Raw genomic sequence first — 144179 nt, forward strand, 5'->3', positions numbered from 1 at the left:
CCTGACTATGAGGAAAAGTTCATGGGCATGTTCAGTCCGGAGGAAAGAAGACTGAAGGGGCACCTGCTAACAGTCTTCACATGTTAAGTTTGCAGTGTAGTTGTAGCCGCGTTGGTCCCGGGTATTAGAGAGACAAGGTGGGTGAGGCCATATATTTGGAGCCCTGAAGAAGAGCTCCGTGTAGCTCGAAAGCTTGTTTCTTTCACCAACAGAAGTTGGTCCAATAAAAGATATTGCCTCTTTCAAATGTTAAGGGCTGTTATAAAAAAGAATGGTGATCAATTGTTCTCCAAGTATGACACAAAGAAATGGGCTTAATCTACAGTAAGGGAGATTTAGGTTAGATATTAGGAAAAACTTCCTAACTATAATGATAGTTAAACTCTGGAATAGGCCTCCAGGGAAGTTTGTGGAATCCCCATGACTGGAGGTTTTTAAGAACAGGCAGGACAAACACCTGTCAGGGATGGTCTAGGTTTACTTAATCCTGCCTCAGCATGGGGAGGATAGATTAGATGACTTCTCAAGGTCCCTTCCAGCCCTCTGTTTCTATGGGGAATGTTCATCGGCAGAATATAACAGCAAGAGATGGACCTTAGCCAGGATACCAGAGACGCACCCTGGCATACATTTACTATTTTCTCAATGCAAACAACATGGCTCTGACTCTGAGGCAGCTTACCCTGGGATTGAACCAAAGTACCTCGGTTGGGTCAAATTCTACTCTCTGGGTACATCTACATTTGAGCTGGGAGGTGAGATTCCGAGCTCATGTAGATGTACCCTGGGTATGTAGGCAGGTGTCATAGGTCTTCTCCCCCACTTGGAGCTTTTGGGTTCCAAGATGGGGGACCTGCATGGACTCCTCTAAACTAAAATCCTAGTTTAGATCTGGTACGCTGCCACCAGTTACGTTTAAAGTGGACAACACACTGCCTGTTCCCCCCAAAACTCTCCCTGGGAACACAGATTCAATCTCCCTGAATCTCAACACAAAGGGAAGCAGCCCACTTCCCCCCTCCCTCTCTCTCTCCTAGCCTACTCCGGAGAGATACACACCGATTCAACTCCGTGAATCAAATCCAGGAGGAACTCACTCTTCCCCCCTCCCCTTCCCCTGAATTTCCACAAGAGAAGGAATTAACCAAGTCCAAAGAAAAGAAAAGAATTTATTAAAAGAACAAAAAGAAAGTACACTAGCTCTGTGATACCAGGATGGAACAATACACAGAGTCTAACCTATAAACCTGGAGAGAATTCCCCCTCCACCTTTCTTTCTCAGTAAAAGCAAAGTAACAGCAATAGAAATAAAGAGATTCTTTCAGCAAAACACACAATTGCAAATATAGAAAGCAACTCAAAAGACTAATCCGCCTTTTTAACTAATACTCACTATACTGGATAGTAAGAAATACTCCAGGAGAACTTGGAGACATGTCTGGCCTCTCTTAGATCCAAAGAGAGCACACAGAGCAAACAAGGAACACAGACAAAGCCTTCCCTCCACAGAGATTTGAAATTATCCTGTTCCTTGATTGGTCCTCTGGTTGGGTGTTCCTCAGGTTACTGAGCTTGTTAACCCTTTACAGGTAAAAGAGACTTTAACCCTTAACTAACTGTTTATGACAGCAGGCAACTAGGCTGAGACACCATCCATGCTGCCACAGACACACTGTTATTTTTAAGTGCTAATTCAACTAGAGCCCCAGGTACATCCCACCTCTCAGCTCAAATGTAGACACAGCCTTACGTACACTGTTATAAATCCATAGTCAGTTCATTGGAGGAATGGAGTTATTTAGGATTGACACAGGTGACTCTGACGGAGTTATTTATAATGAATACGGAACACTGCAATGAGCTTCCTCAACAACACTGAGCACCTGTCCATCAAACCTGTCCATTGTCTACACTGGCTTGCCACAGAATATCAGATTCAATTCAATTTCTCAGTCCTTCAGTTCAAGGTGCTCAGTGGCCTGGGCTCATTTTTGAGGAGATCTCAAAATGCTGAATGCTCCAGGACAACGACTATGGTCGACAATTCCATTCCCCAAGTACAATAAAGCTTTCTGCTACAAGGGTAAAGCTCGTATGAGCAGGAGACAGAGATTTCTCAGTGGCCAGTCTGAGGCTGAGGAATGAACTCCCCCAGGAACAAAAGCCCATCCCAAAATTCACTACCTTCTACTCCAAGTATAGCATGAATGTCTCCACCCTGTCTCCTCTAACAAACACACTTAAAAACAAACCCAAAACTAAAATCCCTACCAGAACAAAATACACCGCTGCACACTGCCACACAAGTCTCCTGCTGAGAGCAGATGAGCGATGTCAATGATTCACATGTGACAGAGGTCATTCATGTCACTTAATGAACTACTGGAATGTGCTTAGACACCACAGTGAGAAATGTGGTACAAAAATAGAACAACACATGGGAAAAATTACATTGGTGTTAGCAATAGGAGAATCAGGCCCCAAATCTTTCCAGGTTTTTTTGTTCTGCTGCTTTTAGCTGTCTGTTCATTTTGGGGCTTTTCCTGTATTTTGAAGTCCTACTGAATACCCTGTGAGTTTTGCTGAAGAATGAGCAAAGGGGAAATTGTCCCTCCTGAGATGCATGACAAATTACTCAGCTACAGTTTTGTTTTCGGTTTCCCCTTTTTTCCCCTCTTTAGAAATGTCAAAGTGAGGGGACAGGGACAAGGAGAAAGGAATATGGAATGTACTGGTTACAAGGACAGAGAAAAGGATAGCCTTCTTGGATACTGAACAGGAATTTAAGGGATTTGGGTTCTGCTCTGACACAAACTTCCTGTATAACATTGGGCAACTCACTTAATCTCCCTGAGCCAGATTTTCAGTGGGGTTTCAAAAGTACCTTAGTAGGTTAGGCACTAACTCCCTAACCTGCTTAGGTGTTTTGGAAAAACCCCACTAGGCATCTATCTCATCTTTAAGCACCTTTTAAAAAAGTGGCCTTCTGTGCCTCGTTCCCTGGATGGAAAATGGAGATAATGATACTTTCCTAACTCACAGGGATGTCGTGAGGATAAATACTTGGGAAGTGCTCAGATACAACAACCATAGGAGTGGTATCAGTACTGAGGAAGCTAGCACATAAAAACCTATCTGCAACTAAAATATGCAGATAATGACTTATAGCTGAATATATTATATTGTCATGTAATTATAACCCTCCTACCCCTCCCTCAAAAACCAGACCATATGTCATTAAATGTATCATCTCTATATAGCATTAATAAAACGAAAACCACTGGCACATTGCTTGAGAATCCCTTCTGTTGAACATTATTGTCCAATGCTGCCTTAAGCCTCCAAGCTTGTCAGGCAGTGCAAGTATGAGCTAAATTCTTTTGGTGAATTCAGAGGGGACACGTGTTTCACTGATATATCTCAGCCTGTCCCACAGCTGATGTACAGTTCCCATAGATTTTATTTCTATACAGTGATGATAAATCACACGCACCTACAATGGGAAAAGCTGGTTACTGCCAACACAAAAAAGGGCAATAAATCTGCAGATTTATTATGTAATTTTGTCCTAGTTACAACAACATACAACTACGACAATCAAGGCTGCTTTTTGCAAACAAATTTATTACCACTGGTTGCTCTTCTATTGCTTTCAATGAGAAATGCCAAAATAAGTATGATTTAAAAATGCTATCAGCTGATTTGAATACTCAATAGATTCAGTGCATTACAATAAAATCCACCTTTAAGTGTTTTACTAAAAAAAAAAAAAAAAGGAACTTGTACAGAACTAAATCCTCTGCTTGATGCTCCACATTTATGCCTTAAGTATTTACTGCAACCCATTGGAAGACAGTCTTTGGATTCTGATTTGCATATTCATAAGGCTGTCATACAGCTTGAAAGGAATTTTTGACTTTGTTATAGCACTTTATATATTAGGACTTTTTTATGCACAGTTTATGCAAATCCCAGCTTGAGCACATCACTTTCTTGATGTTAAGGTTATAATTCCATGGCAGGTTGGCCCATTAATTTAGGGGTAGAGGTGCCTTGTGTAAAATCACTGTGCTGGAAAAGGCTATTTCAGCAAAAGTCTCAGGGGTCTTAGCACCCAGGAAGGATGAAAATAAGATATAAAAGCCAGATGAACAGGATCCATGGCAGGAGCTCTAAACTTCCTCACTCGAATATAATCCAAGCAGTGCTAACAGCCTCTTTGGGCCTTCTCCGCACCCTCCTTACTGGAGGACAGCAGGTATGTGGTTGGAACAGGAAGGGTTTAACTGGGGTGAGTATGGCAGAAGATTTGCATTTGTTCTGTGCACTTTGAGCAGTGGAGTAGATATGACTGTCTGGAGTAATAGCAAGGCCAAGTGGAAGGAGGTGAATGGGAATTTACTGAACAAATCTGGATAATACCATATGTTGAGAGAGCTCTCAAACAGAGAACATAAGAGAGGCCATACTGGGTCAGACCAATGGTCCAGCTAGCCCAATATCCTGTCTTCTGACAGTGGCCAATGCCAGGTGCCCCAGAAAGAAAGAATAGAACAGGTAATCATCAAGATTTGAGGCAATATGTTTATTACCAGCCATGCTTGTCTGCTACCAGAATGCCCGCAGACTTGCTGCATGGTGATTTTCCTCTGGGAATGCTTAAGTTGTTATTTACCAAGATTTAAAAGGAGCACTGGAGTTGAGTGGGTAGGGCACTGGACTGGGAGCCAGGAAACCTGCTTTTTATTTCCCAGCTCTGTCACTTCTCCCACTGTGCCTCTGTTTCTTCTTCCAGATTTTGTCAGTCTTCTCTATTTAGATTGCAAGCTCTTTGGAGCAGAGATTGTTTATTATCATATGTCTGTACAGCACTCAGCACAATATGTCCCTGGTCTTAGGTGGGGCTTCCAGTTATTCATATAAATTGAGTAACAACAACAACAAATTCAGTCTATCAAAGACAGAGAAAGGAAAGCCTATGCTCTTTGAGCACATGGTTTGATGGTGTTCCAAGTCTGCTGGATAACAGAGATGACAGCTGGCCAAGATTAATGTGATGAGCCTGGAGTGCTCAATCTGGGACCTTTGGCACTAATGTTATGTGCCTCTGCCACTTGAGCTAAAGCAGTAACTCCATTAACTGGTTGCAGTAGAAGGTTGTTCTCCTCACTACTAATATGACCCTCATCGCCAAAGCATCTGAGCACTACACAGTCATTAACAGATTTTATTCTCAACACGCCTTTTTGAGGCAAGGTAATACTATCCCCATTTTACAGATGGGAAACTGAGGCACAGTGTAGACGGTCACATTGTACAAGGTCATATAAGTAGTTTGTGGCAGAGCTAGGAACTGGCCCCATGTCCTCTGATCCCTAGTTCAGTTCTATATCCACTATACTATCTTCCCTAGACAGCACCTTCACTGGAGGAGGACACGGCACATCCTGAGGTACTGTGTGTTACACTAACAGAGGCCCTGTCCAGTACAGCACCGTATGTCCTGTAGAAATACAGCTCAGAAAAGACTATTGGGCAGCACTGGATTCCACAGCCAGGGCAATGCATGATTTGGATGCTACTGAAATGTTACCATCTAATGAGATTTATGTCACTGTCCAGATGTCTCCCTTCCCTACTGCACGGGAACACTGAGATAGCCAGACATCTGGATCATACTCCATTACATCTCCCATTTTCCAGGGCACATTCAAAAGCATGAGACAAACAATGGCTTTCCTCCAGTGCAATGGGAAACCAGATGGCTTCAAAAGACCCTAGTTTGCCTCCGAGGCAGCATATGGAATATTAATTAATAATAGATTAATAGACCTTTCCCCACTTAAAAATTTAATCTGTTTGTTTGCAGAGCTGTTTGTGCCAGGGAAGCGCTGCAAAATGATGGCTGCATTCAAATGGTCATGTCAGCTCTTCTGAGATGCTCTTCACAGGTCCTTGAGGAAATTACATCAGACGAGGCCTGGAGACACAAGGCGAATCACAAACGCTTTTATTTATTTATTTATTTGTTAGTTCACTGGAGCTGTTTGGAAACTTCAGAGGAATGGAGTGGGGGGGTAGGAGGAAAATGATTATAAAATGGGGAAAGCTGTGAGCCTTCAATTTACCTGTGAAATACAAGGTGCGGAAAGGGAAAATAATTTGCTGAGGAGTATACAGTTAGGGTTCATTTCAGGCCAACATGCATTTCAGGTCTAGAGCTAACCTGATACCATGTCAAGTGAAAAGCAGTAGCTGACAAAATCTTTGCTAGTGCCAAACTGGTGGAAGATGCCTTTGGGTTGCCAGTTATTTTGTTTGTAAGCCCAGGGTTGCAAAGAGGAGCAGAAGGGTGGGTAGCAGGGCTGCCCAGAGAATTCAGGGGGCCTGGGGCAAAGAAATTTTGGGGGCCCCTTCTATAAAAAAAATTGCAATACTATATTCTCCTGGGGGCCCTTGCGGGGCCCATGGCAAATTGCCCCACTTGCTCCCCTCCACAGCCGCCTCTGGGAAAAATAAACCTTCCGCATTTCGGCACAAACCCAGTTTTGAGAAAACTTCTTTACAAGGTATCACTGGTTCTCAGCATCAGCTCATTAAAGGGGTTGGACAAATATTTTCCATCAAAACTTTTTCTGGATCGAAAACTAGGGTTTTTTTAAAAAAGCAGAAAAAAATCACAGACAATGTCTGCTTTCCTTCAAAATTTGTTGTGGTTTTTTTAATTGAAAAGCTGAAATTAGTCTGCCAAAACCTGAATATGGTTTGAGGTTTCAGAAGTGTGTGGCCAAATATTTGCTGCTTGCTGTGTTTGATTGTTTAAAGAAACAATAAAAAAATTCTGCTTAAAAAAAAATCCAAAACTTTTGAACCACCTCAGCTTGTAACCAAACACCTGAGCCCATCCACGCAGAGATTTTTCCAGGTTTCTGATACTCTGCTGGCTTCCTTGACTCATATCTGTCTCCATAACTTTGGGTTCATTTAGGTTAGAACATAAGAACAGCCATACTGGGTCAAACCAAAGGCCATCCTGCCCAGTATCCTGTCTACTGACAATGGCCAATGCCAAGTGCCCCAGAGGGAGTGAACCTATCAGGTAATGATCAAGTGATCTCGCTCCTGCCATCCATCTCCACTCTCTAAAAAACAGAGGCTAGGGACATCATTCCTTACCCATCCTGGCTAATAGCCATTAATGGACTTAATCTCCATGCATTTATCTGTTTCCTAGAGACTGGCTCCATGTGGTCCCTCACAAACTGGAGACGGTTACTGTGGGTTTTTCTTTACTATAGCTTATGTACATACTCCACGAACTGAGCATTTGAGCTTGTTCCAGAATCTGGGATGATCCTATGTTGTCAAAACTGAAATGCTCAAAATAGCACATGCATGTGAATGGACACAGGGTGCTAAAATTAAATTAATCCAGGGGTTCTCAAACTGGAGGTCAGGACCCCTCAGGGGGTCACGAGGTTATTACTGGGGGTCGTGAGCTGTTAGCCTCCACCTCAAACCCCGCTTTGCCTCCAGCATTTATAATAGTGTTAAATATATAAAAAAGTGTTTTTATAAAGGGGGGGGGTCACATCAGAGGTTTGCTATGTGAAAGGGTCACCAGGACAAAAGTTTGAGAACCACTGAATTAACCCCCCTGAAGCCTCAGGGAATACAGGGGAGGGGGGTCTCCCTTGGTAGGGTTGGGAAGGATATTGCTCTTCTCGTGTGATCCTTCCCCCCAGTGGCTAATTTTAAATGAAGCTACCCTCCCCTGACATGAATCTCCCTATGGCACTGAAATTACATGTAGACTATAACTTGGCATTTGAGAAGTGAAAGGGATGGTAGCCCTAATGGAAAAGCTAACAGCTTGGCTCTTCTGCAAGCCTCAAACTGCTGAATGAGCTTTAGGGTAGGGAAGGCTGTGCCTCCCAAACAGCCTGGCCCTGACCCCATCTGACCCCCACCCACTTCCTGCCCCCGGCCTGCCCCCCTCAGAATCCCTGACCCATCCTGCTCCTTGTCCCCTCACCGTCCCCCAGAGATCCCCCCCAACCACCACCCTGGGACCCCACCCCTGCTCCCTGTCTGCCCCAACCCCTAGCCACCCTCCCCGAGTCCTGACAGACCTCCCCCGGAACACCCACAATCCAACCCCCCCCATTCCCTGCCCCCTGACCACCACCCCCCAACCTCTGCCCCCTCCCTGTGCCCTGACTGTTGCCAGGACTCCCTGCCCCTTAGCCAAACCCCCCGGCCCCAGCCTCTTACCCCTGGCTCCCTCCTCACCCGGAGCCTCAGCGCGTCGCTGAACAGCTGCAGCGTGTCTCCGGCGGGGCCTGAGCTCCGTCCCGCTCCGAGCCGCGTGGTGAGGGGGCGGGGCTGGGAGCTCCACGCCGAGCGGAGGGAGCTGAGCTAAGCCTGGAGCTCGCAGCCCCGCCCCCTGACCACGCGGCTCTGAGCTGGGCGGGGCTCAGGGGCCTCACCGGAGACACACCGCTTGATGTGCTAAGGCTCCAGGAGAGGGGCGGAGGGGGGAGCCTCAGCTGTTCTCTTGGGGGTCCCTGCGGAGCCCAGGGCCTGGGGCAAATTGCCCCCTTTGCCCCCCCCTCTGGGCGGCCCTGGTGGGTAGTTGATTAACTTACAATGAATTTCACAAGGCTTATGAAATGTTTTTCCCTCCATAAAGATTTATTTAATTACTATGTGTCAGTGCAAGTGTGTGTGTGTGTGTCTGTCTGTCTGTCTGTCTGTCTCCTCTGTGGGATTCCACTTCCATATGATAAGCAGGGATAAGTAGTTTTAATTCAGTGTCAGACCAGTTTACTGAATTAAACAGGGCTAAGAAAAATCCTATTACTTTCCCCATACTAGGAGTGGAGGTGAATAAATGTGTATCTTGACTGATCGTGTATTAGACCCTGGTATCCAGTTACGGCCTGAAAGGAAATATCTGTTCAGTCGCCTAGCAATATCGTCGTACATGAGTCTTAGCATTTTGAAAAAAGGGTCAATTGCTAAATAAGCACCCGGAATCTCATTTTCATGCTTTTTTTTTTTTTTGCAAGCTTTATATTTGCTAAACATGATACAAATAACCAGCAAATATGAGATTATAAAACTAGACAATAGCAAGAGCTCATACTTTATATGCTGATGATTCAGTCAAGACTCAGAGTTCACACCAGATAATGCAGCCATCATGTAGAGAGGAAATAAAAAAGGAAATAGGAATGGTTCTCAAAACAAAGGGTTTTTTTTTAAGCCTATGGATGGGTGATCAGACAGGGGCCAGATTCTCAGTTGATGTCAATCAGAATCGTTTTCATGACTTCCGCATAGCTGCACCAATTTGCAACCAATTGAGGAGCTGACCCATGAAGTCTGGAGGTCTGCATTCTATCCCCGGCTTTGCCATAGACTTTCTCTGTGACCTGGGGAAAGTCGCAGAACTGCAATTGGCACTTATTGACATGCCAATCCTTCCTCTCAAAAGAGGCAAGAAGATAGATGTAGCTAGGCATTCCTTGCTACTTGCTTGTAAACCATTTTAAAAATGTTTCCTCTTGAAACCCCCCCCAATGGGGGATTTCATTCCTTCCTCAAGAACCCATCTGGCTAGAAACTGCTGAGTGAGAGGTGCCTTGCAGGCAGTCACTGGGAAGACTGAGTAATTCCGTGATCTGTGGAGGACTCAAGTGCGTGTTGTTAAATGTCAATGTTTTTCGCTAACAGCTGGAAAGAGGAAGCCACAGAAATTCTTGTTTATCATCCTGCAGCCTCCCAGCCTGCATGGAGATGTAATTTGGTTCAGACATGGGACTCAGAATATTAGTCACACTTTTAGATTATGTTAGCCCATGTTGTTCAGCAAATCTGGCAGGAAAGACATGGGACTTATTCTCTCTGGTTTCTCGAGGAGCATGAATTTGTTGTGCATAGTTCTACCCTGGAGACCTTCTGAGGTGGTCACACAAGATACAAACAACATCACGACACTCACAATGTCAACAGCTTTCCTCTCCCTGCATCCCTTTGATAAAAAGAAAGAAACAAACAACCCAAGCAGAGCTTTCGATAATCCAAACAGGCTTAAGAGCCAGCAATGCCTTGAAATCTTGTAGTGGTTTTGCTATCTCCAATTTAATTACAATGCAAGATGCTCAGATAGTTTGATGATGGGTAGTAGCACAAAATGATAGACAGCTATGTGTGTGTGTGTAAGAGAGAGATATTTAGGATGCAATGAGGTTATATGTTATTTCTCCTATAGTACATAGCCTCATTGTTTCCCACATCCACCAGTATTTGCCTGCTAATTTTGTTCCCCCTTTTTGATTGCGTGCTGTCCGTCTCATGGAATAAATCCTTAAAACATTCCAGAAAAGCTGGTGTTCTAAAACTACAACGTTTTAAAGGTTCCTAAGGCATGGAATGTTGAAAACTACAGAGGATTCAAAGAAGAGCTACAAAAATGATTTGAGGTCTGGAAAAATGAGAGACTTAAGATGCTCAATATATTTAGCGTATTAGAAAGAGTTTAGAGGCTTCTTGATCACAGTCTGTAAGTACCTACCTGGGGAGAAGATATCTGATATTAGAGAGTCTTTTCATCTCACAGACAAAGGCATAACAAAAATCTAGTGACTGGAAGTTGAGGTAGGAAAGCATAATTCCCTTTACAGCAAGAATAACTGGGTGAAAATCTATGGCCTCTGTTTTGCAGGATATCAGATGAGATGATTATAAGAAACCTTCCTGGTGTTAAAATCTATTAATCACTTCTAGGCTCTCCCATCTCTAAGTGATTCTGTACTGCAGTTTCTCTCTGCAGTGAGTGCAGAGATTCAAAGAAGAAACATAAAGCAATCACATGTTCTTTCAAGATTTCAGATTAGTCAAAGAGATTATATGGATTTTGTAAAGTTTTGCCATTTTTTACAGAAGTAAATACTTGTATCAGCCCTGTCAATATTTTTGACAGTCAAAGTAATTGCAATACTTTGAAGATCTTGATTTCTAATCCATTTTTTATTGCAGTGAAAAAACACTCAGATTCTATCTTTGTTTAATCGCTAGGTGATACCTTGTGATACAGCTTTTTGGCAATGAATTTTTCCAAATTATTATTATTGTATTACAGTTGTACCAAAAATCCTCAGCCAAAATCACAGACCCGTTGTGCTAGGTGCTGTACATACAAGTAGTAAGGGAGACAATTCTTGCCTCAATGAGTTTACAATCTAAACAGACAACACAGAAAGTAGCATGCCCCATTTAACAGATGGGAAACTGAGGCACTGAAAGATTAAGTGACTCTCCCAAGGAGTCTGTGGCAGAGCTAGGAACCATACCTAGATCTCCTAAGTCCTAGCGCTAGTGCCTTAAGCACAAGAACAAACCTTCCTCTATCAGCTCCTTTTGCTTGGATGAATAGAGCTGTCTGATTCCTTTAAATAGGTATCCAAAGTGACTGATGCTAATAGTAACTTTGGGTAAGGCACACTGAAATTCTAAGCACACACACTATTCATAAAACATCAGTGATGTCAAGGAGCATGGAATAGCTATGATATGACCCGAGCTTCATAATGATCAAATTTGTTCCATTTTTGCCTGAGAAGTCACGGAGAGAGAAGAAAAAAAAAAGTGCCAGTTTAATGCTGTAGATTTAAGTCTTGGATTTTCCACCACATGGATTCTAGGTCCCAGGCAACAAACTGCTGATTGGCCCTCAATAGAAATGCTTTATTATAAGAAACAAAAATGGAGAACAAATGTTAAATCCTGCCATTTAGATTATTTGTCTCTTTTGCCCTGAGACAATCAGGCAAAAGGCCTGGCTGGAGGTTTAAAGTTCTGTATTACCCAGAGACTTTAATCAATGGCATGACCTCAATTCTTTTCAGATGATCAATTATTCATGGGAGAAGGGGAAAAAAAATCAGGGATTTGTTCTAAAAAGTGAAAGGATTATATAATCTCACAGCATTATTCCACAGTGAATAAAGCACACTTAATCCCAATGCAAATTCAAGAGGATATTAATGTTCTGGGGCTGGCTTTTTTTGTTTGTTTACTCTAGGTTTTTTGCAGGCTTCAGACTGCAAGTGACAAGCCTCAATGCTGAACTATTGCAAGTTGTTAATGTGCACTTTTCACTGGTTGAGATGACATAAATTGCATTCCCCTGCCCCCCTCACAGCCCCAGCGTGCAACTTGCAAAGTATTGTAGTGAAAGACCATCATCTTCTATTTCCAGCCGAGGAATCCAGCTTCCATCTTTCTGTCATTATTATTTAGAATTATTTGCTTTATGATAGTGTTACATATAGACCAATACGAGTACACAACTTTATGGGTATTATGGTATGGCTTAGAGCAGCAATAAAGATTGGGACTTCATTGTGTTAAGGACCATGTATACACATAGTAAGGGATAGTCTCTGCCCCAAAAACCTTACAGTCTAAATAGGCAAAGCTAATAAATAGTGGGAGAAAGTATTATCTCCATTTTACAGATGGGGAATTGAGGCATATAACTTCCCCCTCTTGCAGCCCTTCAGACTAGATTAAATCTTCCCTCCAGCCACATTCCTCCCATGGCTTTGCATTCTTAGAACGACATTCAGCCATGTGCAGACGGCTGGCACAAAGTACTGCGGGTGTAAGTAGGATTTAAGTGGTGCATAGCATTGTGTTGGCTCACTGCATAGGCTGAATTTCACCATTAAAGGGCTATGGCCTAGAATGCCAGACTTGTTACAGTGGAGTGGAATTTTTTGAATGGCATATTGGACATTAACATTCTTGGGGGTGCTTCTAAAAATTTTAAAAGAAGACGAATGAAATCCACCAGCCCTTGGAAGTGCAGCTAATGTATGTAGTTCAGCGAGAACATCCCATTAATGCATTATGAATTCCATAAATATAATATGAAAGGTGCATTTGGAGTGAGAATCCATGCACAGTTTGAATCTATCATGCCATATTAGCAGAATTTGCCAATAAAACCCCTTCAGTCACCAAAATATGACTTTTAATTTTTAAAAAGTGACTAATGATTTTGAACAGAAGACGGAAATCTCATTACGCTGCACACACCACAAAACAGATTTTACAAGCTCCGTTCTTTGGCCACAACATGCAGTGTTACATTAACCACTGAACAGCTGGACTATAATAATGGCAAGCCCCTTTGGATGAGCTGGATGAAGAGTACCAAATTTCCAACAGCTCACATTTCCTTATTGAATTTAGCCAAGACCTTCCATAATAGTGGAGTGACAGTGAAGACAGACTATAATTGATATGTCACTCGCTCAGTGCTGCTGCACTGGGTAGGTGGAAGGAACAACAATCTCTTTCGCCAGTGCCTTCCCTGCCTGTTCAGTTTTTGCTACTTCTTAACCCTCCCCCCACCCCGAATAATGTCTCATATGTATCACCCTCACTGCACCAACCTCTATGGAAAAAGCACAGGAAAGTTAGCAGTAACTTTTCATAGCAGTAACTTTTCATAGAATCATAGAAAATTAGGGCTGGAAGAAACCTCAGGAGGTCATCTAGTCCAACTCTCTGCTCAAAGCAGGACCAACACCAACTAAATCATCTCAGCCAGGGCTTTGTCAAGCCAGGCCTTAAAAATCTCTAAGGATGGAGATTCCACTATCTCCCTAGGTAAGCCATTCCAGTGCATTACCATCCTCCTAGTGAAATAGTGTTTCCTAATATCCAACCTAGACCTCCCCCACGGCAACTTGAGACCATTTCTCCTTGTTCTGTCATCTGCCACCACTGAGAACAGTCGAGCTCCATCCTCTTTGGAACCCCCTTCAAGTAGTTGAAGGCTGCTATCAATTCCCCCCTCACTCTTCTCTTCTGCAGGCTAAATAAGCCCAGTTCCCTCAGCCTCTCCTCATAAGTCATGTGCCCAGCCCCCTAATGATTTTCATCCACTGGACACTCTCCAATTTATCCACATCCTTTCTATAGTGGGGGGGCCCAAAACTGGACGCAATACTCCAGATGTGGCCTCTCCGGTGCTGAATAGAGGGGAATAATCACTTCCCTCGATCGGCGGGCAATGCTCCTACTAATGCAGCCCAATATGCCATTAGCCTTCTTGGCAACAAGGGCGCACTGCTGACTCATATCCAGCTTCTTGTCCACTGTAATCCCCAGGTCCAGTTCTGCAGAAAACTTTCCCACAACCCCTCAGCATGCTGGGGATCCCTTGCTTCCTGGGGGTACCAATAGGACAGTATCATGGCAGCTGTGCAGCCAGAAAATTGGGTAAGGTAGGAGAAGAACCCAGACCCATATGGATTCACACACATACACAAATGTGTATGTGTATGCATAGAGGAATGAGGTCACTGATACAGAGTGATCGTTATCACGTTTTAAGTTGGACATAAGCAAACGATATTCATTTTAATATGGCCAAATGTAAGATCATACATCTAGGAACAAACAATGTAGGCCATACTTACAAGATTGGGGGGAGGTTCTATCCTGGGAAACAGGGACTGAAAAAAGACATGGTGGATAATCAGCTGAACATGAGCTCCCAGTGATCCTTCAATATAAATAAACAGGGAAATGTTGAACAGGACTAGGGGGGGTTATATTAACTCTGTATTTGGCACCCCTAGTGTGATGGCTACTGGAACACTGTGTCCTGTTTTGGTATCCACAGTTCAAGAAGGATGTTGATAAACTGGAAAGGACTCAGAGAAGAGCCACAAAAATGATTAAAAAACATGCCCTGCAGTGATATACCTCAAGACCTCAAACTGTTAACCTTAACCAAGAGACAATTAATGGGTAATTTGATCATGGTCTGTAAGTACCTATGTAACACTGACAGACCCCGGTCGTTGGTGGGCAGAACTGAACCTGGGACCTCAGTGCATGAGCCTCTACAGCATGAGCTAAAAGCCAACTGACTGTTAGCTAAGGCTGTAGAGCAGACTCATTTTATCTCTCTAAATGGTCTCGGTGCCACTAGAAGGGACAGAACACACCCAGGAGGTGTGTGGGTTACATCTACACGGGAAACAAAGCTTTGATAATGGGCTCTTCACTCTAGCAGACAAAGATATAGCAAGAACTAATGGCTGTGTCACAGGGTCCACTCACCAGAGTGTCACCTCCTGCTGTTTGTCTCAGGGATTAGCTCTCTCAGCCAGCATGGTCTCTCCTGGTGGTGCCTCTCCTATGCCTTCTCCACCCGCAGACCTGACTCAGCTGGGACTGCAATGTCCTTTTCATCACTCAGCCTTCCGGCTGTGCCACCATCCATGTTTTCCCCCTTCTGTGGGGTGGGGTTAAGAATCTCCCAGTTCTATAGCCCAGCCACTTCCCCCGTGGCAAGTGGGGGGTACCCAGGGCCACCCACTATTCCAGGTCCCAGCCCAGGGATCTGCTAGATAGCAGCCACCTGCTGCCTCTCCTTAACTTCTCTGCCAATGCTGCTTCAATTCCCTGGGCCACTTCCCTATGACTCCAGAACCTTCTTCACCTTCTTCTCAGGGCCTCCAGCCTGTAAGGCCCATCAGCCAATCAGGAACTGCCTCTTGCTCCCAAGTCCTTGCCAGAAACTGCCCTTCCAAGGGGCTACCGTTCTGTAACCTGCTAGGAACACAGTCCTCTCTCCTTGGGCTCACTGCAGCAGCTGACTATCTCTGGCCCTGTAGCTCCCTTTTATGTGAGCCACTGGGTGCTGATTGGCTGCTCCATGCAGCCTCCCTAGGCTGCTTTTAACCCCTTCATTTCCGGTGTGGGGTGAACATCCCATCACAGACTATAAATTGAATCTAGACAAATTCAGACTGGAAATAAGGTGCCCATTTTTAACTGTGAGAGTAATTTACCATTGGTACAATTTACCAATGGTTATAGTGGATTCTCTTCCACTGGCAAGCTAAAACTCAATGTTTTTTTTCCCTAAAAGATCTGCTCTGTTCAAACAGGAATTAATTCAGAGAAGTCCTATGGCCTCTGTTATGCAAGAGGTCACATTAGAGGATCACAGTGGTCCCTATTAGTCTATCCCCAGTTCTGCCACTTACTCACTGCATGACTTCCCTTCTCTGTGCCTTAGTTGACAGACTTTACAATGGGGATACTATTGGAGTCAATGGGAAAATTCCCATTGACCACACTTTCTTGTGCCTTGGTTGCCAATCTGTACAATGGGAGCAATAGAATTTGAGTTAATGGAAAAACTCTCTTTGACTTGTTTTCTCCATGCCTTAACTGCCAACCTATACAACAGGGATACTAATACTAACATACGGTCAAATCCAAAGCACCCTGCCATCAATGAAAAACTCCCATTCCCCTCAATGGGCGTTAACAACTAGGTTCAATTCATTAACATAGAATCAGAGAAATAAAGGGCTGGAAGGGACCTCAGGAGGTCATCTACCCCAGCCCCCTGTGCTGAGGCAGAACCAAATAAACCTAGCCCATCCATGACAGGTTTTTGTCCAACCAGTTCATAAGCACTTCCAGTGAGGGGGATTCCACAACCTCCCCTGGAATTTTATTCCAGGACTTAATTGCCCTTATAATTAGAACATTTTCCCCAATAGCTAACATAATTCTCCCCTTGCTATAGATTAAGCCAACTGCTTCTTGCCCTACCTTCAGTGGACATGGAGCACAATTGATCACAGCCCCCTTTAGAACAGCCCTTAGTATATTTAAAAACTGTTATCGGGTCCCCCCTCAATCTTCTTTTCTTAAGACTCAACATGTCCATTTTTTAACCCTTACTCATGGGCAAGTCTTCTAAACCCTTTATCATCTTCGTTGCTCTCCTTTGGACTCTTTCCAATTCATCCAAATCTTTCCTAAAGTGTTTGCACCAGAATTGGCCACTTTACTCCAGCTGAGGCCTCACCACTGCTAAATAAAGTGGGACAATTACCTCCCTTGTCTTACATATGACACTCCAGTTAATACACCCCAGAATGACACTGGCTTTTTTCTCAACTGTGTCACATTGTTGACTCATATTCAATTTGTGATCTATTATAACCCCCAGCCCTTTTCAGGAGTACTACCACCTAGCCAGTTATTCTCCATTTTGTAGTTGTACATTTGTATTTTCTTTCTTAAGTGCCGTACTTTGCGCTTGTCTTTATTGAATTTCTTTGTGTTGATTTCAGACCAATTCTCTAATTTGCCATGGTCATTTTGAATTCTAATCCTGTTCTCCAAAGTGCTAGCAACTTCTCCAAACCTGGTGTCATCTTCAAACTTTATAAGCATATTCTCCACTCAGTTAGCCAAATCACTAACGAAAATATTGAATAATACCAGACACATGACTGGCCCCTGCGGGGTCCCACTAGATATGCCCTCCCAGTTGGACAGCAAACCATTGATAACTACTCTGAATATGATCTTTCAACCAGCTGTGTACCCCTACCTCATAGTAATTTTATCTAGACCACATTTCCCCAGTTTGTTTTTGAGCAATTGTATGCAAAATGCTTTGAGATCCTTGGATGGATGGTGCTGCAGAAGGGAAAAAGTACACCTCTACCCCGCTATAATGCGACCCGATATAACACGGGTTCGTATATAGCGCAGTAGCAGCGGGGCTCCAGGAGTGCTTTAAAGGGTACGGGGCTCCAGCTGCTGTGGGGAGCCCAGGGCCCCTTAAATCACCGCTGGAGCCCTGCCTCCGCTACCCCGGAGCTGCGGCAGCAGGGCTCGGGCAGTGCTTTAAAGGATCTGGGCTCCAGCTGCTGTGGGGAGCCCAGGGCCCTTTAAATCACCGCTGGAGCCCTGCCGCCACTACCCTGGGGCTGCAGCAGAGGGGCTCGGGCAGCGCTTTAAAGGGTCTGGGTTCTGGCTGCTGCGGGGAGCCCCGGGCCCTTTAAATCACGGCTGGAGCCCTGCCGCCACTACCCCGGGGCTGTGGCAGTGGGGCTCGGGCAGCGCTTTAAAGGGTCTGGGGCTCCGGATGCTGCGGGGAGCCCCAAGCCCTTTAAATTACTGCTGGAACCCAGCCATCGCTACCCTGATATAACGACATTTTACCTATAACGCGGTAGGGATTTTTGGCTCCCCACAACCGCGTTATATCGGGGTAGAGGTGTAGTATGATTATTACAAACTCTATCTCTCCCTCAACCTCTCCACTCTCCACAACAGAAATTCAAAAGAGACTCATTATCAGGCATGTTCTAAGTACCTATATTTTAATTAGTTTTTCTTTCTCATTTTAAAATGAGTCCAAAAGAGAAGAGCAACATCCATTGGCTGATATCATCCCAGCAGGAAGCCCAATTAGCTAAAAATAAAATCTCAAATGCTACTTAAAGTGGTGCTGGCAATCGGCATCCTACAAGCACTGTAATCGAACTGCACTATTAGTATGATTCTATGTGATCTTTTCCATCCCAATATGTTATTGTCCTTAGTGCAGAAACCCTTGGGAAAAAATTCCCAGAGTAAAATGTGGTTTTTCGCCCTCTCCTATTCCTTTGATCGCTATTGCTTACAGTTACCTGGGCAGAAAACATCTGCTTTTGTCCCATTAAGGAGCAATGATTACTAGGTTTTAGTTAAACTTGGCATTATACAGTTATTTACTGGGACTTTGGAAAAAAAAAAGAAGTTGGAACCTAATTACACAGCAGATGCCGAGAGTGGTATTTATTCACCAAAACCGCACAGGTCATTCATTAAAATCTCAGTTTTAATTAGCAAACACCTGTTTTGTGTTTGATTTTACACTGATATGTACTGTCTGCAATTTGCTTTCTTCAGTACAAGCAATTAGATAGCCCTGACAGTAACAGTTAATCTAATTAGAACAGGGGTGCCCTGGGAGCCAGACACTGACTTCAAGAAATTACACAAACATGGATCACAGCTCTATTCCATTATCAGTTGAGGTTGTTGTTAAGTGTGGGTTTTCTCCCTTCTTTTATACTTATGCAAAGGTGTTTCTGTTATTCCCAGAGGGTTTTTTGTTTTAAAGGAGCATCTCTTGGTGGAAAATAAAGATGATTTTATCCTAGAGGAGGACACACACATGAGGGCTGAAGGTGCAGTTGATATTTTCAGACTTGATCTCTTCTTAGTCCTGACTTCCAGAGCAAGGATGGAATATCACAACTGACCTGTCAGCAGAACCTGGCCACTGTAAACATTCCCCTTGCTGTCATCTAATGGGTCTTCATCAGTTTAAGTTTCTTCTCTATCTCTAGCTTCCATATACTTGGTGGAGAAACAAGAGACAACCCTACCTCCCTGTCATCTCCTCTAGTGATGAGTGGAGCTCAAAAGGTTTTGGATCAAGATTCTGAAAGATCTCCTTTAGACAAGTATAAAATTCAGTGCAGTAACTGTAGATGGACTTTAGTGGAGCTACTCTAGATCTTTCCCAGCTCAGAAGTCTGACCCTTGTAGTTCAGGTTCAGTTTGGAGAAGCATGTAAATGCTTGATTGCCTGATCCAAAGTCCAATGAAGTCAATGGAAAAAAACTTCAACATCAGTGGGTTTTGCCTCGGGCCTTGAATGCTTATCTGAACTATCGGTATAACTGTGGCCAAATTAACTGCAGTCAGTGGGCTTGTATGGAGCACAAGTCAGGTTAGAGTTTAGCCTTGCAAGGTCTGCAGAACTGTGTTGGAGACCTCATAAGAGCATGATAGGCTGTATCAAATGTTTGGAACATGACAGTGGGAGTTTGGACTCCTAGGTTAAATTGCAAGCCCTACCACTGATTTGGTGTGTGATCTCAGGTAAGATCACTTACCTAAGCCAGATAAAAAAGAACTATGGGAATACAAAGTGAACATAAAGTTGAATTTCATATATAATTATTCACCAATCTCTAGCATTAGTCATGGTGCCCTAGCCATATTTCATCTGCGATAGTTTCTGTATCCCTAAATTATCATTGCAGTTTCAATTGGATAAGGCATTGTTTGCTTCCTTTTCTAAAATGTTGTGCCATGTGGCTGTGTATGGCTAAACAGCTGCTAAACTTTACCTCAAAGATGGTGCATTACCGTGGTGGGTAAAGTAATTCCTTATTGTACATACCTTACATGAAAAGTATTCAGCAAAGACAGAGTATTGTTTATTTATTTAATTGCTGAGGGACAGATATGGTTCTGAAAACAGTCTAGTCCAGAGTTATTCTGGGCAAGTTTTAGAGACAAATTTGGGTTCAAAACATATAAATCTAATCCTTTGCCTCTGCTTAGTTTCCCACAGATGACGTCTAGCACAGAAGAAAAAAAAAAGCCTGCAAACTGAGATATGGTACAGATTACATTTTAATGTGAACTGAGGGGAAGAACATACACTACCTAAGTAAACTTACAGAGAATCTTGTTTTTGCTTAGTGCTCAACTAAATGCAGTGTTTGATAGCCTTGTTTTGTAGAACCAGAGCATGTGTTACCAAAGAAAATGTATTTTTAACTGCAGTGCCGACTTGATGTGCGTGGGTATGGAAGAGAGAGCATTATGAGTTTTTGCTTGAAATATATATGTATTTGATGACTGTATTCTAAGAACTATTATCACAAGTTGCACACTGCAATCTCTGGGGACTTGTCCTTTTGTGTCACAAGATACACTTGTAAATTGCCGTCATAAGAAATGTGTCTTAAAATATCCAGCCAAGGTTGTTTTAGGTAGGTGCAGCTTGTTTTTCCTCTTTCTCAGATGTCAAGTTTTAATGGGTTGGTTTTAGCTGCTGTCCCAAATAATAAGTGCAGGAAGCTATTTATGGCTGTTAATTCATGCTCTGGGTCTAAAACCCTTATGACTCTATGTAAGGGAGTGTTGAATCCCATTGGATTTACACTGGAGGAAAGTCAGTGTAAGATTAGCTCAGAGGCTGAGTGTTAGATGGGGTTCTTTTTTGCCTTCTTTACCCTGCCCCTTTTCTGGCTGGGAGCTGCTACTCAAGCACTATTAGATGGGGAAAGAAGAAGTGGGGCTTCTATTGCTCTTGTAAATAATATAATAACCAGGGCATATAAAAGAATTCAGCCTCTCTAGCTGTTAACTTGAAAACTAAGGCCTTGGCCAGATAAGAATAAATGAGTGGTATTAGCTCACAGGAGTTAACTAACATCTGCAAAATCTAGTGTAGACAAAGCAGTTTATATTTTAATATGTGCTAAGCTGCTTGAGTTAAAATGTAGCCTTTTATGGCGCAGTTTAGCATATGTTAAAGGGACCAAGATTTATCTGCACTAGACTTTTCAAACATGCTAGTTAGAATTGTTTGCTAGCACAGTCTAACACCACACACCTTTTATTCTCATCTAGACAAGGCCTGAACGAAGGGTGGTGCTGGGAAAGGCCAGAATGGTCCTACAAGTTGATACCCTCCTCATGCTGAAAAAAATGTTGCATCAGGAAAGAGAAGGATGATCTTGTGGTTAAGTCTCTGGACAAGAACTTTGGAAACCTCAGTTCAGTTCCTGACTGTACTACAGACTTCTTGTGTGACCTTGGGAAAATCATAAGGGGACAGATATTCAGGTGCCCAGCATCTACAACTGGGACCTTTAGGGACCTAATTAAGGGCCAGCTTTTCAAAAGCACAGAGCAGCTTCTATTGTGGCCCCAGCCAGATTTTTCAAAAAAGCTCCACACTCAACATGTACTCAATATGACAAATAATTTTGAAAAAATTCACCCTTAATCTCCAGGTGCCTCATCTGTTATGTGGGCATAATAATATTTCCCTACCTCCCATGAATGAGATAACAATATAGTCAACAATGATTGAGAGATGACCATATACCATGATGATGGGGGTCATATAAGAAGATAGATACAAGTGATACATGAGATCACGAATATATTACACCTAGGGGATTTTATTTAGATTCCTTCTGAAAACATTCCATGCCTTCCATTTGTTCTTTTTTTTTTTTTTTTTAAAGTGAGTGAAGTGGTTTGGCTTCCCCATCGATCTTAAAATATCCAGTGCAAAAAAATCTCCCTGGGGTGGGTGAGGAGGTTTTGGAATAAAGGAATAAGATAATTAAGTTTAACTGTGTCATCCTGGGTAGGCTGAATACCATAATTAATTAATCCAGCCCTCTGATTGTCCTGGAGGGGAATGATGTTCCTAGATGCACAGGGTGAAATCTGTTTAAGGAGATATGGGGCAGTTCCAGCTCTCTCTGACTGAAGGGAGATGCAAGTCTCTCAGCAGGGGAGTGTGTACGAACAGTGAGATCTCATTAATATCTGAGAGTATGACACATTGCTGGAAAGCTAGCGCAAGATAGGGAGGTGTGGGGGGTTACTCCACGAATCATGCAAATATGTCCATGCAGAGAGAGAGTCCTGTGAATTAATACAAGCAGATTGCTGCATTGTGTTGAAATGCAAATCTCAGATGTAATGCACAATGTGCATTTTAAATCACTTCCCCCCCCCCGCCCCCCAATGCTTTATTCCAGTTAAAGTATCTGGCCTGTTAAGATTCAGCTGTAAAGTTGTGCCATGAAAAATGGCACATAGCAATATACTCGTGTAAGTGAGACATCCCTGGATGGAAACAGCTTCATCCCAGAGATTTCTCTCTGCCTTGTTGTTGATAGTTTGGAGCCAAATTCATCCCTGGTGCAAATCCTTTGAGATTGGTGGATGAACTTGGTCCCTTAAAACTAATCACCATGAAGTAGGATTGTCCTCCAGTTATGACTGAGTGAAGTTAAATATCATTATGCCCACTTTGCAGGGGAGATGCAAAGAAGACTTGGCTGAGGACACATGCAAGTCAGAAGTTCTGACTGTAAGAGCTAGACCCTGACAGCAGGTATCGCTCCTTTGCAACACTGTGGGGGGTCAAGAAGGGCCAGAAAGTTGGCTTGAGCTGTCAGCCACCCTCCTTTTCATCTTACAGAACAAGGGGTGTGGCTGGATCATGCCATGCTCCAGAGATGTCTGGAGTGGAATGGCCTCTTTGGGGCTTTTGCACCTGGGCATAATCTAGAGCAGCCCTAAGGCTGCTGTGGTGTTATTCTGGACACTGTCCCATCCCCTATCAGCTTCAGGAATTGGGGGAGCACAAAGATGGTTTAAAGCTAACTTCATACAACACCTTCAACTTCACGTAACCTAGACCTGGCACAGCTGAGGATCTGGGCCCAAGTCTCTTACTCTCAACTTCTATTCTTACAAAAAAGCTTGTTAAGAGTCTCCAGATTTCAATATCAGTTTGAAATCTAAACACTGTAATGCAGGGCACCATATACCCCTTTCTGATAGTGGGGGAGTGTAGGCTGTGCCTTGCTGCAACAGCAGCTGCTGCATACTTATACCTCACCCATCTTTCTGAGAAGAGTGGAAATCTTCCTTGAACATTGGGGTGTAATGAGATGCTATGGTGCATTGTACCAGTCAGGAGATGTCGCATTTAATTGTGTCACGCAGCATGATACAACCTGAAGGGATGTGACACCTGCCACTCTTTATCATGCTGTCAATGACTGTCTCTCTCTATTTATAGAAGACACCTTTCTTATAAAATGGGCACTTTGTTTTTTGCCTCTTTGCACTGATGTGCAGATGATATTTTCCACAAAGAGCTCCTAATAATCACCCCCTTCTTAACCTGCCATAAACCCCATTTTCGTACAGTCCACAGGGAGCAAGGGGTAGGGACGAGAATGTGTATTCACCTATAGAACAATAATTTCTTGCAACACCAAATGGCAAACAGAATGCAAAGATTATAAAACAGTGTTCAACTTCTGTGATTGAAAGTGTATGTGCACATAACTTGTAAGAGTGGGGGGAGGAAGGTGAGGGGGTGTTTTGTTTTAAATGCAAGTTAGTGCATTCCAAAGGCAAACTAAAAAAAGGATGGTCTTGACCATAGACTGGGATTCAGGAGTCTTGATTTTAATTTCTGGCTCTGCTACAAACTTCCTGTGTAACCTTGTGCAAGTCACTCAATCTCTGTGTGCCTCAGTTCCCCATCTATAAAATAGGGATAATAAAATAATCCTTCCTTTGTCTGCCTTGTCTTTTTATATTATAAATTCTTCAGGACAGGGACTATTCTCTCACGATGTTCAGCTCCTAGCACAATGGGGCCCTGGTCTCAGCTGGGGCCTCAAAGTGCTACAGATAACAATAATAATTAATAATTATTGCTATTTGCTCTTCAGCAGATCATTTTATGAGCCTGTCTCTGGCAGATAAGCAGGACATAAGACGTGAAAGACTGGCACACTTTTCCCTGCTTCTCCAAAGCTCCATGAGTCACAGAGCGGGTGGGAGGTTGGAAGGGAAGGGAGAGTTTGCAAGCTCTTCTTATGCTAATAATCATTCATTTTCATTTGCCATATAGCCACTGCTAACTGGGGCACAACCAATGACAATAGCATTCATGACTAGTAATTCGTGACTGAATGAAAATCATATAATGGTTCATTTGTGAATTGTGTTTTTTCTCCTGGATGTCTCCCTGAGCTCTCCTGAAGAGGAAAAATTCATTTCTGTGGAATTTCTCCCAGTGAAATATTTAAAAGATGACAAGGCCATGCTTTAGCATGCTTGGTACCAGCAGAAAAAACAAGACCCTCAGAATTAATGTACTTAATTACTTTTAGGTTAACAAGTGCTGAAATGCCATGGAAACTTACTCCTAGCGTACCATTGTGGGTTAATGGGCAATCATCCAGATTTTGCTTTAGATTATTACAATAATAAACACCAGACAGCTCAATCAGTTAGACATTGCATCAGGATTACCAGTCAAGTGGACTGGCAATTGATAGGACTTGCTGAATCACCCAAAGCAGAGTATCTACATCTGCATCAGTTCCTATCTTACATGTTTCCAGGCCTCCGCGCCCTGGAATCTGAGAAGAGATGTCGTTAATGTCTTTAGTTTGAGAAGGCCTGCCTTGAAATTTTTAACCTGTCACTGTGACAGGTGAAAAGCATTAGCTAGGGAATTGTGACAGGTCTAAGAGTGCCGTCAACAGAAGTGTTTTGTCTGGGGTTGTTACAGTTTCTGAGATTGACAGATGTGGCTGGATGTTACATGTTATTCATGTTGTCCTCTTCTTGGAATACTCATTAGGTAGGAGATTCGATGAACACAGTTCTATAAACTGTGTTCCTCCAGAGAGGGAAATGTCACAAAAACTTCTATTCGCCTCCTCAATATAGGCTGGTGATGGGGCTTACTGGTTGATTCTGGAAGGTCCAACTACAGACCTGATTTATGTGGATTTTTACAAGAAAGCCAAAGTCAAACTGCAAACCCAGATTCCCCATAGTCAGTATCTGTGTTCTGAAAATGTAACTCAGCCTACAACTCTACAAATGCACCACAGTTCTGACTTGAAGTTTGCCTGCTATTCCAATTCTTGGGTACCCACATAGTTCTATCAATGCATCTCAGTTAATTCTAGCCTGGCAGACCATACAACTCCACCGGTGCACTTTAATTCTGTCATAAACACCTCTGCTGTACCATTTCTTAGCCCCCCCAGCTTTGCCAATATCCCTTTACCTAGACTAGGAATCGGCAACCTTTGGCACGCGGCTTGCCAGGGTAAGAACCCTGGCAGGCCGGGCCAGTGTGTGTACCTGCCGCGTCCGCAGGTTCGGCTGATCGTGGCTCCCACCGGCTGCGGTTCGCTGCTCCAGGCCAATGGGAGCTGCTGGAAGTGGGGCGGGCCGAGGGATGTGCTGGCCGCCACTTCCTGCAGCCCCCATTGGACTGGAGCAGCGAACCGCGGCTGGTGGGAGCTGCAATCAGCCAAACCTGCGGACGTGGCAGGTAAACAAACCGGCCTGATCCACAAGGGCGCTTACCCTGGCAAGCCACGTGCCAAAGATTGCTGATCCCTGGTCTAGACTTACAGCATCCTCTGATATCTCAGTCCTCACATCAGTTTTTTTTCACCCCACTGCCTAAAACATTTGAAAGAATCATCGCACGACAGCTGCAAGGCTTGTTAGTAGGAATAGCTTTTATTGGATCTAAAAAGGCTCTAATCAGTCATATTAGACTTCAGAATCAAAAAGGACTTGCAAAAATGTCATAAGGATTCCTTTTTGGCCACTTTTGCTCAGCATGGGACTCCTACATTAAAAGTAGCATCATCTACAACATCTACACTTGGAATCCTGGACTGAAGTTTTCACTTTATTATGTAAGGCATTTATTTGAAGCTATCTGGGAGTCAATGTGGCTAGAATTCCTTTTGCAGCCTTAGCTTTATTAGACCTGCACGCTAAAGCTTAGAATTTATTTAGGTGGCAGGTGACTTTGCCATAGGCTCAGAACTTTGGATCAAATTCTGATCTCAGTTGTAACAGTGCAAATATAGATTGAATTCATTGATTTATATGGCGTTGAGCTGGATTTATGTCAGTGTAACCCAAATCGAAATCTGGTCCTTTATCTATTTTGGATAGCTGTGTGTGGCAACCAGATAAAAGTTTGGTATTTTTAATTCCATAGTTTTTTAATATATTAATGGAAATATTTGTGTTTCAATATTTGTATTACGAGTCAGATTGTGGCCCCACCTATGTGGTTGTGTAGGGATAAAAGGAAAAGAGTTCATGACAACACCGCACATATCTCCCATGCACCTCCACTGAGTCACAGAGTTTAAGATCAGCAGGGATCATCAGATCATCTAGGGTGACCAGACAGCAAGTGTGAAAAGTCGGGATGGGGGTGGGGGGTAATAGGAGCCTATATAAGAAAAAGAGCCCAAAATTGGGACTGTGCCTATAAAATCGGGACATCTGGTCACCATAGATAATCTATTCTGACCTCCTGTGTAGCACAGGCCACGAGCGCCAGCCAGCACCCACACACTAAACCCAACAACCAAACTTAAATAAAAATAATACAGCCCACAGGAGATTAGATTATGATGGGCCACAGGCAGAAACTAGGAGGGAACCGAGGTGGACCAGTGCCTGAAGACCCAGCAATGGCAGGGAAATGGTGATGTGAGCTATACCCAGATAATCCTGGCAAGTGACCAGCACTCACACACTGCAGAGGAAGGCAAACATCTGCTAAAGTCACTGTCAATATGAGCTGGAGGGAAATTCCATCCTGACCCCCACCTATGGCGATCAGTTAGATCCTGAGTATGTGAGCAAGAACCAGGCAGCCAAGCACCTGAGAGAGCGAATGCTCAGTGCTACTGCAGATTCCTGGGCCCCCAATCCCATATCTCATCCCCAGACATGGTCTTCCCTGATGCTACCCAGGAAGGAGATTTAAAAAAAAAATACATCAGGGGAAATCCCTTCCTGACCCTGCCAAGTGGCCAGCTGAAACCCTGAAGCATGAACTTTTAGAAACATAAGAGATAAAATGGAAGTGAGCTCTAGACTGCTGAGCCCTGTTCCTTACCATCACAACTTTACAATTGCACTTGTCAATTTGTCCATTGCAGATGTGGAATGGAAAGCATGGTCTGAACATCCTGTTCTCACCCACACACACACTCTAGGAAATTGGATGGGAAGTGGGCAGAGTGGGGTTAGAATGGGTGGAGCCAGGAGGTCCCCAAACGTGCTTGCCAGCACAGCCAACCAACTGATGTAATAAACTGCTACTGGGGTGTATGGGGTGGCCAGGGAGGGGTAGTACCCCTTCGGGGGTGGTCCGTCCACTTTGCTCCCCACCTGTCACTCAGCTCTCACTTGTGGCTCCAAGTAGCTGCAGCATGCGCAGTGGCCACACCCCGGGCAACGGCTTCAACAGGCCGGCTAAACCAGGTGAGTGTAACTGATGGGACTCAAACCCTCAGTAAATTTGGGATATGCCTACCCTGCATGCAACGTCAGCTCCGGTGGACTGGGTGAAAGAGATCACTAAGATCCAACGGCCAAGAAGGCGGTTCTGCAACGCTTTGTGGACAGCGAAGGGCTTGACGAGGCACAAAAGACGTCAAGGCCATCCACTGCAACTAAAGAAGTTACCAGTCGTGACGATTTTTTGTACCATTGGTGTCTGGCTTCTAAGGTCGAGAGAGTGGGATTGCTCCCATGCAACAGCTCTACCACTTAAAAAGCTTTCACGCACAGATCCTGTGCAAATCATCAAACATCATCATCATACCACCCAAGTCCTGCGACGATGGGGGAGGGGCAAAGCGACAGGTGGAGGTTACCACTGGGAGTCGTAGTCCCAATCCTGCACGCAGGCGGCCTGTGGATAGGTGGTCGTCCAGCTCTGTACCTGCCCGGCAGCATCCCAGGCGTCTGAGCAGCCCTCTTCAGGACAGCACTGCTCACCCTAGTAAGGGAGGGGCCTAGAAAAGGTGGCCTAAAAATTGCCTGCCCTGCAACAACTGGCCAGCAAGCCGTGGCTGGCAGTTTAACCCAACCTGCGGCCAAAACCAAAAGAAAAATTTGAGGAAACTTACCATTGGTGTATGGAATGTTCGTACCCTCATGGATCGAGAAGCTGTTGCAAGACCTGAGAGAAGGACAGCTCTCATTGCTCAAGAACTAGCCCGCTACAACATCGATATAGAGGCATTAAGTGAAACAAGATTACCTGGGAAAGGTTCCTTGAGCGAACCAGGAAGTGGTTACACCTTCTTCTGGAAGGGTAAGACTGAGATAGAGGACAGAATACATGGAGTTGGTCTGGCAATAAAAACCTCATTGATGCATCAACTCCCAGACCTTCCAGTGGGTATCAATGAAAGATTGCTGAAAGATACGCTTCCCACTAAATGCCAAACGTCATGCCACCATCATCAGTGCATATGCACCCACTCTAACATGCTCTGACAACTCAAAGGAACAATACTATGAAGATCTTGACAGACTGATCAAGGCCACACCTGTAACAGACAAACTACTCCTACTTGGAGATTTCAATGCCCGAGTCGGGGCTGACAGCGAGAACTGGAAAGGAGTAACCAGGCCACATGGTGTAGGCAAAATGAACAGCAATAGACTACTCCTTTTGAGCCTTTGTTCTGAAAATGACCTGACCATTACCAACACTCTGTTCCGACAAGCGGACAAATACAAAACGACGTGGATGCACCCTAGGTCCAAACAGTGGCATCTGATAGATTATGCCATTGTCAGAAGGCGAGACATCCGAGACGTACTGGTCACCAGAGTAATGTGAGGTGCAGAGTGCTGGACAGATCACAGATTAGTCAGGATGTCTCTTCAACTTCACATCACTCCCTCTCGGCACAAACGCCCTAAGCATGTGCGACCTGCTTTCAACATAGCCAAACTGAAGGATGCTCAGTGTTTCAACAATTTCCAGAGGAGTCTTGATGACAAACTGACATCCCACGGACAATTGATCGGTACTGTAACCGAAAAGTGGGACCAGTTCAAGCAGACAGTGACTGACACAGCAATAACATCTCTTGGACCAAAGAAAAGAACACATCAGGATTGGTTTGATGAGAACCAAGAAGAAATATGCTCAGCCCTGGAAGTAAAGAGAAAAGCCTTTATCGAATGGCAGAATGACCCCTCCTCAGTCTCTAAACGGGACCATTTCAAGCACCTTCAGAGCAAAACACAGAAAGACCTCCGTCAGATACAAGGCAACTGGTGGGAGAGCAAAGCCAAAGAAATTGAGCACTATGCTGAGACTCACAACTCAAAGATGTTCTTCAGTGCCATTAAGACTGTCTATGGACCTTTTAACCAAGGACCACCCCATTGCTCTCATCAGACAACACAACGCTGATTAAAGATAAAGAAGGCATCAACAAAAGATGGCAAGAACACTTTAGCAACCTTCTCAATAGACCATCAACCGTGAATAATAACGTCCTCAATGAAATTCCACAACAACCTGCTCTGAAAGATCTTGACTCTTTGCCCACTATAGATGAGATTAAGAAAGCTGTTAGCCAGATGAGTTCAGGAAAAGCTCCTGGAAAAGATGGGATACCAGCAGAGATATACAAAGCAGCAGGTCCAGCAGCACTAGCAGCGTTACACAGCGTGATCATCAGCATCTGGGAGGATGAAAACATACCACAGGACCTCCGCGATGCTACTATTGTCTCTCTTTTCAAGAACAAAGGCAGCAAAGCAGAATGTGGAAACTATAGAGGCATATCCCTCCTCTCTGTTGATGGGAAGATCATCACCCCCATCATCTTGAACCGCCTAATAGCCAGTATTTCCGAGGCAATTCTACCTGAAAGTCAATGTGGTTTCCGACCTGGCCGGAGCACAGTCGACATGGTGTTTGCTGTCAGACAAATACAAGAGAAGTGCATTGAACAGAATATGCACCTGTATGCTGTCTTCATAGATCTGACAAAGGCGTTTGATACCATCAACAGGGAAGCCCTTTGGACCATTCTAACACGACTTGGCTGCCCAAGAAAATTTGTCCAGATTATACGCCTTTTTCATGACAGCATGACAGGCAAAGTATTGTCTGCTGGAGCCACATCAGCCCCCTTCAACATCACCAATGGCGTGAAACAAGGATGTGTTCTCGCTCCTATCCTATTTAACCTGTTCTTTGCATGCGTCCTTAACCATGCAATGAAAGATCTGGACCGAGGTATATACTTGAAATACCGGCACGATGGTTCACTTTTTGACCTCCGTCGCCTGAATGCAAAGACTAAGACAGTGCAGAAACTCCTTCTTGAGGCACTCTTTGCCGATGACTGTGCCCTCATGCTCACACTGAAAATGATCTTCAGCACATTGTCAACAAGTTTGCTGAGGCCTCGCAACTCTTCGGACTAACTATCAGCCTCGGAAAGACAGAAGTTCTTCATCAACCTGCACCTGGATCAAATGCTTCTGTCCCGAGTATCTCCATTGATGGCACTCAGCTTAAAGCAGTGGAGAACTTTAAATACCTGGGTAGTGTCATATCCAGTGATGGATCACTGGATAATGAGATCAACGCACAAATATCCAAAGCAAGCCAGGCACTTGGTTGTCTGCGTGTCAAAGTTTTAAACCACCACAACATCCGGATGTCAACAAAACTGCTTGTGTACAGAGCTGTTGTTCTCTCATCTCTTTTGCATGGGTGCGAAACATGGACACTATATAGGCATCACATCAAGCAGCTCGAAGCATTCCACATGCGCAGCCTCCGCAACATCATGAAGATCCGCTGGCAAGACAAAGTGCCCAATCTCGAGGTCCTCAAGAGAGCCCAGATGACAAGCATGGAAATGATGATCATGAAGTCACAGCTACGTTGGACCGGTCATGTCAGCCGCATGGATGCCAACAGAATCCCCCGCCAGCTTCTGTATGGTGAGCTCTCCCAGGGCATCCGGCATATAGGTCGTCCATGGAAACGTTACAAGGACACCATCAAAGCCAATCTGCAGTATAGCAGTATCAAACCCAGGGACTTGAGGACACCGCCAGCGACAGAACACAGTGGCGTGCAACAGTTAGAAATACCTGCATCGCCTTCGAGGAAGACCGCTGCCGGCGTCTACAAGAGGCACGCGAACGACATCACAGAGCATCAGCAGCGCATAATCCACTGAGCGCGAACTTCCCATGCACCATCTGCAGCAAAATGTGCACCTCTAGAATTGGCTTGTACAGTCATCAGAGGGCACACCATGAGACCAACAATAGATGATCTGCACAGATTTGTTATCATCGGATCGATGGACTACCAAGAGAGGTATGGGCCAGAAACAGATAACTACTTGCTAAGAGCACAAAGTGACTAGGGAAGTAACTGCGCTCCTCTGAGGAACTGTACCTTGTGCAGGGCTACCAATGGAGGGACAATCTAGCCTTGCAAAAATAGCAATTCTCCTTTTGGAGGATGGGAATATTTCCATCTCTTTCTTTGGACTCATTTTTTCCCCCTTTCGGTAGCATATATTCCACATTCCATAGCATGTTTTTTTTGATGTGGAACACCAAAAGCAACCAGTTTATATAGTCTAGAGCAGGAGTAGGCAAACTATGGCACGCGTGCCAAAGGCAGCACACAAAAGGATTTTCAATGGCACTTACACTGCCTGGGTCCTGGCCACCGGTCCGGGGGGCTCTGCATTTTAATTTAATTTTAAATGTAGCTTCTTAAACATTTTAAAAACCGTATTTACTTTACATAGAACAATAGTTTAGTTATATATTATAGACTTATAGAAAGAGACCTTCTAAAAACGTTAATATGTATTACTGGCACACAAAACCTTAAATTTGAGTGAATAAATGAAGACTCAGCACACCACTTCTGAAAGGTTTCTGACCCCTGCTCTAGATGCTATACAGTAGAACACCAGAGTTAAGAACTCACCAGTTAACTGCACACCTCATTTGGAACTGGAAGTATGCAATCAGGCAGCAGCAGAGACAAAAAAAAAAAGCAAATGCAGTACGATACTGTGTGAAACGTAAAAAAAATAAAGGGAAAGCAGCATTTGTCTTCTGCATAGTAAAGTTTCAAAGCTATATTAAGTCAGTATTCAGTTGTAAACTTTTGAAAGAACAACCAAAACGTTTTGCTTGTATTGTGTGAGATCGCTCATAACACCACTTAGCACAAGACAGCGTATTATGGGCACAGGTAGGTTTGTAACTAAAAGGCAGGATCCCTATGCAGCCACCAATTTAATACTAAACTCATGCAACTAAACAATAGCTATAAAAATATGTCTTTAGTTCTGTTTGCTGTGGCTCAAAGGCTAGGGATGTTTAGAGCAGGATAGAAAACAAAGCCTCATTGTGTCTATTGTACAGTGATAAAATTGTCACATCCAAATTTTGAAAAAGCTTTCCCAAAGCAATAGAATGGGTGAAGTAATTACTTTTTGAAATTATTTCTCACTATCTGGGAAAAATTGGCTGCTTCATGCAGACACCGAGAGCTATTGTTCTATATTTCTTATAATTTCATTGCTCTTCTGCTCATTGCTCTAATGAAAATTTTTCAATAAGTAGAAAGTTATTAAAAAAAACACTGTAGAAGGGAAAACTGTCAGAGGCCAAATTCGTGCCATGAAAAAGCAAAACACTGGCAAAATTCGACATGTTTATTTTAATGTTTTTCCCCAAAAAACATATTAATATAGTTTTACCTCTTGAGGAAAGAAACCTGGATTTAGCGAGAAGAACAGTCCTGTAGATAACGTAATGAAGTCAAATTCAGTGGTTTAGGTTTGGTTCCTGGCTCTGTCACAGAGTCTCTATGTGATCTTTACCTCTGGGTGTCTTAGTTCTCCATCTGTAAAATGAAGCTAATAATTCTTCCATTTGCCCATCCTTTCTCTGTCTTTGTCTATTTAGGCAGTAAGCTCTTTGGGACAAGGACCATCTCTTACCATGTGTCTGTACAGTGTAAACACACTGTACATACCCCCAAATATCAGTAGGGGCTGTTAGGCTGCTGCTGATGTAGAAATAATAATAACTGCTGAAAATGCAGGATCTTCTCAATGACATTTTCAGTGTGAATAGAACTTGAAAGAAAGAGCGAACTGAGGTGCTATTTAACATTTTTAGCACTTTTAAACATTTTTAGGACCCCATACATAATTTTTTATTGGGAGATCAACTCTCATAACTTTTACCCCCACTCCCAGTTTGATAAAAAGAGTTTTATGCACAGGATAAGTATGTAAAGCAAGCACAACAAGTCTGAATTAGGTGTGGGCAAAAATACGATGGAAGACTCTTCAGAAGGTGACTCAATCACCTGTTTTCATTCCTGTGTCTTGGAAAAAGCTTCAACATTTCTCTGGGTACAGACTCCATGTGAAAATATGTATGCAGAATTTTTTTCTTCTACAAAGATAGAGCCCAAACCAGACTTTAAAGGAAGCAATGTCACACAACCTTAACTCTGGGGTCACTTCTGTGACTTCCTAATCCACAGCATAGTAAAGTAAATCTTTTTCTCCCCTACTGCTCCTCCCAGCTCTGGCCTACGTGCTGAATTCTGATGGCCCCTCATAGATGCGACCTCAGACAGTGTTTATCAGAAGATATATTCAAATACTCCAGTCAGAGACAATTTCTATTCTCACTGATGCCACTGTTGTAAATGTGAATAGAATTTGGGTAGACTAATGCAGTGGCTCTCAACCTTTCCAGACTACTGTACCCCTTTCAGGAGTCTGGTTTGTCTTGCGTACCCCCAAGATTTACCTCACTTAAAAATTACTCGCTTACAAAATCAGACATAATACAAAAGTGTCACAGCACACTATTATTGAAAAATTGCTTACTTTCTCATTTCCATCATATAATTATAAAAGAAATCGATTGGAATATTAATATTGTATTTTCATTTCAGAGTATACTATATAGAGCAGTATAAACAAGTTCTTGTCTGAATGAAATTTTAGTTTGTACTGACTTTGCTAGTGCTTTTTATATAGCCTGTTGTAAAGCTAGACAAATATCTAGATGAGTTGATGTACCCCCTGAAAGACCTCTGCGTACCCCCAAGGGTACACATACCCCTGGTTGAGAACCACTGGACTAACCCATGTGCTTAAATGCTTTCCTGAATCAGGGCTAAAGTGCCCACAGTTAGCCAACTATTTCTACTATTTCAGTTTCCTTCCATTTCTAGTTATGATTACTAGAATATTTCCTAGTCAAAACATAGGCAACATATTTACCTTTCAATAAGCTGGTATTAAGATACATTGGATCATTGTGTTTTTCTCATAAAAACATGACACAATTCTGATACAAGAAATATACCTGAGGTGCAACCTAAGAGTTCCTCAGACTCCAGTATCATATCTAGTTATTTACATTCAAATTATAAATGTAATTAATGCACAGTAGCTCTACATTCAGCTTAAGGTAAACCCAGATACAAAATATGCGTTGATTCTGCTCAGCCCCAGCAGAGCTGAACACCACACTAAGGGTACGTCCATACTACCCACCCGGGTCGGCGGGTAGTGATCGACTTCTCAGAGTTCGATATATCGCGTGTCATCTAGACGCGATATATCGAGCTCCGAATGCGCTCCCATCGATTCCGGAACTCCACCACGCGGAGTCGACGGGGGAGCCGCGGACTTCGATCCCGCGGCGTGAGGACGGGGAAGTAGTTCGAACTAAGGTAGTTCGAGTTCAGCTACGCTATTCGCGTAGCTGAACTTGCGTACCTTAGTTCGAACCCCCCCCACCCCAGTGTAGACCAGGCCTAAGTGAGCATAGCATATTATGCTTATCCTTTACCTCTTGATATTCTTTTCACTTCTAATGGACCTTCCAATAAAAGCAACTGGGATACAGACATATATTATCTGTCCAGGTACTTATATGGCTTCCGCTTTTGAAGTAAAGTACTGCATCTCCCACTCTCTAACCTATTTATCCTAACAACACCTGTGAGCTAGAGCAGTGCCTTTATCCCCATTACAGACAAGAACTGAAACACACAGACACTAAGTGTCTTATTCAAACTCACTTAGGAAGCCTATGGCAGAACAGGATATTGAACCAAGGTTTCCCAAGTCACTTCCCAAGTAATGATCTAACCACTGGACATAACTTCCCATCTTCTTGTCAGTAAGTGAAGGGGTTAGAAAGGAATGGTGGAAAGGTCTGGACACTCCATAATTACTACAAAAAAAAGCTGTGGAGGGAAATGAAAAAAATGACTCTAGGAGTTCAGGGTTTCCACTTAGAATACGCTGCTGTGGAAAGAGATACTAGCCTTTTCTAGTTTTAAGAAACCTTTTCTCTCTTTCCTAAAGAAGCTTTGTCAATGTAAACTGAGCTAGAATTGTAACTGGTTAGTGATGTCTTCACTTTTATATTGAGTGCCTGTGGCTTTATAATGCTTATGTTGTAATGAGATACACTGCAGTAATGCTGACACCCTGAGAACCTCAAAGAAATAATGGGCTAGGTCTAACAGCGCTGTGCCAATTTACGCCAGCTAAGGATCTGGCCTGATATATGATTTACAATGAAAATATCCCTGTGAGCAAGGTGGCTCATTCCATCTTTAGGCACAGCCTTGTATCCCAAGGGAAAGCAACCTCATCCTTGAAAACCTAATATATCAGGGAATGAGCTGACCTCTAATTATTGGGTCTTAGGAAGAAACTTTCTCTGGGTCAAGGTTAACCCATAATTGCTCACTGCACGGTTTCTTGCAGCTTCCTCTGGAGCATCTGCTACTGAACAGAGGATACTGAAGTAGATGGAGCCCAGTCTGATCCATTATGGGAATTCCTATGTTGCTGTTCATTATCCAAGACAGTAAAGTTGTACCTTGCAGCAGATTCACTTGTTCTCAATGAAGAAATAGTGCCTGGTTTTTATAGAGAAATTGGGACAGAACAAAAGGACTCTAGAGAATCACAAAAAAGTATGTGTTACTTTTTAATAATCCTTGCCCCTACTGCCTCAAAATGTTCACCGAGCCATAACAAACACAAACAAAAAACACACAACTGTTAAACTTTTTAACTTGATTTTTTGGCAGCTTGTATCCAAGATAAATTGAAGAACTTGCACACACAAAAACTATCTTTATAGCTAGGTGTTCAATACCTCTGTCAGTTTAAAGCATTATTTGGGTTACTAGGTTTTTTTCCTTCCTCTCCACCAAGAATAAGATGGATTCTTAACAAGACAGGGAGGCATATTATATATATATATATATATATATATATATATATATATATATCCCCCTTAAGGGACAGCTCTCCTTTTAATAAGCATTAATATCAGCATATCAGCAGCACCCTTTACACTTAGGCCAGAAATGACAGTTTTATTATCCTTTCTTTTGAAACTGATAAATTGGTTCAAGCTAAGGGGAGCCTTTTCAGCTGCCACCAAAAAAAAAAAAAAAAAGGAAGTATAAAGAAAGTGACTAGCACTGGACTTATTTAAAGCTCTATAGAAAATTCAAATAGACAGGAGATATCATATAGCAGTCACCTTGGCTCTGCTGAGCCATGAAGGTTTTAAAATGCAAAAGTGCTTTTTAAACTCTCTGTATGTCTGTGCATCTGTCTGCTACTTTGGCGGCTTTGGCCATTTGATATCTCCCTGCATAAAGGAACAGTTTATAGGACATAGGACATATCTTCAGCTGGTATGAATCACCAAAAGTGCCAGTTTTCACCATCTGGGCATCTGGCCTTATAGTCTTAGATCTTTCATTAAGAGCAGAAATCTTAGGGTATGTCTACACTACAGGATTATTCCGATTTTACAGAAACCGGTTTTTTAAAACAGATTGTATAAAGTCGAGTGCACGCGGCCATACTAAGCACAGTAATTCGGCGGTGTGCGTCCAGGTACCGAGGCTAGCGTCGATTTCTGGAGCATTGCACTGTGGGTAGCTATCCCATAGCTATCCCATAGTTCCTGCAGTCTCCCCCCGCCCCTTGGAATTCTGGGTTGAGATCCCAGTGCCTGATGGGGCAAAAAACATTGTTGCTGGCGCTTCTGGGTACAGCCTCACCCCTCCCTCCGTGAAAGCAGCACCAGACAACCGTTTCGTGTCTTTTTTCCTGGGTGAACTGTGCAGACACCATAGTACAGCAAGCATGGACCCTGCTGAGCTCAAGACAGAAATCATGGACGTTTTAAAGACCTCGCGCATTCTTGTGCAGTCTATGCTGAACCGGGACCTGCAAAGCCAGGCAAGGAGGAGGCGGCTACGGCAGCGCGGCGACGAGAGTGATGAGGACATGGACACAGAATTCTCTCAAACTGCGGTCCCCTGCGCTTTGGAGATCCTGCTGATAATGGGGCAGGTTCTAGCCATTGAATGCCGATTTTGGGCCCGGGAAACAAACACAGACTGGTGGGACCGCATAGTGTTGCAGGTGTGGGACGATTCCCAGTGGCTGCAAAACTTTTGCATGCGTAAGGGCACTTTCATGGAACTTTGTGACTTGCTTTCCCCGCCCTGAAATGCCAGAATACCAAGATGAGAGCAGCCCTCACAGTTGAGAAGCAAGTGTGATAGCCCTGTGGAAGCTTGCAACGCCAGACAGCTACCGGTCAGTCGGGAATCAATTTGGAGTGGGCAAATCTACTGTGGGGGGCTGCTGTGATGCAAGTAGCCAAAGCAATCACTAAGCTGCTGCTACGAAAGGTTGTGACTCTGGGAAATGTGCAGATCATAGTGGATGGCTTTGCTGCAATGGGATTCCCTAACTGTGGTGGGGCAATAGATGGCACCCATATCCCTATCTTGGCACCGGAGCACCAGGGCACCCAATACATAAACCGCAAGGGGTACTTTTTCATGGTGCTGCAAGCACTGGTGGATCACAAGGGATGTTTCACTAACATCCACGTGGGATGGCCGGGAAAGGTTCATGACGCTCGCGTCTTCAGGAACATTACTCTGTTTAAATGGCTGCAGCAAAGGAATTACTTCCCAGACCAGAAAATAACAGTTGGGGATGTTGAAATGCCTATAGTTATCCTGGGAGACCCAGCCTACCCCTTGATGCTATGGCACAAGAAGCCATACACAGGCAGCCTGGACAGTGGTCAGGAGCTGTTCAACTACAGGCTGAGCAAGTGGAGAATGGTGGTAGAATGTGCATTTGGCTGTTTAAAGGCGCGCTGGCGCACATTACTGACTCGCTCAGACCTCAGCCAAACCAGTGTCGCCATTGTTATTGCTGCTTGCTGTGTGCTCCACAATCTCTGTGAGTGTAAGGGGGAGACCTTTATGGCGGGGTGGGAGGCTGAGGCAAAACACCTGGCCGCTGATTACACGCAGCCAGACACCAGGGCGATTAGAAGAGCACACCAGGAAGCGGTGCGCATTAGAGAAGCTTTGAAAACCAGTTTCATCACTGGACAGGGTACAGTGTGACTGTTGTGTTTGTTTCTCCTTGATGAAACCCACCACCCCTTGATTGACTCATTCTCTGTAAGCCACCCACCACCCACGCCCCCCTTCGATTACCGCTTGCTTCCTAAGGAAATAAAATCACTCTCGTTTAAAAATCATGTATTCTTTATTAATTAATTATAAAAAGAGGGAGGGAACTGACAAGGTAGCCTGGGTGGGGTTTGGGAGGAGGATAGGAGGGAAGGAAAAGGCCACTAAAAAAATTTCAAAGTAATGACAGCCTTTTGGTTGGGCTGTCCACTGGTGTGGAGTGGGTGGGTGAACGGAGCCTCCCCCCCACGCGTTCTTACTCGTCTGGTGGGTGAGGAGGCTAAGGAACACGGTGAGGAGGGAGAGTGGTTATACAGGGGCTGCAGCGGCACTCTAAGATCCTGCTGCTGTTCCTGAAGCTCCACCATACGCCGGAGCATGTCAGTTTGATCACGCAGCAGCCCCAGCATTGCATCCCGCCACCGCTGATCTTCCTGCCGCTACCTCTCATCTCGAGCGTCTCTCCTCTCACCTTGAGCGTCTCTCCTCTCCTCACGTTCGTCCCTCCTTTCCTCACGGTCACTGGCATCTTTCCTGTACTTTGATACCACGTCCTTTCACTCATTCAGATGAGCTCTTTCATTGCGGGTCACTTCCATGATTTCCGAGAACATTTCGTCTCGCGTCTTTTTTTTCCGCCGCCTTATCTGAGATAGCCTTCAGGACGGAGTAGGGAGGCTTGAAAAATTTGCAGCTGCATGATGGAGGGAAAAAAGGGAGAGAAATATTTAAAAAGATACATTTTAGTGAACAATGGTCATACTCTTTCACGGTGAACAACGCTATTCACCTTACATAGAACATGTGATTTCACTACAAGGTCGCATTTTGCAGCTTAATATTGAGTGCCTGCGGCTCTGGTGTTAGAGATCTCACAGACGCAGGTCCGGGCATCAGAATTCGGCTTGCATGCGGCCATGGTAAGCCATTGTCTTTCGTCTTCTGCAGGCTTCATATATCCAGCGCCCTCCTTTCCCAAATAGCAAGCAAAGCCCGTTGAGTGCTGCTTCTTTCCTGTTAACGTGCAGCAACAGAAACCACGCCCCCATCCAATTTACTGGGATGATCGCTTTACCCCTCCCCCCACCGTGTGGCTGGTATCATGGAAGATCACTGCTAAACACCCCACACACACACACTGCGTGGCTGGTAGCAGGGAAGATCCCTGCTAGCCAAATGTGAAAAAGCTCAGTGCCAATCACTCCCCCCCTTCCCCCTGCTTGGCTACCTGCAGGGAAGGATTTCTTTTAAGCCACAGGCAAACAGCCCAGTAGGAATGGCCATCTCTATCCCCTTAATTAAATTCCTGAATTTCAACCAGGTTACCATGAACGATATCACTCTCCTGAGGATAACACAGCGGGATAAAGAACGGATGTTGCTTGAATGCCAGCAAACACTGGGACCATACGCAGCTAGACTTTGTCATGCAGTGATACCAGATTACTTGCTACATTCATGGCGTGGTCAAGTGTCCTACCATGGAGGACGGAATAAGGCTGCCCTGCCCAGAAACCTTCTGCAAAGGCTTTTGGAGTACCTCCAGGAGAGCTTCACGGAGATGTCCCTGGAGGATTTCCGCTCCATCCCCAGACATGTTAACAGACTTTTCCAGTAACTTTACTGGCCGCGAATGCATCCCAAGTCCTCAGGGCAAATGAATCATTAAAAAATGCTTGCTTTTAAACCATGTTTTATATTTACAAAGGTACACTCACCAGAGGTCCCTTCCATGGCTTCTTTGTCTGGGATAGTGGCTTGAGAGGGCTGGGAGGGTACTTCTGTCAGGCTGAGAAAAAGCTCCTGGCTGTTGGGGAGAACGGCGTGCTGTGTGCTCTCTGCAAGTTCGTCCTCCTCTTCCTCCTCCTCATCTTCCCCATCCGCAGAATCCTCAGCCATGGCTAAGATTACCCCCACCTCGGAATCCATGGACAGGGGTGGGGTAGTGGTGGCGGACCCCCCTAGAATTGCATGCAGCTCAGAGTAGAAGCGGCATGTTTTCGGCCCTGCCCCGGACCTTCCGTTTGCTTCTTTGGTTTTCTGGTAGGCTTGTCTGAGCTCCTTAACTTTCACACGGCATTGTACTGAGTCCCTGGTGTGGCCTTTCTGCATCATGGCCTTGGAAACTTTTTCAACTGTTTTTTCATTTCGTCTTTTGGAACGGAGTTCTGTTAGCACGGAATCCTCTCCCCATAGAGCGATCAGATCCAGTACCTCCTGTGCAGTCCATGCTGGAGCTCTTTTTCGATTCTCAGGAGACTGCATTGTTACCTGTGCTGATGAGCTCTGCGTGGTCACCTGTGCTGGTGAGCTCTCCACGCTGACCAAACAGGAAATGAAATTCAAAAGTTCGCGGGGCTTTTCCTGTCTACCTGGCCAGTGCATCTGAGTTCAGATGGCTTTCCAGAGCGGTCACAATGGTGCACTGTGGGATACCGCCCAGAGGCCAATACCGTCAAATTGCGGCCACACTAACCCTAATCCGACATGGCAATACTGATTTCAGTGCTACTCCCCTCGTCGGGGAGGAGTACAGAAAGCGGTTTAAAGAGCCCTTTATATTGATATAAAGGGCTTCGTTGTGTGGACGGGTGCAGGGTTAAATCGGTTTAACACTGCTAAATTCGGTATACACGCGTAGTGTAGACCAGGCCTTAGGCTCCAGTACTCCCTCCACCCACTTTAGACACCATTTTCATTTGGATGATTAAATGGATGGGTCTCCTTAGGAATAATTTATACATCCTGTGATTAGCTAAGGGTACGTCTACACTACAAGACTATTTCGATTCATCTTAATTCGAATTTCTGGAATCGACCTAATGTAGTCGAAGTTGTGTATCCACAATAAATACAATAATTCGACTGTGTGAGTCCACAGTAACGGGGCAAGCGTCGACTTTGGAAGCGGTGCACTGTGGGAAGTTATCCCACAGTTCCCGCACTCCCCGCCGCCCATCGGAATGCTGGGATTTCCCACCAATGCATGCTGGGGAGGGGGGGGAAACTGTGTCGAGGGTGGTTTTGGGTAACTGTCATCATTCAACCGTCACTCCCGCCGGCGGGAAATCAGTTTGCGCACTTTTCCTGTTATAAGTGACAGCGCAGACGCCACAGCACTCCACTGCGACCATGGAGCCCGCTGCGATCATCGCTGCACTTATGGCCGTTGTCAACTCCTCACACCTTATCGAACACCTCTTCCACAGTGAGATGTTGAGAACTCGGTCGAGAAGGCAACGGCAGCGTGGTGAGGACATGAAGTCTCAGAGTGGCACAGACCTCTCAGAAAGCACGGTACGCCGCGCCGTGGAGATCATGGTGGCAATGTTCATGCTATGGGACGTCGATTCTGGGCCCGGGAAACAAGCACGGACTGGTGGGACCGCATAGTGCTGCAGGTCTGGGATGAATCACAGTGGCTGCGAAACTTCAGGATGCGTAAGGGCACTTTCCTTGAACTGTGTGACTTGCTGTCCCCTGCTCTGACGCGCAAGGACACCTGGATGCGAGCAGCCCTGACTGTGCAGAAGCGAGTGGCCATAGCCCTCTGGAAACTTGCAACGCCAGACAGCTACCGCTCAGTAGCGAACCACTTTGGTGTGGGCAAATCTACCGTGGGGCTTGCTGTGATGCAAGTAGCCAACGCAATCGTTGATCTCCTGCTCTCGAAGGTGGTGACCCTGGGAAACGTACAGGTTGTCATAGATGGCTTCGCCGCAATGGGATTCCCAAACTGCGGTGGGGCTATAGATGGGACTCACATTCCTATCCTGGGACCGGCCCACCAGGCCAGCCAGTATATAAACCGCAAGGGCTACTTTTCCATGGTGCTGCAAGCACTCGTGGACCATAGGGGACGGTTTACCAACATCAACGTCGGGTGGCCGGGCAAGGTTCATGACGCGCGTGTGTTCAAGAACTCTGGTCTGTTTAGACGCCTGCAGGAAGGTAGTTTCTTCCCAGACTACAATATAAATGTTGGGGATGTGCAGATGCCTACAGTGATCCTCGGGGACCCAGCCTACCCGCTAATGCCCTGGCTCATGAAGCCCTATACAGGCGCCTTGGACCTGACAAGGAACTCTTAAACTACCGGCTGAGCAAGTGCAGAATGGTGGTGGAGTGTGCTTTCGGACGTCTGAAGGGGAGATGGAGGAGCTTACTGACTCGCTCGGATCTCAGCGAAAACAATATCCCCATTGTCATTGCAGCTTGCTGTGTGCTCCACAATCTGTGTGAGAGTAAGGGGGAGACGTTTATGGCGGGATGGGAGCTTGAGGCACATCGTCTGGCTGCTGATTACGCTCAGCCAGACACCCGTGCGATTAGAAGAGCACAGCGGGAAGCGCTGTGCATCCGGGAGGCTTTGAAAGCCAGGTTCCTCAGCGAGCATGGTAAGCTGTGACTATTAACTTTGTGTATAGAGAAGCGGAACCTGCCCCTGTTTCTTTACCCAGTTTCTGTTGACTCTCCTCTACAGTTTCATATCCCGTTCACCCCGTTTGCCCCCTTCCAACACACGTGTACAAATAAAGTTAATAGAGCATTGTTCAGCAACAACCTTCTCTGGACTACTGACTTCGCGTGAAAGGGTTGACACAGGGACGGTGACTGTGCTGGGTTGGGTGTGCAGTGATGTAGAGACCGCTTCTAGACTATAGGACTGATAGGCTCCTGCTTGTACAGCGGTCTCTGTGGTGAGGACTGGTACAGGTGCGTGTGCAGGAATGGGTGAGGGGTGCAGGCTTTGCAACGGAGTTTGGGTGCAGGCTCTGGGCTGGGGGTTGGGGGCGTAGGAAGGTGTGAGTGGTGTGTGATAATGGGGAGGAGGTGTAGGGGGTTGCGGGCTGGGGGCTGATGGTTTGATGCATTGTAGAGGCTCAGGGCTACGATATGACCCTGGGGCAGCAGACAGCATTTCTGCGGGTAGCCTCTCTACTGTGAGACAGGGACGCGGCGCGGCGGGGGGGGGGTGAGACGACACGCCGGGGGAGGGGTGCAATCTCTGTGAGAGCAAGGGCGAGACCTTTATGGCTGGATGGGAGGTTGAGGCCAATCGCCTGGCTGCTGATTACGCTCAGCCAGACACCCGTGCCGATAGAAGATCCCAGCGGGAAGCGCTGTGCATCCAGGAGGCTTTGAAAGCTAGGTTCCTCGGAGAGCAGGGTAACCTATGACTCTCCAGTTGATTTACAGAGAAGCTGAAGCTGAGCCTGTTTCAGTGACTGTTGACTTCGATCTGTGGTTACATACCCCGTTCTCCGGGTTTCCCCCCTTCCAACACACGTTTTAAAATAACTTTAATGGAACACTGATTATTAATAAAGTTTTCTTTAATTATGAATTCCTGTTCAAGGGTTGAAACATGGACGCGGACTGTGGTGGGTACGGTGTGCACTGATGTCCAGACCGCTTCTACACTAGAGGAATGACAGGCTCCTGCTCCTACAGCGGTCTCTGGGGGGAGGACGGTTGCAGGTGGGTGTGCAGGAAGGGGTGGGTTTGCAGGAAGGGGTGAGGGGTGCCGTCTTTGGGACGGAGTTTGGATGCAGGCTCTGGACTGGGGGTTGGGGCGTAGGAAGGGGTGAGGGGTGTGTGGGAAGGGTGAGTATGTGTCCGTGGATGAGGGCTCTTGCTGGGGCTCAGGGCATCGGAGAGGCTCGTGGCTAGGGGGGAAGGGCATGGTAAGGGCAGCCTGCCTTGCCATTTGTGGATGTCAGGCGCTAGGACCCTGGGGCAGCATACACCTCACAGACTGACCCGGGGCAGCATACACCTCACAGAATGACCCTAGTGCCTAGTGACTGCAGTCTGTGTGTGTCCTGCTGTTGATCCTGCCCCCAAGTCTGTACCCTGGTAATGGAGGCTGTCCTATGCAATTAAAAAAACCCTCCCCCCCCCTTCACACAAGGAAAACGTGACGGAAACAGTGAATAACAACAAACTACTTTTAATACTCAACTACACAGTGGGGGGATGAAACTTGGATTTGGGACTGGGTGATCCTGGAAGGGAAGCACTTCTCATACTTTAGGGAATGAGAGCTGTTTGGTACATGAGCGCTCTGCTGGGGTGGAGTGACAGTTTTCACGGCCCCTAGCGCCCCTCCTTCTTGTGATTTTGGGTGAGGGGGGGACAGGACTTTGTGGCGGGGGAAGGCGGTTGCAGATACAGTTCAGGGGGGCTCTCTGCTCCTGCCTGCGGTCCTGCAGAACATCTACAAGGCGCCGGAGTGTGTCCGTTTGTTCCCTCATTAGCCCAAGCAGCGTTTGAGTCGCCTGCTGGTCTTCCTGCCGCCACCTGTCCTCCCGTTCGCTGTGTGAGCGCTGCTGCTGACATAGGGTCTCCCTCCACTGTCTCTGCTCGGCCGCCTCGGCTCTGGAGCAAGCCATCAGTTCCGAGAACATGTCGTCCCTAGTCTTTTTCTTTCGCCGCCTAATCTGCGCCAGCCTCTGTGAGGGGGATGCCGGGGCAGTTCGTGAAAGACCCGCAGCTGTGTGATGGGAAAAAGGAAGTGATTTCCTTGAAAAGATACATGTTTGCGAACACTGAACACAGTCTAGTCAGTTACTGTGAACAAGACCATACAGGGCACCTAGTCTCACGAGCTCTCAGGACAAGTTCGAGATTTCGGAATACGCTTTCATTGGCTGCGGTCTTGCACAGGAGATCGGACAAGCGGGGCGGTACAGCTGAATCCGTGTAGCAGCCAGGCCTGGTAAGCACTACACTATAGGCTGCTTAACAGTTAATGGATAGCTGTGCCCTCCCGCTGAAGGCAATCTGGAAAGCATAAAGTCTGACCCTGTTCCAGCCCCTCGCGGCTGTGCACGGGAAAGATCACTGTATGCTTTTCCTCTGTGGCCTCCAACACGTGGCTGTTAAGCGAAGGTCATTGCTATGCAAAGTAAAAGTCAAGCATTCACAATAGTAACAGTACACTAATTGCCCTAATTAGATGCAGCAGTCGCCGAACGAGATTAGCCTGAGGCGGGTCACTCGGAGAGAGAGAGAGCGGATGCTGCTCGAATCCCTGCACAGACCAGGACCGTACGCTGCAATGCTGGTGGAGGCAATGATTCCGCTGTACATTAGGATGGCCTGGCGCGGAAGAGTGTGCTTCCATGGAGCACCAAATAAGGCACCGCTCCCCAGGAACCTCCTGCGGAGACTTTTCGAGCTGCTCTCCGAGAGCTTCGTGGAACTGTCCCAGGAGGATTTCTGTTCCATCCCTATCTGTGTGGACCTTCTCTTTATATAGTTTTTTAAGCAAAAGGTTTCATATAGTTTTTACATATTTTTTATTCCTGTTTTTTAAAAAATAAATGTTTCCATGTTTATAGCACTTACCGACTGATCCTTCCCCTGATTCTGAGTCTGGGTTAACGGCCGGGGAGGGTTGGTAGGGGATCTCTGTGAGGGTGATGAAGAGATCCTCGCTGTCGGGGAAAGCGGTATTGTAAGCGCTGTCGCCTGCGTCGTCCTCCACAAACCCTTCCTCATCTTCCCCATCGGCGAACATCGCCGAGGAACTGCCCCTCGACACTATCCCATACTCAGAGTCCACGGTCACTGGTGGGGCAGTGGTGGCAGACCCACCTAGAATGGCATGCAGTGCCTCGTAGAAGCGGCAGGTCTGGGGCTGTGCTCCGGAGCGTCCGTTTGCCGCGCTGACTTTTTGGTAGCCTTGTCTCAGGTCCTTGATTTTCACGCGGCACTGCGTTGTATCCCGGCTGTATCCTCTGAGTGCCATGGCTTTGGAGACCTTCTCGTAGGTCTTTGCATTCCGTTTGTTGGAGCGCAGCTCCTAAAGCACAGACTCATCGCCCCACACAGCGATCAGATCCAGGACTTCACGGTCTGTCCATGCTGGGGACCTCTTTCTATTCTGGGATTGCATGGACTCCTCTGCTGGAGAGCTCTGCATCGTTGCAGGTGCTGCTGAGCTCGCCCCGATGTCCAACCAGGACATGAGATTCAAAGTGCCCAGACAGGAAAAGGAATTCAAATTTTCCCGGGTCGTTTCTTGTGTGGCTGGTCAGAGAATCCAAGCTTGGACTGCTGTCCAGAGCGTCAACAGAGTGGTGCACTGTGGGATAGCTCCCGGAGCTAGTAAGTTCGATTTGCATCCACACCTAGCCTAATTCGACATAGCCATGTCGAATTTAGCGCTACTCCCCTCGTCGGGGTGGAGTACCGAATTCGAACTAAAGAGCCCTCTAGGTCGAACTAAATGGCTTCCTGGTGTGGACGGGTGCATGGTTAATAATAATCAGTGTTCCATTAAAGTTATTTTAAAACGTGTGTTGGAAGGGGGGAAACCTGGAGAACGGGGTTTGTAACCGCAGATCGAAGTCAACAGTCACTGAAACAGGCTCAGCTTCAGCTTCTCTGTAAATCAACTGGAGAGTCATAGGTTACCCTGCTCTCCGAGGAACCTAGCTTTCAAAGCCTCCTGGATGCACAGCGCTTCCCGCTGGGATCTTCTATCGGCACGGGTGTCTGGCTGAGCGTAATCAGCAGCCAGGCGATTGGCCTCAACCTCCCATCCAGCCATAAAGGTCTCGCCCTTGCTCTCACAGAGATTGTGGAGCACACAGCAAGCAGCAATAACAACGGGGGTATTTTTTTCGCTGAGGTCCGAGCGAGTCAGTAAGCTCCGCCATCTCCCCTTGAGACATCCGAAAGCACACTCCACCACCATTCTGCACTTGCTCAGCCGGTAGTTGAAGAGTTCCTTCTCACTGTCCAAGGCGCCTGTATAGGGCTTCATGAGCCAGGGCATTAGCGGGTAGGCTGGGTCCCCGAGGATCACTGTAGGCATCTGCACATCCCCAACCGTTATTTTGTGGTCCGGGAAGAAACTACCTGCCTGGAGGCGTTTAAACAGACCAGAGTTCCTGAACACACGCGCGTCATGAACCTTGCCCAGCCACCCCACGTAGATGTTGGTAAAACGTCCCCTATGGTCCACCAGTGCTTGCAGCACCATAGAAAAGTAGCCCTTTCGGTTAATGTACTCGCTGGCCTGATGGGCCGGTCCCAGGATAGGGATGTGAGTCCCATCTATAGCCCCACCGCAGTTTGGGAATCCCATCGCGCCGAAGCCATCTATGACGACCTGGATGTTTCCGAGAGTCACTACCTTTGAGAACAGTTGCTCAACGATTGCGTGGGCTACTTGAATCACAGCAACCCCCACGGTAGATTTGCCCACGCCAAAGTGGTTCGCTACTGACCGGTAGCTGTCTGGCGTTGCAAGTTTCCAGAGGGCTATGGCCACTCGCTTCTGCACAGTCAGGGCTGCTCGCATCCGGGTGTCCTGGCGCTTCAGGGCAGGGGACAGCAAGTCACAGAGTTCAAGGAAAGTGCCCTTACGCATCCTGAAGTTTCGCAGCCACTGTGATTCATCCCGGACCTGCAGCACTATGCGGTCCCACCAGTCCGTGCTTGTTTCCCGGGCCCAGAATCGCCGTTCCACACCATGAACTTGACCCATTGCCACCATGATCTCCACGGCGCGGCGTACCCTGCTTTGTGAGAGGTCTGCGCCACTCTGTGACTTCCTGTCCTCACCGCGCTGACGGAGCCTCCTCGCCCGATTTCTCAGCAGCTGACTGTGGAAGAGGTGGACGATAAGGTGCGAGGAGTTGACAACGGCCATAAGTGCAGCGATGATCGCAGCGGGCTCCATGCTCGCAGTGCTGTGGCGTCCGAGCTGTAACCGACCAGAGAAGGGCGCGATCAGATTTCCCGCCGGCGCTTTCACGGAGAGAGGGCGGGAGTGACAGTTCAATGATGACAGTTACCCAAAACCACCCTCGACACATTTTTCCCCCCAGCATGCATTGGGGGGAAATCCCAGGATTCCAATGGGCAGCGGGGAGTGCGGGAACTGTGGGATAGCTTCCCACAGTGCACCGCTTCTAAAGTCGACACTGGCCCCGTTACTGTGGACTCACACAGTCGAACTAGTGTATTTAGTGTGGATACACAACTTCGACTTCATAAGGTCGATTCCACAAATTTGAATTAAGTTGATTCGAAATAGTCTTGTAGTGTAGACGTACCCTCAGAGGGAATGGAAAATAGTCAAGAGATGGAAACTGGCTTTCTTTGATCAGCTCTTCACCACAATGCCTTTTAAATTACCCACTCCTTCTCTGGCACAGGGGAACATAGTTAATGAAAGTAATAATAATTAACAACTTTGCATGTTTCTGGCAGCATGAAGGAACATTTATTACAGGCTGACTATACTTTGGGAGAGGAACGCACAATAGTGAATCAATAGCACTGCTTCCTTTCAGTACCTTGAATGGCTGTTATCCAAGCAATGACCCCGACCTAAGACTGCTCTGTTTATGAGACAGTGTGGGTCATGTTAACATAGCTGTATTACTGAGTGGCAGATACCCACACTTAGTGTCTATCTTTTGGCAAATACTGCAAAATCATTGGCCTCTTTGCAGAAAGAGTCTGATTCTTGTTATATTGGTTTGCATGGGGCAAATGCATCAGAGGTGAGACTCACAGGAGGAGCTAGAGAGGAGGAAAAATCTTCAGACCATGAGAGCAAATATTTACCTCTGCTGAGCCCCATAATCATCATCCTTTAATACCATGGATGAGCAATCAGAAAACAACTGCTCTGGTAAACCAACATGCTTGAGCCCTCAGGAAACAGGAAACACAATTCTACACAAACTTGATGGAACTGAATAAAGTCTATGGACATAACCCTAATTAATTTAGTGTATTTGGATTCCTGTCCTCCAGTCTCTAATGTGTAAACTGCAGCAGCTGCAGCTGTATTGCAATGAGGATCAAATCGTGCCAAATACTATGTGTATTTCAGTTTGCAAATATTTGAGGCTTCAGCACGGGAAGGTTGACATAGTATTGCAATCAATTAAACAAACAAGCTACAAGGGTGCTATTGACTGGGAGCATAATGCTTCAGCAAATCTGGCCATTGGAGTGAATACATAAGAAAAAAATCCACTCACCATTGTGAAATCCATCATCCTGTTCACTTTCAGCACATAAAATCTAAGGGCTCGATTTATGGCTGGCAAAATCCAGGTGGCAGGACCAATGGTGAAGGGCCAGAAAGGCATGATGACCCAGAGCTTGCTGCTGCAGCTCTGACATTGAGTGGGGCCAGCTTGAGACAGGGTGAAGCCAGGATATACCAATACTCAGAGTGAAGTTCACCTCTGTGCAGAAAATCAGGTCTGGTACGGATGTGAGCTTCCCTACATGGCTTATGTGCCAATTAAGTCTCACTCAAGTTCTCAGAATAGAGTTTGTGCTGCATAGGGAGGGAATTTTACCCCTGTTCACTAATGAAAAATACGATCAGCACACGCCTCCAACCAAACCATTCTTTATTATTATTTAGTATTTGTAGTGTGAAAGCACCTAGGGGCCCCAATAATGGATCAGACCCCACTGTGGTAGGTGTTGTACAAGCCCAGACCAAAAAGGCCGTCACCGGTCCCGAAGAGCTTATAAGTTCCAGATTTGTTTTGGATATCTGACCTGTTTGTGCATACACACCCATACCTATGTGCACACATCTGTGTTCACACTTCTTCCAACACCAGCATAGTTGTAGATCTCTTCACAGGACTCCCCAACAAACCCACTATGGGAGAAGGCAGAAGAAAAAGTCTTTTGATTGAGTAGAATGAGCAGTTCTTCATTTGTTAGGCAGACTAAAGTCTGGAACAAGCCTGGTTCTTTAAAGCGGAAGAGACTCCTCTGGGCCGTACGCTCATTGATTTCAAGGGGCATTTGCCTGAGTAAGGACTGACTGAAACTGGACAAGGACCATAGAATGCCGCCAATGCACATAGCCAATTAGTGAAGCTCTTGCAGCAGTTGACCAGACCTGGCCCTTGCCCATGACATCTGTCATTCTTCTTTCTGACATTTGTCAGACTGGTTTAGGAACCCTATGGAGCTGACGAGCTCTTCTGAATAGTATAAATAGGACTCGTTCAACATGAGTTTTAAAATAGTAGATCAGCTTCCTCCTGCCCTCTTTAATTGTTTTTGTCACAAGCAGAATGCACTCCTAACAAACTGAGTGGGGGCAGGCTACTGACAGAGCTGTCGCTGCTCCACTGTCCATCTGTATTATACACTGGGCAGTGAGGAGATGAGCCGCTGCTATATCTAATATTCCTCAGTTACTTGGCACAGCAATCAGATGGGCACCTTGGTGGAAAACAGATGCACAGTTCATCGCTTTGCTTTCGGGTTTGCAGGCGGCACTGATCCGGCTGTATATTTTAGGCCTGTAAATGTTCCCCTGTTGACACTTGAATTCGCCGTGACTTTGGAATGTTGACAGGTTCCGCTCCCAGCTCTTCTCAAAGCTTGCTTAGATATTGGGAAGAGCAGAGGAGAAGCCGGGGGAGGGTCATAAATTTAAACAAGCACAAGCATTTCAAAAAGTGCTGGTGAAAGGTGCTGCATCAAGAGAGAAAAGACTGAAGCTAGCTACGGAACAGGAACAGCCTGGGCTGCAAAAGGCAACACTGGGCAGCTGCACGGAGGGAACTGAGTTAGGCTACTTGTTTGGTGTCAGTGGGAAGGGACTGAGGTGGTTATTAGAACTTGTTTGACAGGTCGACAGCTGGGAGAGTAGGAGCCAGGGGCGGCTCCAGACCCCAGCACGCCAAGCACGTGCTTGGGGCAGCGTGCCGTGGGGGGCGCTCTCCCGGTCGCCGGGAGGGCGGCAGGTGGCTCCGGTGGATCTCCCACAGGAGGGTCCGCTGGTCCCATGGCTTCGGTGGAGCATCCTCAGACACGCCTGCGGGAGATCCACCAGAGCCGCGGGACCGGCGACCAGCAGAGCGCCTCCTGCGGCATGCTGCCGTGCTTGGGGCGGCGAAATGTCTAGAGCCGCCCCTGGTAGGAGCTTGCTTGACCTGCACCCACAGGAATGTCTGTGATGTTTGTAAGGGAAGGTTTTGTCACTGGAGGTGTGGGACACATACACTCATGCTGTGTCTGGGAGAAGCATCCTTGACTTCACTGTTCTAAGGGTTAAGGTCCAAATCCTGGCATCACTGAAGAAAATGGGAACTTGTGCATTGACTACCAGTTGGCCCAAATGGTTTAAGGCTAGCTCTTCTTTAATCAACTCTTATGCCTTAGTGTTTGCAGTCACCACATGAGGAATCTTACAATAGATTTTTGAGGCTGCAATCTGCAGATACACAAGAGAATCATTTCAGTGCATTAGCTCAGCATTGCCTCTACAATTCCCTAGCTTTCAGAGTTTGAATTCCCTCCCCATAATGTTATTTGATCATGGTTGTATGTGGTCTGATTTCTGTAACTGTTGCAGTGGCTTCTGGAAGAGCCAGTCTGCCTTTATCTCCGCTTTCTCTGAAGCTGGATGTTCCCAGGAATGAATTGACTTTTAAGTTTCACACAATCATTATTATCATCACTCCATACGAACATTGCTGAAAAACGGAACTAGATTTGTTTCTGGTGAGCTATGCCCACTTGGCAAGATCAGTTCTACTCAGCAAAGCAAGGCAGGGACAGTCAGCAGTCCCATTGTGTTTGTGAGAAAGGCCAGACACGCTGCAGCAACATTCACTAACAGTGTAGTTCACAGCCCACTCCTTGGGGAAAACAAACTTTGTGGCTGTTTCTTATTCAGTAGGCAATGGGAGGGTGACACACACTGGGCTGGCCCTTTAAGGGAGTGGGTTTATCCCCGACCTGTGAATAATTAGCTGCCACCTAGGTGATTAGTCTGAGGATAGAGATCAGCTGATCCATAGATAAAAGACTAATAAGCATCTTAATTGAGAGTGAGGCCTGCAGGAGAACTGAGGGGATGGAACCAGAAGGATGGATGGATGGATGGACGGACTGACTGTCTAGGTTTATATGTTGTTAAATTTATATTGGTGTCTTTTTTTAGTGAAATAAACCCATCTTTGAATAAAGGAGTTGCAATTCTGCAATTGGTGGAAGCTTTTATTTGCTGTGCCAGATGGTGAGTGGGAGTCAACGGCTTACAGATGAAAATACAAATTAAAAAAACAGGGGGAATGGTCCTTTTCTCATAAACCTGTAATGAAGATTTTTACTCACTTGGGGGGAGGGGGAAGGGAACACCCAAACTAGATATTCTTACAAAGTTCTATTTTCTGCATCCATGAAACAATGAATAACAAAATGAATATTTTATTTCAGCTGCCAAGAGCAGAAATAAAATAAAAATACACTGTGGCATTTAAATGCTGCTATTAATACTGTACTATCCTGGCCTATTCTGCTATAGCATTTGCCAAGGTGTTCCATTATTAGCGTTAAAAATACATCTAAAAAGCAAGATCAAGGAAAGGACTTTTCAGTGCAAGAGGCTGTGGGAAACGTGGAAACTTTATACTAAGGGCTTTTCTAGATTAGGTGATATTTCTTGCACTAGTATAGGTACAAACTGCAGTAAGCTGCACTAGAGGAAACCCTGATTTACACCCCTGCAGGGTAACCACAATGGGGTTTGCATTCGTGTAGTTACACAGCTGCCTAAATCCCTAATGTAGACAAGTCTACGTGTTCTGAACTCCACATTAATAACACACAGTTTTCCCAGCTAGTGGAATCCTGTGTGATTCATCCAAGCTCATGCAAAATGTGATCTCCAGCTGAGAGAAGATCCACAAAGCTCCTGCCAACTCAGCTCTTGTCTTACCTGGTAAAACTGCTGCTTACAGATCATGAAAGTCCTGGTTTAATTCTCAGTAGCGCTAATTTGCAAAATGTAAACAAAGTGTGACCACTGGGGGAGGGGGCTCTAAGTCACGGTGTCCTTTCTGGTGTCTGGCTGTTATTTGGCATACAGTCATGGACACAACTACCATTTCTTGCCCAGCTCCAGTTCAAGTGCAGCTATTGAACTTGAAGGAGGGATTAATACATGAAACTCCTATGATGTCTGTTATGCATGAGGTCAAACTAAATGAGCACTATGGGCCCTTCTGGCCTTAAAATCTGTGAATATGAATGTGTTAATCTAATTAGAGCTGCTACTTATTACACTAATAATTATCTCACTGCTACCTTGATTTATCACCATCTTTTTGTAGTACTCTATTGTGTCTCATATACTTAGACTGGAACCAATTTCAGGGGGGAGGGGGAAAGATTTTTCCTATGTGCATCGAGCACTTAGCACAATAGAGCCATAATCTCAGACTGGAGTCTCTAAGCAATACTGCCAAATAAATGATGATTTCAGTAGGTTTTGGAGCAGGCCTCTACTGAACACAAAAATTCATGAGATTCAGTTACATGAAATATTATTTCATGCCCAGCTGTCTAAGCTCCCCTTCCCACAGGCATACCTTATTTCAGCTTTCCGGGTCCTTGCTGGAATTTGGACAATCCCTTTAATTAAGGTGAGTAGGAAGTAGCAATAATCATATCAAATGTGTATCTGAAGAAGAGCCTTCTGATCAGCATTCCATAGGAACTATTCCATAAGGATCTATAATATCATCTGTAAAATGCAGCTATCACTTGTGTTTTCTTTAGCTTTACTGGATAGCTTTTACATTACTCCTTTTAAAAAAAAATCATTAAAGTGACTTTATTCTCAAGTTATAGCATGCAGGGCATCTTCAGCACTGACTACACCTCTCTCAAGTAGAAAAACGTACTATTTCACCCAAGAGCTAGCGTTTATTGTGGTTAATGCATTTGGTACTAGAGAAAAATACACACTGAAGATGGTATTGACCTAGAGGGTCACCTCATTTTGTATAATTAACTCTTAGACAGAACGTCAGCACAAGATATATGCACCACTTAAGTTATTTTAAGAGGGGACAACCCGACACACACTTTTCATGGTGTTATACCAGCTTTTTTGTGGACAAACCTCTAACAATGAGAAAATGGCTCAGCTTCCATAGCCCAGTCTGTTATTGGCCTCTGTTTTGAAACTTTGACCATAAGCAAATTAGCAGTAAATGAGATGGTGTATATGTGTGAAATGGACACTGGATCAAAACCAATAACTCATTTCACAGAGGCCATCAGACAGCTGTCCAACTTGCAGTGGTAATTACCTGGGCAGAATTCAGCAGCTGCTTGCAAGGGACAGTAAAGTGTTCCAGGTCCTGTGAGCAATTTCCATGCCAGTAGCCACTGCTGACATTTCCAAAAGCTCCTAAGTGAGTTAGGGGCACAAGTCAATGAAAGTCAATGGACCTCATGCGCCTAACTCATAAAGATGCTTTTGAAAATCCCAATGGCCAAAATGTTCCAACCTGAGTGCATGAAGGTTGGCTCCTACATCCATATTCAGGCACCTAAATAGAAGTGGCCTGATTGCATAAGTGCTGAGCAACCAGAAGCTCTACTGAAGGCAATAGGAGCTGTGTGCATGTAAATACCAGGCTGCTTTTCTCTAGGTGGCAAACATCAGGCTCCCAAGTTTGAAAATGTTGATCAGTATGAATGTGATTTGTTTATTACGAGCAATTAGCAAGAGACAGCCACATATTGTACCAAACTCTGACAAAAATCCTATACAAGAAGCCAAGGGAAGGAGTAAAATATATTCATCACTGAGTCTTTTTTTTGGTTGTCATTTCTTTTAGTGCTATGTACCTGCATTTATGTGATTTGTGCAGCAAAGTATGTTTATATTTGTATTTACATGAATCTCATTAGAAATACCTTCCATTCTGACATTGCATTTACCTTACTAGAGATTTCAGATTCTTATTCTTTTTTCTCATTTTCTTTTCATCCTACCCGCAAATGTGTCCTACATTCTTGTTTAGAAGATGAGATGCTTGCATTATGCATTCTAAATAAGAGATTTTTTTTTAAAGGCAGGTTGACAGGGTCGTCAAATAAAATTTATTCAGAGTTAGTTTCCTGTCCTGAGGGAATTATGCTTAAAGAATTTGATTTTAGGGTAAGATTAAAACATGATGAAGTGTATGTGTAGAATGGCCAGTTACTGTATGTTAAATTTTCCAGCTGGAGAATGAAGCTGTGAGACACATTTTGCCATCACACTGTGTATTGTCAGAGCCAGTTTAGGAGATTGAGCCACATCTATTGAATCTATCTATGCCGGGGGAAATTTTCAGAGGGGCCCAGCACCCACTGAATTTCAATGAGTTGTGCACCTAAATTCCCTTTGTCAATCTCTGCTCTAGGTCCTTACACAACCCACATCACTACAGTATTTAGTATAGTATCCCACACATTAATGAATTTGTCCTTAGACCATTCCCAATGAGGTAGGGAATTAGTATCACCATTTTTCAGATGAGGAACAGAGAGATGAAGCATCTCATCCCAGGTCTCACATGGAGGGTGTGGCAGGGGCTGGAACTGAAGCCACATCTCATGAGGCCCCATCCAGTGCTTTACCCACAAGACCACCCTTCCTTTGAAATGAATGTGCGTATTTTAAGTGCTTTCCTGTGAAGACACAAGCATTATTATCTGGATAACACTGGGAATATAATAATCATAAAGCACATCCTTTAGGAGGGGGCTGTATCCTGTGCTTGAACATGCATAGACTCAGTAATCTAATTGTTGGTTTGTTTCTCCCTCCATCTCTAGAGGAAGTTTGGTCTTGCAATTAAGACACTGGAGTGGGACCTCAGGAGATCTGGATTCAATACCCAGCTCTGCTAAAGAATCCCTATATTACCTTGGGCAAGTCTCTCTGTGCTTCACTTCCCCATCTGTAAAATGGGGGTAATAGGACTTCCTTTGTCTGTCTGGTCTATTTAGACTGTAAACTCTCTGGTGCAGGGACAGTCTTTTACCATGTACCTGTACAGCGCCCGGCACAATGGGACCCTGATATTGGTTGTGGCCTGTAGGCAGTACTGTAACACAAATAATTGATCATAAATCTCTTAATACTTTGATCCTATACTTCACCCCGAAGACGGTAACACTGCTAGGGCACTTCAATCCAAGAATCTCAAAGGTCTTTAGTCAAGCCTTTCAGCGCCCCAATGAGATTGGCAGATATTGCATGTCATTTTAAAGATAGGAAATTGAGGCACAAAGAAGTGAAGTGACTTGCCCAAGGTCACAGATTCAATCAGGGGCAGAGCTGGGAATAGAAATAAGAAGTCCTGACTCTCAACCTCTCCACTCTAACCACTAAAGGAAATAAAATAACGTAAAGGTCCCATTCACATGGGCAGACTGGCTCCTATTAATTCCCTAGACCCTTTTTTTTTGGCTGCTGCTGTTTAAAATTCTGGTATAACACTACTGATTTTAATGGCATCTTTATCCTTACAGCAGGGATAAGGATGCTAGCACTCACTTATATATTCCCCCCTGTAATTTTTCCTCCATCGGGTACCGCTCTGCTTGGCAGACAGGGTACAAAATTGTTCCAGCCAGCATTCTTGTGACATTTCATTAAGCTGGCCTTTTTAAGTTTATCATTAGACATACTGGAGTCTTGCTGGAAGAACTTAATTGCATCCTATTTTCCCAGACTGAAGATCCATTTGAAGAGTCAGCTTGCATGTTGATTTTCCTCCAGTCTCTCCTGCTGAGTAGAGTTTTACATTCACTCTCATGCTGCGGTCTCCATGCTCTTGTCATTCACATCTGCTACCACTGGACTTTCCTAACTGCTGACATTTCTGCAAACTTCATGAGGATATTTGATGTCATGCAGAGAAGACCTGGCACTCTCTAAGGACCATAGAAATTGCCGGATTCGATCAGAGTCTAGTCTAGTCCATGATCCTGACTCATAGTAGCAGCAACAGCTGCCTCAAAGCAAGGTGCAAGAAACATGGTAGCAGGCAATTATGAAATTCACAGATAAGACAGAATGAACCATTGTGACCTACTCTGACCCCCGGTATAATTCAGGCCATTGGACTTCGCTGAATTTATTCCTGTTTGGACTAGAGCACATCTGGAACAACAGGGTCCCAGGGAAAGTTTCCTCCTGATTACCAGGAAACATTAAAAACACCAGCTCTTTGAGACAGGGACTCTCTTTCACTTTGTAAAAAGAACAGGAGTACTTGTGACGCCTTAGAGACTAAGGGCAGGTCTTCGCTACCCACCGCATTGGTGGGTAGAGATCAATCTATTGGAGATTGATTTATTGCGTCTCATCTAGACGCAGATAAATTGATCTCCGAACGTGATCCCCATTGACTCCAGAACTCCAGCTCACAAGAGGTGGAAGCGGAGTCGATGGGGGAGCGGCAGCGGTCAACTCGCCGCCATCCTCATGGCCAGATAAGTCGACCTAAGATACGCCAACTTCAGCTACCCTATTCGCGTAGCTGAAGTTGCATATCTTAGGTCAACCCCCACCCTCCTCCCCAGTGTAGACCAGAGCTAACAAATGTATTTGAGCATAAGCTCTCATGGGCTACAGCCCACTTCATCAGATGCACAGAATGGAACATATAGTTAAGGAAATATATATACATACAGAAAATGAAAAGGTAGAAATTGCCATACCAACTCTAAGATGAGCTATTATCAGCAGGAGAAAAAAAAACTTTTGTAGTGATAATCAAGATGGCCCATTCTAGACAGTTGACAAGAAGGTGTGAGGATACTTAACATGGGGAAATAGATTCAATTTGTGTAATGACCCAGCCACTCCCAGTCTCTATTCAAGCCCAAGTTAATGGTATCTAGTTTGCAAATTAATTCTAGTTCAGCAGTTTCTCCTTGGAGTCTGTTTTTGAAGCTTTTCTGTTGCAAAACTGCCACCTTTAAGTCTATTACTGAGTGACCAGAGAGGTTTAAGTGTTCTCCTACTGGTTTTCTAATGTTATGATTCCTGATGTCAGATTTGTGTCTATTTATTCCTTTGCATAGAGATTGTCCGGTTTGGCCAATGTACAAGGCAGAGGGGCATTGCTGGCACATGATGGCAGATATGACGTTGATAGATGTGCAGGTGAACAAGCCCCTGATGGCGTGGCTGATGTGAGTAGGTCCTATGATGGTGTCACTTGAATAGATATGTGGACAGAGTTGGCATCGGGCTTTATTGCAAGGATAGGTTCCTAAGTTAGTGTTTTTGTTCTGTGGTTGCTGGCTAGTATTTGCTTCAGGTTGGGGGGCTGTCTGTAAGCGAGGACTGATCTGTCTCTCCAGATCTGTGAGAGTGAGGGATCGTCTTTCAGGACAGGTTGTAGATCTTTGATGATGTGCTAGAGAGAGGTTTTAGTTGGGGGCTGAAGGTGATGGTTAGTGGCGTTCTGTTATTTTCTTTGCTGGGCCTGTCCTGTAGTAGGTGACTTCTGGGTACTGTAGTAGAAAGCAAAACTAATACTAATAGGATGATGGAAGGAGTAACAGCAGCAGAGTAAGGAAAATGGACTTCAGAAGAATAGATTTTAACAAACTCAGAGAACTGGAACAAATTATTAAACAACCTATTTGTAAACATCTAGAGAATAGGGTTGTCATAAACAGATAGTTAAGGGTTAATGTCTCTTTTACCTGTAAAGGGTTAAACAGCTCAGTAAACCTGGCTGACACCTGACCAGAGGACCAATGAAGGGGACAAGATACTTTCAAATCTTGTTGGAGGGAAGTCTTTGTTTGTGTTCTTTGTTTTGGGGGTTGTTCGCTCTTGGGGCTAAGAGGGCCCAGACGTGGAACCAGGTTTCTCCAATCTTTCTGAAACAGTCTCTTATATGTTCAAAATAGTAAGTACTAGTTAGAAAGGCGGATTAGTCTTATGTTTGTTATTTAACTTGTGAATGTGTATTTTGCTGGAAGAATTTTTTACCTCTGTTTGCTGTAACTTTAAATCTTAGAAGGGGGGAGGGAGTCCCTCTAGGTTATATGAACTGAATACCCTGTAAACATTTTTCCATCCTGATTTTACAGAGATAAATTTTATTTTTCTTTCTTTAATTAAAAGCTTTCTTTTTAAGAACCTGATTGATTTTTCTTTGTTTTAAGATCCAGGAAATTGGGTCTGGACTCACCAGGAATTGGTGGGGGGAAAAATGAGGAGGGATGGTGAATTCATCTTTGTTTTTTTTAAGATCCAAGGAGTTTGGATCGGTATAGCCTCAGGAGGGAAAGTCTGGGAAGGGAAAGGTGGGGGAATGGTTTATTTCCCCTTGTGTTAAGACCCAAGGGGTTTGGGTCTTGGGTTCCCCAGGGAAGGTTTGGGGGGAATGGAAAGTGTACCAAAGCACTATATTTTTGGTTGGTGGCCGCTATCAGGTCTAAGCTAGAAATTAAGCTTAGAAGGGTACATGCAGGTCCCCACCTTTTGGACGCTAAAGTTCAAAGTGGGGAACAAACCTATACAAGGGTGATAGGAATAGCTAACATGAATTTATCGAGAACAAATCATGTCAGACCACTAATGTCCTTCTTAGACAGGGTTACTGGCTTAGCGGATGGGGGGGGAAGCAATCAACATTATATATCTTGATTTTTAGTAAGGCTTTTGACACATTCCTTCAAGACAGTCTCACAAGCAAACTAGGTCTAAGTGAATATACTATAAGGTAGGTTCACAACTGGTTGGAGGGGAAAAAAAATAAACAGTACCCAAAAAGTTATGAATGGCTCATTGTCAACCTAGGAGGATGTATCCAGGGGTCCTGCAGGGGTCTGTCCTGGGTCCGGTACTATTCAATGTTTTGATTGACTTGGATAATGGAGTGACGTGCTTATAAAAGTTGCAGATTATACCAAGACCGAAGGGGTAGCTAACACTTTGGAAGACAGGAATAGAATTTAAAACAACTAGATAAATTGGAGAGATGGTTTGAAACCATCAAGGTTATCTTCAATAGAGGTAAGTGCAAAGTACTACACCTAGGAAGGAAAAAATAAATCAACTGCCCAACTACAAAATGGAAAATAAATGGCTAGGCAGTAGTACAGTAGAAAAGAATGCGGGGGTTATAGTGCATCACAAATTGAATGAGAGCCAACAATGATGCAGTTGCAATAAAGGCTAATATTCTGGGTTGTATTAACAGGAGTATTGTACGTAAGACATGGAGGTAACTGTCCCACTCCACTCAGCCCCAGTAAGACCTCACCTGGAGTACTGTGTCCAGCTTTGGATCCCTCACTTTAGGAAAGATGTGGCCAAATTCGAGAGAGCAACAAACATGATAAAGGTTTAGAAAACCTGACCTATGAGGAAAGGTTAAAAAAAACAGGCATGTTTAGTCTTGAGAAAGGATGACTGAGGGTGGACCTGATAGCCTTTAACGCATTTGAAGACTTGTTATAAAAAAGATGGTGATCAATTGTACTCCATGCCAATGTAGGACAAGCAGTAATGGGCTTAATCTGCAGCAAGGGAGATTTAAGTTAGCTATTAGGAAAAATGTACTTAACTATATGAATAACTTAATACTTCAATAGGTTACCAAGGAAGGTTGTGGAATCCTCACTAGAGGTTTTAAAGAACCTGTTAGACAAATGGGTGACAGGGATGGTCAAGGTTTACTTGGTCTTACCTCAGTGCAGCAGGCTGGACTTGATGACTTCTTGAGGTCCCTTCCAGCCCTACATTTGTACGATTCTATGTTTTCAAAAGAGCTCTGTGCCTAAAGTCAAGGCCAGATTTTCAAAAGTTCAGCTCCCATTTGGGCACAAAAATGTGTGGCTAGATTTTCATATTGGATGCCCATTGGGTACTAAGCGCTTTTGAAATTCTGACACTTATTTAGCAACCTAAATAGGAATGGAGTTATTTTAAAAAACTGGCCCAAAATGTCTAAAATGCACCTGTAATGACCACCATTCCCATCCCTGCACCCCCAGCCACCAACTGGACTACACACTAGCAGGGAAATCTACCATTTGAGCTAGAGGAAGAGCTCATTTAGCTGACAAAAATAGTAGGCTGTCATCTGCTGAGTGGAACAGCCACAAAAGAGGGATATGACAGATTACAAAAAAACAAACAAACAAAAAAAAACAAATAAAACCATCTTGTTGCTGCTATAAAAAAACTCTTACATGGCTCTGAGAGGTTATGAAGAGGGAACGCCAAGCCCTGTGTGACAAACTGAATTCTCTTTCTTGCTGCAAGCAGGAGATGCTGGTCCTGTTTTTATGTTGTCCCTGAGAGATTCAGTGGTCATTAATCTGGAAGTTTGATTATGAAAGTCATAAACCAAGCTTTCATTTTGACCTTCACCATGCCAGGGTGGCAAAGGTGAAGTGAAATCACTGCCCTCGCCTGTAGCTATGCACAAATGCAGCTGTGATAAATAATATATTTGTTTGTTTGGGATTTCTCATCTCTGCCTGAGGAGCTCAAATAATAAATCGTTAATTGTGGGTAATTGAATTTGGCTTTCTTTGGAACACAGAGTCCTCCAGTCATGAGTCTCTTGCTTAAACTGGTGTAAATCAGGTATAACACTGCTGAAGTCAATGGAGTGACACTGGTGTAAAACCAGAGCATGTGAAGGGAGAATCAGGCCCTTAGATGTTGCATTTTTGTTTTATAATCTCTGCTCTTTAGAATCCAATTCCCTTATCCTGCCTGCAAACAATAAAACCGTTATTTAAAGGCAAGGCTTTCTAGCTGGGTTCCACACTTTGACACAAGCAATGGCTACTTACTCACAGAGATATTAATATATAACACCCACAAAGAGTCATTTGTTAGTACATGCAGTAGAAATCTATCCATGCTGTAACAGTGAAGTCAGTATTTCACTGTAAGCCCATATTTTCAAGGGGTTTATGTCTCAGCTATAAAAAATGGTACATGGCAGGAATTTAGCACTTATAGTTTTCAAATCAGGATCAATTATGAAAATCTGGAGTTCAGAGTTGAAGTTTGTTGGTAAATTCAGTGTTTGTGGAAAGAAGGATTTTAGGCATTATTTGGCCTAGATCAGCTTTTTTCAAACTGGGTCCGTGGACTGCTGGGGGTCCGCGAGAGTACACCAGGGGGTCCATGTGCCCTGCTGATCAACTCCTCCCCCTCCCTCCCAGTGCCTCCTGCATGCTGGAGAACAGCTGTTCAGCGGCATGCAGGAGGCGCTGGGAGGGAGCGGGAGGAGCGAGGATGGGCATGCTATGGGGAAGGGGTGGAAAGAGGCATGAAGAAGAGAGTCAGGTGTGGCGCAGTGGTGGGAAGAGGTGGGGTGGGGCCTTGGGGGGAAGGGGTGGAGTGGGAGTGGGGGTGAGGCCTGAGCAGAGGGTTTGGGGAGCCCGTGAAAAAATTTAAATCAACATGGGGGTCCTCGGGTTGTTAAAGCTTGAGAACCGCTGGCCTAGATGCATTTCTCACTCAGCTGTGTTAATGCTAAGATTGCTATTTATTTTGTGCTCATTAGCACTGTACGGCCCAGCCCTGAGGTGCTAATGGCATCTCAGTCTTGCCCTGCAGCACACCCTGCTTTTCCAGTTCCACAGTGCGAAGGGCTGTGGCAATCAATGCAGCCCTGCCCTTCCAACCCTTGAAATTCCCTGCAGCTCTGCCAATATGCCTCACTCCAGCCATGCTGCACACTCTGCTAGTCCAATCCTAAGCCCCTTCTTGGCTCTGTAAATGGATCTCCCTCTTGCCCTGAAGCAGCTTCTCTCTCTCTCTCTCTGGCAAACTGCTGTAATTCTTTACAACAGTTTCTTGGGTTTTTGAAAGTTATTCTTCCAGAAGGTGGACTGGTGCCTAGGGGTAATTTTGGAATTAGAAAAAGCAAAAGGGCACACCTAGTTATTTTGTGCAGAATAGCTGCCCATGCTCATGCACAGTACAGCGAGAAAAAAAATAGGACATTCAGCAGGAATATAAAGTCTGGAGTCCTAGGACCTGATTCTACTCTCATTAGAGCTGGTGTACATCAGGAGTAATCCCCACAGAAGTCAATCAAGTTACACTGAGTGTAAGCAATATCAAAATCATCCTCTTAGGTATTTGTTGTTGCTGGCTGTGTTACAGAGCCTCTATTGTTTCTGCATATTCTTGAATAACCGAGTTAGGTCTCAACAGCCTCAGATGAAACACAAATCTTTAAATGTGGAGTTGCACAAATAATCCCCTACATACAAAAATCCCAAAGCCCCTAAATACATATGGCGTAGTCTGGGCTAGCTTGTGATTCTATGCTCTGCCCAGTGTGAAGGGAATTGCATTGTTGTGCTGTCTCTACAGCAGCCCAGGAAGAAAACTGGGACTCAAACATATGGTGGCACAGGATGTCCTAGGGCTTTGGCTACACTTGCATTTCAAAGCGCTGCCGCGGCAGCGCTTTGAAGCGCTAAGTGTAATCAAAGCGCCAGCGCTGGGAGAAAACTCTCCCAGCGCTGTCCGTACTCCACTTCCCTGTGGGGAATAACGGACAGCGCTGGGGCTTTGACTACACTGGCGCTTTGTAGCGCCGCAATTTGCAGCGCTGCAGAGGGTGTGTTTTCACACCCTGCTGCAGCGCTGCAAATTTGTAAGTGTAGCCAAGAGAGTTCTTAATTTGTACAGGTTGTACTAGCTGTTTCCAGAAGCCTGAGTAGACTCACACTGAGCTGGTTGCTGATACTGTCAGCAACAATCATCCTAATAAAAAAGGTGTTGTACCTTCTCTTCAACTAGCCTCACCCTTGAGTACTCACTAAACATTCAGATGAGAATGATACACTCAGGCCAAGGAGCAGATTCCCTTTAGAGGGAGTGGAGGTGCTATCACTCAAGAGATTTAGCACAGATTAGACTGGGATTGGGGTAATAAAAATTCCTACAAAGTGCAGGAGTTGGAGCCCAATGATAACCCAAATGTCCTTATAGCAGTGAGTGAGGCTCAGTGGAATGGAGACAGGCTGTAACCCTCTTCTCAATGTGCCTGCAAGACATCTGACTCCTTTCATAACATAAAGCATTCCAGGTCATCCATCCATCTAATTTAGACTGTCAATGGTTATTAAAAGGAACCTTGGTACATAAGCACTCTGCATGCCAGACATGTCTTGAAAACAGCAATTTAAAGGCTTATGTAGAGGTGGGGAGGAAAAGAAAAGAAAGGAACCATTCTAACAAATGCTGCAAATGGGCCGGGAGGAGGGAGGAAGAGAGGAAAAACCATCAGTTAGAAAATTAGTTCCAGGTATATTTGTTTGGTTTTCTATGAATTTGAAAAGCAACTGTGTAGTTTTGCTGAGTCCAGTCTAGACACCAGATACAATTCTGAGCTGAGTTAAAAATAAAAGACTAACAAAACATGCTTAAGCCTTAGCTCTGCTAGTTTCTATGCCCAATTTGATGCACAGTATGTGGAAGCTCCCAGCCCCAAGCCATAGAAAATAGCACTCTGAATGCTACTCAGTGCCATTTCGTGTAGCTCAATGTTCACCTTGGGCATATTTTCAGCTTTCTGTAATTTCAATTAATCCTTTATGATCTGCAGTGAGAGATACACCAAGCAGTGGAACGCCTGCTATCAGTTTCCAGCCACGGCTGTTTGCAGCTAAACAATCTGTCTGCTCCTTAAGTACAAAGGGGTCCTTTATCCATGCTAATATAATACTATCTAATTAAAATTATGCAACACTGTGGATATGGCTCCTTTAAAAAGGAAGATGTTTCTTTGGGTTGGTTCATGTGCTCTACACTGCCAGATAGAAGATTTCCATTGTTTGCTTATGAGAGTCTTGGGCATGCTGGGAATGTGGCCAAACACATTAGAATATATCTTCACAGCAGAGTTAGCCAGTGCTCTTATTCCAGTGTTGCATCTAACTGCCCCACCTTCCATACACGAAACCCTCTCATCTGGGTTTAATGGTGCTTTCAACCCAAGCTAGCTGGCCTGGCTGCAGCTGTGGGTTAGAGCCTGGATTTCAATTTCACTTGGGCTGGAACTTAACCACTTTGCAGAGTCGTAACAAGCTAAATCATTTGAGTGATGATAGTCCTCTAATGCCTTCCCAGAATGCCCAGAATGGACAGGAAAGTTCTCCCACAGTTCACTGGGAAAGAATCACAGAGTGGCTCAGCATACTGCAGCACAAAGATTCCAGGGGAAATACCTCCAGAAGTCCGAGTAACACACACACACACACACGGGATCATGGCACTGGTAAGGAAACAGTAACTCAGGATGGGCTTTGCAGTCCAGCTGCTCACACTTCGGCAAGGCTTACCCAGGTGCCATCACCTGGGATAACTCTGTGGTGAAGGTACACCCTTTGTAAAAAGCAAGGTCTTACACTGTTCTACAGCCATTGCCCTGGATGGTTATGGAGCAGTGTGGAAAAGCAGAGTCATATACAGCCCTTCTGAGCTAAAAGACGGGTGGTACTGAGGGTGTTAGATGTTTGTGAATGAGCTTTATAGGGGTCTCTTCTCAGAGATTTGTCAGACCTTCTCTTCCACAAGCAAGAAAAAAAACTCAATCATACTCTTTCTGTGAAGAGGGGATGTGCTGTCACGTACATGTCACATCTTTGCATCACATGAAATGTGATCTGGGAAGGCTTCCTAGTCTCCAGAGTATTCCATTAAGAAACATGCTTGAGCCTATTTTGGAGAAGTTCCATGGCCTGTGTTATACAGGAGGCCAGACTAGATGATCCCAATGGAAGCAGATCTTAACTTCAGTACCTGAAAAGACAATGGAGCAAATAAACAATTTGTTAGCACCTAGACAATAATAAGGTGATAAGTAACAGTCAACATGAATTTGTCAAGAACAAATCATGTCAACCCAACCTAATATCCTTTGACAGGGTGATATGACTTGTGGATAGGGAGAAGCAGTAGATGCGATATCTTCAGTAAGATTTTTTATATTGTCTCACATGACCTTCTTATAAAACAAATTAAGAGAACAGTCTAGATGACCCTGCTATAAGCTGAGTGCACAAATGGTTGGAAAACCACACTCATAGTGTAGTTATCAATGGTTCACAGTCAAGCTGGAATGGTATAATCGAGTAGGGTACAGCAGGAATCTGTTCTGGGTCTGCCCCATTCTATTCAGTATCTTCATAAATGATTTGAACAATGGCACAGACAGCACACTTATAAAGTTTGAGGTTGATACCAAGTTGGGAGGGGTTGCAGCCACTTTGGAGGATGGGATTAGAATTCAAATCACTGTGACAAACTCGAGAAATGGCTGAAATAAATGGGACAAAAATTCAATAAGAACAAATGAAAAGTATTACACTTAGAAAGGAATAATCTGTTGCACAAATACAAAATGGGAAAAGACTTCCTAGGAAGGAATCCTGCAGCAAGGGATATGGGGGTTAGAGTGTTTCACAAACTAAATGTGAGTCAATGTAATACTGCTCCAAAAGAAAACAAAAAACAAAAAACAAAAGTGAATATCATTCTGGGATTATTAGCAGGAGTGTTGTAAGCAAGACACAAGAAGTAATTCTTCCACTCTACTCAGCACTGATAAGGCCTCAACTGGAGTATTGTGTCCAGTTCTGGGCATCACACTTCAGGGAAGATGTGGACAAACTGAAGAAAGTCCAGAGAAGAACAACAAAGAGTAAAGGTCTAGAAAACATAGACTCATAGACTTTTGACCTACAACAAAGAAAGATTTAAACAAATATGGTTTGTTCAGTCTGGATAAGAGAAGACTGATGTGGGGGGACATAATCTTAAAATATGTAAAAGGTTGTTATGAAGAGGAGGGTGAGATGTTGTCCTGGCCTCAGTGATTAAGGAGAACAAGCAGCAATGGGCTTAAATTGCAGCAAGGGAGATTTAGGTTGGACATTAGGAAAAGCTTCATAACTGTAAGGATAGTTAAACATTGGAACAAATTACCTAGGGAATCTCTGTCATTGGAGGTTTTTAAGAACAGGTTAGACAAGCACCTGCCAGGGACAGTCTAGCTCATACTTAGTCCTGCCATGAGTGCAGGGGACTGGACTAGATGACCTCTCAAGGTCTCCTCCAGTCCTACATTTCTATGACACTAACTAATACAGCAATAAATAATTATTAAGACGCAAAGAAAAAGTGTAGCCTGAAGGGAATTCCCTATGTGTTAAAACTCATAATAAGGATTAGGCTGTTTGGGAAAGTTGCTTGTGGAACCTGTTTTGCATAGATTTCTGAAGAAAAGTAAAAGAGAGGAACTGTTGCTTATTGGAGAGAGGAGGTGATTTGGAATAAGGACTCCTAAGCTAAATTCCTGGTTCTCCCACTGACTTACAGAGTGATCTTGAGAGAATATTAGCCTCTTTGTAGACCACTTGCTCTATACCTAAAATGGGAATAATAATAATAATACCGACTTACTTGGCTCACCCCAGTTCATTAATTTTCTGGAAAGTTCTTTCAGAGCCTCTGATAAAAAATACTAAAGTGCTAAGATCCAGGAAGAACCCCCCAAACCAAGAACGTGCACCAGCTTAGGAGTGTGAGCAGGGGCGGCTCTACGTTTTTGGCCGCCCCAAGCAGTCATGCGCGGGAGGCGCCCCGGAGCCGCGGGAGCAGCGGACCTCCCGCGGACATGACTGCGGAGGGTCCGCTGGTCGCGCGGCTCGGCTGGACCTCCCGCAGCTGCGGGCGGTTCGCTGGTCCGGCGGCTCCGGTTGAGCTGCCGCAGGCATGTCTGCAGGAGTTCCAGCCGAGCCGCGGGACCAGCGAACCGTCCGCAGTCATGCCTGCGGCAGGTCCGGTCCTCCCGGGGCTCCGGTGGACCTCCCGCAGGCATGACTGCGGCAGGTCCGCTGGCCCAGCCTGCCGCCCCCCCCCGGCGGCAGAGAACGCCCCCTACATTTTGCCGCCCTAGGCACCAGCTTGTTTTGCTGGTGCCTAGAGCCGCCCCTGAGTGTGAGGTCAGACACCAGATCTTCTGCTGGTGTAAATTGATGTAGCTTCACGGACTTCAACACAGCTCAGATGTCAACTGAGGAGCCAACCCTCAATTTCTTTATCTCTTAGAATTTCAGAGATATCCTACACCATCCGCTGAGGCAATGTGGGTAACAGCTCTCAGGAAGAGATAAGAGAACCAATAGAGCAAAAAATAGCCCTTCTTATTGTAAAGTAAAGGTCAGAGAGAAATGTAAATTGACTTCACCTGGAAGAAGAAACAACCAGTTTAAAACAAAGACATAGTCCCTTAAAATAAAGGATGGTAGGTTGTGTGTGAGCAGGACTAATTTGTTGCAACAATGCAAGACTCGTACTTGTATTTATATTATTATGATCTGATTTTAAAGGAAGCTACAGGTTTTTCCACGTTGAGTGAAGTAAGTTCATGCACCACCTCTATCCCTTGCTTACAGCCATGTGCTAAGGAGCATGAACTACAGCAGTGTAGAGCAGGGGTCTCAAACATGCGGCCCGCGGGCCGCATGCGGCCCGCGGAGCTCTTCCCTGCGGCCCGCGGAGCTCCCCAGGGGAGCTCCGCAGGGGCCCCCAAGAGAAGAGCGGAGGCTCCCGCCTCCGCCCCTCTCCTGGATCCTCAGCGTCTCCCGCGGGGCCCCTGAGCCCCGCCCCGCTCAGAGACGCATGGTGAGGGGGCGGGGCAGCTGCCTCCGCTCGGCGTGGAGCTCACAGCCCCGCCCCCTCACCACGCGGCTCTGAGCGGGACGGAGCTCAGGCCTCGCCGGAGACGCGCTCGGGTAAGGGGGGGGGAAAGCGGGACCCGCCGGGCCCGGGCCGGGGGAAGGGAAGCGGGACCCGCCGGGGCCGGGCTGGGGGGGGGGGGGACGGGAAGCGAGACCTGCGGGGCCGGGGGGTGGGGGAGGGAAGCGGGACCCGCCGGGCCCGGGCCGGGGGAAGGGAAGCGGGACCCGCCGGGGCCGGGCTGGGGTGGGGGGGGAAGGGAAGCGAGACCTGCCGGGCCGGGGGGTGGGGGAGGGAAGCGGGACCCGCCGGGGCCGGGCCGGGGGAAGGGAAGCGGGACCTGCCGGGGCCGGGCTGGGGGGGGGGGAAGGGAAGCGAGACCCGCCGGGGCTGGGCCGGGCCGGGCCGGGGGGCATGGGCGGCAGGTTATATACTTGTGTGGGGCCCGGGCCCCAGCAATATTCAGGGCTGGGCGCCCTGCTCCAGCAATAGTTGGAGCTGGGTCTCTTCCCGCCCCCCCCCCCCCCCGGTCCTGCCTGGATCGGCCCCGGCCACCGCAGGTCTCCCCCCGCCGCCGCGACCCTGCCTGGAGCAGGTCCCAGCCCGCCTGCCCCCCTCCGCGTGTTCCCCCCCCTCCGCCGCGTTGTGTTGCGTCCCTGCCTGACAGAACGCAGCGCGCCTCTCCCTGCCTGCTGCCCGGAGGGCTCCCAGCAGATTTGCTGTCTGCTGCCGCAGGGTCCTAGTGCCTGCCCTCCGCCAGTACTGGCAAGGCAGGCTGCCCTTACCCTGAGCCTCTCCAACCCCAAACCCTCAGCCCCAGCCAGAGCCCTCATTCCCCCTGCACCCTAATCCTCAGCCCCAGCCCTGAGCACCCCACATCATGAACCCCTCATCCCCCTGCACCCTAATCCTCAGCCCCAGCCAGAGCCCTCATCCCCCCACACCCTAATCCTCTGCCCCAGCCCTGAGCGCCCCCACATCATGAACCCCTCATCCCCCCGCACCCTAATCCTCTGCCCCAGCCCTGAGCGCCCCCACATCATGAACCCCTCATCCACAGCCCTCACCCCACACTCCAAACCTCTTCCCTAGCCCTGAGCCCCCTCGCATCATGAACCCCTCATCCACAGCCCTCACCCCACAGCCCAACCCTCTTCCCTAGCCCTGAGCCCCCTCCTGCATCATGTACCCCTCACCCTCAGCCCCACAGCCCTCACCCCTGCACTCCCTCCTATCCCCAAACTCCGTCCCAAAGCCTGCACCCCCACCCCCTGCCGCAGCCTGGAGCCTGCATCGAGCACAGAGCCTGCATCCAGACCCCCTCCCCCACCCAAACTCCCTCCCAGAGCCTTAGGCAGTAAATCTAAGTGCGTGTTTTGTTCTTTGAGTGAGGTGCATTACTGAGTGTATATATTTATTAAAACTGTGCGCGCTTAGGGGAGGAGGTGGAGAAGAGACAGGGCAGGGGCGGGGCCTCATGGAAGGGGTGGATTGGGGGTGGGGCCAGGGGCAGCAAGGGGGCGTGTCAGTGATGCGGCCCTCGGGCCAATGCACTAGTCCTCATGCGGCCCTCAGGGTCATTTGAGTTTGAGACCCCTGGTGTAGAGCTACCACAGTCTATCGCCCCTCACTGGACATTAACAAATATAACATTTCAGAGACAGGGTGAGTTTGGCAGGATGGATACAGTCAACTAACTGAGCAATTGGATTACCACGACTGTGTATTCACTTTTAAACAACCAAAATCGCGGCACTAACTCAGTATTGCCTGTATGTAGCCAGAATAAACTTAAACAAAGCAATAATCAAGGGACTAATCAGACATTCTAGTCTGCTTCAAGGCAAACACAGGACTGTTCAATGTTTGATTTCCTGTGTGTGCTTTCCTAGCTCTACCACGGATTTCACTTATCAGTTTTCTTCATCAAAAACATAGCGTGGCATTAGAAAGGGTGTTATGTTATTCTGCCTGGATCTAGACCCTGTACAGGTTCCAGGATCTGCACCAATTCTGTAGTAGGGAAAAGTTCCCTATGAAGTGGATCAGCATATCGGGATACAGAACTTCTCATTTTTGGTATTTCTTTATGAAATTGAAAAATGGGCTTGTTGCCATCAGATACTTCACAAGGGCACAAGATTTTTTTTAAATGGGAAAAGGCCACCGTTTTCAGCAAAGCTGGTTTCTCCGTAAAAACATCCAGGATTTCATGGAGGCTTTGAAGCAATAAATCACAGTTTGTCCAAATTTCCCCAAACCAATTCAGACAGAGGGTGTGTGCAAAGTCACCTGAAATGAAGCAATGAATATTTTGATGGAATGCCATAAAATGATTATTGTGAAGATGAGGCAAGATCTTTTCTTTATAGAACTTTTCTCCAATAACAGGGGTATAGTATGACACAACTGTGGCTTCTTATATTCCAACTCCGCAGAGAAGCTGCTCAGGATGATGGCGACGACTAACACGAGGGCAGGGTGAAGAATGCAAATTCTATTCTGGACATGGAGAAAAATCCATGTGCTGTATATGCTGTCTACATGCTATGACAATGAACACTGTGGAGATGAGAAGGAGCAGGAACTTCCCATTCAGCTCTCAGATTGCAGGCTTGGCTTACATTGTGTGGGTGAAAATCATGAAGAGTAAAATCCTGGCTCTTCTGAAGTCACTGGGGGTTTTGCCACTGGCTTCACCAGGGGCAAGATTTTACCCCAAGTCTTTACTCAAGCAAAATCCTGGTTGACCCGAAAGGTAGATTTTCCTGATTAAGGACTGTGGGCTTTAGCCACATTTGTAAGGCACGTGAAGGCTATTAACATGCATGCAATATTGTATGTGCTATTGAATTAGCAGTGAGATGATGCATTTCTCTACTGCAGCCACAGACATTTCCCAGCAGCTAACCCCACAGTTGCTTGCGGTGCCAAAAGTGTCTCTAGCTGAGGGATGTACTTACAACGAGGGTCAATTTTCTTCCTGAATTGCTTTATTCTGCCTATGCAACATCTAATCTGGCAGGGGTCAGGTGGTCGTGAATTCTGCCTCTGCTGATGTGCTGCCTTCAATCTCCAGTCACCACGCGAAGAGTTCAAGATTTATGAGAGGGTAGCTCTACCAGATGTTTTTCCTCCTGTGCTTGCAAAAGGTCCAATTAGCTAATTAAGTGACTCAAGCACCATGTGAATATGAAGAGCATTGCTGACTGCATATCTTTCTAAGAAATGTAGGGCAGAATTTGCCATATCGGATCAGATAGCTGATCCATCAAGTCTGTTAGTTTGCCTCTGGCAACGCCTCATACCAGCCTGGCTAAATTCCAACGCAAGCAATTGCATTCTGCCAACTAAGATATTCTCCCCTGCGATTTTAATTGGATATGAGATTATTCTTCACTTCCTGTCCTAAACTGTTTCCCAAACCTCCATTTGTTTGTCCTGTGTTAGAAGATTCCTAAATACAAAGAAAGCATTTTTATTTTCCTGTGGCTAGGTGATGGCTTTCAGGTTCTGGTTCAGATGAGGTGATAAAGTAAAAAAAAAATGCTGCATTTTTGTTCCCTCTGGAAGCTAAAATCTCATGACTGGATTTACATCAGTGATCATATGTAACAATTATTTGTATATAAAGTAATGCACAATTTCAAAGATTAACCACGAACAGATGCTACAGCCAGTAGTATAGAGAAAACAGAAGGGAATTCCTGATTAATTATAAATTGAGCTGCTTTGGTCAGCTATGAGTATCCAGTGAACATCACAGACTGTTTAAATAACCCCCAGCATGCTTCCCAAAATGCTGGTGGCTGCAGGTTCTAAATCAGCCTGAGCTAGGGATTCTTGAAAGGAGCCTCCTGCTGCCGCTGCAGCTGGATTTACTTCCTCATCTGGAGCTGTAGCAGACAGAACACTTAGACTTTCATCTCAAGGGCTTTTTAATTGGCTTTTGTGGGATGGATTGAGAGAATCTGCCAGCTCCAACTCCCCTTTGGTTTAGCACGTAGCTGCAGATGCCTATAATTCCATCACACAGTAACTCCCACAACTGCCAATCCAGTGTACCGACTGCTCTGATATCAGCCACAAACAGGGCCTGATGCTGGGCCACCCAGTGTGAGCAGAAGCACCCTGGCATGTTAGTGGCCTTTCCCCTCTCCAAGTTCCTTAGCATTTCTGGATGAATCATCCACCACAAAGTGACTCTGCTCCCATGTCCCTCCCAGGATTACCAGGGGGAAGTTATCTAAGGGTAGGTCCCTACTTACCTGCCGGGTCGACGCGGAGAGTTCGACTTCTCGGAGTTCGAACTATCGCGTCTAATCTAGATGCGACAGTTCGAACTCCGGACACGCTCCCGTCGACTCTGGAACTCCACCACCGCGAATGGCGGTGGCGGAGTCGACGGGGGAGCCACGGACTTCGATTCCGCGGCGTCAGGATGGGTAAGTCAGTCGAACTAAGGTAGTTCGACTTCAGCTATGCTATTCACATAGCTGAAGTCGCGTACCTTAGTTCGACCCCCTCCCCCTAGTGTAGACCAGGCCTTAGTTGCCACCAGTTCAGCTGGTTACACAGTTACATTTGCACCATGACAGAAATGGGATAGATGTCAATACCAGAAATGACAAGTCCCACTGTAAAGGTCACAATGTCAGTTATTGGGGGTTCATCCCCAAATAGGCTGTCTAAATTCAGTCTAACTTTAGAGTCACCCACTGGGGAAGCTTCCTCCCCTCTCCGCACCCCACCAGATGATACAGTCCATACTGCATCTTCTTCCCATCTCATCTGTCACCATGTACTTTCACATTCTAGGCCTTCAGGTTTCTCTCTGGCTGCTGCCCTACTCTTACCCAGTCCACATACTACCCCGACTACTCTCACTCTCCACAATCATTCCCATAGACCCACAGAAGATATCCTGATCCGCACATAGATCTATTTATCCATCTGTAGATAGCCCCATCCATAGCTCTGTCTATCCATACTTATTTGTACTACTGTACTGCCCAGGAGCTCTAAACATGAACTAGGACCCCATCGTGCTAGGGGCTGTACAAATAGAACAAAAAGGCAGTCTCTGCCCCAAAGAGCTGACAAACTAAGTATAAAAGAGGGGACAACTGATGGATGAAACAATATTGGTCAGCATGACAGGCAGTTGTCTCAGCATATCAATGGCCTAATCAATTTCAGATTTTTTTGTAGGCATTTCAGAAAAGAACTGTTTTAAGGAGGGTTTCGAAGGATGATAACAAAGTAGTTCTGCAAATGTTTACAGAGCTCTCCTCCCAAACATAAAGGGTGACATGAGAAAAGCATGAAGGTGCTTGTTAGAAAATTTAACAAGCAATAGAGGCTGGCATCATGGTCCAATTAGAGGTGGAAGTCGGTAGCTTGATGGTGAACAAGAGAGGATAGGTGGGGTGGAGATGGGCCTTGAAAATGATGACAAGTAAACTTATGTTTGATGCAATAGAGAAGGGGGATCCAGTGGAAAGATGCAGAGAGGGGGGTGAAACTGTCAACGGGGCCAGGAAAGTGACTGCAGCAGCATTCTGAAGGTACAGGAGCGGAGCAGTTAATGAATTTAATTGCCAGAAAAATTACATTAACTCACAGTAAAAGACAGTAGAATTCTCTTAAGTGGACACACCCTTCAGATGATGGTATATGACAATTGTCCACAGGACACCAAACAAGTGAGCAGAAGGACACGCCATACTATAGTTCAGGGGGTTCTCAAACTGGGGGTCAGGACCCCTCAGGGGGTCGCGAGGTTATTACATAGGGGGTCACGAGCTGTCAACCTCTACCCCAAAACCCCACTTTGCATCCAGCATTTATAATAGTGTTAAATATATAAACAAGTGTTTTTAAATGTAGACGGGGGGGGGGGTCGCACTCAGAGGTTTGCTGTGTGAAAGGGGTCACCAGTACAAATGTTTGAGAACCACTGCTATAGTGTAACTGTTACTGGTTGGGTTTCATACAGCACAGCAAGAACCTCTCCATTCTTTTCAAATGTTATAGCTGAACTTCCCTGGATCTCATTGAAACAAGAGTGGTTTCTGCTTTGTGTGCCCATAAAGCTCACCAACAGTTCACATTTATGGGCTGCCCCCACCAGTTTGATAACATCTCTCAGGACAGTTTACTGTAACTTAAGGCATCACTGCTAAAAATAAAATAAAAGGGAGATTGAAAATTAGCAGCATGGGGGGTTCCGGCTCCGGCATATGTGGGTCTATGGCCTAATGTTTTGAGAGAAGATGGGGATTCACTCCAGAGCCCCATAGTTTAGCCCATCAAGCATGTAGCTTGGTTTCTCTTGTCTGTGGTTTGCTTTAGTTCACTTACCTGCAGATGTTTCCCGTGCTCAGAAAGTTTCCTCTCCTTTTATAAAAAATAAAATAAAATAAAAAAAAATCCTGCTGAGCTATTCCCTTCGATGACTTTCTTAGATAGTGAACGGCACAGCATGAAACTTTAAAGGTTGTGGAAATAAATTCTGACTGACCAGCCCAGCACAACAGGCAGAAGTCATAGAGCACCTTCACACCGGGTTTAAAATACCCACTTGCCTATGTTAACCTCATCCACCCATTTTACCACGTGGATGTGTTTAATATCCCATTAAAAACTGAGGATTAACAGCATTAGCTAGAAACAGGTGAGAGTCTGGGCATTTGCCATCATGCAAGCATCCCCACACAGAGCTCTACTGGACCGGACTTGTTGCCCTCCATGCAGCTCTGGACCTAGGCTTTCTACACAGCTCCGCTGATGTGACTCAGTCCTGACTGCTACACCACTCCTTGGCTTCCAACATGAGCTCTGCTAATGCACCTCACCCCTGACCTGCAGTATCTTCTACTATTCTAATCCTGGACCCTCCCAGGAGGTCTTTTAATGCACATTCAGTCCTGACTTGCGGAGAATCCCTTGCTATTCCTATGCTGGGCTTCTCATAGCTCTATAAATTAACTGTGGCTTTTGTACATCAGTTACCAAGAATATATTTTCCATAACTGAGGCATATATACACAACTTAGGAGGCACAAGGCTTTGGAAAATTAATTATTTTCACATATAATACGGATTGCTGTAAGCTGTAAGGGAAGTATTGGAACTATTATTGAAAGAGAATCTTATAGCAGCTGGTCATGCAAGGGTTGATCTAGTCCACATAATACAAGCAAAATAAATGAAACTCTGAACGCTCACTTTCACACAATACACGTCACTTGTTCTTGGCACTTGGGGGCTGGGGTGTGCCCAGGCATGACTGAATGGTTACAGAGAAATAGAACTAGTGGGCTATTCATCCTATCTCATCACACAAGAATACCCGGACATACAATGAAAATGAAAAGCAGAAAACTTTAAAACTGAAGAAAATAAATACTTTTTTATACACAATGTGCAATTAGCCTGTGGAACTCATTCCCACAAGATGTTGAGGCCAAAAGATTAGCAGAATTCCAAAAAAGGGATTTAACATTTATGTTAATGGCAAAAATATCCACAGCTATAGTCACAAAGATTAAAAATATAAACAAGAAGCTGAGACGGCCTATAAACCCTCCTTCTTCAGAGCACAAACCACTCTAGTTAATGGGCATTAGGAAGAAACTCTTTTGATGGCAGGTTATTCCATCACTGCCCACTGCAGGATTTCCTGTACCCTCCTCTAAAGCAGCTGGTACTGGCCATGCTTGAGCCAGGTTACTGGACTAAGCGGGATCCCATCTCTGGGTACGTCTACACTACGGGACTATTCCGAATTTGCATAAACCGGTTTTGTAAAACAGATTTTATAAAATCGAGTGCGCGCGGCCACACTAAACACATTAAATCGGTGGTGTGCGTCCATGGTCCGAGGCTAGCGTCGATTTCTGGAGCGTTGCACTGTGGGTAGCTATCCCGTAGCTATCCCATAGTTCCCGCAGCCTCCCCCGCCCCTTGGCATTTCCAGGTTGAGATCCCAGTGCCTGATGGGGCAAAAATCATTGTCGCGGGTGGTTCTGGGTACAGCCTCACCCCTCCCTCCCTGAGCAGCAGACAACCGTTTCGCACCTTTTTTGCTTGGTGAACTGTGCAGACCCCATAGCACAGCAAGCATGGACCCTGCTCAGCTCCATACCGCAATCGTGAATGTTTTAAACACCTCGCGCACTCTCGTGCAGTCTATGGTGAACCAGGACCTTCAATCCGAGGCGAGGAGGAGGCGGATACGGCAGCGCAGCGATGACAGTGATGAGGACGTAGACACAGAATTCTCTCAAACCGCGGGCCCCTGCGCTTTGGAGATCCTGATGGTAATGGGGCAGATTCTATCCATTGAACGCCGATTTTGGGCCCGGGAAACAAGCACTGACTGGTGGGACCGCATTGTGTTGCAGGTGTGGGACGATTCCCAGTGGCTGCGAAACTTTCGCATGCGTAAGGGCACTTTCATGGAACTTTGTGACTTGCTTGCCCCTGCCCTGAAACGCCATAATACCAAGATGAGAGCAGCCCTCACAGTAGAGAAGCGAGTGGCGATAGCCCTGTGGAAGCTTGCAACGCCAGACAGCTACCGGTCAGTCGGGAATCAATTTGGAGTTGGAAAATCTACTGTGGGGGCTGCTGTGATGCAAGTAGCCAAAGCAATCACTAAGCTGCTGCTACGAAAGGTTGTGACTCTGGGAAACGTGCAGGCCATAGTGGATGGCTTTGCTGCACTGGGATTCCCTAACTGTGGGGGGGCGATAGATGGAACCCATATTCCTATCTTGGCACCGCAGCGCCAGGGCACCCAGTACGTAAACCGGAAGGGGTACTTTTCAATGGTGCTGCAAGCACTGGTAGATCACAAGGGACGTTTCACAAACATCCATGTGGGATGGCCAGGGAGGGTTCATGACGCTCGCGTCTTCAGAAGCACTACTCTGTTTAAACGGCTGCAGCAAGGGAATTACTTCCCAGACCAGAAAATAACAGTTGGGGATGTTGAAATGCCTGTCGTTATCCTGGGGGACCCAGCCTACCCCTTGATGCCATGGCTCATGAAGCCATACACAGGCAGCCTGGACAGTGGTCAGGATCTGTTCAATTACAGGCTGAGCAAGTGCAGAATGGTGGTGGAATGTGCATTTGGCCGTTTAAAGGCGCGCTGGCGGACATTACTGACTCGCTCAGACCTCAGCCAAACCAATGTCCCCTATGTTATTACTGCTTGCTGTATTCTCCACAATCTCTGTGAGAGTAAGGGGGAGACCTTTATGGCGGGGTGGGAGGCTGAGGCAAATCACCTGGCCGCTGATTACGCGCAGCCAGACACCAGGGAGATTAGAAGAGCACACCAGGAAGCAGTGCGCATCAGAGAAGCTTTGAAAACGAGCTTCATCAATGGCCAGGGTACAGTGTGACTGCTGTGTTTGTTGATGAACACCCAACCCCCTTGATTGACTCAGTCCCTGTAAGCAACTCCCCCTCCCCCTTCGAGTACAGCTTACTTATGCAAATAAAGTCACTCTCATTTAAAAAGCATGAATTCTTTATTGATTCATTATAAAAAGAGGGAGAGAAGTAAGGGTGTGGTTTGGGAGGAGGATAGGAGGGATGGAGAAGGCCATTAAAAAAAATTCACAGTAACGACATCCTTCTGGTTGGGCTGTCCACGGGGGTGGAGTGGGCGGGTGCACGGAGCCTCCCCCCACGTGTTCTTACACGTCTGGGTGAGGAGGATGTGGAACATGGTGAGGGTTGAGGGTGGTTATACAGGGGCTGCAGCGGCACTCTGTGATCCTGCTGCCGTTCCTGAAGCTCCACAAGACGCCGGAGCATGTCAGTTTGATCACGCAGCAGCCCCAGAGTTGCATCCCGCCACCGCTGATCTTCCTGCCGCCACCGCTGATTTTCCTGCCGGTCTTCCTGCCGCCACCTCTCATCTCGGTTGTCCCTCCTGTCCTCACGTTCATCCCTCCTGTCCTCACGTTCACTGGCCTCTTTCCTGTAATTTGATACCACGTCCTTCCACTCATTCAGATGAGCTCTTTCATTGCGTGTAACTTCCATAATATCCGAGAACATCTCATCTCGCGTCTTCTTTTTCCTCCGCCTTATCTGTGCTAGCCTTTGGGATGGAGGAGGGATGGTTGAAAAATTTGCAGCTGCATGAGGGAGATAAATATTTAGAAAGATACATTTTACAGAACATTGGTTATACTCTTTCACAGTGAACAGCACTATTCACCTAGCACATGTGATTTCCCTACAAGGTCGCATTTTTCATCTTAATAGTGAGTGCTTGCAGCTCTGGAGTTACAGATCTCACAGACACAGGTCCAGGCATCAGAATTCAGCTTGCATGCGGCCATGGTAAGCCACTGTCTTTCGGCTTCTGTAGTGATTTACCCCTCCCCCCCAACGCATGGCTAATACCACGCTAGCTCCCTGCTAATCAACAACCTTCCCACCCCCCCACCCACTGCGTGTCTGGTAGCTTGGGGAAGATCGCCGGTGACCAAACACAGAAAAGATCATCGGCATTTCACTCCTCCCCTCCCCCCGCTTTGCTACGTGCAGGAAAGTTTTTTTTTTAAGCTGCTGCAGTCCACGAACCCAGTAGAAAAATGGCCACCCCCCTTACTTAAATTCCTGATTTTTAACCAGGTTATCCTGAACGATATCACTTTGCTGAGGATAACAGAACAAGATAAAGAACGGATGCTTTTTGAATGCCAGCAATCACCGGGACCATACGCTGCTATGCTTTGCCATGCAATGATACCTGATTACTTGCTACATGCATGGCGTGGTAAAGTGTCCTACCATGGTGGGCGGAACAAGGCTGCCTTGCCCAGAAACCTTCTGCAAAGGCTTCTGGAGTACCTACAGGAGCGCTTCATCGAGATGTCCCTGGAGGATTTGATCTCAATCCCCGGACATGTTAACAAACTTTTCTAAGTAACTATACTGTCTGCGAATGCATCCCAAGTCCTCAGGGCAAATCAATCATTAAAAAAGGCTTGCTTAAAAAACAATGTTTGCTATTTGAAAAGGTACACTCACCAGAGCTCCCTTCCATGGCATCATTGTCTGGGATAGTGGCTTGTGAGGGCTGGGAGGACGGTAATTCCGTCAGGGTGAGAAAAAGCTCCTGGCTGCTGGGGCTCACGGAGTGCTGTGTGCTCTCTGCTAGGTCTTCCTCCTCTTCTTCATCTTCATCTTCCCCTTCTGCATAATCCTCAGCCATGGCAGAGATTACAACCCCCACCTCGGAATCCACGATCAGGGGTGGGGTACTTGTGGCGCAGCCCCCTAAAATTGCATGCAGCTCAGCATAGAAGCGGCATGTTTTTCGACCTGCCCCGGACCTTCCGTTTGCTTCTTTGGTTTTCTGGTAGGCTTGTCTGAGCTCCTTAACTTTCACTCTGCACTGTACTGAATCCCTGCTGTGGCCTTTATCCGTCATAGCCTTAGAAATTCTTTCAAATACTTTTTCATTTAGTCTTTTGGAACGCAGTTCTGTTAGCACTGAATCCTCTCCCCAGATAGCGATCAGATCCAGTACCTCCCGTGCAGTCCATGCTGGGGCTCTTTTACGATTCTCAGGAGACTGCATTGTTAACTGTGCTGATGAGCTGTGCGTGGTCACCTGTGCTGATGAGATCTCCACGCTGGGGAAGCAGGAAATGAATTTCAAAACTTCGCGGGGCTTTTCCTGTCTACCTGGCCAGTGCATCCGAGTTCAGAATGCTGTCCAGAGCGGTCAGTGGTGCACTGTGGGATACCGCCCGGAGGCCAATACCGTCGATCAGCGGCCACACTAACCCTAATCCGATATGGTAATACCGATACTAGCGTTACTCCTCTCGTTAGGGAGGAGTACAGAAACCGGTTTAAAGAGCCATTAAAATCGATATAAGGTGCCTCCTAGTGTGGACGGTTGTGGCGTTAAATCGGTTTTACGCTCCTAAAACCGATTTAAACGCCTAGTGTAGACCAGGCTTCTGATTCAGAAAGTCTGTTCCTATGTACCTTATTCTTTCAGTAAGAGATGAGACTCACTTTGAAATGACGTAAAGTCTCCAAATACGGAAATTAGCACACACAAATAAGAGTGCAAATTTCCACTTAATTTCTTTAGCCTACTTGAGACAGAGTGTCCTGGCTTCTTTAAGTGTGTGCTGAGCATTAAAATGCAGCTGATTGCACTTGAGCACATCTCCAGCTCTAATGATTTCAGGTAATACAGAGGTAGAAGAATATGATTAATGGCAGAGAATCGTTTAGCTACTTCAGAGTCTATTAATCAAGTGTTTGAGACATCGGGGCCCTAACATGGAAAGCCAGGTAATGGGTATTCATCTGTGAGTCTCAAATGGAATATTAACACATGTTAGTGTAAAAGAAAAAAGATTGTGGCATAATTGTGAAATGACATTAGAAGGTGTCTGAGATTCAATACTGTGCCTCTAAGAGGCACAATCCAGGGAGACAGGAGGGTGCCAAGGTGGCTTAAAGTTATCTTTGCACCCATCTGATCTGGGGCTCCTTCAGGGGCCAGTGTGACCCCTGGCAGAAAATAAAGCAGCCCCCTAGTCTCCAGAGCTGCCAGTGGGCTGCTTTGCAGCCCTCAGCAGCTGTGAATCCATGTAGCAGCCTAACACTACAGACACCACACTATGCTGAGGATGGTGATAGGGCAATTTGTGGCGGTCTTCCCCCAGCACAGGCACTGCATAATTCTCCCCTGGACCCCTGGCCACCTAGGGCTTTTTTATGGCCGTTGTGTGCCACAGGTGCTGTGTACAGGGGCCATAGTGGGATGCAGAATTCCCCCTCATAAAGAAGAGCCTCCAGTTGACTATCAGATTTCCCATTAAAATGAGTCCTGTGGTCTTTTTTAAAGCTCAGTAAGAGTTGTGTAAGATCCATTGGTACCAAAAGCAACAATAATTGCAGTATACAGGAGCTGGGGGGAAAGAGACTTAGTGCACAAAGCACCGAAATTTGAAAAATGTGCACTGACTTTTACAGGAATATGTTCATCAGTAAAAATCAACTGACCAGTGAAAGATGAAACAGGCCCCTCAACTTAGCAAGGTCTCTGCCTGGCAGCCCTTTAATGCTCCATTATGTGTAGTGATTTTTAAAATAGTATCTAGGCCTGAATGAGGGATGCTGTGCACTTCACAGCAGCTCTCTGCACCTTGCAGAATTGAGCCCTAAATGCAGGTTTCTCTCTTTACATGCTATCCCTGTCTGCCAGCACAGTTCCCCCTCATGCTAACATCAGTGAAGGAGTCCAGGCTGTGTTTGAGAAAAACAGTGTCTCCTTAGGGTGCAACATCAGATATTCTGAAGGCTCTAGTACTGTAAGCACAGAGGGTGTGGAGGAAAAGGAAATATTGGGCCTTGTTGGTATCCAAGAGTTGCAGAAGTTTTTGAAGAACCTTTTGATCCACAGCTCTGTCTCACAAGCCCAGCCTTTAAAAATACAAATACATGAGGAAAGGGAAGGGGAAGAAGAGGATATGGGAAGCAATGGCTGAGCAGCAGCAGTCTGACAACAACCAGATGTGTTTTGCCAGCCTCTGAAATGCATGAGAAAGACACAAAAATGCAGAGGAGCATTTGACATCATTCTTAAAAGTGTTTTATAAACCATGTGGGGGGGGGGAAGCAAACAACTGCTTGGGAATGAATTCAGTTTCCTTATCAAAGGCCTGATCCTGTGCCTATGAAGTCAAAGTTTTGCCACTTGTTTGTTTCAATGGCTGGGGGAATTTATTCTATCAATCCTACAATAACAAATCAGCATATTTCATCATTTTAAGAGATGGGCGGGAGGAGGGGGGAAGAACCCTGCAAAGACCAAAATTTGGCACTTTTTCCTGATCAGCTCCACTAAAGACTGCCTTGAATTTTGCATTGCAAAGAGATGTAGGCTCTGAATCCGATCCGGTGCAGATTAGGAGTAACAGCACTGAAGTCAGTGGGGTTACTTTTGGGCAAAGCCAGTGTATGTTAAATCAGAGAGTCAGGGCTATAAGCTCCCCATTACTTTTACGTCTGAAGCTTTGTTATCCACATGGTTTTGAATTCAGGCCATGCACCATTGATTACATGCTTTCTGCTGCATGACCTGCATTGAGTAAACAAAGCTGCAATGTCCTGTGTTTATTATTCCTTGTGCTGACAAGAATGAGCAACATTTCGCCTAGCTTGGACATTCCATGGCAGAGCAGAGAAGCAAAGGGCATTTTTCCTTCTCTGATAATCCCATTTCAGCAAGCTCTCTCTTGATGGGCAGATAACAGCATAGAGGCAAAACACACAGTCAGTAAGGGAGGTGCTTGAAGGGTGTGTGCTTGTGTGAGTTGGTGGGTACGAGTACTGGTATGAATAAGTGCTACTCAGTCTGAGCAAGCATGGAAGAATCAGACCTTTACTGAGATCTAGGTTGTGATTTGCACTATGCATATACACAAGGGAACAGGAGTACTTGTGGCACCTTAGAGACTAACAAATTTATTTGAGCATAAGCTTTCGTGGGCTACAGCCCACTTCATCAGATGCATAGACTGGAACTATGCATCCGATGAAGTGGGCTGTAGCCCACGAAAGCTTATGCTCAAATAAATGTTAGTCTCTAAGGTGCCAAAAGTACTCCTGTTCTTTTTGTGGATACAGAGTAACATGGCTGCTACTCTGAAACCTGTCAATACACAAGGGAGTAAGAACAACCTTGCGTCCTAACATGAGCTACCTGGATGTTGGGTCTAGGAGCATAGACATAAACAGGGGTACGTACCCGCTTATCTCTCTGTACTGCAAGTGGTGGGGAATGGGTGAACCTTACATCCACACCCTTTTACCAGCATGGGGTGGGGTAGTGATGCGGCGGGAGACTAATTTTTATTGTTTGTTTAGAACAGCTATAATTTGCAGCAGTCCTATCCCCAAGAGTAAGGAGGAAGCAGAGGGCAAAGTGACTCAAATGGGTATTTCTGGGTTACAGTGACTCTCAAAGCAACCTGGAGTGGTGCAGCTTACATACCATCTGTTGTGCAGGGCTGTGCCTAAAGGTACAATCTAGCCCGAAAATCAGCATGATTGCTATGGGAGCTTTAGTGAATAATAACAAACACCCACCTCACAGCAATGCCTCTTGCTGACTTCACAAATGGACTCCATGAACTTATGTGCTTGCATGCAATTCTCCTCTTCTACCCCAATTACATGTGTTCTCTCACTCCCCTGGGAGCACAGATGTGCATGAGGCTGAAGAAAGGCTTTTTCTCTTTTCTTTGAGGACCTAACACTATAAGTGTCACTTGAATCTCATGTCTCAGGCTCCTGCAGGAGGTGATAAAAGGGAACATGTTCCATATCTGTCAGTGTTTCCCAACCTGACGTTATCACCATCGTTGAAGCCGTTTACAGAAGTGAACGTTACAAAAAAGGCCAACTGAGAGGTTTGTCTCCGTGGAGGACAGCTGCTCTGAGGCACTTTTTGAGCTGCCATGTGAATTGGAAAGCAGGTTAACGTGGATCTATTCTGCATCTTTTGTTATGGGCTGGAAGGGGATGGGTTGCTATTTCAACTCTTAGACCAGGGGTTCTCGAACTGGGGGTCAGGACCCCTCTGGGGGTCGCAATATTATTACATGGGGAGGGTCGTGAGCTGTCAGCCTCCACCCTAAACCCCGTTTTGCCTCCAGCATTTATAATGGTGTTAAATATATTTTAAAAGTGTTTTTAATTTATAAGGGGGGGTTGCACTCTGAGGCTTGCTATGTGAAAGGGGTCACCAGTAAGAAGTTTGAGAACCACTATCCTAGAGAGATCACCGCACAAGACTTAGCCAATGACACTGCACTGGGAATGAGCAGCAACTACCTAGCTCTACCCAGGGGTTGGGTGCAGTATGATATCCACTTACTCTCATCGGTGTGTAGAGATGTACAATCAAGAGAACCCCTTCACTGCATCTTCTGAAGCAATTCATGCCACCTCTATCTGACCACCCTTGATTCCCTCCTACTGCAGGGCAGACACCATCTCCCCTTTGTTATTTCTTCCTGAAAAAGGAATAAAAAGGGGCTGTGCTGGTGAGGCCAGTCCAATTTTCACTGATAAAATGAAGTATTTTGCGCCTAGCACATAGTTTCAAGGCACTTTCCTTCAACACTGGCCCAATCCTCAGAAGGTATTGGGAGGTCCCTGGTTGGGTTACATGCAGAATTATGATAGAGAGAGAAAGTGACCGTCTCGTATGCTGGACCCTGCAATATGTATGGAGCTGCTTAATGAAGTGACAACACTTGTTTTGAAAAGGAACTAATGGCCTTGACAAGAATCATGGTTTCCATGCAAGGGCCCTAGCAGTCCAAGTAATGAGTCTGTAAAAAACCACTCACCAGGACTGTCATATTCTCCAAATGCATTTGTTAGAGGCTGTGTTGGGCCAAATACTTAATAAATTCAATAATTTCCCCACTAAATGCATTAGTGCTGCCCAGCTACGACCTCGATAGATCATGATAGTTGTCCTTAAGCAATTAGTACTTGGACAGTTGCTCAAACTGAGCAGGAACTAAGTACTGGCACTTGGTAATTGGTTTACTCTAATGAAGGGAAGAATTTGAGAAGAGGATGGAAGCAATAAAAGCTGAAACAATGCTATTTACAATGGACTGTACAGAACAGACAGTTACTTCCAGCACATGTGGCACATCTCCCCCTAGGAACTGAACATGAGTCCCTACACAGGGAGCACTTATTGGAATTTGGGGTAGTGACAGATGGAATAGAACCCATGATGTGAACCACATGTAAGGATTAGTAAGACAGTCTTTGGGCTAGAAATTTCCAACACTGCCTGTTTTTTTTGTTGTAAAATACTATTAGGAACAGCCTTTCTAATTACAATGTGCCATTTCCATTGCCATTCTTGGGATGTGAATAGCAGTTTGTAGTATTATTGTACTGCATACAGCCCCCTGTAATACAGTACTGCAATCGAGGCCCCCACTGTGCTAAGTACTGTACATACATATAGTGAGAGACAGTTCCCTGCACCAAAGAGCGTACAGTCTAAATAGACAAGACAAAGGGTGGGAGAAAGGAAATATTATCCCCATTTTAAAGATGGAAATCTGAGGCACAGAGAAATTAAGTGACTTACCTAAAGTCATGCAGGGAGTCTGTAGCACAGCCAGGGCCTGAACCCAAATCTCATAAATCCCAGTTGTGCTTTTCTATACCCAACTACTGAAAAGTGGTGAGGTTGTGAAAGTAATCAAGAATCAGCCCATGGAAGACTTTGCAAATTAATACCACACTTTATAAATTGCACTCAGGAACACGTAGGAAGTCAGTATACCATAGAGACGCTAGGTGCAATCTGATCAACATGGCTGTCACACTGGCAAGCAAGCAGGATGCTATGTCCCACAATAGCTGACACTTCGTGATGGTTTACGAGGATTGCCCCTGGTAGATTGTAATACAATAGTCGAGCCTAAAAGTACTGGAGGCATGGGTAGCCGTGCAAATTCAGCACCAACTGAAAAGCTCACCATTAATCATAGAGGCCAAAAAAAAAGAACTATCTCCTGTGATTGAAAACACTGGGCCCAATTCTCCCCTGCAGTTGCAGTCATTTTCACCCATGTCAAGTGGGTGTAAAATACTAGCATCTCAGAATTCTCTGTTCACACTAATGGAAGCACTGTGCACCCACTGTGCACTAGTGAGTACAATATGCAAGGCTGTAGAGAATTACGGTAGTTGCCTAGTCTGCCTGCCCTCCTGTAGAGGGCCCATCACCAGGGTATGTAATTGCTTAACACAGGAATTAAGATTCACAGATTGCCTATAGCAGATACTGCTCTAATAGTTTTGGCTTCTAACACTTGAGACTCAGATACCAATGGATGCTTGCACCAGTGTAAGGGAAGGCATAATTTCATCTTTACAGTCTGTTAATAAGGAAGTATTGCTGGATTGCAGCAAAGAGGGAAGGCTGTTCCTGTGTACACAAACGCCTGTGCTTCTGCCCAACATGTATAATTGGATTACATATCTGATTAAATCAGAAAATGGAAAAATCTTTGGATGTGCAAAACCCCCATGCTTACTACCTGAACCTGAGTTCAGACTCACCTCACTGCCAGCTGTAATATGGCAATTAGTTCCGGCAAAACTATATTTGCTTATAGACCTAATTAGAGATCAAGAGAGTAGCTCACTTTTGATAATTACATGGTTGTGTCCCATCTATCAGCAACTGTTAAATTGTTGTTATATTAATGTAAAGCTTATAATCACGGCTGTTCTAAATTGAATAAATGTTCTTGCCAATTCTCCAATGCAATTAATTTACATAAAAGCCTCTGGAAAAAAATTAAAATGATATACATCTTTGCAAAGGTTTCATTTAAAACAAACAAAGGTAAGGAAGAAGGAAATCATATATCTTCCCCCCTCCCCTTGCATTTTTATGTTTACTGGAGCTAATGGCCAAACAATCATTAAAATGTGCCTAAAACTGACTAATTAAGAATAGTTATACCCAGACCTCATTTGCCATGTGCTGTGATTCATTATTCAAGACATTAATATTTTAAATGCTCTGTTCCCAAGTCAAGGGAGACTACAGATGACAGTGCAGGAGGTCAAGAGGAGTGCTATTCCCTCCCAGTCATCTGCATATAAATCACACTCATCTGTTTTATTTAGGCATTTGCATTTCAGTGAGGAGAATTGATGATGCTGATGCAGCCAAACCTGCCTCACTCTTTCCTTCTAGGGACTGAAGAGCCACATTCAGTCAATCTCAAAACCTGCCCCAGATTGTACGTAAACAGTTTCCAGGCAGATAACATTGGTGAACCACAGACATTAAAGATGGAAATGGTCTATTAAAAACACAGTTGCCTACAAAACTATGCCAGTTGACAATGGCGACAAACTGACTATTGCTAGGGTGACCAGCAGGAGCGGCGCCAGGGTTTTTGGCGCCCTAGGTGCAGGGCCGACTCTACCCATTTCGCCGCCGGTCCCGCAGCTCCAGTGGACCTGCCGCAGGCGTTCCTGCGGAGGGTCTGCTGGTCCCGGGGCTCCGGTGGACCTGCCGCAGGTGTGCCTGCGGATGCTCCACCGGAGCCGCGGGACCAGCGGACCCTCTGCAGGCACGCCTGCGGGAGGTCCACCGGAGCCGCCTGCCGCCCTCCCGGCAAAATGCCACCCCCCCCAAATCCTGGCGCCTTAGGCAACTGCCTAGGTCGCCTAAATGGAAGCGCTGGCCCTAGTGACCAGACAGCAAACGTGAAAAATCGGGACAGGGAGTGTGGGGGGGGGGGGTAATAGGAGCCTATATAAGAAAAATACCCCAAAATCAGGACTGTCCCTATAAAATCAGGACATCTGGTCACCCTAACTATTGCTTACCATGAAAACTTTGCTAGTTTCACTGTTACTTCCATCACCTCCTCTCCATCTGTTTCTTTACTTTCTCTGTCCAGATTGCAGTATCTTTAGGGTGGGGGACTGTCTTTTCACTTCTTGTCTGCACAGTGGCTAGCACACAGGGGCCCTGACCCTTGTCTGAACCATTTTGGTGCTACTGTAGTGCAAATAATTCGAGCTGGTCTGACAGGACACTTTTCTATCAGAATTTTCTTTTTGTTGCAATTGAAGCTTTCCACCAGAATGTGTCAATTTCAATGAAATTTCATTTCAGAACAAGAACAAAAATTGCGAAAAAATAAAACATTGCAAGGGTTTATTACCTTTAGACTCTTCAAATATATGGGAAATTATTCTAATAGCTTCCTCCCAGTTATTGTTTAGCCAAGCTGAACATATTTATAGAAGCATTTGTATATTTTGCTCTTAAATTCTCCCCCGATCATTTTTGTTGCTTTCCAAATTTCCCCTAATTTTTCTTGCTGCCTGCTAATGAAGTGCTAATAAATACAGAGGTTTAGATGCACATTAATGAGTGTCACCTATAAGGAGAGATGATGGGCCAGATCCTTAACTGGTGTAAATCCACATAAACCTATTGGCTTCAATGGAGCTATGGTCATGGAGATGCAGAGCTAAACTGATAATTCCCCCTTATTCAGGGAAGTGAGGCCTCCGTGAACATAATCCAAAGATGAACTGGCTTTTCCTGAGGCCATGCCATACTGTCAGTGATATATATGTATCCTTAGGATTTGCACAGTAGCCCTTATTGCCATTGCAAACCCCTACAGAATCAATTACACTCACTGAAATAAAAGATGTGGCAAAAACCTAATAGTTATTTTTACTATAGCTTTTCTGTAGTCTAGCCACAGATGCATCCCAGGACATGAATTTATCTGTGCAGCTACCTTCTGATGTTACAGGAGTGCTCTATATTTGTATATAGATAAATAGTTAACAGACAAGGAGCCAGTAGCTGGTGCTCAAGAATATATCGTGTATTGCATAGGTTTGGTAGGACCAGCAAGACTTGCTATTGTGCACGGCACAGCTTTGAATGGTTGGTTCAATTGCCAGGATTGCGATTTTGCTCAGCACAACCTTTTCATTTCCTACCACATCCCCACACGCTCTGCTGAAGCGTAGTCCATCCTCCTGTAGAGATGTGAGTGCAGACTGGAAACCTCTTCCAGGCCAGACATGGCAGGGGGTCTCTATCTCTAATCCTTTATGAGGAGGACTCTTTAGAAATGGATTCTAGAGATGCGTGAGGGTGTTGTGTTTAACCAGTGTCTGAAATAGAAGAGAAGGGGTCAGGGGGCCTGATTCCCAACTGCTGTGCACTTTGTGCCATCATCATTGGCTTCTCTGCAAAGTGAGAGCAAAATGCTGCCAAGTCAGAACTGTAGCATTTTTACAGTCCCTTTGTATGGGGGCAAATGACAACCCGATGTAAGAGGTAGGCGAGAACCATGTCCTCAGACTCGGGAGATGTTTTACACTCACTTTACATGAGGACACAACTCATGCCAAGCCAAGCAGTTTCACCTTGGAAGGAGGAAACCCTTCCTCCATCCCTAGAGCCTGCACATACGCTAAAAGCCAGTGGAAGGGTTTAAAAAATAATGTGCTCCCTGTATAAAAATTCTTCCAAAAAAGGTTGGCAGGTAATCTCTAGCACAGGCCCCTTTTCTCATACTCAAGTCAAGTCTAGTTCATACCCAGCCCATTTTTCTCCGCTATTCCTTTTGTCTTCTCTGATCTAATTTATTTGTGATTTTGTCTCATTTCCAGCTGAGTTTAAATAGTCACCACAGTGGAAACTGTTTTCACTTGATTGTCTCTGGAGCAAAGCTCTCCCACTCTATCCAGCTTATTACTGGGAACCAGAGTGTGTTAGGGGAGGAAGAAAGTGACCTCGGTTAATGATTCAGAGGACCTCCTAATGCTCACTCATTTTCTTCCACTGTCTCTGAATTATTATTCCCAGCAACCTTTGGAATTTCTACTCTTTTTCCTATAATAGCCTTATCCAAAGAGACAGCGGCTGTGAGCATGCAGAGCGCTGGAGTGGCGGTTCAATAACTCAGATCAGCTCCCATTACACTTCAATCTGAGTTAGCTGTATAAATAATATCAGTAAGAAACATGCAGCCATCTCTCCCCCCCTTGTTCACTCCTGACCTTTCGCATTTTTGCCAAGAATGAACCTTTACAAAATCCGTACATATTATATATAGATTTCATTCTGCTGAGGAAGTATATTTACTCACGGAAACAACCTTTTCTGGGAAGGACAGCACTGTACAGGTGGCATTCTTACTAATCATAAGTTATCATTCTGTTTTTTACTTAAAGGCCTTCTCTCTCTCTCCTGGCTCTTGCAAGTCCTTTGAAGTCTCTACTAGACCAATGTCTATTCTGATGGGAATAGTGTCATTTTTGAAGACCAACATGCTTCTTTCTAGACAGAGCCACAATAAAGAAAAGCTGCAAACAACCTTGTATGAAATCATGAAACCTGCCATGGAGTTAAATGGAAAATGGCTGCACTGCGAGCAGTTCACATGAATGGCTCATTGGTTCCAAAGTCTCAGAGTTCACTTTGAGGTTGGAGGAGAGGTTCAAAATGGTTCTTATTTTAGCCATAGTTGCCTCTTATTATGCATCACATAGTGAGATGCCATGTGATATTTAATGCTCTTTTCCTAAATGGACTGACTAGGTAACCCATTGAAATGTTACTTCATATTCATCAGCTGGGAACTGACAGGTGACCAATCTCTCCCTGCCTTACAATGGATTCATAACTATGAAGAGAGGTCTCTTTCTTCTATTCATGTGCAATGGGATTTCTATGCACACAACAGGTCCCAGTTAATGCATTGGATTTTTAAAAAATGATTGTAACATTCCTCCTCAGCATTAAGTCTGAAGGAAGCCTGCAGCAGTTTACAGTTCACAATGCCTAGAAAAAAGGAGTGATATGGTGGCAGGTCAAATGGGAAATTGTCAGGTATACAAGAAAATTTGAAAATGAAGTTCCATTTTAAGAGTTAAGACACTTATTTTGAGCCAAGGAATGTCCCATAAAAACAGGCACAGTCATGTCAGCTTTTACAGAGCACATTGCATTGGGTACAATTGGTTTGGACATTCACTGCAAATCATTTAAGGCTGCAGGGTGTCCAAGCACTGTGTCTAATAGACAGCAGAGAAGCAACTTACCCAAGACAAGGCAAAAAAGAATTAGACAGTGGAGAGCACAGGGGTATCTTCTTTTCTTCAGAAATTTGGTTCAGAGCTCAGGCATTAATTCAGAGCAGGAAATTGTTATTCCATACACTTTTCTCTAAAGATGTTAAAAACCTTAGTCAACTTATTGCTTTCTGCTTTCCCAGAGGGATTTACCTACTGCGAAGAGACCACATGAGCAAAGCGTGTACTGCAAAACAATGCTCGCAAACACTCATTCAAAATGCAAATGGATGTTGGTCTAATAACCATGTTAAAGGACGAGCAGCCAGAACTCCTGGGTTCTATTCCCATTTGCCACTGGCTTGAGGTACCACTTTGGACAATCCGCTATGCCTCAGCTTCCTACTTTGAAGAGTGAAGATAGTATTAGCTTTTTCTATGAATAGATTTTTGTTTGCACAAATGTTTGGGGAATGGCTGAGAGAGACAAGGTGGGTGAGATATATTTTATTGGACCAACTTCTGTTGGCAAGATAGACAAGCTTTCAAAGCTTACACAGAAGAGGTGTAAGTTTGAAAGCTTGTCTTGATCACCAACAGAAGTTGGTCCAATAAAAGATATTATTTCATCCACCTGGTCTCTCTAATATTCTGGGATTGACATGGCTACAACACTGCCTAGAGCAATGGAGAATGGCTGTCCTTTGGACTCACATGGAAACAACCAGGTCTTTATGCAGACAAGAGAATTCACTATTCATTATTTGCTATTTGTAACTTGTTATTCAGGAACGTTTCAGCCAGCCAAACACCAGTACAGATGCAGTAACATATGACTTAGGTGAGCAGCACATATTGCAAATAGCCAAAGGAAACAGTTCACACACAAGCCACAGGCTGAAAGTTGTTCCATAAACTGTTCTGCAAACACATCCACCCATGGAGGTGTTTATGTACAACTTACCACTCACCACTGCACTCACTACACACAAGGAGTTTCTGCAGCCTACCGAACAAGAGTCTGGATGTCATATGTGTGGTGCATGTTTCCTCTGGTTTAATATCAGCCTACTGGAGCTTCGAACTAGTGGGTCCTGAGTGCCACAGAGAGGAGGAACCTTCCATTTTACAGTCCTTAAAGATTAACAGATAAAACTGTACTTTGTCAGGTTTATGACTGATTTGGGGTTTGGTTTAGCAGGGGTATCATACTGGATTCCATGTCATTTGATCCCCAGAGGATTGCATTATCAATTCCTTTCCTTAGGTAACCACCACAGATATTACTGTAATACAGAATTAACAAAATGAGGTATATAGAGAGTTCTGCCAAGAAATATTCCTCATACTTCTGCACAATCCATCATCTTTTCTTCTTAAACATTTTGATTGTATATACCATTTATAGCACTCACCCACATAGCACAAAGTTGTGTTTTATACACACACACACCCCTCCCTTCCTGTGAAGCATAATATTTTGCATGCTACAGTGAGCAGGGTAGTAAACATCAAAATGTTTGATGTTCGTGCTTGGTTCAAATAAGCTTCCAGAAGCTGATCTGAGCTATACAAATCCTCTTGGGTCTAAAGTTATCTCAGGAACAGCTTTACTGATGAAATTTCTGGTTCCTCTGTTTCTTCTGGTCCCATCAAGAAACCAAGAGTGAAAACAACATGTACAAACACCTGATGTAAAAACAGAGTAAGGCTCTTGAGGCAGGACAGACAGACTCAAGAGCTTCATCCACCCCTAGTTTTCACTCATTGTAACTAAATGCCCATGGGCCATTATTAGAACGGGTAGTAAACATTCATATTGTCCCCCAGTTGTGTGACTTTAATTTCCAAACCTGATTGATTATCTGGTTTCTTTGTTTGGCTCTCTCTCTCCCCAGCCCTTGTTTACCACTGCATGCTCTCAGTGAACTTGAACTGAACTTCACTGAGACTTAAAAGGAACATACTGCGTCTTGTCAACATCTATATATAAAAAAAGGGAAGTGTTGAAAGCAGTTATTTCTTGCCGATGTCCCTGAAAAGGGCAGCATCTCATTCTGCAGTGAGCACACAGTGATCTGGAAGGAAGAGGTGAGAACAGGGATCTTTTAGGGTCACTGGTAAGGTCCCAATGTCATGGAGAAGGCAAGAGCAAAAGAAAAAGGCAGTGGAAGTAAAACAAAACAAGAGAAGGTTTATGCAACAAGCTTCTCCTCTATGCAATTTACTCTGTTGACAGCTAAACCAGAGAGCTTTACCCCACTCCTTCAGTTCTCTTTAAAGAGCACTGCAGAAATAGCCATTTAAAATCATAAATCACTTTCATTAGTAAATGATGCAGAGTGGAAAAGACACTGTAGTGATTGAATCTCCTCTCACTCTGGTGTAAATCAGAAGTGGTATCTGTGGAGTTACACTGGTCTAAGAGAGGCACATCATTTTTATATAACTGCCTCTCCTCACATATTCCCCAAACTCTCTTCCTTATATCTAGCTCTCCTAGGCCCACTCTGGCCTGCTCTGAGCACATCTCAGCGCAGGACAGTGTCTGGACCTCATTTTGCAACTTGTACAGCGTTGGCTAGTGATGTAAGACAAAACGTATTTTAAATACAACACACACACACTCTCTTTTGGTCTAATTCCTGCCTCCAACTCTTCATAGACACACACATAAAAACGAATTTGTCTTAATGTCAGCAAAAGTGACAGAAACTAGAGTAGAGTGATGATTGTGGCCCTGGGTGTCAAACAGAAAAAAATGCATTCGACAGGACTGTGCACTGTGTTTATGGCCAATTATAATCCCATCAGAACATCCCCTGACTTCCCAGACCTAATGGGATACAAGCAGAACATAACCAACAGCAGCTAAGCCTCCATTATATCCTGAACATTCATTATCATATCCCCAAGACAATACTGAACAGCACACATGCCAGATACCATAGAAGTCCTTTGATTATTGCAGCGAGCCAGTGGATATGACTCAGCAGACAATCCATTACTACTCAGCTCCGGCTGGTAATTATAGAAATGGTGACACTCCATGCTCTGGACACCTTGGAGAAGGTGATCCAGTAATGAGAGCAGAGCACAGACAGCCAAGCCCCTTATTGTTCTTCTTGACTCTGCCATTAAATTCTGCCTGACTCTGAGCAAGTCGTTTGGAACAGACTCGCATAGCACCCAGAGTCGCCCATTGTGACCCTTCCAGCCAGGTTTTCAACAGAGCTCAGCACCCAATGTGCACTCAGTGTGCTGAACTGTTTCAAAAATCTGGCCCATAATCTTCCTGTGCTTCAGCTTACTCACTTCACATGGTATTTTTGAGGCTTTACTAATGTTTGGCAAGTGCTTATATATCCTCAGAATAAAGGGGCTTTTGAGATTTAAATTGTTTTTATTCACCTTGTTTTTTAACCAAAAGGTTTGGGAATAAATTCACACACACCTATGAAAACAAACTCTTTTCCCCCTTGGCTAGTTTCGCCAGCGTGGAGAATTACTCCAGTACACAGAGCTGTAATATGTTTCCCTGTTGGGCGCACAGGGACGAAACTCTTAAGAAAAAAAGCAAACATGAGGTGGGAGTGAGCTTTGACTTTGGTTCCAGTCTGCAGCCCAATTTAATAATATGGTTAATGTCAGGGCTTGCTGGCTAGTTTCCCCAGGGTGATGCTTTCATTCAAACCCTGTGCCATGCCAGCTATGCATGTGACATTTCTGTATTCTCCCACTGCAGAACAGTGCCACCTGCTAATAGGAACCAAGACACCAGGTGACATTTATGTCTTCCTCCCCCCTCGCCCCCTCTTTTTTCCATCTAGCATTATTGTTCAAGGAACAGAATTAACTTGGGAGACAGAGGACAAATAGATCTGAGCTCTGTTTTTTCCCTGAATTTTCTTATATTTATTATCTCCTAGTTGAGCAATGGAATGCTCAGCGGATAATTTATGGCAGAATGTCCACAGAAATAAGTTTGTAGTCATGTAATAAAAAGCTTGGAGCACTGGCAACTCTAATAAACTAAGAAGTAGCGGTGGAGCAGAATAAAGAGGAGAAGAAGAAGAACAGAGAGTCATTAAATCACTTACACCAATGTCTGGCTCTGAGCTGCACTGAAGTCAATAATATCATAAAGTTTTATACTGACTCTAGCATGGGAAAATGTCATTATCTGTGGCAAGTTATCACAAAACAATTTAGAACTGATGTGCACAGCAGGACTGAAGGAAGGATAAATGATTCTGTGATCTGGAACACGTGGGAAAAGAAGGTTGTTTAGGCAGTGGATCCCAAGCTGAGGGTCACAGACAGGTGTCAGGGTGTTGTAAATGCCCTGCCTTTCCCATGTTGTCTTGGCTAGATCCCATCTAGATGGGAATAATGTCGGGGAGGAGGGACACTTCTTGTATAGAAAAAGGAGTCCTGGTATGGAAAAAGATGAAAACCACTGGTTTAGAGTAGCATCTTAATAGTCCTCTGATGACTTTCATGGAGAGAGGGCAGCATTGGAGGGGAGGAGAGGAACTAACTCAAACATGTGTCCACATAGGACTGAAGAAAGCATTACACTCTTGTGTTAAGGTGATTGGTGTGATAAAGAGAGTAGATTTTATCAATGTTCTCAGGGAGAGAGAGAGAGAGAGAGAGAGAGAGAGAACGAGAACACAGTTTATGCAAAAGATGATTCCTTGTGAAATCTTAAGTATCAGAAACTTCAAAAAACACCGGAAAAATCCAAAAATAAACATTGGAAGATAGACCATTATAGGCTGGAAGGACATAGCTATGAAATCCACCCCAAAGTAAATTAATTTATCCACAATCCAGCCTTGATTTCTTTTCACCCTTCAGATTTTTGTCCAATTCATTTCCTTGGCATTGCCCATTCAGCTTCAGGGTGGGTTCCACCCAGTTCTGACCCTAGCTTAATGAAATGTGGATAGGGCTAATCAATGCAGTGGCTTAGTTCACTTGAATTTCATCTGTGTAGTTTCCTCTTCCCCTCTCTCCCAAATACTAATGAGTTTGGCTGAGGTTAGATGTGGTTTCCAATTTTTCTGCATATCACCAACCAAAACACAAGCTGATACAATTCAACATGTTTTTGGGTATTTGTGTGAGAGGCATTTGTGTGGAATAGCAGAAAGTGCTGCAGGGGAGAGTTTAGATGGAATGACAGAGCCACATGGGGGCTCAAGAGTGGAAGCAGACAGTAGTGCCACTTAAGATGTCTTAAAGCATCTGGAATGAGGACCATGGTCAACAAGTCACTCTTTAGGCCCAATGGAACTTTCTACTATAAAAGTAAAACTCAGCTGTACAGGGAACAGAATTTTCTCAGGGGCTGGTCTCAGACTGTGAAATGAACTAAACCAGAAACTAAAACCTCACCACCTTTGACTCCAAGTTCAAGGCACATTTGTCTGACTGGGTTTCGCTAACACAAAGCAGCATATACATTTGAAAAAATAAAATTGCAAAACCAAATGCTACCAGAACAAAATACTTCACTGAACACACAGTTCTCCTGCGTGAAGAGGCCGAAAGAGAGAATGAACCACATGTGACAGATGTAGTGCATTGTGGTGCAACTCACTGGAAGGTACTCAGCTACTGCTTTTGTCACTGTAGTATCAGAACTTGTACAGAACGGAACAGATGGGAATAGAGAGAGATAATAGAAGAGCTGAGTGAGGGCCAGGCTTAAAATACAAAGGATGCTCCAGTTAGGGCTGAGATGTGCAGGGAGAGCAGTATGTGAGCAGGACTTTGCTTAGTACTCTTCCTGCTACACTTGTCTCTAGCAAGTGAAATCAAACCCATTAACTTCACAGTCACCCAAAAGTTCATAATGAGATTAACCTGAAAGTCTAGATGATTGAAAAGAATCTTTTTTTCCCCTATCTCCACAGAACAAGTCTCTGAACTTTTAGGATGACAGAAACTTTCTGGGGGAATTAAAGTAGTTACTGCAAAAAGATTGACAGTAACAGTTCTCCTGGCAAGTATGAAATCTAGAGCAGCGTTAATGAGGAGTGGGACATTGGAAGGTAGAGAGGAAGATCTCAATAAGGGAACAGGAGTGGCTATAACTTACACTGTTGATAACATTCAACCTGAACTTTCCCAGGGATTTGAAAGAGAGAAAAAGACCAGAAATTATTCAGTCAAAAAAAAAAAAAGAGAGCAAGAACTTGGAATAAATTTTGCTCTTCTGTATCCCAGGAAACTGAAAGTGACCATGGTCTAAAAATATGTGGAATTTTACTAATGTAGAAGAGCAAAGACTAGCAGAAGAGTATGGATGGGGAGAGACAGAGCTACTTATACTTAGCAATAAAGCAAACTAACTGCAGTTGAATGTCTGTTGGTTTTATGGACAGAAAATACATTAGCAGAGTAGCAGGTACTATTAGATGGTTTGATGTTAAATATCACTTGCATGGTCTTTATTAATGTGTATTATGTTCCGCTACCCAACCAGAAATGAGACGTGCATTAAAGGAAATTATAATAATGTTTATAAAGAATCTTCTATCTGAGAAAGGTGAGAACAATGGAACCTCCTGGATGCTGAATACCTTTGAAAATCTGGCTATTAATCTCCCTGCCTCAATTAGCCATCTGTAAAGTGGGATTATTATATTAGTGCCTAGGAACCATTGTCCTTAGGCAATAATCATCCCTCCTTTCTCCCTCCCTTTGTCTGTCTCACCTATTTACAGTATAGGCTCTCTAGGACAAGAACACCAAACTTTTACATTCTTAGTCAATAGCATTGCAGGGCTTTGTCAGAAGGCGAAGGAGTATAACTGAATATTGGTCATGTACCCTCCAAGTGCAGCTTGGAGCATTTGCAGTGATTGGATGGCTTCTGATCTCACTTGCATGGATGAAAATCAGGAGAACTCCACTAAAGTCAATGGAGTTACTCAGGTGTAAGATCAGACTCAAGCTGCTTGTGTGGTTCAGCAGGATTAATCTGTCCCTTAATGGCAGTGTTTAATGCCACCTAGTCCCAAGGCTTTGAACTGATTTTATATCCTTGTTATTTACACTAAGACTACTTGCTTTTTGTATGTATAGTCGAATGAACCCCAGTTATTTTCTAACAGGAGTCACAATTTAATTTACTTCCCCTTCCCAACCCCCAAGTCTCTGCATTTTTCAGCACCCTTGTGCCAGAAAAGCCTAGGGATATCTTCCTTTCTTAAAGCCACTTAGGCTTTGGCTACACTTACACTTCAAAGCGCTAAGTGTAGTCAAAGCGCCAGCGCTGGGAGAAAGCTCTCCCAGCACTGTCCGTACTCCACCTCCCTGTGGGGAATAACGTACAGCGCTGGGAGCCGCGCTCCCAGCGCTGGGGCTTTGACCACACTGGTGCTTTGCAGCGCCGCAATTTGCAGCGCTGGAGAGGGTGTGTTTTCACACCCTGCTGCAGTGCTGCAAATTTGTAAGTGTAGCCAAGCCCTAATGGTGTTTTGCTTGAGTACAGGACTTTGCAAATGACAATGATTATTCCCTCCTCATCTCCCTCTCCCTCTTCATATAGAAAATAAGTATCACAAATTATACAGATCCTTATTAGAGGTCATAAATAAATGCATGAAGTGGGACTGGATTTCTGATTCCAAGCCTACCCATTCTGACAAATTAGAATCAAACTCCTTCCCTGTCTTACTCTGGTTAAGAGTCAATTGTTTATTGGGGTAGAATAACTGGAGATGACAGGGTTTAACTGTGCTCTAATGCTTGCCAGGCACATTCATCTGACCATTGCTTAGTAGGTGATGAGCTGAGACTATTCCTTATAATGCAAACCATCCTCTTATTACCATTGTTTCCCCCTTCCCATTCATCCCTGTGTTTGTTCTTATTATCTATTGTATGTTGACATGTTCCTAAAATGTGAGCTCTCTGGAGGAGGATTGCCTCTTTCATTTGTTTGCAAAACCCCTAGCACAATGAGATCCTGATCTGTAATTAGAAGGGAGGGACAATTCTTCTGTCTAAGACACTGTACAGGAACTCAGGACATAAGACCTCAGGTCCCAGCTCCACCATAGATTCTCTGTGTATATCAGAGCAAGTCACTGTGGATGACAATTTCAGAAGTGTCGATATGACTTAGGGCTTGTCTACGCTTAAAATGTTACAGTGGTGCAGCTGCGCCACCCTAGTGCTTCACTGTCAACACTACCTACACCAGCCTAAGGAGCCTTAGTCCTATTTTCAAAAGTCACTTATACACTTTTGAAAATATTACCCTTAATCTCTGTGCCTCTGTTCCAAACTTGTAAAATAAAGATGATATTTATTTTATCTGTCTTGTTTGTTTAGATTCTAACTTGTTTGGACCATGGACTGTCTCTTACTATATGTATGTACAGCACCTGACACAACACATCTCCAATTGTGGAAGGGCCACTAGGAATTACCATTATAACTAACTACCTGCAACAACATTAGGTACTAGTGTAATATGAATAAGAATATTCCTCTAATTAGTATAGCAATTTAGTAAAATGTCATTTCTGCCATAAAGGTTTTAAAAGATAAATGAATAACTCTTTTAACCAAATTTTATAGCAATCTCTCTTTACCATTTTAAATACTAATTTCAAAAGAGAAAATGTGGAAGGAGGATGAAAAAACCTCAAGCTTCGTTTTTACACAGCTCTGAAAATTATAGCACAGCTAATAAAATGAGGGTGTCCTACACGCACTCCAAGATTGTATAAATCATGAATAATATATCAGAAAAAAAATGAGAAACTGCGATGGAATCAAACCTATATGGAAATAAATAAAACATAGCAGCAGAGCAGCAATCATGTTAACTCTGTTCATAAAATGTGTGTTTGTGTTTGCGTGGGGAGGGGGAAGGGACTTCTCCGGTAAATGATCGTAAATGCATTAATAATAATAACGGGACCTATGTGGCATGCCAAGAAAAGTGGTAATTAACAAATAAGCCTTGAGTTCACTAAGACCATTTGGAGGAGAAAGTAGTAAGTTGGAAAATAAATGAAACAGCATAATGAAAAAAAGAAATCATGTAATGAATGAGTCTTTGGGAAGGACAGGCTAATTCCCAGGCACTACAGAATAAATCTGGATTGCATTCAATGCTTTGGGGCTTCTTTATTTTGAAATTTCATGCTTAAAATAGTTCTCTCTGTGGATGTTAGAAGGGATGTTGTGATAGGGATTAAGGAACAATGTCAGATCCCTGGTATGCAAAGTGTTAAACCCTAGCTTCCCTTCCCTTTGCTCACAGACAGATATTCTCAGGGGAGGAATGATTGCTGAGCTGCCACCAGGCGATGTTGCCTGTTGGAAGGCAACACTCCATACTCACTGCAGGGGTGAATCAGAGCCTGGAATGAGTAGCCTTGTGGTTACAGCCCTACACTTGAACTCAGAAAATGTGGGTTCAGTTCTGAGTCTGCTGCTGATTCCGTGTATGACCTTGTACAAGTCACTTAATCTCTTTGTGCCTCTGTTCCCTATACGTGTAATGAGCTAATAACACTTCCTTTCTCCCACTTTTCATCTGCCTTGTCTCTTTGGATTGTAAGCTTTTTGTGGCAGGGGCTGCTTCTTACTATGGATGTGTACAGAACCCAGAACAGTGGGCACCCATTCTTCATTTGGTACTCTAGAAGCTAGTGTAAGACTAACAATGGTGACAAGAGTCATAATAATACTGAATATCTGGCTTCATTCCCAGATCTGAAGGATGTGCTTGAGCCCCGGGCTGGAGAGTGGTGCTGTGTTTTATTGATTTGACTTTATGACAACTTGCCTTAATTCATGATTATAAATACCAGCTCCATTTCTGCTCACTGTTGGGTCTCATCTCTGCTGAACCAGTTGACAGATCTTTTCAGGCTCTCACCGAGATTTAAAGAAATATTCAAAGCATCATTAACTAGCAACAACAATAATCTTACACTCCATCTCCTTTGCTTATTCTCATCTTCACATTTTATATCATGCTGCCTTTAAAACTCTCCTTCTCCTCGTTTCACAAATATATGCTGTGCCCTTCCAATCCTCCCTAAAAACCCAGCCATCCACCAAGGAAGTCTTTTCTCCTAACTTGTCACTGTTCACAGTCTCCGGTTCCCACGCTGCTTTCCTATGTCTTGTCTTAATTAGACTGTAATGCCATGGGAAAGAGATGTATCTTATCTAGCAGGATGCTGAGCACATCCTTGAAAGATGCTGAGTGACCTTAACTCACATTACTTTAAGTGGAAGTTGAAGGATGCAGGGAGTGGGCCTAGAAACCTGGTTTTCAGCAGAAGCTACAACTCCAGGTGAAATCAACAGGGGCTGCAAGCGCTCAGCATCGCTGAAAATCAGATCTTCAGTGACCACGCCCATGAGGAAGATGACCCCAACAGCTACCCAAGGAATTAATGATTATATTATCCCCTTTTGTACTCTCTAACCAGCTCTGATACGAAGTAAGAGAAAGAGAAGCATTGGTCAGTGCAAGCAGGAATATACATCAGCATCTGAAATCTGCATTCCTCTGATAAATGGCACACTAGATTGCTGGGATATTTTCCAGGGAGTAAATTCAGGGAAATTAATTTCAGTGGCTGCACATGATGGATAAATGGCATGGCTAATTCGTTTAAATGGCACATGCAACTCCAAGAAAGATATTGGGAAAACTAGAAGCATTTCAAAGAACAGAAAAATGTTGATCAGGGATAGGAGAGATGAACTCCTGGAGATTGCATAAAAGAGTTTGTCACAGGGTTCACTCACCAGAGCAGCACCTTCTGCTGGCTGTCACAGGTATTAACTCTGCCCATTGGTGTACCCTCTCCCGGTGGTGCCTCTCACATCTACTTCTCTGCCTGAAGACCTGCCTCAATCTGAGTACCACAGTGTCTTCATGACTCAGCCTTCTGGCCATTCCAACAGCCACATTTCCCCCCTTCCAGGGGATGGTGGAATTAGTATCACAGTCCAAATCCTGCCACTTCCCCAGTGACAAGTGGGGGAACCCAGGCCCACCCTGCACTCCAGGTCGCAGCCCAGGGACTCTGTAGATAGCAGCCTCTTGCTGCAACCCTCTAACTTCCTTCTCTGCCATTTAAGTGCCCTGGGCCACTTCCCCATGGCCCCAGCACCTTCTTCACCATCCTCTCAGGGCCTTGAGCCAGTAAGTACTAGAAGGCAGCCAGCCAGGAGTTCCCTCTTGCTCCCCCAGTCCCTGCAAGCAACTGCTTTGTCCAAGGTACTCCTAGTCTCAGCCTCTCAGGGACACAGTCCTCACTCCCTGAGTGCCCAGCAACCACTGACCCTATGCTACCCTGCAGCTCCCTTTTATGTGTGCCCACTGAGCCCTGACTGGCTTCCCGGGCAGTCTCTCTAAGCTGCTTGGAGGACCCACCTCCATTGCTCCTCTTTGGAACAGGGTGTGGCAGGTCCAAGAAACCTCCATTAATTCCTTCATCTCCAGTGTAGGGTGAACAGAGCTAAACATGCATAATTGGCTATAGGCCAACCAAAGGAGGTAGTGTTCACCTAGTAACATGAAAAAGGAATTATTCAGATCAGTACAACTGGGTGATGAAACCTGAGTTAAAACCCATTGAAGTCAATGCACTGACTTCAATGAGTTATTGTGCAAACCCATAATTAGGAGCAATGGAATGAAATTAAGAAAAGAGAAAATTAAGGCTGAATATGAGGAAAAACTTGTTTAAGTGAAATGTATTAGTATTGTAGAATAGCATCCCAAGGGAACAGGTGATAGCCCCATCACTCAAGACAATTAAAGCTAGATTAGAATGAAAATTTGTACCACTGGGACTCATCCAATTCCAGACATTATACTGGGGGTTGGCAAATCTCCCAATTCATATTAAACATTTTCTTCTACATTTCTCCTCCCGCAACCCCTTTTCTTTTTTTCTCTCCTTTCTTGGAGTAGAGTTCTATCCAGAAAGGTAGCTTTGGTGATTTTGAACTGTAAAGTACATATAAGTTGAGCTCAGCAGAACTAAAGCATGAAGGGTACCACCATGCATGTTTAATTGAACTCCAAAGAAAACACTCAAGGACAAAGACTCCATTGCTAACAAACCCCCTTTAATTATTCCTGTGTTTCAGAGTAAATCTCTCAACCCTAAGATTACTGTTAACATTTTATGTAAATTGGATGCATTTCTCTATGTTTTTTTTAAGATTCAGAGTAATCTCTGCATATCTTTATACTAGTTTTCAGAGCCATTAGCCAAGATGAGTTCATATTTTTATTCCCTTTGCATGCTGACTGTATTTTATTTCTTTGGGGTGGCAGCTTTTATTATATAAGTCAGCAAAACTGATGCATCTCATTACCTAGCTTTCTTCCTCCTGGCTCCTCTCCAACCTCAAGTGATTTATTAATCAAAATCAAAGTTTGGATTTGTAATGGGCTGTACGTTTTCCTCCATCTTCTTTGCACTTTTTTCTGAATGGAAACAGAATTCACCTGATCAGAATAACTCTATGCATAACGTGAACAGTAATAATAAAAGAGAAGCCATAGCAGTTTTCAATACTTGTCAACCAAATCTGTACCTGGAATAATTTGAAACTGGTTTAGTTTATTAAAGGGAAGATTTAGCTTATGAGAGAGAAGGTAAAGGGATGATTTGATCATAGTCTATATGTACCTACATGTGGAACACAAATTGGATAACAGAGGCTCTTCAATCTACAAAAGTATAAGATGAACCAATGTCTGGAAGTTAAAGGTAGACAAATTCATACTAGAAATAAGGTGCACATTTTTAACAGTGAAGATAATTAACCACTGAATCAATTTACCAAAGGTCGTGGTGGATTCTCCAGCACTAGAAGTGTATAAATCAAGATAGGACTTTTCTAAAAGATATGCTCTAGTTTAAGCACTTCAGGGAAGTCCTACAGCCACTGTTATTTATGCAGGAGTCAGACCAGATGAGCACAATGGTCCCTTCTGGCCTTAAAATGTAGACATCTATGAAAACTTTCTGCGAGGTGATATTAAAAAAACGATCTCCTATGACAAGTTGGCAATGGACATACAAGGAAAAGAAAAACAATTGTCTTGTCATTAAGACATTAGATCTAGGTCTCCTGATTCCCAGTCCAATTCTTGGCTCTAATGCAGACTTACTGCATGACCTTGCATGAGTCACATATGGCCTGATCCAAAGCCTATTGAGGTCAATAGCAGAATTTATTTCAATGTTTTTGGAGTAGGCCTTTAATCTTGGTTTCTCAGCTCCTCAATTATAAAATGGGGGTGATAATCCTTTCTTTCTCCTGTGACTTGTCTTGTCTAGGCTATAAGGGATGGCCTCCTACAGTAAGCACAATAAAGCTCTGATTTTCTATGGAGCACCTAAATGCCACCATAATATTAATAAAAATAATAATTACTGGGAAGAATGAATTCTTTATGCTTATCAGATACATCAGTGGTCAACAATGATGCAGTAAAGAAAAGAAGCTGATTTCTACTTGATCCGTTTGCAGATGGCTGCAGAATTTGTTTGGTTAGAGTGCAAAACAAATATTGTTTATCATGCTCTTTCTAAGAAAAAGATAATGCTCAGCCCAAGTATGACTCAAAGGTCAGTGCCACAGCACCATCAGCTGCATCACAGCAATCACATCCATTTATGCTGCATCCGCCCTTCAGTGGAGGTCTCTGGAAGCCTTACAGAATCAGCTATAAATATTAAAAAGTCAAATGCAGCAGTTGGCAGGTGCCTCTTTAATTTAATTATAAAAGTTGCAGCAGACCAAGCGTTACAAGGATGAAGGAGGGACAGGTTCCCCTGCCAGGAACAGGAATGTGTACAAGGTTCTAGCTCCCATAGTCTCACAGACTGCAGTTTAGGGAATATTGTCAGCCTATTCAGGTCTCAACGAGCAAGAAGACAGAGCACAATCATTGCACTTCAGAGTTGCTGCACCTTTGCAATCCCATTAAAGGTAATGGGATCTAGAGGTACTCAGCACCTTTGAAATCCAGGCAAACATTATTTATACTATGGTAGCCCCAATAGAGATCCAGGCCTTACTGTGCTACGCAGGGGCGGCTCCAGGCACCAGCGTAACAAGCGCGTGCCTGGGGTGGCAAGCTTCGGGGGGCAGCCTGCCAGTGGCTGTGAGGGCGGCAGACAGGCGGCTTTCGGCGGCACGCCTGCGGGAGGTCCGCTGGTCTCGCGGCTTTGGCGGCAATTCAGCGGGGGAGACGCTGATGGCGCGGCATCGGCGGACCTCCCGCAGGCATGCCGCCGAATCCGCGTGACCAGCAGACCTCCCACAGGTGCGCCGCCGAAAGCCGCCTGCCTGCCGTGCTTGGAGAGGCAAAAAACATAGAGCCGCCCCCTGGTGCTAGGCACTGTACAAACACATCTGAGCCTCTGGACATCAGGAGATCCCACCCAGCAAGGCTTTCATTAATTAAAGTGCATGGCTACTTTCTGTACTACCTGTTGCTGTGACCGTGAAATGTGTCAGTTACAAAGATTACAACACAAAGTAGAAGGAACAAGGCTCCACAAGCAACACCGGGAGCAAAGCAACATGAGTCAGTCAGCCCCAAAACAAAATAAATGGCACATTAAACTTGGCAATCTGACAAGGTGCTAAAGGGACCAATGATGGTTCTCATGATGCCCTTTTGTAATCCTCTCTTTGTGCCTTTTCTGAGCACAGCAAAGGCTCTTAAGCAAAGTAAGCAGTTCTGGGCTAAGAGGGGAAGGTCCTCCCATGAGTCAGTAACTGGTTAAAAGATAAGAAACAAAAGGGTAGGAATGAATGGTTAGTTTTCACAATAGAAAGTAATAAATAGTGGGGTCCCCCCCAATCCGTATCGGAAAATGATCTGGAAAAGGGGGAAAACCCCATTTTAGCAGCCACTCCCATCACCTGTCTTATTCACACTTTGTTTCATAAATATATGTGACATCCTCCATCACTATGATGTGAAATAGTCAATCCATGCTGAAACCACAATTCAGTATCAGGATGCAGCACTGAATGGAAGCAGGGCAGCTCTCTTAGTAACATTAATGCAGGATGGATTTAGATTTGGACAGGCCAAAGCCCTTGAGATTATAGTTTAGATAAGGAACAATCCTGCACCGACAGAGGCCAATGGACAGTCAGTGACCTAAAAGGACTTTTCCATCTCTGTTTTCTATGGGCTTTTGCTTTCAATGGGGAGTTCCACTTAACAAACTATGGTAGGATGCAGACTTATGGCTCTATCACATTGTCTGCATAACGGTGAAAGTACAGATTAGGATGGATGGCAGGACATGATGGCAACATAGCAATACTAAACAAGAAAAGGGGACCCAAGTGTAAAATGGTAGGTGGTTTCACCAGTGAGGAAATGGAAATAAAGCTCCAAGGATTAGTTCTTTTAAGACCCTTTCCCTGACACTTGTTTTATTGTTCACGAAGCAGTAATCACATAACAAAAGCAAATCAGCTGAAAACACTGAGCAACAATCGCCTGAGGTTCTTTCCCTGCTCCAGCCAGCCAGAAGGGCACAGGTCACACCTTTCCCATTAATTCCCTTTTAATCCAACTTCCTGTTCCTTTTATACTCATCCCCAAGGAGTCATGTGATCAGCCAGGAAGTGTCAACTCTCTAACCTTCCACACAAAGGTAGACTCAGAAGACTCTACAAGAAGCCCATCATCTTATGTTATGATGCGTAGTTTATTGGCTATTCCTTCCCCTATTGCTGTCTCACATTCTTCCAGCAGACCCTCTACCTAACACCATTCATTAAACCCATCTAATGCTGTCCCATCTCTTGACCAAATTACTGTGCAAAGCTGGGAAGTCTATAGTAAAGCCGGTGGGAATTGTCATCTAGAGGGAAGAGGTGGTGAGGATATCCCTTCCACTGGTTCTAGTGCTTTGGGTCAGATATTAGTGGAGAAAAGGTTCCCATTTGCCTACACAGGTGCCCACTGATTCAAAGCCCACTGAAGTCATCCCTTTAACTCTGAAGTAGGGTGACCAGACAGCAAATGTGAAAAATCGGGATGGGGGATAATAGGAGCCTATATAAGAAAAAGACTCCAAATAGGGACTGTCCCTATAAAATCAGGACATCTGGTCACCCTACTCTGAAGGGCTTTTCATCAGGATCTGAAAAAAACAAAACATGTGAGAGTTGTGGGAAAGAGTGGGTGGAAAATAAGAAGTGAACAACAATGGTATTATTGGAGATGCGCATCCCCATGTGGTGCAATTGCATATGTTCCATGTTTAATAGCGCCGATGCTTTGGAGTAATTTAATATGAGCTGTGACTTTTCACATTTAATGAAGTGAAACTCTCTCAGCATACTGTGAGATACATGCAAGGATGAGAACCCGGTAATTTACAGCGTTTGTGACCTTGTTACAATGTATTTTGCGCTTGACTGCTCTTCAGGCCTAACAGGGGCTGTTCTTGAGGGCTCTATGGAATACTGGCCATTATGTATAATTGGACGTGAAAGGGATATGTCTAAAATATTAAAAATGCATTTTTGAATATTTTTATCAAGTTACAAAAATAAAAAAATTAGAAACAGCAAATTGCTCTTCGAAGCTCTAAAATGAATCTAAATGGGGATGATGAAACTGTCTCTCCATAATAAACAACAAGCGGTACAAGCTCTGGTAGAGCAGCTTCTAAAAATGGGCTAATTATTCGTCCAACCAGCTCAACGATAAGTACCCTCCAGGGACTGGTGAATAGTTCCTGATTTGAAATTTTCTAACTTGCACCAGCACTGAGGAGATGACAATACTGCAATTCGCCCGTGGCAGCACCCTCAGGGTAAGTTTTTGCATCTAGAACCTTGTTATAGGGGAGGTCAGTGTTGCAGGCTTATGGGCCCAATATAGCAAACACTTATTATCAGGTGTAGTGTTTGCTACTACTTTGGAGTCAAGCCCCACTGAAATCTACTTAGATTGTTAGCGCTTTGGGGAAGGGACCGTCTTTTGAGTGTGTTCAGCACCTGGCACAACAGGGCTCCGATCCATGACTGAGGACCTCCAGACCCTACCGCAGTACAAATAGATAAATAATAGGGCTGATCAAAATGAAATTGCTTCAAAGCACAAACTTTTTGCAGAGATGTATCAGTTTCAGGAGATTTTGGGGCATCCAGGACTCTGTGAGTGAGCAAGAGAACTCATGTGCACACAGAATGTGGGAGACCCAAGTTCAAGTCCCAGGGATAACCAAACTCTGTTCTGAATCAGGCAGATCAGGAACTAGAACCCGTGTGTCCCACATTGCTATCCAGAGAGCGAGAATACTTTCAAATCCTTAGAGAGCAAAGCTCTCTATAAATGTTCTCTTCATGAACAAATGCTATAGAATTTAATAGAGAAAGGTAACCTTTCTATGGAATGCAAAAACCATAAAGAGTTCTACAGCAGGAGGTATCATTCTCTATTACACTTTGTGGGCTGGTGTAAAAATTTTATAGAAAGGATCTCCTTCTCTATTGAATTCTGTAGGTTTGCAGAGTAATTCCTATAGAAGCTTGTTTAATTTCTGGGGCGATTTAGTGATTTTGTTGCTATTCAGTTCTACAGGGCTTTTCCACACGCTTTTAATAATGAACAGAAAACTATTTAAAAGGAGAGACTTCCAGTTTAAATTATCCTGTCAGTTTACTTCTGAATTCATTTTAAACATAATGAAAGGGCCCCTGCTACACTCTGGCATATAATCCCAAATCAAATGTTTATTGAAAACCCCATTTAACCAATATTTGTCTGTGATTCCTTGCTGGAGATTATTATGTAATCAGAAAATACCTCTGCTCTTTACAAGCTTTCTCAGGTGCTCAGATACCAATATGATGGGTACATTATAAGAACCTCAATATTCTATTTTATTTAGTTACTTATATAGTAAGTCATGGTATCTGAGCTCTTCAGTCCAATCAGGGGAAGAGAAGAGAAGAGAATCATCTTCCTGCCCAATTCATTCAGAGATCTGCGAGCATGTGTCTTGTTTCTGACATTACAATGGCTTCCATAGTGATGAACCTGGAGATGACTACAGGCCACTATTCATCTATTAAGATACATATAAGGCCCTCATGGTCATAAATGAGCAAAATCACTTGACAACCAATAGCCTGGTAATAACCAAAAGAATAATCTGTAGGCAACTGGAGACCCTGAAGCCTATTCTTTTAAGCATTTTAGTAGAAGCAAGGCTTAAAGTGGATGTAGTTGCCATAATCTCCTATACCACAAAATGACCCAGTGTTTTGAAGTTCAGAAGACACCTAGTGACATCCCTGGCCAACCCTGATCAGCAGTGGTAAGTGAAGTTTCTAACTTGCAGGAGTGCTATGGAGGTACCAAGATTGCAATCCGCACAATGGCGGCATTGTGAAATGTTGCTCAGGTGATCCAGGGTACATTTTTGCATTATAGGGGATGTCAGTCTTGCAGGTTTAGGGCCTAAGGATGTTTCACTCACTGATTTAACTTAAACCAGGTTAGTTAAACTAGTGTAGATTTCAGTGCACAAGGGACTTATTTCAGTTTATATTATGTCTGCAAGGAATCAATTTAAGCTAAACTGACACAATCTACTCTTAAATAGAAAGAAGATTGTCTGCATAGGGTTTTGCATTGGTTTAACAAAATGAACTTAAATACATACCTTCAGTTAAAGTGGTGCAAGTTTGTGTACAGGGAAGGCCCACAATATGGACAACTAATGCATGAAAGTTCAGCATGATCTCAAATGTATTTTATAATGATATGGTAAAAATGAGTGTAAGCATTTTTTCAGTAATAGTGTGGCTGGGACACTTTTGTAGTTTTATGTCTGATTTTGTAAGCAAATAGTTTTTAAGTGAGGTGAAACTTGGGTGTAGGCAAGACATATCAGACTCCTGAAAGGGGTACAGTAGTATGGAAAGGTTGAGAGCCACTGTGTTATATGTCCTGGGCTCAGGGAAGGGCCAGCACTATTATACAAGGCTGTAGAAGTAAAGAGATCTCCTCTGGAGGAGCTAACACAGTATACCCATCTTCTCCTGCCACCAGAAAATGGAGGTAATGCTGATTACTGATGTGCACTAGTCAAGACTCTTGGGTTCTTTCCCAATCTGAACTATGCATGACAGTTCATATTGAGGAACACAGAAGCTCCTTTACTGGAGGTTTTCAAAATGAAGTTGGATAGCCGTCTGTCTTGCCTGGTTTAGACACAACAAATCCTGTAACTTGGCAGTGGGTTAGACCCTTGTGGTCCCATCTAACTCTATGATTCTATATCACTAGACTGGATCAGAGCAGTGGTCCCACTAGCCACATTTCCTACAACAGACAGAATCAGCTGTTCCAAAGGAAGGTGACAGAAACTCTGGCAGCAAGTAGTTATGGGGTCTCTGTGCCTTAGTTTCTCCATCTGTAAAATGAGGCTCCCAATGCTTTCCCTACTTTGTAAAGCACTTTGAGATCCTCAAATGACAATTATGAAATATAGCTATATATTATATTATTTTTCATAGTAAGCTGAAGCACAGCAGCAAAAAGGGTCTTTTAACAAAGACTGTTTATTCATATTTAGCCTCTGACTATGGCATTTGCATCACAGAAGACTCTGCTTCTGCTATTTCATTTTGTTCTTCTTAGTTTATTGTGGGAAACCAAAAAAAAAGGACAATTTAAGAAACTTATTCTTTGAACTTTTCTAATCTTTGCAGCAAACAATTTAACAAAGGTTTTCATGTTTGCATCTATTGGGTTTTTATACCAGAGCATTCAGAGCCTTTGCTTGATTGCACTGGGAAACCAAACGGTTGCTGCTCAATCTCTTTGCAATGTTCCCTATAGTGCAGCCACTCAGAGAGCTATCAAAGCTCTGTGGAGGGCTGATAAAATCAATCTGTTGAAATCAGCTATACAATCTGATCTCACTCTTTTCTTTTTTAAAAAACAAAAATGCCTGTTTATTACCTAGCAGCCCAGACCAAAAAAAGAAATCCCCATCTGTACCATGCTCTTGGATAATGCAAGCTGTATTGATATGTAGAGTGTTTGCTTTCACAGATTAAAAATTCATCTGTTACACTTGAGGTGTTCAAGCTGTGGAGCATATTGCAAAGGCAGTTTGCAAATGGCTGTGCTGATTTTCTGTTTGGGTTGTGGGGAGAACAGCGAATCAAGGAAAATGTAAATTAAGCTTTTGATGGTGGGAGCTACTCAGGTTCGCTGATGGAAGATGAATGAGAGGCAGGACAAAGAGGGCTTCAAATGGCTTGCTGGTCAGCCCTGCTTTAATCACCCCAGCAACATCTGCAAAACTGATTCTCATAAATCACCTTTTTTTTTGGTGCCCCTCATCCCCACTGTGAGAGGTAAATGTAGATATAAGAAGACCATTTTACACCTAGGGCTTGTTCAAAAAGAAAGGGAGGGGGCACCAGATATCTTCCCACAACCCACCCCTCAAGAAAATCTCTTTCCTGAGTTGCCATTTCAGTCTCTCTTTTATGTGGGTAATAGCACCTGTTGGCCACTTACCAGCTGATGAGATTAATTAGCCTTCAATTATCATCAGTTACATTGTGACTTTTTCTACTAGTTAATCCCTTCTAGCTGTTCAAATAACCATGTTCTGAGTTCCATCCCCAGTCAGTGAGCATGTGTCCTTCCCACTTTAACCCTTCCCTGGCCAGTCTTTCTAGTTGTCCCTCCACCAGCATTCTGTAAATAGATATGTTGTTCCATACAATATAGTAACAATGTGCCAGGCGGGTTGTTCTGCTTCCTTATGTGAAGGGGATGGTTCCTGGTAGTGCACCCCTGTGTACACACACACTGCTATAACTCTGTGTATTCTGAGCACTAGCTAAAGTATTGGAGATATACCACAGCAAACAAAAGCATAACAAGATCCAATGGTTAGCAGGTGAAGTCAGTAAAATTCAAACTGGAAATAAGATGTATATCTTTAACATTGCTGGTAATTAATCAGTGGAACGGATTACCAAGGAATGACTTGGAGTCTTTAGTTCAAGACGGAATGCCTTGCTAAAAAATATGTGCTAGCTCAACCATAATATGCAGGCTAGATGCAAGAATCACTAGGTTATGCCAGAGATCAGACTAGATCAGGGGTAGGCAACCTATGGCACAGGTGCCGAAGGCGGCATGCAAGCTGATTTTCAGTGGCACTCACACTGCCCAAGTCCTGGCCACCAGTCCGGGGTGCTCTGCATTTTAATTTAATTTTAAATGAAGCTTCTTAAACATTTTAAAAGCCTTATTTATTTTACATACAACAATAGTTTAGTTATATATTATAGACTTATAGAAAGAGACCTTCTAAAAATGTTAAAATGTATTACTGGCATGTGAAACCTTAAATTAGAGTGAATAAATGAAGATTCGGCACAGCACTTCTGAAAGGTTGCCGATCCCTGGACTAGATGATCCTTTCTGGCCTTAAAATCTGTGCATCTATTAATCCTGCATTGCCTGAAGGGTTGGTGAGATCTACCCATTTTGTTTTGGTTTTTTAAACTCTGATATCTGTGATTTCAGCCATATCAAAAATATACATTTGGGTTCTATAGAAATTTCACAGAGCTTCACAGAAATTACCCTAAAATCCTGTAACATTCAACAGAGATGGTGATCTCTTCTAGAGAATATTTAAACCAGCATACAGTATTTCATCAAAATGAAATCTCTGCTGTAGTATTCTCTTGCCCTGGTTGTTTAAAATATTCTTTCTTTCCACACAGTGCCAAGAAGTGGGATATCAGAGCCCTTCCTGAAAAAAACAAAAGGTTCTCAATCCTTGTTAAATTCAATATAACTTTTCCATAAGGTGTACAATGGTCTAGAATGGTCTTTTCTTGACAGATGAGAGCTACTAAATTGTATAACAAGATTAAAAAGGGGCCAAACAGTAACATCCTTTACAGCCCCAGAAAGCAGAAAAGTGTAGCTTAATGCACCATGAAAATAGAAAATGTTCCACTATGCTGACCCACCTGATGTTCATGCCAAAATGTCTGATATTGGTGGTGTTAGAGCTGAATTCCAGGGTCAGCTTACAACTCTGCTGAGCCTTCTGAAACAGTCATGGGAGCAGCTGGTGAGCTGGAGGCATAACCTGTAAAAAACCAAGATGATGACTGAAGCGAGTCGCAGCCAATATTAAAAAACATGGATTCATACCTGACTTCTTAGGGATTTCTTTAATTATTATTTATTTATGCTTTATTTTCTGGTGGCAGGAGAAGATGGGTATACTGTGTTAGCTCCTCCAGAGGAGATCTCTTTACTTCTACAGCCTTGTATAGTAGTGCTGGCCCTTCCCTGAGCCCAGGACATATAACACAGTGGCTCTCAACCTTTCCATACTACTGTACCCCTTTCAGGAGTCTGATATGTCTTGCCTACACCCAAGTTTCACCTCACTTAAAAACTATTTGCTTACAAAATCAGACATAAAACTACAAAAGTGTCCCAGCCACACTATTACTGAAAAAATGCTTACACTCATTTTTACCATATCATTATAAAATAAATCAATTGGAATATAAATACTGTACTTACATTTCAGTGTATGGTATATAGAGCAGTATAAACAAGTTATTATCTGTATGAAATTTTAGTTTGTACTGACTTTGCTAGTGCTTTTTATGTAACCCTGTTGTAAAATTAGGCAAATATCTAGATAAGATGATGTACCCCTTGGAAGAGACCTGCGTACCCTGGTTGAGAACCACTGATATAACGTACATATGGCTAGAAGCATGGGACACCATAGTTGCAAGCAAAACTAAGCCTCCGCAAAGAGAATCCTGGGTCCTCAGCTTCCAGAATACAGGGCAGTACCACTACTTGAGCTAAATGAATCTCTGCTATCTGTAGTAGAACTGGGGTATATAGTCTCAGGTGGGGTAATCCCCTATTCTAGAAAAGCTCAGACATTCCATCCAGTATAGGACAGCAATGCACATTACATCATCAACCCCCAGTCCTGTAATGACTTATCACCTTGATTACCTTATATACATGCTTAACTTTGCATACAGCAAGCAGTGTCACTGAAGTGAATGGGCATAAGTCTTGGAAGGATAGAGGCTTTAGATCCCAATCCTGCTCTGGGACTGAGGCCTTAACTACTATCTGAAGGCATGCTCTCTCTCTCTCTACTTGTATCACAAAGTGTGCTAGGAACTGGGGAGGGGGGTGGAGGGAGAACCATTCTATGCATTTGGACATGCATCATATTCAGCTATTGAGTAAGCAAATGTGTCTCTATTAACTTCCAGGGAACTGAAGCTCTGCTTGTGCCAGCCCTGGAGAGGAGGCCCTGTGAAGTCATAGACATTCAAATCCAGGCCTTTAAAGAGAGGAGCTGTGTGCATGAATCCAACAGAATCATAAAGCTCCACTTTGAAATGCCACAGTTTATTACTAAGCTTTTCCCCAACTGTCAGGCCTAAATTGGCTTAATTGTCTGAGATATATCCTTAGCAATTTCCCTTAGTGATTTATGGGATTAAGAGCTGTTTTCCTGCTGGTAGGCAACATTGTTTACCAGCCTCTCATCTCCAGTTCCCATTTAATTTAGACATACGTGGTGAGCTGGCATTATGAAAATTGGATTGTTTCTTTATCCCCGTTAAACAAAAGGTGATTTGATACCAAGTGTTAAAATATTATTGCTTTATGCCTCTCCCAGTCCATCAAATTCCCAGCATGCACTCTGTGGCACAGCAGGGAATAATCATATGTTAAGATTCAGTGCTGGTGTAAACAAAAGAGACACCCAGCTTAGTATCGGTTTGTCTTTAAATGTTAAGAATGTGCTTCTTTCTAATAGCTGCTCTCTAAACAATGCAGAGGAGCAGAGAGAGACTCCTGCCTGCTAGGAGAGCGTGACAATTGAGCATCTCTCCAGTACCCATCACGGAAGGAATAGGTCATAGAGAGAGAGAGAGAGAGCAGAAAGAACATGACAGTGCCTTGTTTAGATGATATTAAAAGGAGACAAGTCATAATCAAAAGACACACACACAGAGCATGGCAAGAGATGGGGGAGCGAACTCTGCTATAGCATCACAACCAGCAAAGAGAAAAGGGGCATGACAGTCTGGGAAAAGAGGAAAATCAATCTTCTGGTGTGACATGAGATTCCTTTGATCAAACTAATCTTTTCATACCTCTCTTCCCTTTTCTTGTTGCTCTGAACATCTTCTGCCTTCGGGGGGAGTGGGGGGAAGAGAGAGAGAAATAGATAAACAGATTGGCATTTGAAATCAACCAGCAAAAGCATGGATTGAGAGAGTTTACTTAGGTGAGAAAGGGACTTGGCAGGCATGGATTCCAAATAAATTGGTAAATTCAGTGCTGACTCCTGCCCTTGTGGAGCCAGTTGGTGCAGGTACAGAGAATGGGCAGAAGGGGATGAAGAAAGCCATGTGTATTATACTCCCTGGGTCTGATTCTCTCCCTCCTCCCCAAATCGCCAAGATATGAATAACTGCCAGTAAAGTCAATAATTGGGCTAGATCCCCAGCTGGTGCCAATGGGCTCTGCTCCATTGATTTCAGAAATGAGCATTAGTTGGAGGCAGGAAGGGGCACATTATATTTCAAAAAACCCCGATTCAGCGAAGGTTGTAAGGATACTCTTATCTTTAAGCATGTGACTAAACGCCACCCGATTCAGCAAAACATTTGCACATCTGGAGTAAAATTTGCAAAAGTGCCTATTTGACTTAGGGCCCAGATCTTAACAGGGACTTAGGCACCTAACTTACATTGAAATCACTGGAAATTAGGAATACCTTTAAGGATCTGGGCTTCAGAAGCCTAGGTCCCATTTTCAAAAGAGACTTGGGGTCTCCTTAGGCTTCAGAGCCCAAGCTGCAACTTCAAAGCACTGTCCATGCAGCTATTTTTAGAGCGCTAGCATGAGCCTTGCTGGCCCAGGTCTATCAAATCAGGCTGGAAGGCTCGCTTTCGTACACTGTGTAAATGTACCCTTGGGAACTTCAGAGCCAAAGTCTTTTGGGTGCTTCTCAAAATTGCACCCATATTTATATTCCCATATTTAATTTTTAGCATATCTTTAAATCCTATTGAATACAGAGAGACTTAAGCACATGCTAGTGCTTTGCTGAGTCAAGATGAGGTTATTCATATGCTTAAAATTGTGCACATGCTTAAGAGCTTGGTTGAGTCTATGGGAGTCTGAGGCGCTTCAGAGAGAATCCAACGGGTATAATATGCACATTTTCATGTCTACAAGGAAGTATAAAATGCACCAATTTAAACTCATTCTAGATTCACTTAGATTCACCTCTATTTTGGGGCCAGGGAATCAGGAGATGAGTGGTGATGGTGCTGAGATGGGAGGAGTAATATAAGCTCCCCAGTTTCCATTGGCAGACAGTAGGAAAATGTAGACTGCTAAAGTAAGCAAAACATTTAAGTGTCAACCAACCAGCAGCATGAAGGCAGTGTCTCTCTTCCCAGGGGGTACTACTACTGCATTACACTGGTAAGCTTTCCATCTTTTCTTCCTCTAGCCATTGCATCAATCATAAGTAAGTACTGAATGTAGGACATAACATGTCTATCTGTGTGTATTTATTATGAGACAAAATGTGTATAGTATGTGTGGATTGGTGTGAATTTTCACCATCAGTATGGGGAACTCACAGCACCTTTATATGATTGTATTCCTTACTCTCTTATAGAAAAGTGCTAAGGCAGTCAATGGGATTCACTAGGAATATAATAGATTTCTTTATAAATCATTCTAAAAAAGCTGTAGGTCATATTATCAGCTGGTGTAAGCTGGCGTAGCTCCATTAAAGTTATGTCAATTCACACTGGCTGACAATCTCTTTCATAGACTTTAATTATGAATGAGATCCTTTCTATAGGGCTTTTTTTTAAAACCATCTTATAGCCACTGACAGCAAGGGATAAAATACAGTACGAGATTCTATAGCAGGGTTCGGCAACCTTTCAGAAGTGGTGTGCCGAGTCTTCATTTATTCACTCTGATTTAAGGTTTCATGTGCCAGTCATACATTTTAACGTTTTTAGAAGGTCTCTTTCTATAAGTCTATAATATGTAACTAAACTATTGTTGTTTGTAAAGTAAGGTTTTTAAAAAGTTTAAGAAGCTTCATTTAAAATTAAATTAAAATGCAGAGCCCCCCAGACCGGTGGCCAAGACCCGGCAGTGTGAATGCCACCGAAAATCAGCTCACATGCTGTCTTCAGCACGCGTACCATAGTTTGCCTACCCCTGTTCTATAGGATGGTTCTAAAAGACAATGAAAGGGGCCCCCATTCTTTATTAAATGTCATGAGACTTTCACATAAAGGTTAGCAGAGTCAAGTGATATGTACATCTAAATATCTGTGAATAAGCATATTTTGTACAGTTAATAGGATGTATGTGCATATAACACACAAAAAATAACAGTTTGAAGCTAGAAAAGGAAAAAAAGTCATGTTAGCTATTGGAGTGAGGGGATATGGAAAGCCTCTAGAGAGTGAGTTCACACAGTTAGTGGAATAATCTCCCATGGGAAGTTGTCGAGACTCTTTCACTAGACGCGCTCAAGAGAAAATTGGATTTAAAGGTGAACTGTAAAGGTTTTGCTGAAAATTAAAAATTCACTCATAAGATCCCAAGAGAGGGAAATCGTCTATAGCTCCTGTTTAAATATGTCATTAGCACTGGATTTTAGCAACTCTGAGACAGTTACCAGCTCTTTAAGATCCTGAAGCATTTGTCTTGTTTCCTCCATCGGAGGGAGTGACATTTTACAGCCACCAGAACCATAGCATGCAAGAGCCCCCTTCCTGTTTTAAATCCTCATAACTTTCAGCCCAAAGGACAAAAAGAAATTGAGACACTTCTCACTCTTAAAATCTGCTCTCAGCTATATGGACACAATCAAATCAGGACTTAAATTGGACTACGCGGTGCATAGGCCTTATACAAGGCCATCCGCTCAGAAGTTGATTTCACCCAGTGTGTGCTGTTGCTGTGTTACAAAACTGCATTTCAGCTCCAAGATTTACATCAGTGTGACACTGGATAGGTCATTAACGTACTGCAACCACTTGAAGAAGAGGGCAGCCAAAGTCAGCACTTGGAACAACCAGCTCAGAAAATTGACCGGTTCCATGCAGGGTACGAGTGCCCAGATGCTTAGAACATCAGCCCTTGCCTTCTGCTATTCAACAGCAGAGAGTATTGCGCACCTGCCTGGTGTCACTCATCTCACACAAGGCTGGTTGAAACTGAGCCTAACAAAGCTATGTTTGTCGTTACCAGGACTTTATGTGCAACTCTGTTGCCATGGCTGCCAATGCTTAGTAATATAACACCACCCCATATTTGCCGTGAGAAGGCCTTTGTCATGCTGCTGGCCAAGTTCCATGAGAACAGTGACCTGCCTTTGTACGCAGACCTCTTCAACCACCCTCCAGCTCACCTGTTTTCTAGATGCCCTTTATGGTCATTTATGCCACTACAGGACGGGATGGTGGAATCCGCTTGGCGCAATGAGTGGTCAGCGAGGACAGTCGTTAATCACTCTCTCATCACTGACCTGACCATCTGTCCACCAGGTTTTGATCTGCCAAGACACCCATGGTCATCTCTGAACCGGTTTTGAACAGGACAGGGCAGCTGTGCGGCCACTCTCTTTAAATGGTTTTAAATGCGGCAACTTCAGACTATGTCACATATTGGTGAGTGGCCACTGACTTATTCTGATGGCAGGCTACCGGCTCTCCACCTGGCTGATGATGACGCCATCAAATGGCTGGGCATATTGAGCATACGCTGAGAGCGCTCAAAGCCAAACTCACTCCCTATATATGAATTTTAAATAATCAACTCAATTTGGGAAATAATAAATTCCCCACTGCATAATTCTAATCAGATCTAGCTCCAGTTACACAACAGGTTGCAAAAATCTCATTTTGGAAGCCTGTCTAGAGATTCCTTTATCTTTATCCAGCCACCCTTCTTTTAGCCTCTATTTATCATTTACTCATGCTTCCATCAGCAGCATCTGTCTATCTAGACACATGTGTGTGTCTGCACGTGTGTATTGTGGCACATGGGAGACCTTAGAAGTATGGGAACTTCAAAACAGATGTGCAAGATGCTATGAGCACAGGGAAGAGTCATAAACTTTTGTCTCTATAAATGTTATCTATATCTTTAGGAGCAAGGGATTGTATTCTAGCTCCATGGTGGAGGGTTACCAAACTTCCTCTAAGAACTAAAATCACTGGTGGGTGGGTTATTATTGCAAATCTCGGGACAAGTAAGTCAGCTCCAAAGAAGTATAAAATGGCTCAGTGCAGGTTCAAGAGACCAACAAACAAAGCATGGTCCTTTGATATAAAAGGGGAGCCTGAATTGACCCAGAAGCCCTCCCCTGATCCTTGAATTGACATGAAACTGTAACTAAGAGGATTTGAAGGACTTTGGGAACCTACCAGGGTCTCCATGGGGAAGGTGAATGACAGCTGGTTAGCTTAGTATGCATGGAGACTGTTCATTTTTCTGATAGGTTTTATCTGTAATGCATTTGTCCTAAATAAATGTACTGTGCTTTGTGAAAGCTGGTAACACTGTCATAGCCCCTGGGGGTGAGTGGGAGAACTCTGGGAGAACAGCAGGTGCTAGACTAAGGTCAGACTTGCTCGGATAAGCACAGTTTGCAAGGGGAATGCAAACCTAAATCTGGTCTGCAGATTCCCCTCTCCTGCACTCCCCCCCACCCGAAAAGTGATGCCAGGAGGCCTGAGATCTAAAGGGAGCCCTTGAGGAGACCACGAAAGGTGCAGAGGTGCAGTTAAACCCAGAACTGTGACATGTATAATTAATTTTTAAGCTTTAAACAACAAGCATTGGACCTGGATCAACCCGTGATTAAGTAGACTGGACCTGTGATTAAATAGACTGGAGTAACTATTGCAAATCTTGTGTATGGCTCCCAGTCATTAGTTTCATACCAGTCTCTCTTTTTAGCCATTCCATGATCTGACAAAATATTCAGTCTTTTCTCATTAAGTTTGATTTCTTATTATTCTGATCATACATGGTCCTGGTAACAACAGTGCCACATTCAGGGCTGGGCTAAGTCATGTCCCTTTCCTAATCCTACAAGGGCGGAGCAACTGCAAGAAGGAAAAAGAACCATCTGCTCCCAGTAAAACTAATCGGAGTTGCAGATATTTAGCACCTCTTCAAATATGGCCCAAAGGAGAGAAGTGTGTTTAGTATCCTGCAGGATCATGCCTTGTGTTCATAGGTGTGTGCTGATATGCTACAAGGCTGGAGATATGAGGGGAAAAGCACGCTAAGTGGTGGCAAATCCTAAAGATTTGCCAGAATGCAGACTGAATGGGGAGCAGCTGTAAAGGACTAATAGTCTTTTCCACATCTAAAAGCACTCAGGTGCTCAGATGAGGTCAGAGAGTCTGCAAGTTGCCAACCAGAAAGGGAAAGAATAGAGGGAGGTGACTGGAAACAGGGGAAGGAATCCATCAAATAGATTTTAATTGTTTTGCATGCATCTTTCCTGTGATTAGCCATAGAGACCACTGGAACCACTCAGGGAAGCTAAACCATGCATAGAGGGCTGTGCAGAAGAAGGTACAGCTTCAGAAGATATGGATAAGCTCCCTTCTCCTTTGATATTGTCACCCTGTAGGCAGAGCAAAATTAATTCCTAGATAGCAAGGTTGGTTATATAGTTAAGATGCTGCACTGGGGCAGGATCTAGGTTTAGTTCTCAGTTCTGGTACAGACAACCTGTGTGACCCTGAACAATTCACTTACTCTCTCTGTGCCTCATTTTCCTCATCTGTAAAAGAGGGATAATAATCCTTATTTTGTCTGTTTACTTCAGGACAGGGCCTGTCTCTTACTATGTGTCTGCTCAGCACCTAGCACAATGGGGTCCTGGTCCATGACTAGAGTTCACGGGGCGACTGCAGTATAAACAACGATGGTAATACACTGGTGGAGCATTTGAAAAATACTTTTACAGGTGGGAGAGGGCACAAAATAAAGTGGAGCCAAGCCCTATGAATAGAATGGGTTTCTGCCCTTTCTCATTCCTGACTTGTTGATTAACTTTGCCATGTGACTAGATTGATGCTGGTGCTGCTTCCTATTTTTGTCAAAGCCCTTTGTCACAAAAATGCTGTATCAAATATTTAAGGTCCTGTACACTCTATGAGTTATAGCAGGGGAGATGGGGCTACACTGACCTTTTCAGTATTCTGTATTGTGACTAGCTATAGTCATTCCATTCATTTCACTGTTTTACAGCCTCAGTGAGCTGCAGAGACCAGGGCAGAATAGCCACCCCAATCAAAATACGAAAAGACGAAAGGTCAGAATAGTAAAGTACACTAGTTTATTTCAGGGGATACGTTAAGGCATTAAAATTCTGATACAACATCTTTTGTGCCAGAGTCTGTAATGAGAAAAAGAAAATGGCAGCACATGAATTCATAGTGAAACCAGAAATGTAGCACACGAACATGAACACATTCGCACATGCATGTGTGCACAAATACAGATATGCACACACACACATGCATGCACACAAACATGAACACACCCCCACTTGAAACATAAACAAAAGCACACACACATTTGTTCCGATTGTAAGAGTGATTCCAGCTCCCTCCCCCACTCTCTCACTGCCTCTCTCCCCCAGTCCTTAATAGGCTTGGCCCAAATTCTCAGAAGTATTCAGGTGTCTAACTCCTATTGTGATCGATGGGAGTTAAGCACCTAAATAACTTTAAGGATCTGGGCACTTGTCCCTGTCTCAACAAAGTGATTGGTAAAGTTGCATGAAACACAGCTGCTGAAGTACACAGATAGACAGTAAAAAAATATTTTGGTTAATTTCCCGTAGGGTTCCCACCTCCCCAATGTCTCTGAGTTGGGCTGTTTTTTCCACATCCTTTTTTCAGTGGCAACCACAGGTGAGATCCTCCCCCTGACTAGGTGTATGTACAGTGCCTAGTACAATGGAGTCTCAGTCTATGTTGGGGCCTCAAGGTGCTACTATAGTACAAATAAATAACACTGCTCTACAGCCAAAATGCTTCTGAAAGAAATGTAGTCAAACTTTACTAATTCTGGGTCACTGAGAACGAAAATGATGCTTAAAATTGTTGATTGGCTCTAGTTTTCAAGTTATGCTATTGGGTCAGTATATACGACACTTGACTTGGGAATAGCGGAGGATAAGTGAGTTATAAAGGGAAGGGATCTCAATTTAAACCAGAAATGACTAAAATACATCTTTGACTGGATCTATGAATAAATCTATGACTGGGTTTGGACAGTACTTGCTTTTTAGGCAAAACAATGAATGATGCAATCTGAAGCTGGTATTGCATCATACATGATATGAATTGCATCATGTTATTCCTAGAAGTCATGGATGATGCAATCATAACGAAGCTTACATCACTCTGCTGAACAAATTGCCCTATATCAGCTCTAGAAATCATACAGTGTCGTGCTCTCTTATTTGTCAGTGTTTGATTTTGCAAAGGGACACATTTCTGTTTAGCCAAAGTGAGCAGAGATGCCTCGTACTTGTGTGAACAGTGCAGATAACTTCTGCTATGTTTGTGGTGAAGTGACTTTTGCATCACAAAAGCGCAGTATAACCACTATGGTTAAGAAAGCCTATCACCTTTATTTTGGATGCAAAATTGGAGATCAGGACAAGAGGTGGGCCCCACACATATGCTGCAACACTTGTGCAACAAATCTTCGCCAGTGGTTGAACAGGAAAAGGAAATCTATGCCTTTTGCGGTGCCAATGATTTGGAGAGAGCCAACAGATCATACCAGCAATTGTTACTTCTGCATGGTGCCTCCAGTTGGGAAAGGTGTGTCAAAGAAGAAAAAGTGGACTGTGCATTATCCAAACATTCCATCAGCTATACGCCCAGTACCCCACGGAGAAGGACTGCCGGTTCCTGATGCACCAGAATCATTCTCACTTGAGTCAGACGAGGAAGAGGAAGAGGATGAAACATCTGGTCCTGAACCATCAATGTCACAGGACCCACATTTTCTCCCATCCTCCTCCTCTGAACCACACTTCATAACACAAGGTGAACTGAATGACCTTGTCAGGGATTTGGAACTACCCAAGAGTAAGGCAGAGCTGTTGGGCTCCAGACTACAGCAGTGGAATCTCCTGGCAGGTGATGTTAGGGGTTTCCATGTTCCGTGACCGTCAAAAGGATCTTGTCCCATTCTTCTTCATGGAAGGTGATCTTGTAGCCTGCAACAACATCGATGGTGTGATGGCAGCCCTCAACATCGTTCACGATCCAGATGAGTGGAGACTGTTCATTGATTCATCAAAGACGAGTCTTAAAGCTGTTTTACTGCATAATGGCAATGTTTTGCCATCAATTCCAGTTGGTCATGCAGTCCATATGAAGGAAACCTATGACAACATGAAACAACTTTTGAGGTGCATAAACTATGACCAACATCAGGGGCAGCTTTGTGGCGATTTGAAGGTTGTTGCTCTCTTGCTTGGTCTGCAGACTGGATACACAAAGTACTGCTGTTTTCTCTGCAAATGGGATAGTCGTGCAAGAGATTCCCACTACATCAAGAAAGATTGGCCACTCCGACAGTCATTGGAGCCTGGGAGGAAAAGTGTTCAGCATCCACCACTTGTTGAATCAAGGAAGATTTTGTTACCACCCTTACACATCAAGCTGGGTCTGATGAAGAACTTTGTCAAGGCCATTGACAAAACACAAGCAGCTTTCAAGTACCTCTGTGGAAAATTTCCAAGGTTAAGTGAAGCTAAGATAAAGGAAGGTGTCTTTGTTGGTCCTCAGATTCGTGAACTTCTTCGAGATGATGCATTTGACCATGCACTGCATGGCAAGGAAAAGACAGCATGGAAAGCCTTCCAGTTAGTGGCAATACATTTTCTCGGAAACAACAAGGCAGACAACTACAGGTTGTTGGTGGAAAACCTCCTCAAGGCATACAAAAGCCTTGGTTGCAACATGTCACTAAAGATACATTTTTTGCACTCTCATCTAGATTTTTTTCCACCGAACTGAGGAGCAGTGAGCGACGAGCACGGCGAGCGATTTCACCAGGACATTGCAACAATGGAGAAACACTATCAGGGCAAATGGAGCCCATCAATGCTTGCAGACTATTGCTGGACAGTGACAAGAGATGCTCCATTTAATGAATACAAGAGACAAGCCAAGAAGCGCCGAGTAGACACTAAATAGGACTAAACTATGTACATAATAGTTTTTTGCCTTTTGTTTCATAATAAATTTTAGTTATATACCCCTTTTGCTGATTTTTAAATTGTTACATAAACAGGACAGGTGAAATATTATCATGTTAAGCAACCATAAACACATGAAAAGACCTAGGTTTACAATTTATGATTAAAACTCTACTATCTACACAATATACATAGACATAAAATGTAAAAACTTACATAACTTAGAAACAGTAGCCAATCAGTTGTTTTAATTGTCATATTTGAATTCAGCACATCAAAATACATAATAAATAGCACATTTTATCTCTGAAGCAGACGACTTCTCAAAAATTGTAGACCAGTGTAATAAGAAACTCAACATTTATTTGGGGAAAAAAGCTGCTCTCCAATATCTTTCACAAGTTAATAACCAGAACTCAAGATAAGCTTGGGAACACACACACACACACACAAAGAGACTAATCTCGGCAAATTAGATAAACTGTGATGTTAACTATATGTTTTAGATGCCATTTTAGATCATTCTGATTAAGGACAACATTTTTTTAGCCTGATACATTTGCAAGGATTTCCCAGTATGAAAGCCCCTATTGAAACTATCACAAAGTAAGAATGCATGAATTAGAAGATAACTTTGATCAGAATTTTATTGATTTTCTTTGCATGTCTCTGAAGCTGGTCTTGATTCAAGTATCTATGTTTTAGGACTAATTTTTGAAGCCTTTATGCCAAGCAGTTTTAAATTACATATAAGCCAAGCCCTGCAAATTTCATTTCAGAATCAGGGATGGTGCTGATATCTGAAGATCTTATTAGCAATAAAAGAGTATTACCTATAATTGAATAGCTCCTCAATTATTAAGTGGGAGAGCCAGCAAATATAAGCAGTTCCCACAGCAGGAGGCATTTGAATGATCAATGAGCCAATTAGCATAATTCTACCCAAACAAATGAGGATATAACAAGATAAAATATGCTAAACTGAAAGAAGTAAATATTAGTTTTTATCAAAAATGGACGTGAAAAGTTTAACAATTTAAAAAAATTGGTACCTTTCAATAAATAATTTGTACTTGCAATACAGCCAAAATAAGATTGAGGGCTTAAATTAACAGGGCCAAATTATTGTTATTAGAGGGGAGGGATAGCTCAGTGGTTTGAGCATTGGCCTACTAAACCCAGCATTGTGAGCTCAATCTTTGAGGGGGCCACTTAGGGATCTGGGGCAAAATCAGTACTTGGTCCTGCTAGTGAAGGCAGGGGGCTGGACTCAATGACCTTTCAGGGTCCCTTCCAGCTCTATGAGATAGGTGTATCTCCATGTTTATTTGTATTATGGTAGCACCTAGAGGACCCATTATGCTAGACACTATGCAGACATAATAAGAGACAGTCCCTGCCATGCAGAGTTTCAGTCTAAATCAACAATAGGTGAGAAGGGAACCAGAGGCATGGAGTGGGAAAGTGACTTGTCTAACATCACAGAGCAGGTCAGTGGCAGATCCAGAAATAGAATGTGGTCTATTCAGCCTCCTTCCAGTTCTCTATCCACTGAACTACATGGCATTTCCTTTGCCTGGGATGACATGTGCACCGTGAAGTGGTGGCCCAGAGAATTTCCATTGAAGTCAGTGATGTTTCTGAGGTATGAATGTCTATTGAATGAGAGGAGAACCTGGATCTAAGGCTATGTCTACACTACACACCTTTTAGTGACTAGGGTGACCAGATGTCCCGATTTTATAGGGACAGTCCCGATTTTTGGGTCTTTTTCTTATATAGGCTCCTATTACTCCCCTCCCCCATCCTGATTTTTCACATTTGCTGTCTGGTGGTCATCCTATTAGTGACACAGCTGTGCTGCTGCAGCCATGCTGCTAAAAGGCGTGCAGTGTAGCCACTGTTTGTTGGTGGGAGAGAGCTCTCCTGCCAACAAAAAACTTCCACCCCCAACAAGCGGTGGTAGCTTTGTAGCTCTCCTGTCAACAAAGTGCTGTTCACACCAGCACTTTTCATCGGCAAACTTTTGTTGTTCAGGGGGGTGTTTTGTCGTTCAAGTTCCAGTGTAGACAAAGCCTAAGTCACAAGTTTTTGGTTGCAAAGATAAAATATTCATTATCTGGAGAAATATATTTGTGGGGGAAAACAAAATGTCAGCTTTCATCTGTTGAAGCTAAATATGCATGTTGTTCTCATGAGTGGCGTGTAATTGTGTAATTCTGATTGCAAATAAAAATCTTTTTCTTCTTCTAAAACAGGTTTAAGTTTGTTCAAGGTAATGAAGCAGGGCTCTAAAGATCAGTTATGGAACAAATTGCATTAAGTGACAGCAGGCGGTTGGCTATTCTGATTTCTGTGGCTAGATAAGCTCTCTACCACCCCTTCCCTATTGCTGTTGGATTATTATGTTTTTCATTCTATGAAAAGACAAAAATTAAGTGATTAAGGGGAAAAAATTACAATCAACTTCCATTCATCTGCCACCCAAAAACTAATGGTGCTTCATCCCAAGTTTTGTTAAACCTCTTTCAATAAATAACATGGAAACAGAAATGGGAAGGATGTTGCTATGTAACTTACAGTTTTGAAATGTACTAGGCACAATGACCTTCGCCTCTGGAGATTATGTGCAAACCATTTATATGCACAGCTGTACAAATTGCCAGAGTTTAATGTTAAATTCCACGGAAAATCATCTTTGCTGCTCTGCGTTTGAGGGAAGGACAAGGTTTAAATATTTTATAGGTTTCCTTACTGTGCAAGCACATTCAGTATTGCATTAGTGACTAGGCCAGCACAGAGCCCTCTTTCATGAGTTTGCCTTTCAGCATTTGACAGGCTTGCCTATAACTAGAGCATTAATGATACAAGTTCATCAAATCACAGACAACAGGGGCAGGAAATACAACCAAGGTGGTCCAGACCGTTGCCGCCTACCACCAGTGTTCTGCGGGACTACGTACAACAGCACACCTTCCTGCTAAAATCTAATCCAGCCTGTTGCTGAATCTCTGAATCAAACCACCTCCATCAGGAGTCTACTCCACTCACCTTTTGATTTTAGTGGCTGAAATTGACCCCAAGTTTGGTGGCTCACACAAGGGCTTATATACCATCTATGCATTATTTATGTATTTATTCATATTACGGTAACAACTAAAAGCCCCAGACAAGATCAGGGCCCCATTCTGCTGATCGCTGTACATGCACGTTGTAAAAGACTGTCTTACCCTGAAGAGTTTACAGGACTTTAAAGGTCAGGGGAAATTATAATTAGTTCAATTCACTAAAACCCTGCCCTTGTATTCACCCACAAGTGCTCTTCATAGCCCTCAGAAAGCAAGTCGTCCTAATATTGTACATGGTACAGTATTCTATAGACATGCCCAGGTAGCAGACGGACAAATAACCCCCAGATGACAGGAGCTGGAACTTCCATGTCATGCCTACTGTTGTCCACAAGGAGCTCTTTTGCAAGAGGACCCAACCACTCCAAATGAAGCACAGAACTCATACCACTTTAGCTGTGATTGCATCAGGTCTCACAAACTAAGGGTCTTATCCCAGTTCCAGATTAAGAAAATAGAAAGAATTCTATTGATTTCAATGGGAGTTGGATGGAAGCCTGCACAGCTCAGGTCCTGGTCAGTAACTGGCTGTGCATATCCGCTTGTCGTAATTGCACACACAGATAACAAGCTGGATGGCCAGATTGTGGTCTGCATGTGCACACATGTGCGCACATGTGCGCATGTGCAATGTGTATTCAAGTTATATAACACAGCTTGGCATGCACAATTATGCATGCTTAATACTAAAACTCAGTGCCTGGAAGTTTATCCCATTTCATGCATAATTATGCATAACTCAAGAATCTGAAAACTGAGGCTAAAACATTTCACAAGACTAAGCTCCTTTGTGCTATTTCAAATATTCCTGGATGGGCTGAAAATAACACAAGGATAGCTGTTCTTGCTGTATTTTGGCACACATCATCCGAGTTCTAATCAGAATTTGGGAGTGAAAAGGCAAGACAAATCTAACGATAACTGAATCTTTTTGAACCTCCAGTTTTTGCTTTTCACTGTGGGTAAAAATTCAAGGAAGAGCTTTCCCTACCCAATACCAATATCCTGGGATCCCTCACAATAATTCCTAGCTGTTATGTAGCACTTTTTCTCCATAGATCTCAAAGCATCTTACAAAGAAGTTAAGTATCACTATCCCCATTTTACAGAGAGAGAGACAGAGACACAGAGTGGTGAAGTGACTTGCCTAAGGTCACACAGCAGGCCGATGGCAGAGATGAGAATAAAAGCCGCGTCATCTGGGTATATGTTCAGTGCCCTTTCCACTGGGACATAGTGCCTTCCAAGCTAACATCATGGGGAGGGAGAATCCAGCATGGTTTCAGAAGCTCTTGAGTATCATGCTCCTTCACATTTCCTGTATCCAGGGGCGGCTCCAGACCCCAGCACGCCAAGCGCGTGCTTGGGGCGGCATGCCACGGGGGGTGCTCTGCTAGTCGCCGGGAGGGCGGCAGGCGGCTTCGGTGGCCGCGCAGGACCAGCGGACCCTCGGCAGGCACGCCTGCGGGAGGTCCACCAGAGCCGCGGGACCGGCAACCAGCAGAGCGCCTCCCACGGCATGCCGCCCTGCTTGGGGCGGCGAAATATCTAGAGCCGCCCCTGCCTGTATCCTATCTGGGGGGTTCTCTTGTGAAACAATCACTCTGAACTCCAGCTGGAAACAGTGCAAAGGGAGGTTTTTTCCCCCAAGGCTCATATCTCTGCTGGTTCAGCACTGCCCATTCATTTCACATCTCCAGCACACTATTATTAATCCATGTACTGAGCAAGAGTCAAAATCCCCACTCCTAGCAAAGCAAATCAGATTGAAAGCCTGAAGATGTAGATGAATATTATCTCTCTGACTTGGTGGCCCATCCTGTGTGCGCTTACAAAATGAAATGCCCGGCCATTTTGACGTATGGGCTCTCGATTCTGTAGGAACCTTATCAACAGCATTTAGAGGACACATAAGACATAAGCACTTCTTGCTGCAGAAGTTTACAGGGAGTTATACATACATTCATTTAATTTCCTTTCCCCAGGCCTTTTTGTGCATCTCACAAATATTAATATGTTGAGAAGACATTGTGGACAACAATCAAGCAGTAAAGAGAAAAGAAGCTGGAGTGAGAGTCAGTAAACAAGAGATGTCCGAATAATGGATTTCAGTCAAAGTGTAAGATAAGAAGACGGAGAAAACTAGTTACAGGGTTAATGTGTGTGTGTGCAGGGGCGGCTCTAGCCATTTCACCGCTACAAGCACGGCGGCATGCCGCAGGGGGCGCTCTGCCAGTCGCCGGTCCCGCGGCTCCGGTGGACCTCCCGCAGGCGTGCCTGCAGATGCTCCACTGAAGCCGCGGGACCAGCGGACCCTCCGCAGGGACGCCTGTGGGAGGTCCCCGAAGCCGACTGCCACCCTCCCGGTGACCAGGAGAGCGCCCCCCCACAGCTTGTCGCCCCAAGCACGCGCTTGGCGTGCTGGGGTCTGGAGCCGCCCCTGTGTGTGTGCATCTTTCAGACTCTGCTGCTTTATCTTTTCAGGAGATACTCTGTGTGTGTGTGTATGTGTTTACATAGATAACATGTTGTCCGTGCATCTTCCTTCTTTTGCTATATCCTTGCTGAGATGTCTGTGTGGGGATATATATGGATGTGAGTGTACATGAGTGCATATGTCCATGCTCTGCTGAGGTTCAGAAATTGGTTGTGGAACTGCCATATTCAAGCCAACCTATACTACCTAGCTAGCAATGAATGAACTACACACTTTTTCATGGGACTGCTTCGGAGCCTCCTGGCATGTGTTCCTGATGGCTCCATCCCCAAAGCCAACTCACTTCGTATAAACAGACATTCCTCAGTCAACTTAAATAGTGCTAGTTAGAAAACAGAATTTCCATTCCATAGGAAATGCTGACATTTGAAAATTTCCTGGGGCCTCAAAATTCTGATCGATCTTGATTTGGAATCATGAAAACATTTTGTTTTGATATGTCCAAACATTATAATAGAACAGAATAAATAAAATAAAGCAAAACAGGAAAGTCAATACAAAATAAAACACTTCAATGTTATCAAAATGCAACAAGAAAGCAGAAATGATTCAGTTTGAGTTTTCCCTATAGAAAATGTTGTCAAAATCAACATGTTTGCACAAAATGTTTAGATTTAAAATAAAATGCATTTCCTGATGGAAGACTATTCTATCAAAAAATGTTTACCATCTCTAAACTTCATAGACACTCAGTGGACTCTGCAGTTTAAGGATAGAACGGCCAGTATGAGAGACAGGTAGTGGTCAGAGTGGAGGTTTTTCAGCTTGGGTACTGACTCATAGTCCTAAGTAGGTGCTAAATGAGGGCTGTCGAACAATCCACAAAGTGAGATTGTCAATCTTCTCTATGATAAATGCCAGTAAATTCTCAGGGTTCCTTTTGCTCTGCAGCCAAAGTACCTTTGCTGCTGTTTTTTCACATCATGTAATCTAGGAAAGATTGTGCTAGGTCAGCACTTCTCTCAGGAGAAGCCCAGAGGCTATAGGAAGTGGTTTTGATGAACCAGTTGGTAGTACTTTGCCTTCTAAGTCTGTACTGAATCAATTCCCAAGCATGATTATAGAGTTTGACATATTACTGAAGGCAAATGTCCATATGTGATCATTAAAGATCTCATGGCACTACTTGCATAAATCAAGCTATTAATCTCATTGCCCTGGGAAATTCCAGTTTGGCTTCTTATGTTCTATCTATGTAAAATTCCAGATAAAGTTCTCTTATTACCACTCTTCAGCTGTTTGTGTAGCAGTGTTGTATGCTGTTAGACCATTACAGTGTTCTACCATAGAGCTACCTACACGTCAGTGTTTTATGAAATAATGCAAAGTTTGTAAAAGTCTTTGGAAATCTTCAAGATGAAAGGCACTAGTATAAATAGAGCTGCATAGGAAATGTCCCCCACCCCATGGAAAATTTTCATTTTCACCAACATTTTTGGTTGTTTTTGTTGAAAAACTCAATATGTTTGATCCAAAATTGACATTTCCTAAAGAGATTTCTATTTTGATGAAAAGCCATTTCTCATTGAAAATTTTTTTTAAAATATTTTGACCAGTTTTAATTATAAATACAAGATCCTCATCTGATGTAAGTCCCAGGTGAGGAAATTACATTTGTCTTTCAAAATAGGACATAGGCAGTACATAGTGACTTGTGCTGACACTTTGCACAGACGTGAATTTCAATAGAGTTATGTCGATTTACATCAAAGATCTGACCCAAGATATCTTTTATTGAACAACTGAATTATACCAACAAGGAAAGTCCCACAGAACCTAAAACATTTTATTACTGTGGACTAGTCTGAAAAAATAAATCATTCACTGGGAAGAGATTAAAATGCTTTGACATCACTGGGTCCAACAGTGTGGTGAAAGGGAATTGGGGGCTTTCACCCAAACATTGTTAGAAACATGGAGATCTAAATATTAGAAGACTTGCTCAGATTTTTCATGTAATGAGGACTATTCTATCTCACTACTTGAAAAAAAGGTAAAATTTTCAAAAGAGCATAAATGAGTTAGAAGCTGGGTGGGTGAAATGAAGTGGGTTCTTGCCCATGAAAGTTTATGCCCAAATAAATGTGATAGTCTCTAAGGTGCCACAAGGACTCCTCATTATTTAAGCTTAAAGACCACATTCAAAAGTTCATAAGGGTTTGTCTACTCTGGGGCATCTAGGAAAGTTAATCTTAGATAACTAACACTGTGAATGTGAAGTGGATTATTTAATCCTCATTAAATCCCTGTGTGGGGATTTAAATTAAATTAATTTAAATTAAATTAAAGTGGCCATAGTTCAGTTTATTTGAATTCACTTTGGAAATTAATTAAGATAAACCGAATTACAGCCACATTAACTCTGAATGAGTTTATGGGTTAATGTGGTTTAACTAATCCATCAAATTCACATCTTAAATTCATTTGAATTAATTTACCTGGATGGCCCTATGTAGACAAACCTTTAAGCATGTTGGGGCCAGATTTTTAAAGGTATTTAGGCATCTAACTTCTATTGAAGTCAATGGGAATTAGGCACCTAAATACCTTTAAACAATTGGGCACAAGTCCTATTGACTTTTAAGTTTGGACTCTTAATTATTTCAGTGGGAGTTAGGTGCTTAAGTGCTTTTGCAAATCTCACTTGGTGCCTGTCTACATCCTTAGAGGCATAAATACCATTTAAAATCTAGACCTTAGGTGCTTTTGAAAATTTTACCCAAAAGCTAGAATTATTATTGTATTGCAGTAGCCCCAGTCAATGATCAGGCCCCCTGGTGCTAGGTGCTGTAGAATATCAGGGTTGGGAGAGACACCTCAGGAGTTTATGTAGTCCAGCACTCTGCTCAGAGCAGGACCAAGCCCCAGATCCCTAAATGGCCCCCTCAAGGATTGAACTTGCAAACCTGAGTTTAGCAGGTCAATGCTCAAACCACTGAGCTCTCTCTTCCCCCTCCCCAACTGACAAATGAAAAGGAAGTCCCTGACCAGTAGATTTTACAATTGTAACTTTAGCGCCCTCGTGGCCAAGATGGAGTCTGCTCTGCAGGCAGCTCTGGCCAAGAGAAGGCATGTGCAGGAATGCAGCAGGAGAAATCCTTTCCACCCCAGGGGCACCTGTTCCCACCCCCACAGAGTGAACACACATACCCACAGGAAAAGTACAATGGATTTAACAAAGGAAGAGATTTCTTGACAGAGGGATGAAAGGAGGAAAAACAACAAGGGGAAATATAGGGGGAGCAGTAGAACAGGGTTGCCTCCAAACCAAGGCCCCCCAGGCCCAGTGGTAGCACAGTCTGGAAGGGCAGACACTGAGCAATGTGTCTGCACACAGAGTTCAGGAGTCCTGGGCAAAGTTCCAATCTGTCAGTGAGTCGTGGGTGCTCCTGGTCATCTTCGGCGCCAATGAACTCTCCCCAGCAAACCCCTCCGGTGCCCTCTTCTGCTGCTCTCTGCAAAGCCCCACAGAGCGACCACCTTCCCACTTAACTAGCTACAGCCTCCCTCCTTGTTCCCAATGCAGAATCACAAGCCCCAGTACTCACAGCCCCACGCGGTTCTGGGCAGCCTGATACTGGGCCTGTCCTTCTCGGGCGATTCCCCCCGGCATAGTGCTCCTCCTAGCTCCTGTCCTGGGGTGTCCCCAATTGGCCACCCTGTCCTTCCCAGGCTTCTGGCAGGTTCTCTTGCTTCCTTTTCAGGGTCTGCGGGCTGCTCCCCCTCTCCCTTGGAGCTCCAGACCCACCCCCTCGAGTTTCCCTCCTTTTTTATCACTCTCCCCATCCCCCCTAGGAAAAAGATTTAAAGGGGCCATGCTCTCTAAACCCCAAAGGGGTTACACAATCTAATTACAAGAGGGAAATTAGGCGCCAGTTCTCCCACCGAAGGTCATTCCCATTGAGAAAACCACATGGGCAGCAGTCACGTTTGTGTTAGAACACACAAGGCAAATGTCCCTCTAAGTACCAGCCTCTGCAAAGGTGGCCTCTCTCGCCTCCTGCTAACCTGAAAAAGCCATCAACCTGCACACGTAACCCGCATGAGGATCTAAGTGGTTAGCTCTTCCATGGGGACCACCCTCTTCTGACAACATTTGAATGGCTGATCTGTACAATGCTAGCCTAACTCCTGTGCCCACCCTCCCCTATCTCCAAGCTCTGCACTGTCAACACGAATCAGGTGCCAGCACCGGAACAAACACAAACATTTGAAAGCAGCTTCTCCTTTTTTATTCTTCTTTTATTTCTCAATATTTTTTTTCAATTTACCACGGGCCCTAATTTCCCTATCAGTGCTGCGGCTTTAAGCATATTGATTTAGACTCCTCTCTGATATCCGCCACAGAGAAGCACTAAACAGATCAAGAAAAATGCTAAAGCAATTCCCAAAAGCCAAATCAACAAAAAGATTCTCAGTGGGGAAAAGAAAGCGAGAGACAGAGAGAGGAGAATGAAAGAGAGAGCCAGGAATACAATCCAGCAAGAGCGCAATGCCTCTGCACTGACTAGCTCCACTCAACAATCACAGAAAGCAAAGAATTTGTCTGTAGGGCCATCTGTCCTGCCTGCCAGAGTGTGTGTGTGTGTGTATAATTTCAGTGCAAGCTGTCACTAGCTAAATAAATAAGAAATACCACCTTTAAAAAAAAATAAGCAATTTGAAATAACTAAAACCCCAGCTAGCTGCAGAGCCTAAGTGAATAAGGAAATTAATGTGCACTGGCAAAATTTTTAGTGGGTGCAATTTATCCCTGTGCAGAGGGTGATTCCAAGATGTAGGCACCACTTGTCTTAAGCCCTGTTTTGAAGAAATAAGCAAGACTTAAATTGTGCACTGGCGCCTCTGCATAGGGTAGGGAATTGAACTTCAGTTGCTCTTTTGAAAAAGAAGGAAATTAGAGCGTGCATTAAATGCAAGATACTAAACTGAGATGATAAGGGTGAAACTAGAAACTAAATTGAGAAGAATGAGGAAGTTCTGAGCTGAATGCATACAGAGCCTCCTCACTGTGGACCTCATTCAGGAAAGCAATTAAGCAGGTACTTGACATTTAAGCACATGCTTAAGTCCTATTGACTTTCATTTAAGCACATGCTTAAGTGCCATCTTGAATAAAGATATTTCCCTGAATCAGGACTAGAGCAGGTTGGGAATTTTTCAATTCAACATTTTGTTATTAGAAAATGCCAGTTCATCAGAACTGAAACTTTTTGTGGGAACACATCGATTTTGATGAAACTTCAAAAGAGAGTTAAGCACTTAGGAGCCTAAATCCCATTGACTGTCAATGGGATTTAGGCTCCTGAGTGCTTAAATCCCTTTTGAAAATAACACTTGACATTGCAACTCTGGGCCAGATGATGGTAACTTCACTGCAAATAGTACCTAACTCCAGAAATAGTCACATCATCTTCAATGGAATGGCTTGGTGTAAAGTACTATTCAGTGGGAACAGAGATATGACCATGGAGCCCTCTGTGATCAATCACTCTGGAATCAATTACACTACTTGTGCAGTCAGGCACAACTCAGCATGAGTAAGGATGGCAGAATTGGGCCTGGAATGCATGTTGTGTTCCAAGCATTTGACAAACATTATCTAATTAATTTGAATGATACGCTGTCATTGCTAAACATAGTTTGAGAGACCCTTAATCACCTGATCATTGATCAGATAGATTTTTGTAGCTATTGGAGTCTATTATTTGAGATCTTTATTTTATTGTTATTTTTCTCAGATGGAAGATTCTAGGGTGAGATCTTCAGCCAATGTAAATAAGCATAACTCCCTTAACTTCAGTGGAGTTACACCAATTTACATTAGGTTAAAGATTTGGTCCTATGCTTGCAATAGTGCCCAGAGAAGCATTGTGATTTCAGGAGATTTCTTTTCATCTGACTCCCATGAGAATGTTTTAAGTAAAGCTTTGGCAAATATTTATTATGCTCTGTGCTATCCGTTTAGCCCCTGGTGATATCAGTGGGCATTGGTTAGGCCACACCAGCGGGGGGCAATGTGAAGAAGTTAGATTATTAATAAACTAACATAACAGATGGGGAAATGTAGTCAGCCATTTATTATTGATCCAATTTTGTCCTAGATCTTTCTAACCAGAGGAAATTTCCAATGTGGAGAATCGTATATTGAGCTCTCCATCCACTTACTTAATCATATTTCTTTTCGTAACCCATTTATATTGAAGACTCTCCCTATATTGAACATAACTTAATGGTATTATATTCTGAGGCTCAAGCACAGCTGAAATATTAACTTTATTAGTTCCTTGACTCTACCTGTCAGGAGTTCTGGCTGCAGACTGACAGAAGGTAGACACATATGGGGAAATGAGGTTAAAAACAAACAGTGTTTGGAAGAAGTTACAGAAGGCAGAAATGCTCCCATATGTAAGATAAAACCAGGTATTGCTTTTTTGTGGATGTCTGGTTTCATATAGGCTTCTCCATCAACATACAAAGAAACAACATCAAAAAAACCCACCCAACCAAACCATAGTACATGTGATCTCTGGATAGAAACTGCATTTCTAGCCTGGAAGAGAGAGCAGGAGAGACTGGACCTTTCTGACCTTTACTACAAAGATCTGGAGCTAATATAATTTTTGCAACATTTTGACAAGTTGATCAGAAATGCTGTGTTTGTGAAAAGTTTATAAAGGGGTTTGCTGGGTCCAAAGCACTCCCTCAGTGCCTGTGCCTAATCAGATTAATTTTCTGGCTATAAGACATCCACCTCTTTGTGCTGATTCTTCATGCAGACTGGTTTTACATCAACATAACTACAGGAACTTCACTAGAGTTACTCCTGATTTAAATGTGAGTAGAACCAGGCCCTCTCTATTCAAAGAATTCTGTGTAGATGCAACTTCCTTTTTTGCCATAACTGCTGGTTCTCTAGCTGACCTCTGCTGTACATCATCATTTTCAATACAAGAGAGAGATGTGGTCAGTGCCTGTGGGTTAAAATAGATGACTGAGTGCAAGTTTACAAAAACAACGAGGAGTCCTTGTGGCACCTTAGAGACTAAGAAATTTATTTGGGCATAAGCTTTTGTGGGCTAAAACCCACTTCATCAGATGCATGAAGTGGAAAATACAGTAGGCAGGTATATATACTGCACATGAAAAGATGGGAGTTGCCTTACTGAGTGGGTCACTACAAAAAGTAATTTTGCCTCTGTTGATACTCACACCTTCTTGTCAACTGTTGGGAATGGGCCACATCCACCCTCATTGAATTTGGCCTTGTTAGCACTACAAAAAGTAATTTTCCCTCTGTTCATATTCACCCCTTCTTGCAAACTGCTGGGAATAGGTCACATCCACCTTGACTGCATTGGTCACGTTAGCACTGACCCCCCCCCACACTTGGTAAGGCCCATCTTCCCATCTTTTCATGTGCTGTATATTTATACCTGCCTACTGTATTTTCACTCCATGCCTCTGATAAAGTGGGTTTTAGCCCACGAAAGCTTATGCCCAAATAAATTTATTAGGGCTTGGCTACACTTGAGAGTTGCAGCGCTGGTGGAGGCTTTCCAGCGCTGCAATTAGTAACCGTCCACACCTGCAAGGCACATCCAGCGCTGCAACTCCCTGGCTGCAGTGCTGGCTGAACACCTGGTCTGCTTGGGGTGTAGCGAGTGCAGCGCTGGTGATCCAGCGCTGCTCATCAAGTGTGGACACACACCAGCGCTGTTATTGGTCTCCAGGGTATTAGCAGATATCCCAGAATGCTTTTAACTAAATTACTCTCTTTGTTTTGTTATGCTGCCTCTCTTTGTTTTGTTGTGAACTCGGAGCTCTGAGCGCTCCGGGAGCTGCTTATCAAACACCTCCTGTTTGCTGTGATCAATCTGTACCTGACTGTGAACAATCAAATGAGATAAACCCTGTGAATGAGGCAGGCAGGGAGTGAGTGTTTGCTTGACAGAAACAGCAGGGGCAGAGGGGAGAAAGGGAGTCTGTTGGATGCAGGCTGTTTGCAGTTAAGAGTTAAGGGTAAGGGATCGGGAACATTTTCTGATTTTGCAAGACAGGAAGCTAACACACTGTGTTGGCTCCAAAAATCCACTCTCTCTCTCTCCCTCGCTCCCTGTCACACTACACCCCACCCCACCCCCCTCTTTTGAAAAGCACGTTGCTGCCACTTGAACGCTGGGATAGCTGCCCATAATGCATCACTCCCAACAGCGCTGCATATGCTGCAAATGTGGCCACACACCAGCGCTGGTAGCTGTGAGTGTGGCCACACACCAGCACTGTTCCTACACAGCTGGATGACCAGCACTGTAAACTCCCAGCACTGCAATTCTCAAGTGTAGCCAAGCCCTTAGTCTCTAAGGTGCCACAAGGACACCTCATTGTTTTTGCTGATACAGACTAACACGGCTACCCCTCTGAAACCTGTCACCATGCAAGTTTACAAATTGGCACTATCCAAGGTGCTGAAAATATTGCTCATCTGTAATTCAGACATGCAGTAGGGAAGTATGTCATTTCACTGGGACTCTTTAGGAAGCAGGTAAGATTGCATGCTTGGTCAGAGAAATGCTTCTTTTGAGGAAGTGCACCATGTATTCAAATCTATGAACAATACAATAATTTAAATGAGTACTATAATAATCAATGGGATAAAAGTGCCACATTCTGGGAGTCCCTTCCAAACATACAGATGTTCACCAGTTTGCAATTATTTAGAGATATTAATGATGCAACTGATGCTTGAGAAAACCTAGAAGGTGAAAGAGCCAAGCAGAGAAGAGTAGTCAAGAGGTGAACAGGAGGAGACCAGATTTGCCAACCCAATACTGAAACACATTTGCTTGCTTCATCTTTATTGTCATCCTTTCTTCTCCCTGCCCATGCATCCCCATCCTTTCCCACCCCAAAGAATCATGCCCCCAATATATTCTTTAGTAAAATGGGCAAATTAAAAAAGAAACACAGACAAACAGACAAATGCATGATGCATACAGAACCATCATTACAAAGGAATCCACTGGCCCAGGCCCTCACACTCTCATGGAATCCTACTGACATCAGTGGGGCACTTGGAAAACCCCACACCTGCATATTGCTTTGTCAAGTCTCCTCCATGGGCGTAAGGATCCACTTGTGTGGCTCTCTTAGCAGGATCAGGGCCTTCAATTTGTTTCTCTTTCCCCACCACCACCTGATCTCTTTGTCTTTCTCTTCCCTTTGCATTTTATATCTTCTTAAGCCCCACTTCTGCAAACTGATACAACAGGGTGGATCCCAATATCCCCGACTTCAGTGATACTCCTTACAACTGCCAGGACCAGCCCACACAGATTAGATGACAAAGTTGGCGTCTTAGGGCTAGATCTACAATTGGATTCCTCTGACCACCTCCTTACACTTTTATGGAACCTCTTTCGATTCAGCATGTCTTTGCACAGGCACAGGAGCACTCACACATTATAAGTTGCTGAACAGGGGCCTTAAATTGTGCATTTTCAGGATACCATCTTTATGCAATGTTTTGCACAAAACATAGCATAATTTTTGGTAATTTATAAACAAGTACATTTGAAACCTTTGTGCCAGGCAGCAACAAGAAATGGTTTAATATATTTAGGAGTCTGTCTTAAAACGAAAACACCACTGTCTCAAGTCCCCACCCAGAATTTCTGTGATCACTAAATACCTTCCTTGTGAGCCCTTACTAGGCAATAGCTCCCTATTTGCAAGTACTAAGTCTGTGTGAAGGGGAAAAGGGAACACGGTATCAACTTGGGAATACAACAATCTATCTAGATGCATAAGTTCAAGACTCCCCCGGGGGAATGTTGGCAGTTGTCCATTAACTCAGTTCCCCACCTGCCTATAGGCAAGTCCAGTAGCAAATGTCTCTTCTATATCACTTCTCCCTTCCCCATCTATTAAACCTTACTAATCAACAATGTGTAGTTCAGTCCCAAAGCCCAGAGGTGCACACGGGCAAGCCTGTCTCAAGTCCTTTGGGAAGTTCTGTCTGGTTGTGTCTTGAAGCTCCACCACCTAATTGTGATTTCAGCTTTATTTAGTGGCTGGGTAGCAGGGGGCCTTACTGCAGTTTGCTGAGCTTTGCTGTTGCCCTCTGCCACTTCAGCAAAGCACCCCATCAAGAAACTGCCTCTGTGCCATCTCCCATCATGAAGTCATTTGCAACCCCTCTTCTAGTGAGGTCATAAGCCTGCATTATCTGTTACCACAAAGACCTCTCAACAGCACAGGTTCCTCTAGGAAGGGAACCACTAACATATAGGACATTTGAGCACAGTTCTTGCCAAAAGGAATGACCAAGACAGGAGCCCTTTCCCTCTTTATCGGATCAGTTCCAGTACCCAACCAATTCTGAGTTTGTGTACAGTTATGGTGACTCCCAAAATGTCACTGACGTAATTAGGGGTAACTCTCTTATGCAGGTGATGCAGCTCTGTGGCCATTCTTCCCCTTGTTTACCAGCAGACAGGGGTAGAGAATGACTTACCCTCTAGAGCATCAGGCCACAGAAAGAAAGAAAGAAAGAAAGAAAGAAAGAAAGAAAGAAAGAAAGAAAGAAAGAAAGAAAGAAAATTGTCCCCTATTCTCTTAAAAAACTAGGGACAATGATGATGAGGACAGTGTGGATTTTGTGCATTCCTATGGATAAGTTGTGAGCAAGCAATCATTTGTCTTCCATGTATGTGAAACTACTACGGTACAAGGGAAAATAAATAAATGGATAGTTTTGCTTATGCATTTGAATTGCTTGCAATAATGGAATCTGGGGTCCCATTTCAGGAGAGAGCAGCCATGTTCAGGAAAACTTAATTGCTCAATGTACTTAATTTGAAACATGCACGTTTACTCCCCATTACTTTAGCACATGCTTAAAGTTAAGAAATTACTTAAGTGCCTTCCTGAATTAGGGTCTGATTTATCTTCCCCCCACCCCCTAAGATTTGAGCAATTGGGCAAAGTCAATACCATTTCAAAAATGCTTTTATTTTTTCCCCCTAGTACTTCTTACTAGATCCTTCTTGTACTTTAGTCAGTGAGCATGCCAGATGTTGTAATTTGTACCTGTTTGGTTAATGTCAAAAAGGCCTTTTTTATTTTTAGGCTAAGCAGAAGGAAAAGTGACTTCAGTGCCTTTGAAGAGTTCCATTAACTTTTTGCACTTCCCATTAACTCTTCTAGCAAGACTGTCCTAAAGAGGTAGAAATGCATCAATGATATGCAATGGAGGAAGTAAATCAATATTGTAGGCCAGATCCTTAGCTGGTATAAATTGTATAGGAAAATGTAGTTCATACCAGCTGAGTATGAACTACATTTTCCATTGGGATTTAGCCATAGAAGATTGTCTTGCAAACCAGAGCGTAGAGCTCAGCACACTTATCATCATGACCCTACCATTTAATTGGTTCTCAAAGTAAATCGACGTCTGTGTTCTTGCGAAGGCCCTCTACAATAATGACTCATCAGTGCCATACAGTGTAGGACAAAATGGGAGCCAAGCTAATAATAATAGCAAATATTTGCCAGATACTTTATTTGGAAATGTTTGCAAAATTCATCAAGAAAAAGATTAAATAAATTTGTTCTCTGATTAGTTGCCCAGCTCTGTACATTCAGTGAAACAAGAATTAAAAGGCAGATTTTCAAAAGAGCTCAACACCTACATATGAAATCTTATTTTCAAGAGCCCAGCTCCCATTTAGGCACCTAAATGTAGTGACCAGCTTTTCCAAAGTGCTCAGCACCAATTGAGAGCACTTCGACTATTAATGAAATTCTGGGGATGTTCTCTCACCCCCTCCCCCACAAGCTAATTAGTTTAACTGATATCAATAAACAATGGATCATTACACCCCTTCTCTGAACATGATTAAACATGAGAGCTGAATTTGAGACCCGTCCAGGGGCCCTCAGAACTGCTGGATCTTTATTTGCTAGAAATGTTCTCACAGATTTCCAGCAGAGATCTAAGCAGCAAGATGTCTGAACCAAGAATCAGCTCCTCTCTCAAAGGCAGTGAAGAGCATTACAGGGATTTGGTGGACCCCAGTGACTAATTCCCCTATTGCAAACCTTTCAAAAGGATGCCTGTGATTACACTGATGGGGGTGCAATCAAGGTGGTTTGGTTAAAATGAAGGGAAAAGAACTTCCACCAGTCAAAAATAGAGACAATCAAATACTAATTAAATCAGAGCTAGCCATTAAAAAAAGATGCATGGCCCATGCTGCTCCATTGAAACACAGATTCCCAGCGTTTATGACCCAGAGGCACACACCTACGGTGAAATTTGCCCCGTGCAGAGGAGCCGGAACAAGGCCAATACCCCACTTAAACCCTCAAAATCAGGCTCAATGTAGATGAAAGAACTGCTGGCTCTCTGCCCACGGTTAAATTTCACTCATAGAATATACACATGCCTGCAATAAACCATTATTTTCAGAGAGCGTCCCGTGCTTTTCACTTTGGATTTTTGTTCCTGTATCAGTTCTATTATTTGTTCAGCCCCATTGCTATTGGCTAAATATTTTAGAATTTTTTTTTAGGTTTTTTATTTTATTTTATTTTATTTTATTTTAAGCAATATGTAATATTTGGACCTGAGCTTGAAAGGTATTGAGCACTTCCAGAAAGATGCATAACATCAACTCCCACTGAGGTCAATAAGAAGACACAGACCTTGCCACAGCCAACAGAAGATCTAGGAACGGAAACCAATTTCCGGATATTTAGTCCTATTCCTTCACCATAACACTAGCAAAGGGACTGAAAGTTATTTGCCAGTGGAAGAGATCCCTACAGACATTCCCATTTTGAAAGGTCTAGTGGTACAGATGAACTGATATAATTACTCCCCTCCTCGACGCACGGAAGATGCCACAGAAGTTACAAGGTTTGACACGATGTATATAAGCTTCACCTTGCAGCCAGCATACAGTCTAACTCCTCTGCTGTGTCACTGAGTCAAGCTAATGAGAAAACTCCTGAGGTTTTTCTAAAAGTCACCAAAAGG

This window comes from Mauremys mutica, chromosome 2 (assembly GCF_020497125.1).
Source record: "Mauremys mutica isolate MM-2020 ecotype Southern chromosome 2, ASM2049712v1, whole genome shotgun sequence".
NCBI lineage: Eukaryota > Metazoa > Chordata > Testudines > Geoemydidae > Mauremys > Mauremys mutica.